Genomic DNA, 136230 nt, shown 5'->3' on the forward strand with positions numbered 1-136230 from the left:
TACAGAGCTGCATGATACTACTAGCTAGTTAATGAGCTGTGGGATTGCGTTTCCAACGGTTAGTTCTTGATTTAATTGCTTGTTTTAGAGACTGATTTGCATAGAGTTAATTGTAACAAGTTGCATTGTTTGGTTTGGAAAACGAGGTTGGATTGAGCTGAGGCTCTACTGGAGTATTCTTGAGGCATGTTTATATATTTTGGTTGATGGAGAACTTGAGGCATGTTTATATATTTTGGTTGATGGAGAACCAAGGTGGAAGTTTCCAACAAGTTAAGGCTAAGGTGAGGCTGGTATTTGCGGATAACAATAACCTCTTTCCTTGTACTCTTCGATAGTTGTTGAGTATAGACTCAAAAATTGTTTTCTGATTGAAAGTGTTTGTGTGGATTTGTGTGCATGGTAAAATAGGTTGTTAGTAATATGATTTATGTGAAGCACATTAGCTACATAATCTGATGTTATGAATTAACTTATATATTATATTATAAATATAATTATGAACATAAATGAGACTGAGAATGAGAATGAGAAAGGGTAAGATACTTGAGGATGTTGGACTGTAATGGACCGACGGGTTCATTGCAGGTCATAATCCGCTGACGAGCAGTACGGGAAGAATCGAGCTATTGGTTGTGGTCTTCCAGGAATGAGGTTTGTGAGCCAGAAAAAGTGATAATGGCCAAACCTATAAGGAAAGTAAAACTTCTTAAAAAATGTAAGAAACATAAATGCTTGGAAGTGGTAGTTGCAACATAAGTGCATAAAATAAGATGGAAGTTGTTGAGGAGAAATAAGATGTTTGCTTGTTTGTTTGATTGATAAACATTCTGAATCTATGCTAAGTAATAATTGTTGATTATATTTGGAATGTTATTACTGTATGTCCAGTGGGCAGAGTTTGATCTCCTCACTGAGTAAATTTGTTTACTCACCCCCTTTTTCCCTTTTTCCCAGGTTAGTAAGTCTCAAGATTTGCATCTTGAAGTTTGTTCGTTAGTGAATTTTAAAGAAAAAAACGTTTTTGGCCAGACCGGATGGATTACATGCTGTTCCGTCTTTTGCGACGGTACGGGTGTTACATTGTTAACCCAAATAAAAGTTCCATGAGCTAGCATTCATAGTCCATATGCAAGATAATTTAAAGATCAAATTAAAGTCCAAATAATATAGAGATGCAGCAATGATCATGCATGCTTTACACTAGAAGAAAGTGCTTTCAAGTGACACAATGCTTTAAGCTTAGATTTTTCATTTTTTTCCCAAAGATTAAACAAGCACCAATGAACAATAAATGAGGGTTGTGGGTTCAATCCTAAGATTCTACTTCTAACAAGGTAGCTTCATCATCATCCCAAATGCAAAATGCATACTATATGCTTCTAGACTAAATCCTAAACACAAAAATGAATATGCAAAACTACATGCCTTGAAAATTTGAAAATCTTCTCATTTTTGAATTTTTTTATGAAATCTAAAGTATTTGGTTTTTGAAAATTTTCAATTTTTTTTTTTTGATTTTTCTCAAAACATAGCTAATAACAATGCATCACACAAAATATGAAAATCAAAACAAAACACAATGTTAGATGGTTAGTCCCTCCCCTAAACTTAATTCACACCGTCTCGGTGTGAGAAAAGCCTAGAAAAAGGCTAACAGAAAACAAATAAAAATGTAAACTCAAAGTGGTATATGTTGTACCCACGATTCGTCATCTCGGATAACAGGCAGAGGGCCTGGGCCGGGCAAGCTAAACGGGCCAAAGGTGTAGCACTGGTCGGCCCATCAGGCCCAAAGAGAGGAAGAGAGCGCGGAGAGGCGTCATATTAATCAGCTCGCAGCTCAAGCTCGGTCAAAGATTCCGGCATTCAAGAGGATTAATTAGGACGCGAGAATCATGTAAAATTAATTACGCATTAATTGGGTAATTAATTTGTCTGTATAAATATGTAAGGGGGGAGTCTTTGAAAAGGATCGAACTTTTTTTGGTTCTGAGGGAGTAATATATAATTTTAGCATTCAAAACACTCCTCCTCAGTTCGGAACTCTTTACAGTGATAAGCTCCTCCTCATATAAATCAGTTCGGAAGGAGAGAACACTTCTCACTCTCCACAGTATAGACAATGGTAAAGTTAGGACCATACCTTGGCCCTAGTTATGAAACTGAGGGAATGGAGTGAGAGGGGGAGCTTTAATGCCCCTTTGAGATGTTTTTGAATTGGTGGAAAGAGAGTGGAGGTTGATAGTGATGACTCTTGAGAGAAGGTCATGAAGCTTATCTTTGTCATATGAGAACTTGGGGTCTAGCTTGGCTTTGACACTTGCAAAGGGTGAAGTAGGACTGTTGTGCCTCACTTTGTACTCTATTGCTCCATCAACAAGCCCCAAGGGATGCAAATACAAAGTCATAGGAGATAAAACAATGGTGGGAGGGTGGGTTTGTTTCTTCTTCCTCTTCTTCTTGTCAACAACTTTATTTGCTTGACCCAAATCATCTTCTCTAGATTCTCCTTTGAGGTCATCAAATAAAGAGTTTAAACACTCACCATCCAAAATGTCCTCATTAAGCTTTATAATCTCTTTAATCCCCAAATTAGCAACTTGGAGCTTTTCATGTTGATCATTCAAGTCTCTATCCTCTTCTTTAGTTGCCACTTCTTCACTAGTGATTGTTCCACAAAACATTGTAGAGGAAGGTTTGATAGTATAGGATGTGTTGGAATTCACTTGAAGAAGAGTTACTCTCTTGTTTTGAAAATCAATGCTTGCCCCCACAGTGTTGAGAAAGGGAGTTCCTAGTATGAGAGGGAGCTTGTTGGTTGCTTTCATCTCAATTACCATGAAGTCTGTTGGAACTGTGCAATCACCAACTTTGAGTGGATAGTTCTCAATCAAACCAAGTGGATATTTTGAGGAAGCATCTCCAAACATGATGGAAGAAGAGGGTTGCTTCATGTCTTTGATCCTAAGACTCTTTACCATCTCAAGTGACATCACATTAACACCTTCTCCTGAATAACATAAAGCATCATCAAGTTGTAACGCACCAAGTGAACAAGGTATAGTGAATCTGCCAGGATCTTCAAGCTTGGAAAGTGATTTTGGTCCAGGCTGTTGTTCCCTTGGTAAATCAAAGATTCCCATGATTTCTTCCACCTTCTCTTTGTTTTCTAGAATTGCTTTGATGAAATCTATATGGAGAGGAACTTGAGACAAACTATCCACATAAGGCAAAGGTGCTCCAACTCTATTCATATTAGCTTTGAAACTTGAGAGCACTTTGTTTTTAGCTTTTGTAAGAACTCTTTAGGAAAATGGAAGTGGAGGAGTATAAAGAGGAAGATCAACACTTGGTGCATCTTTCTTTTCAACCTCCTTGGTGACTATCTCATTACCCCTAGAGTCTCTCTCAGTTTTCTCAACTTTAGCAACCACCAAACTCTCAACAGTAGAACCATATAGAAGAGCAGATATCTCTTCAATAGACTGTTCATTCTCATCAGCATGGTAATCTATTTTTTATTTTCCAAAGCTCATACTAGTAACCATGTTCACTTCTTCCTTGAAGATGGCATTGAAAAACTCTTTTGGGTTTGGTTCTGGTTTTTCCGGTAGTGAACCCATTTGTCTTGGTAAAGAGGAAGAAGCTTGTCCCTGGACCTGTGTTTGCAACCTCTCAATTTTAGCATTTAACTCACCATATACATTCTCAAATTTGTTGTGCATGGCTTTCATTTGTGTGGCAAGTTCAATGGCACCTCTTCCTTGTCCTTCTAGGAGTTGTCTAAGTAGAGCATTTGTGTCTTCTACTTGTCCTTGAGGGTGTGGTGCATTCATTTTTTGCTGAGGTTGTGAATAGGTTTGAGGTTTGGCTTGGTAGTTCCCTTGAGAGTTAGGCTGATAGTTGGGTTGAGAAGGAAAACCAGGAGGTTTTTGTGGTGGATAAGTCTGATCTTATGGGTTCTCCACATTAGTGCTGCGGTAAGAGAGATTTGGGTGGTTGCGGTAATTAAGATTGAACTTGTTATACCCCTGGCCACCAACATAATTGACCTCTTCTTGTCTCTCAACATAAGCTTCCATACCTTCTTTATAACCTTGATAAAGTTCACACTCATTGACAAAGTGAACTGGCTTTTGATTTGCAAGAATCATCTTATCCATCTTATCATTCAGTGCTTTGATCTCCTTGCGGTGCTGCTCATTCATATCAGTATAGTCCTTTGGAGTTCTATCATAATCCTTTCCATAGTTCCCATCACTTTGAGCAAGATTCTCAACCAACAACATTCCTTGTTCTGCATTTTGACCCAAAAAGTTCAACTATGACTCTTTTGAGAAACCATGATGTGGACATTGAGAGATGTATCCCTTGAATCTTTCCCATGCTTCACAAAAACTCTCATTTCCCTTTTGAGCAAAGTTTGATATCTCATTCCTTAGTCTTGTTGTTCCTGTAGTAGAGAAGAATTTTCATAGGAAAGCCTTCTTACATTGATCCCAGGAGGTAATGATGTTGTGAGGCAGATTCTTTTCCCATATGTGAGCCTTGTCACCAAGAAAGAATGGGAAGAGGCGTAGCTTGAAGGCATCTTCAGAGATACCATTGATCTTAACAGTCCCACAAAACCTATCAAATTGATCCAAGTGATCAAGTGGGTCTTCCATTGCCAAACCATGAAATTTGGATCTCTGCACCATGTTGATAAGACTGTCTTTGTTCTCAAAGTGATTGTTCTCAACTGGTGGAGCTCTAATACCAGTGCAGTGTCCATTGACATTTGGTGCATCAGAAGCTCCAATGAGAGGGGCTTGTCTTGGTACATGGTTTGGAACTCTATTATCATTGAGCTGGTCATTTCCATTATGACCAGCAGGAGGAGGAGGGTTGTTGTCCATAGCTTATCTTGCTAACCGGCGATTCTCTCGCTCAAAACGGTAGATGTCGTCAACACGCTCTATCAAGTCTGCTTGGCCTTGACTTCTCAAGTTCATACACCTTGCAAAAGAGAATGCAAAACACCAAAGCAAAAAAAGTAAGTAACAATGTAAAGTAAATGAATAGGCTCAAGCAAAGTTGAAATCCTAATGGTCAAATTGAATGTAAACGGGCAACAGCGCCAAATTGATGTAGTACTTTTTACTTCAATTAAATTATCAATCCACAATTTGTATTAATCAACTCACTAAGAATGCACAAAGATGCTTAATCTAAACTTAAACAGGAATAGGTTCTTTTGTAACAATCTTAACTAACTAACTGATTCAAAGAAAGAAAAGAAAACAATTCAAACAATGCAAACTCAAAGAAACATGACACAACTAAAAACAGATTTAAAATCAAGACTAAACAAGTGAACCTTGGGCAAGATAATTGACTTGGGGGATAGCTAACAAAACACCCTAATCATCAATTTCCATTGGCTAGGAATGCAAAGCTCTTGAATAGTTTGGTTCAGGAATTTCATCAAACACCTTCTGGGCATGGAAATCCTAATGTCTAAATTCAAGCTTGATCAAAGGTATCTAGCATTATTAACACTAAACAAGATAGGAAACACATAAGTAAAGCGTTAGACATCAAAGCTAAATCATCTATCTCCCTAATCTACCTAGCCCAAAGTTCTATTGATCTACTCAATCATCATCATGATCACACAAAGGAAAGAGTTTGATCTTTGTGAAATCATAATAAGAGATTTGAAGAAGAAATTGCTATTAAAAACTTAGAAGTATTCAATCCTTCAACAAACCAAGAGTAAGAAAGCTTAATAACCCTAAAAAGCTGTTAAACAAAAGATAAAACAAAGAACAATCTCCCCTTAATAGGGTTAGAGTATTTATAGGAAAATAAAACGGAACCCGGGTCAACCCAAAACAAACTGGGTCAAACCCGGATCAAAACTAAAACAAGTGTGGATTTAGGCGGCTACGGGGACGGCTTGACCGATTGGTGAGGTCGCGTGGCTCCATCGGCCACCACTTGGCCGATTGGATTGGCCGTGTGTGTCTCCTGATCGTCGCCTATGTGGGTTCAAGCGGGCAAGACTTTGACCGATTGAGGGTGGCCGATGGCTTCACGCGGGTAAGGTTTGGCCGCTGGAGGTGGCCAATGGCGTCAAGCGGGCAAGGTTTGGCCGCGGGAAGTGGCCGCATGTGGCTCCTGATCTTGACGTCGAGGAGTGGCATCGGGCAGGGTTTGGCCGATGGGAGATGGCCGATTGGGTCAACCGGGGAGGCTTTGACCGATGACCTAGGCCGGTGATGCTCCCTGATCTTGTGCCATTTCTCCACTTCACTCTTCTTTGCTTCTTTGCACCAAAACAAGTCCAAATGCTCCAAATGTGATGGGATTACTCCAAGAACCTGAGAGATAACACACTAGATGCACATGCTCCTAAAACAACCTAGAATGACAAGATTATGCAACAAAACTATGCAAAAACAAGGCTTAAAACCCAACAAAAACACAAGATATCAATATCTTAGTGTTCACTAATGGTGAAACTTGATTGTGTTCCTTCTGAACATCAATACGTACTGGTGCATTACAAGCTAGTATGTACGATTTTGTTACTCTCTTTGGGTCAGCAAAGGAATCTGGCAATTGATTAGCTAGCTTCTGTAAATGAATAATCTTTTGAACCTCTGCATCACATGCTAGAGTTCGAGGATCTTGCAAATTTAAGGATGTTTTATTCCATGTTAATTCTTTAACCAGCTTGCTTGTCTCTCCGCCCAACATAGGAAATTCGGATTCTGTAAATTGACAGTCCGCGTAATCTCCTGTAGTTGGCTCAAGATACTTAATAATGGTGGGAGACTCATATCCAACATATATTCCCATCCTCCTTTGAGGTCCCATCTTAGTTCTCTGTGGTGGAGCAATCGGTACATAAACGGCACACCCAAATATTTTGAGATGGGATATGTCTGGCTCATGACCCGTTAATAGTTGGGATGGTGAATACTTATGTTCACTAGATGGCCTAATGCGTATAAGCTCTGCTGCATGTAATACTGTGTGTCCCCAAGACGACACAGGAAGCTTCGACCTCATTAGCAATGGCCGAGCAATCAATTGAATACGTTTAATGAAGGATTCAGCTAATCCGTTATGTGTATGAACATGTTCCACAGGATGTTCCACACTCACCCCCATGGACATACAATATTCATTAAACGCTTGGGATGTAAATTCACCAGCATTGTCTAGACGTATAGTCTTAAGTGGAAAATCTGGAAAGTGTGCTCTTAGTCTTATAACTTGAGCCAACAGCCTAGCAAATGCTATGTTCCTTGTGGATAGCAAACAAACATGCGACCATCTGGTCGATGCATCAATAAGGACCATAAAGTACCTAAACGTCCCATAAGGTGGGTGTATAGGTCCACATATGTCCCCTTGTATCCTTTCCAGAAAATGCAAAGTTTCTTTATGTACTTTTGCTGGTGATGGCCTTATAATAAGTTTCCCTTGTGCACATGCTACACACGTGAAATTCTTAGGGATAACTTTTCTCTCTTTAAGAGTGTGCCCATTTGAATTCATAATAAGCTTACGCATCATGTTAGAACCCGGATGGCCAAGCCGGTCATGCCATAGAGTGAACTGTTTATTAAACATTTTATTCTTTGCCTAGTTAGATTCTATCATGTTAATCTTAGCATGGTAAAGACCAGTGGCTAGTGCATGTATAGTCTCTAGGACTTTCTTATGTCCTTGTACAATTTCAGTAATGTATAGAAATTCTTTATCTCCTTCACCCTTTGTTTCAACATGGTAACCATTCAATCGAATGTCCTTAAAGCTCAATAAGCTTCTCTTAAAGCTGGGTGAGTACAAGGCATCACTTAGTTCAAGATGTGTGCCATTAGGTAATAATATATGAGCCTGGCCGTAGCCCTCTATAAGGCTTGCTATACCCGCAATTGTACTAACATTGGCATTTTTTATTATGAAATTAATAAAGTATCTCTTATCCTTCAAGATTGTGTGGCTGGATCCACTATCCACCACAAGTTCACTTTTGTCCTCAGCCATTTCTATAATGACAATAATTTTTGTTTTGAACAATATATTGCAGGAAATGAAATAACTTTGAATTTAAACCAAATAATCATTCAACAAAATAATCCAATCAAATGCAAAAACATAAAGCATAGAAATTAAACCAAAACAACATTTTTGAGTTCACGTCCTTTCCTAAACAATCGGAGGTCTCATGATCAAATAGATCATCCTTCTCATGGTCAAAATCATCTTCACCATCGAGATGAACCAGGTTGACCTCTGGATTTTTCTTCAAGCTCTCTTGATAGAGATCAACAAAATGCTTAGGAGTTATGCAATTCTTAAACCAATTGTTCTCTAAACCACATCTATGGCAAGTGGACTTGGTCTTTGGTTGTGGCTTGAATGCCCCACGGCCTCTACCCCGACCACGGCCGAAACCGGATTGGTTACCACGACCTTGACCACCAAACTTATGTCCTTGGTAAGTGCCACGACCAAAACCACCATGTCCTCCACGGCCACGGCCACTCTTGTCCCTATGGACATAGTTAGCCTCCTTGGTCTCCTTTGGCTCTTTAGGCTCTTGAGGATTTTTCTTTGCTAAATCAACCTTGTGAGCTTATGGTAATGGGGCTGTACCAGGAGGTCTCATTGCACTATTCATCATCAATAGATCATTGTTCTACTCAGCTAGCAGCAAATACGAGATTAGGTCTGCATAGGTTTTAAACCCCTTTTCACGGTACTGTTGCTGAAGCAGTATGTTGTGAAAAGTAGAGAATGTCTTCTCTAGCAGCTCCTTCTCGGTCACCTCAGTACCACACAACCTAAGGATTGAGACAATCTTAAAAAGCTCTGAGTTATACTCATCCACGGATTTGTAGTCCTGGATCCTTAGGTTTTTCCAATCAAATTGGGCCTTTGGTAGGAGCACCGTCTTTTGGTGTCCATATCTGCTTTTCAGCTCTGTCCAAAGGTCAAGTGGATCCTCTATGGTGAGGTACTGATTCTTGAGACTCTCAGCAAAGTGATGGCGCATATGCATAATGGCCTTGTACTTTTGCTTATCAGATGGTTCATAACCTTCCTCAATGCACTCAAATAAATCCTTTGACTTCAGCATGATCTTTGTGTCCAATGCCCATTGCAGGTAATTGTCTCCAGAGGCATTCAAGGCAACATAGTCAAGATTGTTAAGCCTTGCCATCTGCATAATACAGAAATAGAGAACCGTTCATTAGCATGCGGTATTATGAGACCGATCCATGCAATCACTTAATAGGACATGCAGTAATGAGACCGAACCATGCCAAATACATAGGGTCATGCGGTAATGAGACCGAACCATGCCCAACACTTTCACTCAAAATTTGTGGTTTAATCATGCATGCAAGACAACAAACCTAGATAGATACTAGCATGCAACAATTTCCTTTTTCTTAAATAGTTTTGAGTTTTAGAAATTTTCCTTTTTACTAGATTGGATTTCCTTTTTCGTAAGATTAGATAACAACAAATTTTTTTAGGAAATATTTCTTAAACCTTTAAGATAATGATTATAATTAATTTAGAAGTTATCCTAATTTCTTTTATGCAAACATATAAAATTTCCGATTCTAATATCTTAGTTTTAGAGTTTGAATTTCTCAAACACCTAAATCGGATATAATCCTTAGAACAATTAGATTAATTTCTTCTATGAATTTCGGATTTAATTGTTTAGTTCTAGGGTTCTTATGCAACAAACAAACAATCAAACAACCCTAAACTTTTAATCATAAGGAATTCGAATTTTAGAATTTGGTTCTAAGGTTTCAAGCAATCAAACAATCAACCGGATTTTAATCTTGATATAGTTGTGTATGGTTCAATTCACAATCAATCTAGCAACCCTCAACATTCGATTTTAAAGTTTTACAGTTTAGGGATTTGAAAGCTTATAAACTTGTTTGTTTGATTGTGTACTTATAAGTTTTAGGGTTCAATAGTTTTAAGATCAGGTTCGATTATATGTGTCCTAATAGGTATGATATTACCTTAACACCAATAGGGGTTGACCGGTTTTGATCTGGGAGCTAAAGACCTCATATTTTCTCTTGATCACGAACCACGAACCTCGATCTGGTACTCGACAACGAACCGGTCACAAACAGGATCATGAACGGCGCCCTTTTCTCGAACAAAGACTAGTCACAAACAGGGGTTGATCGTGAGCTAGTATGGGAAGTAGGGTTTGGGGAATAACAAAAGAGGAGAGGCGGCGGTTTAGGGTTTATAGAGTTTTACTCAGCTGGATCTTTAGAACGATCGTGTTGATAACGTGTTATGGAACTAGAAAATTTGATGGTGTAAATCTCTTGTCTTATTATTAGAATCGAATAGAGGTTACAATATATATAGCAATATCAAAGGCTACAACCAAAACCAACTAGGCAATAGTAAATAGGCCATGGGCCATCGGTCATGGGCTTACACATCAAGACACATAACGGGCCGGTTATGGAAGCCCACTCCAAATGTTTTACAACACAAAATATATATATATATATATATATATATATTAATTTTTCTTTCTCTTCTTATTTCTACACAAATTATACCCTTTAATAGTTTAATTAATGTAAAAATATCCCCTCCTAATCTCTATATAGTTTTTTAAAACTGTATTTTGGCACAGTTTCAGCAAAGTTGCGATGTAAAACAATATTATTTTTTTAATAAATTTTATATTTTATTCAAAAAAAATTTCAAAATGTTCTAAAAATATTTTTAAAAATTTAGAAAATTTCATAAATATTTAGATCGAATCTGCGAATCTGAATTTCCTCATCGCTGCTTTGTCATTGCAGATATATTTTCTATCTTGTTTAACACTTCTACATTGTGTCTATGTGGATTACAAGCCCGCTGCTACTATTTTGTTTTACCCTATTTTTAAGTCTATAAGTCCCGTCGGAGCAGCAACATCCATCAGACAACCCAAATTTGACCAATTATCATACCACAATGAGGTGAGTGCGGCTCCGTTCACAAATTGTTACTTATTATGGTTTACACCACAACCAATATCACTAAAAACACCTGCTACAGTATCCAACTTAACATCAATCGTCCGATATTATTTGGACAATTCTCGTAAATACTATGCTAATGACGATTTTATAATCATTGGTTATTAGCATTTTTTTCGTTTATGTTTGTTTTTTAGGATCCATGTTATGAAAAGATTACTATGCTCAAAGAAAAAGAAGAAAAGAAAAAGCATTTATCAACTATAGTATGCCTCGTATGAATCAGAGCCTCTGGTTGACTCTGTCTCCAGGCAATCTCCAACCTATAAACTACCAAACTGTTAAATTACAATCCATATGCGTCTGGCAACTTATTCATGTCCAGTTTCTCCACCTTAGTATTCTCTGACCGGAGTTCCGCGTCAACTCTAGCTCCCACCTCAGCCGCCTTCTGCCGTATCAACGTTGCAGACATGTCTCCTCCTACGCCTTCACCGCCGTTTCTGTCCTGAAAGACATGTTCGGGGAAATTGAGTCTTGCAGAAGGACCACGTAAGTAAAACACGGCGGTGTCGTAAGCGCGTGCGGCAGCAACCGCGGTTTTGTAGGAACCAAGCCAGATCCGTGTTCGTTTGTTTGGCTCCCTTATCTCAGCCACCCACTTCCCCCACTTCCTCATCCTTATACCTTTATATCGCTTCTCCTGGGGGCTCATTGGATTTCTCTTCGGCTTCTCGTTCATGACGAGTCCTTCTTTCACCATAGGAAAGTCTTGTTTTCGTTTGTATTCAATCTCAATCATACCCTCAATTTAACCAAACGTGACATGTCTACGTGTGTAATATATAAAGAGAGAAGATTACAATTACAGTACATAGGCGGCTAAAGATATATATGCCTTACGTGGCAGCGCCGCCACTCTTTTTCTTCCTCAAATATTAAGTAAGCCGACATTAATCATAACCCTCTTTTACTAACTTAACGAAAGAATTATTGTTTGACTTTTAGTGTTTGGTTAAAAGGATTATGCATTGAATGTTTATATTGGAGTTTTATTAAGCGGCTGAGAAACGGCTGTGTGGCGAAAATAAGGTATTCCCATGAAGCAACTTGTCGACATTTGGCCCACCAACGTGGCATGGCAGCCTACTCTTACGGCATCCACTATGCGACATATTTTCTTTCTATCTTCACTTTTGTTTTGTCTTTGCATCCACTACTTTGATTTTTTAGTCCGTCAAACATATTTGCTCCTCGGTCTAGTGCAATTTTTATTAAAAAACCAAATTTTAATAAAACTCCAAATATACTTTTTAACGGATAATTCTTGAATTCACTTCTAAAAATGAACCTCTTTTATTCATATCTTTCATTTTTAAAAAACAAATTTTAATTAAGGAAACAAATTATATAAATCAGTCAATTTTAAATTTTTTAGTTTTAATATTATATTACGGTTTTTAATTAATACATCTAAATTCTAACTATTTTTTTTATAAATTCAAACCGACATATAATTTTGTTTATAAAATCTAAACTTTAACCACTCTTTTATAAACCCAAACCAACATATAATTTTATTTAATCGTAAAATCTAAACTTTAAACACTATTTTATAAACTCAAATCGACATTTGTTTAATTGTAAAATCTAAACCCTAACCACTCTTTTACAAACCCAAACCGACATATAATTTCGTTTAATTGTAAAAATCTAAATCTTAACCACTTTTTTGTAAATCTAAACCGACATATAATTTTGTTTAATTGTAAAATCTAAATCTTGACCATTCTTTTATAAACCCAAACCGACATATAATTTTTAAAATTATAAATTTAAACTCTAATCCTTTTTTATAAATCCAAACCATCATAATTTTCTTAATAAGAGATTTACATAATTTGTTTCCTTAATTTATTTTGTATTTTATTTTAATTTTGATTTATTTTTAAAATTATGATTTAACATGATATATTATTGTATTCTGATTGGTTAATCAAGAGAGGGTGAAAGAAAGTGATTCACCCTTAAAGATGTGCTGAAGAATTTTTCTTTTTCCAAACCTAGATGAACTACGTTGTTAGGTTCTTATATATGTGTTTATAAAATCAAACTCCCCAAAAAACGATTTGTCAATTCTACCAAGGTTAAGGTACACACCTATAGTCTCTTAACGTTTCTCTGCAGAACTCTTTTTTTTTTTCCTGCATAACTTTTTCCGCAGAATTACTTAAATGATATGCAGTATATGCTAGCCTCTCTTTAAACCATTAATCCTCGTTTACTGTCTCTAATACTTTTTCTGCTTCATATTAAGTGTCGTTTAAAGATTTTTCATACATACCTATTTTATCTTTTATAAATATATTATACAATTTTTTCTATTAGTCAATATATTAAATTAGTAGAGATAAAATTAAAAAATTTATCAAACATCTATACTGAAAATAGAAAATGACACTTACTTTAAAATAAAGTTTTCAGTCTAAAATGATACTTAATATGAAATAGAAAGAATATTATTCTTTAAAACAAAATTAGATTCGGATCCGCATGTACTTGCGAGATTAATTTCAAAAATTAAGATTATTATCAGGTTTGCAATATAGTACGTATGTGAGGGATAATGTTCATAAGCATATTTTTTAACGAATATTAGTAAAATTTCTAATCCAAACTCATATCAATATAGCATTTGATAAGGTTTTGTCTTTTTAGACGAAAGAATGATCATATATGTTCTTTTTAGATGCAAAGTATAAACAACTACAATTAAAAAAAGTTAGACAAAAATAGAATGTTTATATCTCGAAAAAACACCCGTCACGTCCCATATATGTCATGTTTATTATATTTCATGACCGTGATTTTAATAATACTTTATCCATTTGTGATTGTATATTTTAGTCCAATAGATAAAGAAATAGGTAGAAGATTTAGATAGGATACTCGTATTTCATGTACTTTTTGTTTAGATATGTATTTTTTACAAATTAGTGGCATTATACAATTTTTTTTTTCTTAAAATTATCTATCAAATTGGAAAAAATCTGTCATAATGATTAAAATTGCTAAACTCGATAACCTAAATTGTATAGCGTGGCAAACCCACATTGATAGGCTTACCTTGTAATAGTTGTGCTATTTATTTTTGTATTGACCAAAATGACTTTTTGTAATTTTTTCCTAAAACTATATTCAATGGTATTACATGTAATAATAGAGACTTGATTTTTTCCGGGTTGTGCCTATATCCGGGTAAGTATTCCCGCCTGTCACGCGGGTGACCCAGGTTCGATCTCCGGCAACGGCGCCAAATTGAAACTTGATTTTTTTGTGTGTGGTGGATGATGGTAGAGATGATGAATGATGGATGCAAGGTGTTTCAATTACCCTTATGTAGTTGTAGCATAAAGGATGTCAAAGCATAATGAGTGTGAAGCAAGCAATCAGGATGTGAATACTTATCTAAGTCAAGCCAAATATGATGAATGATTTTTACTAACAACCTAATGATGATTATGAAATGCAGAATGTAAAGCTACTAAGACAGAATACTAAATGCAAAGTAAACAATAAAACAAAGCAGTAATGATACTAAACAGGAACAGAAATTATACTAATGCAAGACAAGTAATGAAACAGGATTAAACAGAAATGAATTGGATGCAACAGAAATGAAACTAGAATGAAACAGGAAATGACACAGATATGATGCAGAACATAAACAAGAACTCTGGGATGAGCTCGAGCAAGCACTCGATCGGATGTGCGATCGAGTGGGTGGTCGAGTTGACAAGCGAATGAACAGAAACAGAGCAAATAATGAAAACAGAGCAAACATCAAGCAATTAACAATACTCAAACAGGGAAATCAATAAACAAAAAAAGGTCCTAAGGATGGATTCATGGGCTGGACTCAAGCTATGGTTATCTAAATTGGTCAACAAACCTCAATCAACAATGAGCTATCTCTAGACAATGATCTTCTAATACATGTTAATCCATTCTCGTGACAATAACAATCAAGCCAAGATACTTCTTAGACCTAGTTCTTACTAGCTATTACATATCAAAGCAGGCATTAAACAACCAGATCATCAATGTCAAAAACCACACTAAACATCTAATCTCTTAGCATGCTTCATGATAATCTCTAGTATTAGCCTTATCTAACAACTTAGACATTGGTGTGATGCTAAGAAGCTTAAGATCTACCCTTACCCTCTCAGTATAAGAATAACATAGAGTGTATCTAACCCAGAAGAGATATTAAGCAATCAATCTTGACCAATCTAAACAACCATAACCCTTATCCATCCTAATCCATCCTCAAGATCCTAAACCACTACTCACAATCACAAAACATGATGAACAAAGTCATAAACCCAAAAATCAATGAAACTTGCATTATTAGAAAGATGAGATGAAGATCTACAATATTAAAGAAGAAATCAAACTCAAATTCTTAATACTTAGAAAGTTATGGAACCAACAAGTATCAAAGATTTCTTAAAAATATGCAAAAGTGGCTAGAGAATCTAAAACAAAAGAAAGCAAAAAGTAGATAATACCCAAAAGGGGTAAATACTAGGTTTTCAGATTTTATCTCTCAGTGGCCTTTGGTGGCTGCAGGGTACAAGCCTTTATATAGGAGAGGGGGAGAAAGCCTAAAAGTATCTAGAAGACAAAATGGAGGGTCGTCGGTCAACTCGACCAGGTGCTCGGTCGAGTGCTTGGTCGAGTGGCCTCTTCTTCTGCTTCTTCCAGCCGATCGAGTCCTTCTCCGCACACGGTCAAGTGTCTGGTAGAGTGGGCAGTCGAGTGGACTTCCGAGCTTGGTTTCTTCTGCTCTAACTCCTTGATCTTCTTCACTTTGATAGCTCAAATCCTTCTCAATATCCTTCCACGCTCATTAGGATCCAAATTCACCTGTTTATGCAAGAAACTATGCAAATGCAATGCAATTCTACTCTAATGCATAAACAGTCCTAAAGCTACTCAATAATGGCTAAATGTGTACTTATAAATCATGCAAAAGATGTGAATATACTAAGGTAAAACATGGTGAAATATATGAACATCAATAGACTAGGTAGTAATCCATGCTACAGAACGGGACAAAATATTTTGTATAAATTTTGAATTCATATAATGATTAAAATTATATTAACACGAGTGCTATAGCACATGTGCGTTAATTTTCATTTAAATTAAAAACAAATTCCTGTCTCATCCTCTCATTTAAGGTTCCGTCCCATCCTTTCATTTCCCAGTCCCGTTCCATCCTCTCATTTCCCAACTCATCCCCTCTCGTCCCGTCTCATTGTTGGATATACTTCGATGACTTGAAGTCCAAGATATCATTAACAAGCTGGTTAATGACAAGATAGGCTAAAAGGAAAAGTTCCAATTGTATTAGGATTAGGAAAAGAGAAGTTTTCCATTATCAAAATAGGAATAACAAAGTTGTGTTATGACTATAAATATCTTTGATTGAGTTGTGATCAAAGGTATGAGAGATCGAGAGCTTTGGTGTTTAGTTTTGAGTTATTTTCTAAACATAATAAAGAGAGTTATTCTTTATTCAAGCTTTCTAGATCTCATACTCATCCTATCTAATCTTGTCTTGTCTCATCCAGTCTCTTTCCATCTCGTCCCATATCCATCAGAATCTTTTGTCTTATGTTCGTTCTCTTTTAAATAATTACTCGTTAGACAATATTTATTAAAAGAGACTGGGTAAGAAATTTAGACGGGATACCAGAGTGCTCCATTAATTTTTTTTATTTAGTTAGTTGAGATTATCCAAAATTTTCAAAGTGTCGTATAGTCAATCTTTATCCAAATTAGTAAAAGCTTGATACTTGAATTTATCTACCTATATTTTTTGATTTTGTACTTTAATCTAAAAATTATGTTCCCTTTTTTAAAAAAAATTATTCAATATATTATTTTTCATTATTCGAATTTACCCGTTTCAGTTTACATATACTGGAATGTTCACAAAATTTAATTATTATCTTTAAAGTATATATACTTAATTAGTAAATTAAATTACTTCAAAAAAACACTGGTAAAACATATATTTAGTCAAATAATAAACCCTTTTCGGTTGGAAAATTTTAATTATATAGTAGTAGTATTTTTCCATAAAAATTAGTTTGCAAGTCTATTATGGTGTTTTGTAAATATTGTGGTATATATGTAAAATACCGCAATCCATACCAAAAATAAACATGATCATCATCTTCATCAGCTGGAAAATATACTATTTTTTGCAATCCATCCATAATAATCAAAGACAGCCCGTGTTTGTTGAAAATATTAAAGTAATTTTGTTACAGGGTGTTAAATCTCGTCCAGTCTCATCTCATCCCATCCCGTCTCGATCCATCCCATTAGAAATTTTATGTCCCATAACCATTTTATTTTAAATAATTATCAATAGAATAATGTTATTAATAAATTTTGGCTAAGAAATTTAGATGAAATGCATGTATTCTCCATTTGTATGTTTAATTTATATCGTTAGTAGAAATTATAAAAAGATAGATTAAGAGGTAGTAAAAATTTCTACCTAGTTATAATTTCTACCTAGTTACTCCGATTTTTTTACAGTAAATTAGTTTTTGAGTTGTATGGAGATTTTGTATATTCGTTTAAAAAAAATAAAGTAACTCTTTTTAATAATTAAAAAATGAGATTGCGGATGAAAATGAATAATTGGTTTACCATAATCTGCAATTTCACAAGTTCAGCTAGAATTCTGTTAAACTTTGTAACCATCAAACCAATTAAAAACACCAAAAAATTTATGAACCGGATGACCTAAATATAGTTGTCAAGCAGGTTAAACCCATATGCTATGTCTTCCCTATAATAGATTACATTGTTGTAAAATACGGATGGTGGATCTTCCATAACCGGCCCATACATGTCCTAGTGTGTAAGGCCCATGGCCGAAGGCCCATTGCCTACTTCCTATCTCTAGTCGGTTTTGTACTAAGGGTTTATCTATCCCTATATATATGTAACATTCGATTGAGTCAATGATATAATATAAGAAGATTAAATCTACTTCGAGTTTCTCTAGTTTACAACACGTTATCAGCACGACTTGTTCTAAAAGTCCAACTGAGAAAAACCCTAAAAAAAAAAAAAAAAAAAAACCTAAACCGCCGCTCATCCTCTCTTGTTCGTTGGAAGCTCAACGATTGTTCAAACCCGTGACCAGTTCGTGATTAGTTCCTGTTCGGAGATCAGTTCGTGTTCGTGAGCAACCTGTGTTTGTGATCAACTTAAGTTTGTGGCCAAGCTTGTTAAATTCGAGGTCTTTAGCTCCCAGATCAATCCAGTCAACCCCAAAAGGTGTTAAGGTAAACGATCAATCCTTATAAGAACACATGTATCGAATCTGGACTTAAACCCTATAAGAACTATAAAATCTACAAGTAAACAACCAACAAATAAATCCCTAAGCTTTGATTTCCTAAAACCCTAAAAACCCTAAAACTTTAAAATTCGGTTGCTTGAGGTTTAGGATTGCTTAGATTGATTGCAATTGAACTGATCATGATATGTTTAAAATCTGATTGTTATTGCTTGTTTACTTGTTTGCATGAGACCCTTAGAACCTAAATCCTAAAATCGAATAGAGAAAATATTAATCTGTTTTGTTCTAAGTTTAAATCCGATTGTTCTTGGTTGTTTTTTTAAAATTAAAACCCTAAAATCAATCCTTGAAATCGGAAATCCTAGAGAGTTTTGTCTCATTGAAATTTTGTCATTATCCTGTTTAAAGAAAAAGGAAAATTTAAGAAAAGGGAAATCTTATCTAAGAAAAAGAAAAATTGTTAAAACCTGAAATTATGTGCATATTTCCTGTTCATACTATAATTTGTCTAGGATTATATTTTCATGCAAGTTAAGCCACAAAATTAAGAATAAAGGCAAGGCATGTTTCGGTCTCAAATACCGCATGGCCTAAAGTTTACATTGATGGCATGTTTTGGTCTCATATACTACATGGCCTAAGAGTAAAATAAATGCATGGTTCGGTCTCAAATACCGCATGCTAATGATCAGATGCATGTCTTGTATTGTGTAGATGGCAAAGCTAAACAATCTCCAATATGCTGCCCTTAATGTCTCTAGAGACAATTACTTACAATGGGCATTGTTCACTAAGATCAACCTGAAATCAAAAGACACATGCGAATGCATTGAGGATGAGAATGATTGCACTGAAAAGAATAAATATAAGGCGATATTACATATACGCCATCATCTTGCTGAGAGTCTCAAGAACCAGTACCTTACCATAGAAGATCCTCTTGAGCTTTGGACAGAGTTGAAAAACAGATATGGACACCAAAAGACGGTGCTCCTACCAAAGGCTCAATTTGATTGGAAAAATCTAAGGATCCAGGATTTTAAATTCGTGGATGAGTATAATTCAGGGTTATTTAAGATAGTCTCGGTATTGAAATTATGTGGTAAGGAGTTTACTGAGGAGGACTTGCTAGAGAAGACATTCTCAACCTTTCCCACTAATAACATTCTCAAGCATCAACAACAGTATCGTGAAAAGGGTTTTAAGACATATGCAAGCCTCATCTCTTGTTTGCTACTTGATGATCAAAACAATGAGCTATTGTTGATGAACAGTGCAGTGAGGCCTCCTGGATCTACCCCTTACCAGAGGCTCACAAGGTTGACATTACTAAGAAAGAGCCTAAAGAGCCCAAAGAAACAAAAGAGTCCATCTACGTCCATAAAGACAAATATCACGGCCGTGGCCGTGGTAGGGGACGTGGTGGTCGTGGCCATTACCAAGGAAACCAACATGATGGTTATGGCCGTGGAAACCGATCCGACTTCGGTCGTGGTCGTGGTAGAGGCCGCGGAATTTTCAAACCGCAACATAAGACTAAATCGGTTTGTCACCGATGTGGTATGGCAAATCATTGGGCTAAGACATGCAGGACATCTAAGCATCTTATTGATCTCTATCAAGAGAATTTGAAAAAGAATCCAGAAGCTAACATGGTTCATCTCGATGGTGAAGGAGATTTCGACCATGAGAATGATGACCAATTGGATTATGAAACTTTTGATTGCCTAAGAGAGGATAAATAAATTTTACATTGGTTGTATTGATTTATTTTAATTATCTATGTTTTATGACTTTGAATTTTATTGAATTATTATTTTGGTTTAAATTCAATTATTTTATTTCCTTCAATATAAAATTATTTGTTTATGTTTAAACATAAATTCTTGTCCATTTGAGAAATGGCTGAGGACAAGAATATAATTGTGGTGGATAGTGGATTAAGCCACACAATTTTGAAGGATAAGAGATATTTTACAAAATCTCATTATGAAAAATGCCAATATTAGCACAATAGCGGGTATAACAAGTTTAATTGAATGCTACAACCAGGCACATATTTTATTACCGAATGGCACACATCTTGAACTAAGTGATGCATTATATTCACCCAGCTCAAAGAGAAGCTTATTAAGTTTTAAGGACATTCGTTTGAATGGTTTCCATATTGAAACAAAGGGTGAAGGAAACAAAGAGTTCCTATATATTACTGAAATCACCCAAGGACATAAGAAAGTCCTAGAGACTATACCCGCACTAGCCACTGGTCTTTACCATGCTAAGATTAATATGATAGAGACTAATATGGCAATGAATAAGATGTTCAATGAACAACTCACTTTATGGCATGACCGGCTTGGCCATCCGGGTTCGAACATGATGCGTAAGCTAATTATGAATTTCAATGGGCACACTCTAAAAGAGAAAAGATTTATCCCTAAAAATCTCACGTGTGTAGCATTTACACTAGGGAAACTCATTATAAGGTCATCACCAGTCAAAGTAACTATATGTCTAGATAATGCTGGTGAATTTACATCCCAAACATTTAATGATTATTGTATGTCCATGGGGGGAAGTGTGGAACACCCTGTGGAACATGTCCATACACAAAATGGATTAGCTGAATCCTTCATTAAACAGATCTAATTGATTGCTCGACCATTACTCCTAAGGTCGAAGCTTCATGTGTCGGCTTGGGGGCACGCAATATTGCATGCATCAGAACTTATACGGATCAGGCCATCTAGTGAGCATAAATATTCGTCATCCCAATTCTTAACGGGTCATGAGCCAGACATATCCCATCTAAAGACATTCGGGTGTGTCGTTTATGTACCGATTGCATCATCACAGAGAACTAAGATGGGACCTCAAAGGAGGATGGGAATATATGTTGGATATGATTCTCCCACCATAATTAAGTATCTTGAGCCAACTACGTGTGATTTATTTAAGGCCAGATACGCGGATTGTCAGTTTGCTGAATCCGAATTTCCTATGTTGGGTGGAGAGAAAAACAAGCTTGTCAAAGAAATTTCATGGAATCAAACATCCTTAAATTGGCAAGATCCTCGGACTCTAGCATGTGAGGTAAAGGTCCAAAAGATTATAAATTTGCAAAAGCTAGCTAATCAATTGCCAGATTCCTTTGCTGACCCTAAGAGAGTAATAAAATCGTACATACCAGCTTGTAATGCACCAGTACGTATTGATGTTCAAAAAGAACACAATAATCAAGTTGCTACAGAGTCTAAGGCCCGTTTGAAACGTGGTAGACCAATAGGTTCCAAAGATAAGAACCCTCGGAAATCTAAGAAAGGTGCAAATAAAACCGAGGTTGAGAAAAATATAGACATGGCCGCGGCAAATCCTAAGGCACCGAATGAGGTTTGGAACGCTGAACCTCAAGGTCCTGAAGGTATTGATAATAATGAGATCTCAATAAATTATATCATGTATGGAATACAATGGAACCGTAAAGATGTCGACATCGATGAAATATTTGCATAAAAGGTAACACTTGAAATAAGTGAGGATCATGAACCCACGTCTATATTAGAGTGCACTCAAAGTAAAGATTGGTTAAAATGGAAAGAAGCCATTAACGTGGAGTTAAGTTCATTAAAGAAAAGGAATGTGTTTGGTCCGATCTTAAGGACACCATTCGATATAGAGCCAGTTGGACATAAGTGGGTCTTTGTAAGAAAGAGAAATGAGAGTAATGAAATCGTGAGATATAAGGCACGGCTTGTAGCACAAGGATTCTCTCAAAGACCAGGAATAGATTATGAGGAGACATACTCCCCTGTGATGGATGCAACGACTTTTAGATATTTAATAAATCTGGCTATAAGAGAAAAACTGGATTTGCGGTTAATGGATGTTGTAACCGCATATTTATATGGTCCACTGGATAATGAAATATATATGAGATTACCAGAGGGTATTGAGCTCAAAGATAAGAGTGGTTCTCGAGAACAATACTGCATAAGGCTAAACAAATCCCTTTATGGACTGAAACAAAGTGGGCGTATGTGGTACAATAGACTAAGTGAGTACTTAGCCAAAGAGGGCTATAAGAATGATCCCATTAGTCCATGTATTTTTATAAGAAGTTTGCAAACAAAGGGTTTGTAATCATAGCAGTATATGTGGATGATTTGAATATCCTAGGAACCTCTGGGGAAATCGCCCAAATAGTTTAATATCTCAAGAAAGAGTTTGAAATGAAAGACCTAGGTAAAACTAAATTCTGTTTGGGATTGCAGCTTGAGTACATAGATAATGGAATCCTTGTGCATCAAATGGTATATACTGAAAAGGTACTCAAGAGGTTTAATATGGACCAAGCTCACCCATTGTCTAGCCCAATGGTTGTAAGGAGCCTTGATTTGGATAAAGATCCATTTGAGCCAAAGAAGGACGTTGAAGAATTTCTCGGGCCGGAAATGCCATACCTCAGTGTTATAGGAGCGTTAATGTTCTTGGCTAGCCACACTAGACCGGACATATGTTTGGCCGTGAACCTCCTTGCAAGATTTAGCTCTTGTCCGACCCAAAGGCACTGGAACGGTATCAAACATGTATTAAGTTACATACAAGGGACGACAGATTTGGGTTTGTATTATATTAACTATAACAAAGAAGGTTTAGTTGGTTTTGCTGATGCAGGTTACTTATCGGATCCACATAATTCAAAGTCACAAACCGGCTATGTGTTCACACACGGTGGTACGACGATTTCATGGCGTTCTATGAAGCAGAGGATTGTGGTCACTTCATCTAATCACGCAGAGATTTTAGCAATTCATGAAACCAGCCGTGAGTGTGTTTGGTTGAGGTCGATGACTCAACATATCAGAACAGATTGTGGCATGGCCGACGATAAGGAAGCAACGGTTATATGTGGTACAAGTTCAATCCTGCGATAACTCAGCCGATCACTTCACCAAGTCTTTACCGACATCGACATTCAAGAAGTTCACACACCAGATTGGAATGCGGAGACTTAAAGACTTCTAGTGATGCTTGGAACAGGGGGAGTAATGCGTGTTGTACTCTTTTTCCTTCACCATGGTTTTGTCCCAATGGGTTTTCCTGGTAAGTTATGAGGCAGCACCCCAAGCGAATTACGGAGATCCCTTAGCATTTGCACGGTTATGTCATCCAAGGGAGGGTGTTGTAAAACACGGATGGTGGATCTTCCATAACCGGTCCATACATGTTCTAGTGTGTAAGGCCCATGGCCGAAGACCCATTGCCTATTTCCTATCTCTAGTCGGTTTTGTACTACGGGTTTATCTATCCCTATATATATGCAACATTCGATTGAGTTAATGATATAATATAAGAAGAGAAAACCTCCTTCGAGTTTTTCTAGTTTACAACATACATTACATTGACCCACAAAGAACTCATCCCATGTAATCCACATAAGTAAATGTTATGTCTGCATCTATTATGGTTGAATTCGTGTTACCCAAAATTCTCATTCTCATATTTTCTCCATAATAATTTAGATAATATATGTATTTTCCAAATTACATGTTTCCTTCCATACAGATATTAAATTAGATGGTCATTTTAGAAATATCAGATAATATACTACCAAAATCAAATAACTTTCCATATAGACATTATCAATATTAATAATCTGATTAGTTATGAACACTTTTAAAAACGACTTTCATAAATATTGGCTACTTATCAAGTTGTTGATTTAATTTCAATTATTTTGTAATTTGTAAACAAAGATCCACAAATTTATTTGATCAGGATCCAACAGGTCAAAAAATTAGCTGGTCTTTACGACCAAAAAACAAAATTATCTTTTTGATTTTTTTATCTTCCAATCAAAAATATTATACCCATAAAATATAAAACAAAAAATGTGAATTTACAATTTATGTGATATATTAATAAACAATTTATCATTTATACCACACATATATATATCTACAGAATTACATGTTGTTTTCCTCTATATAACTCTAAATACAGTAAAATCAATTACAAATAAAGTATACTTCAGGTAAGAAGTGCCTTGATTTTACTCCTCCCTGTTTTACCTTAGAAAATACAGACATTACAATCGTAAATCATTTTTAAAAGTCTTTTAATCATGTAATCAAAAATTTGATTAGACTATGGGCCAGTTCGTTTTATGATGCAAGTTCTCGTTTTCTTATCGCTGGTTTAGTTTTAGCAACACTAATCACCGAATTCATTGCTTTTAAGTCGCTAACTTGTAATTTGAGGGTTGAAACGAACAGACCTATAAATAACGTTATAATAAAAATTAAAACCTAATAACACGTTATTGAACACTTGAGGGTTGCTACCACTAATTATATAACACTAGGTTAGACCCGCGCGATGCCGCGGGATGTTGTTCTATACATTTTGAAATATATTTGATGTTAAAATATGTTTTTTTTATTTTTTGGAATTATATTAATAATAAAAATTATGGTTTACACAATACTAAGATATAGAAATAGACTAAAAAAACCTACAATGGTTTGCAACTCTGTTGTATTTGTTATTACAATCATTTACATTTAAGTCGGGTAAATTTAATCGTATAATTGGCTTAACTCTACTATATGCTATGTTTTTTTTCTCTTATTACTTGTTATTTAAGATATATTAGTGTATTTATTTTGTGGTGTATTTTTGTAGTTTACAAATTTAATCATCTAAGTTTATATTTTTTTTTTTGGTAGGAATCATCTAAGTTTATATAGTTTGTGTTGTTGTTACATTATTATTTGTTTGTTTTCTTTTGTAAATTATCAATTCTTTTTAATCACAAATCCACATATGTCAAAGTATATAGACATATTTTTACTTTAGTTTAGTTTTGTGTTGTTATTTAAATACTATACTTATGTTAAATTGTATACAACGTTTGTAAGGATTATGTTAATTGTCAAAGTTATGTTAAAAGTTATAGATTATTTAGTTTTCTTTAGTTTAAAAAAAATTGTTTTTTGATCTTAAACATTGTTTAATTTGCCATTGGTGTTCTTATATGTAATTCTTGAGAGACAATGAACCTTTCTTATCACACGCCAAAATTCAAACATTGCAATCATCATTGTGAAAAGGAGAATTTTTTTTTGATAATATGTAACTGATTTACTCTAGTTTATGTATGCTTCAGTGCTTCACAAAAAGAGTTTATCTTCCAATCTCGCTTGAGAGATTACTCTAGAAACAAAATAATTACTGACTTGTTGCGCTTACAAAGCTCGAGAAATGATTTATTTATTTGTCCTCACTTTTTCATAGTATTTATATTTACATACCATTATATATTTTTTTAAATGACACCCAAAATTTAATTCTTTTATTTTTTTAATAACTTAATTGTATCACTTACAACCAAAATTTAATTCTTTTATTTTCTTTATAACTAAATTGTATCACTTACTTAGATTTTCATAAAATTTTAAGAACTCTTGATTCAGATGGTGAGATAATATAAAATTCAAATTATAACAATTTCCATATGTTAAATCTTAATTATTATAAAAGAATTTTATATATTCAAATAAAACTGAAAAATATATACTACACAAATAAAATTTAGATTTCAAATAATAATTTTACAGATAAATATTATAGATTTTGTATATATAAATTATAGTAAAATTATTCAATAATTATTTTACTCTACATATAGTGCCGATTGTTATTTAGAATAAAATTAACTGCTAAAATGATGTTAGATTACAAATAATAAGTAACCAATATGTTTAAAGAACTTTGTGTCCTTTAATGAAGAAAATATCAAGTTCTCTCAATTCATCAAAAGTTCTAAAACCATCAAATCAAATCAGAGACGCATGAAAGAAACCATATAAGTATATATACACATAATATGAAAGCAAAAAATCACATATATCATACTATCATAGTATTTCTAAGGTGACAGCCTCAAACGTAACTTGCTGAGCCGAATATACTTGAGAAAATTTTCAGATTATTCGAGTTGATCAACCAAATCACAACAAAGGTTTTTCCCAAAATCAACATTAGAGTTTTCCTCCGATTCTATACATAATATTCATGATAAAAAAAAGTTTGTAACGAATTTAGAAATTTCTTGTAGCCAATTTCTGACACATAAAAACAAACAATAGAATTAAGGAATATCTGCGTTTTGCTTGAAAGCAGCAGCACTGGTGGAGCTATTTTCTTGATATTATTTGCACAAAAGTATTTATTTATCTGATAACCTTGTAGTTAGAAAATTACAAATTTACGATCCAATTGATAATTCTGTAGTCATTTACTGATAGAACTAATTTTTGATCTTTTTCGGAGAATTTTAAATTTCTATCATCCAACATAACTATTTGCATAAAATTGAGAAGTAACTTGATTAAGTTGTTTTAACATATGTACATGTGAAATAGAAAAAAAAAATTATTATTGGATGAATATGTTGAGTTGTATTAATTATTGTATTTTGATTAGTCATCTATTTTAAATAATGTGTCAGCTATAGGTTTCTCCAAATTGCTGAGGTGTAATCACTGAAAAATACATTCTCATTTTATTGTATTGATATAAGTTATAATAAAAATTAAAACCTGTGGAGTTGTGCAAACGGTGCGGTACTGAATTTTTTTCTTCAAAACATAGTAACAGTTTTTCCTATGATTTTAGCTTTACATGTCACTCTGTATATAACCACAAAAAAAAAATGTGAGAAAACATAGGCTTAAGAAAATAATCCAATATTAAATTAAGAATCTGGTTTAGTGATATTAGAACAATATATGTAACTGATGATGCCATATTTATTCAAAACTGGCATATTTGTTGTCTTGTTAGCCCGCTCAGAGTCAAACTCTCAATACTAAATTAATATATATATATATGGGCATGAAATTATCATAACCTTCCATCCTAATGTTCACGTGTACTTAATCTAATATACAAAAAAAAGTAAAATAATAACTTTAGATTATGTAAAACAAAAACTGTTTTTTTCTCTCTTGTCATAGGCGATTTTTCCAAATCACTGTTTCATAGCAAAACTCTCTTTTTAATCGGCGTCGGTTTCTCCGGTGTCGGCCACTGTCGCTTGCTTTATTCAGTTGTTTATACTTCATTTAATTACTGTACAGTTTTAGATTTTCAGTAACTAAAAATGGCAAATCGAGATTATCAAATCCACGCAAGTTGTCTATTCGCATCGATGGTGTTTCAGGGACTGAGTCCGTCATCTTGTTTACAGACTCCGACCACATCATTGGATTCATCCTTGATTTGGTTATTCTGTCAATTCATTGGGATTTCACTAATCACTATAACAGAATCATCTCATCTCAGTTGTTGTTCCTTCCATATAATGTCGTTTCAAAGGAATTGTGGTGTCTTTCTTTATAGAAAGATTGTTTCCGGAGTGTTCGCTCACTATCGGCGGAGTTTCCGAGTATTAACCGGTGAATGTCCTCTTACCCAATGGTATGGAGGTTATACATGGGTTTTTGATCCCGGAATCGATGGAGGAACCAGTCAACTTGATGGAATCAAAATTCAAGATCTGACGATAACGATGTCAGATGATGGTGATACTTTCTTATTATGGTTGAATTATTTCATCTCGTCAATTGTTTGTACGAGTTGTGGAATATATATTTCTACGTCTGAGGTGGAAATTTTCTCTGAAAATGATGATGTTGATCACTTTTCATGGACGGAAGTCTTTCTTCTACCGACACGAGTTCTTCATTTTATTAAATTAATTTGTCTTTGTTATAAACTCAAACAAGATATGAGCGTGATGGGAAGGAAAAGGACGGCATGTGACTGTGACGGTGATGTTATCTCTTTCACTTGGTTGGAAAATTCTACTTTTGCGAAAAGGGCGTTCATGATCACTAATGGGCAACGTTGCGTAAGGCGATTTCTGCATATCTTATTGAGTTTCAAAACACAAGAGTCATAAACATTTGAAGCAACAATTCTATTTTTTCTTTTAACTAAAGTAATGCGAAAAGCATTTTGGAGTTTCGTCTATATGATGATAGCCAGTTATGAATATGTGAAAGAGGGATATAACAGATTGTTTCTGTTAGCCTATAAGGCTTCCGATTGGTAGGCATGGTCAATTCCACTCTTTTACCGAAATTAAGTTTAATTTCCTTTATTTGTGTCAGTGGTTGTATACAAATGATTTATGTATCTTGTAAAACGATTAATGATATAATATATTTGATTTGCCGAAAAAAAAAAACAACTTTAGATTACATGTAATTTTGACACTATAATACATGAATTTAATATATTATTGGTTTAGTGAATTAACTTAATAGTTGCATCTCCTGGTTTCTTTTTGCTTCATACTCAAGATGCCACTAGGTTAATCTCCGAAGACAAAAATCTGAAACAAATCAATAAGTTGAGGCATGTGAGAAAAAACACCAAAATAAATATTTTGATTTTAGTGGAACCAAAGAAACACAAAAAAATACTACAAAAAAAAAAAAAAAAAAAAAAAAAAAAAAAACACCAAAAGAAATGTTTTAATAAAACTACAGCGATGAATCGAATGATTGGTTTGTCAATAGAAGCAGTATTTATACAAAAAAAATAAGCTGTCATTTAGGGTTATAGGAAAATCTTTCATCATTAAAAACATATATATATATATTTTTATAGTTATGGTTCCTAAAATTACTCCGAATAGTTAGTAGTTTAGAAAAAAAATAATTTTTAATTTTGAAAAATACATTTATCAAGGCAATTCGACAAAGGAAAAACATTTGTTATATTGGTAGATATTTTAAAAAACAATCTATTAGTTTGTTATTAATGATCTGAGTTTTAAATTGTCGATTAGTTATGGAAAGTACAAATTATTAGGTGTATATTCGATTCTGATTTCCTTATTATATATGTTTAATTGATTTTCCCAGATTTTGGTGTTAATTTCCGAGATTTTCCTAAATTAAATTGCTAAGATTATACGAACTTCCCTTATAAATTAAACGCTAATTGGTTTTAGCTCTTTATTTAGATTTTGTAGTAGGTCTTAATTGTTTCCGATTTTTATGTGTTAATATTTGTTTGGCTAGTGTAATGACTATCAATCTGTTTCGCTCCAATTAATTTTGAATTTCATCTGTTTGGCTTCAAGGATTATACATATCCTTATTCTTATTTGAGTGGTATTTCATTGTATTAATCTGTAACTCTATGTATACTTATTAAAAATGCTTTGCTTTTAATATTATAATCAGATAAATTTTAATTACTGACCCTTACTTAATTAATTTATATTTTACGAAATTATTATTAGCTTTAATTGCTGATAAAAAAATAATATTCCAGTAAATTTTAAAATATTTTGAAAGTTAATATGTGAAACCCCCGGACTTAAATCCAAGCTACATACAAGTTTATCGAACTTGAGACCCCCGGACTTAAATCCCGTCCATTTGACCACTTGATCATAACTCTTTTTTTAGAGTAAAGGGGAAGTAATTGTTTTTATTGGTACCGTGAAACTGGGAAAAAAAAGATCCGACCCGGTAACCTGCGTGTTTATCCGATTAAAATATAGGTAATTGACGTTTTTGCCCTTAATGAGAATCAATTATTTTGTTTTATTTCTAATGGCATTGTGATGTAATTCTTTACAAAACTAAGGTTAGTTTTATAAATGGCTTTTCTTTGAATAGTAGGGATTTATTTATTTGAGATTGTATATTTTAGTCCAATAGATAAGAAAATATGTTTTGTCCAAAAAAATGATATGGGAATATGTAAGAGATTCAAAACACACACTTACTAAATGGTGTAAAAGTGAAGAATTATATTTTTAGCTAAACAAACAATTACTTTCATATTTAAGAGTATTATATTTGATATGTCACAAACAAAAAAAAGCCAAACAGAGTAAAATAGAAATTGTTTTTCTTCTTCATTGGCATCGGTCTCTCGGAACCGGCTGCATCTTAGACCTCGGTGGCAACAACTCTTTGTGCTTCCGAGGAGGCCTCATTAGCTTCCTTCTCCAGAGTCTTGTCGTTGGTCTTTGGTGTCACTTATATGATTTAATGAAACCTCATGTTAAAATAGCAAAACTTGCGTTTACCTATTAAACCATCCTTCCGTTGGTTTAATTTTCATTGCCACGGTTGATGTTAACACCTCTATTGTTTAACACCAAAGAGGAAACAAATTCTTGATTTAAAAAAAAAAGATAATGGTTTACATAAAGATTGATTGATAGTGCATCAGAGTTCTGACGGTGACACAGTGCTGTGGCAAGTCCCAGAGGTCTGATTAGCTGATGTGGCATGAAGTGCTGATGTAGAGAAAGATTGTTGGACAAGATGACGAGCCATGGGATTTGGAAGGAAGAAGCAATTGTGATATACTCGAAGATATTGAGAGTATATCTCGTTAAGAGAATAAAGAAGTAATATTCTTAGGGATCAAGAATATCTCCTTTTTGTTAGGATGCACAAAGATTTAGGTTAGAGATCTTGTGTGCGGGTATAAAAAGATGAGGGCTAGCCGCGAAAAGAGTTAGCACTCGTGGGATAAAAATTGTGAGATCTATAACCTTCAAACAATCATAAAAAGCTTAGAAGGTGAGTGTGTTTTAACACTTTTAGATCTACACAGGGTGTTGTGTTAGATAGATAGAAGAGTGAGCTTAGTTTCAAGTCTTGTAAGAAACGAGAGTTTTTATATAAGATTGAATAAAGAGCGTTTGCTTGGCGTGTTCCAAGCGGGTTATTTGTTGTGTGTGTTCTCCATACGTTAACAATTGGTATCAGAGCAGACACCTGATAAAAAGTTCTGATATCTTTTGGCTATTGGAAAGTTTCAATCAAGCAGGCCATCTCGAGCATCGACATGGAAGCTTGGTTTGCAGTGGAGGACGGCTGGTCACATCCTACTGAGAAGAATGAGATTGGTGAACTGTTGCCTAAGCACAGGAAGAAGTGGACAGCAGAAGAAATAGCGGAATCCAAGCATAACTCGCAGGCGTTGTCAGTCATCTTCAAGTCTCTACCAAGGGAAATCTTCAATCAAGTTCAAGGATGTGTTGCAGCCAAGGAGGCATGGGACATTCTGGTCGTCACATTTAAAGGCACATGCAGGATTAAGCGCACAAGGCTGGACAATCTTGCATCAGACTTCGAAAACTTGCAAATGACTAAAACTGAGTCAGTGGCAGATTATAGGAGCCGGTTGAGTGGTATTGCACAGGAAGCTGTCGTTTTGGGAAAACGATACAAGGACAAGAAGCTGGTGAAGAAATTCCTCAGAAGTTTGCCTGACAAGTTTCAACCTCACAGGTCTGCTATAGATGTGTCCTTAAATTCTGATGAGCTCAAGTACAATCAAGTCATTAGGATGATGCAGGCGTTTGAAATTCAACTAAAGAAGAAAGAGAAAATGAATGTGAAGTCATTTTCACTCAAAGCTATAGAAGAACAGAAACTTGCTGAATCTCAGGAGGTTGCGGATGAAGAAAAAGTGGGTTTGTTAGTTCAGAAGTACTTTTGTAAGATAAAGAAAGGTCAGCGGAAAGGAACAACATCACTCATGAATGCTAGTTCAGATAAGGAGTTCAGGAAAAGTGACAAGCAGGAGCGTCAATGTGCTGAATGTGAAGGATATGGGCATTACAAGTCTGAGTGTCCTAACAACAAACGTAAGAGCTCTCTGCAATGCTATGGGTGTAAGGGTTACGGTCATACCAAGACTGATTGTCCTTCGCATGGGAACAAGCAGAAATCCTACATTACCTGGAGTGAAAATGATTCAGATGCAGAAGATAGCCAAGGTGAGATTCTGAACAATTTTGTTGCTCTGCTAGTAGTTATTGAGGAAGATGAAAAAGACGAGGCTTTGGTGGTAAAAGAAAACATAGACAAGAAGGTTGATTCTGACTCAGATGGAGAGGAGGCTGACTTGTCAATGGAAAATCAGACTGAGCTTCTTATCAAGACAGTGTTGCAAAAGACTCAAGACAACAACGAGCTGACTTCCGAGAGAGATACTCTTCAGATGAATTTTGCAATGCTTTCTAAAGAGCTAAGTGAAGAGAAGGCTAAGTCTTTGCACTTTGAGAAGCAATTGGAGGAACAGCTGAAGAACATCAGGATGCTAAGTAAGGGAACTAAAGATCTGGATATATTACTCAGTACTGGACGATCAAGCACTGTAAAGTGGGGTCTGGGTTATCAAGGAACCAACTCTGACAAGTCTACTCAATTCATCAGTGGGCAGAACTCTGAGCCGAAAACTGAAAGAAAAGGTTCTGGCTACATCGACCTGTCAACATGATCAGTTCCCTAAGGAGAATCCGAAACACAGAAGGATGAGTGTGCAGAATGAGTTTCCGGGAAGACAGCCATATGTTCCACACAGTTATCAGCAGCTTACTCAGCACCCTGTTCACCTCAGCAGAAGAAGAGGATGCTGGTATTGTGGTCATCAAAGCCATTATAAGGCTCAGTGCTTCAAATTTCAGAACCGTGTTTCAAACTTGATGAAACATGGCATGTTCTATCCAGCTGTAAGGAGAGATATTCAAGGGTATGTCAGGAAAGATGATCTCTATTGTCACGTGGCGTACACAGCTGATAGAACCGAAGTTGATCAGGCTAAATGGTACTTTGATAGCGGGTGCTCCAGAAATATGACAGGTGCTCTTGACAATTTGTCCCAAATAGAAGATGTTGCTAGAGGAAGAGTCACGTTTGGAGATGGAGGAAAGGGCACAATCCGAGGAAAAGGTGCAACTGGTGGTGAATCTCAACCGTACGTAAAGGATGTGTTCTTGGTTGATGGTGTGAAGGCCAATCTGATCAGTGTCAGTCAGTTTTGTGATGAAGGCTTGGATGTTACTTTTACCAAGAAGGATTGCAAAGTAGTTGATCAGCAAGGGTTTGTAAAACTCAGAGGAAGACGATCCGGTAATAACTGCTATATGTGGAAATCGGAAATGCCATGCCTTAGCGCAACGGCTGAGTTGAACACCGAGCTGTGGCATCAGAAACTTGATCATTTGAATGTTCGCACAATGCTGAAGTTGGCAAACAAGGAAGTTGTCCGTAGACTTCCTAAGCTGAAGGGTGATCCACATTTTATATGCGGTCCGTGAAACAAGGACATGTAGATCAAAGCCTCTCATGGGTCTTTATCAGACATTCGCACAAGTCATGTTCTTCAGTTGGTTCACATGGATCTGATGGGTCCTATTCAAGTCCAAAGCATATCTGGCCGACGATTCATCTTTGTGATGGTTGATGATTTCACTTGCTACAGCTGGGTAAGATTCCTTCGTGATAAATCTTATACACTTGAGTGTTTTCGCATACTTGCCTTGCAGATCAAGAGTGAAAAGTGCTCGATCGAAACTATTTGGAGCAATCATGGTGGTGAGTTTCAGAATGACAAGTTGGATCAATTTTGTGGTCATCAAAGTATTACTCATCAATACTCTGCACCGAGAACACCAAAACAGAATGGAGTTGTTGAACGCAAGAATAGGACGCTGCAGGAGATAGCAAGGGCTATGTTGCATGGAAATCAGGTTCCTCATCGGTTCTGGGATGAAGCTGTGAACACAGCCTGTTATATCATCAATCGTGTGTATGTCCGACCAAGGACCAATAAGACATCCTATGAGCTATGGAAAGGGAAGTCTCCTACAGTAAGTTACTTTCATGTGTTTAGCTGTCTCTGCTATATTTTGAATGATAAGGATCAGTTGGGGAAATTTGACTCCAAGAGTGATGAGGGTATTTTTCTGGGCTATTCTGGACATAGCACTGCATTTCGTGTCTACAACAAATGCATGCGCTCTGTTCAAGAGACTGTCAATGTCGTGTTTGACGATACTTCATTTCAACGAGTAGCTATGGTGCTTGTCATCTCCGATAAAGACCTGGTAACTGATGATGAGAAGTCTGTGCCAGAATATGCAGGTCATGTTGTCTCTGACAGACCTATGCCATCTCTAGATACATTCCCTGTGTCTTTTCAGGTTCATCGAAATCACTGCTCTACTGATGTTATAGGTGCGATTCAGGGGGTAGAGTTACTAAAGGAAAGCAGATTGATTTTGCTCAGCTGGTTGGAAAGAAACAAAGGACTGTTGTTCCTGAGTCTGTCTCTCAGGACTCTGATGTGGTTCAATTTGCATGTTTTGTTTCCACTATTGAGCCCAAGAATCATAAGGAGGCACTTCGTGATGAGTTTTGGGTTGCTGCTATGCAAGATGAGCTGGAACAATTTAAACGGAGTAATGTATGGGAACTCACTCAACGTCTGGCTGACGTCAATGTAGTAGGAACGAAGTGGATCTTCAAGAATAAGAGTGATGCCAGTGGTTGCATTGTGAGGAACAGAGCAAGATTAGTGGCTCAAGGTTACTCTCAAATTGAGGGAGTTAATTTTGATGAGACTTTTGCTCCGGTAGCAAGGTTGGAATCAATCAGGTTTATGTTCGGTATGGCTTGTGCTCTCAAGTTTACCTTGCATCAAATGGATGTTAAAAGTGCCTTCCTAAATGGAATACTACAAGAGGAGGTCTATGTTGAGCAACCTAAAGGCTTTGAGAACTCACAGCATCATGAAAATGTGTACCGTCTGAAGAAAGTCCTGTATGGTCTAAAGCAGGCACCGAGAGCATGGTATGAGAGGTTGACTACCTTTCTCATGGACCAGGGATACAGTCGAGGAAGTGTTGACAAAACGTTGTTTGTTCTTAACAACAACAACGAGCTGATGTTTGTACAGATCTATGTAGACGATATTGTCTTTGGTTCCACCTCTCAACCTCTAGTAAAACAGTTTGTGGAATGTCTCAGGAGTTTGAAATGATTATGGTGGGAGAGCTAAGATATCTTATGGGGTTGCAAGTTGAATAATCGGCTGATGGGATTTTTGTGTCTCAAAGCACCTATGCTAAGGAGTTAGTACAACGCTTCTGATTAGGGAAGAGTAAAGAAGCATTTTTTCCTATGGGCACCAATGACAAACTCTCAAAGGATGAAGGAGGGGAGGATGTAGATGAGCGACTATACAGAGGAATGATTGGGAGCCTGTTGTATCTGACAGCTAGCCATCCAGACATATGTCTGTCAGTGGGGATCTATGCACGCTATCAAGCCAAGCCTAAGATGTCACATTTACTAGCATTAAAGAAGATCATCAAGTACATCAAAGGAACGGTGAACTTTGGTATTTTCTACACCAAGGACACCAACACCAATCTGAGTGGGTATTGCAATGGTGATTGGGCAGGATCTATAGATGATCGTCGTAGTACAAGTGGAGGATGCTTCTTCATGGGAAACAACCTGATATCATGGCACAGCAAGAAGCAAAATATTGTCTCACTATCAACCGCTGAGGCTGAATTAGGAAGTTGTTGCACACAGCTCCTATAGATGCGACAAATGTCCTCTGACTATGGTATGGATTATGATACTCTTTTAATTCATTGTGATAATTTGAGTGCAATGAATATATCCAAAAATCTTGTTCAGCATTCGCAAACTAAACACATAGATATTAGACATCACTTTGTTCGTGAACTAGTTGAGGCGAAACTGATTGAGATTGACCATGTGAGCACTGATTTTCAGTTAGCTGATTTATTTACCAAGCCTTTGGACTTTAACAGATTTGTGAATCTGAGGAAGTCCATTGGTGTCTGTGAGTACTAACCTGTTTGCCTAAGTTGTGTTGATCTGAGAAAGGAACGTGAGGTAGGACAGATCATGGAAATCCTAGAATATATAGAAGATCAGCACTCTAAAAGCAATTGTGATAAATAGCTGCCTGTCATGCCGGTCTATCCATCCTGTTAAATGTTGTCATGATTTAAGGAGGTGAAAGAGCTGTGAAGAGACATGCACATACATCTTCAAGAAAAATTTCCTGTTGATGACAAGTCTGGAATCAGTGGTTGATAAAACCAATTGATGTCACTGATGTTCAAGACAGTGAAACAGCTAACAGAAGGCTAAAAAAAAAAAATTGTGCTCTTCAAAAAGAGAATCTCCAACTGCCTTAATATGTTGGAATGGGCTGCAGACTAAAGGCATGCCAGTGTGAAAGACTACCCACATGCAACAAGTCCCTGATCTTTAACAATTCAAGAGGTTGTGATAGCTCCTGGCAAAGGTTCTGCACATGAGGTTGACACAGCAAATGTATGATTAGCGCCTTGTTATTTGTGTGATTTCTTTTGTTACATAATAAAAAAAAAATAAAAAATAAAAAATGTTTTTGCTCATGTGTGTCTTTTTCTCAATCTGAGTCCCTGAATGCTCACCATAAGTGGATGTGTGTATCATTTGTTTGGTTCATGAACATATTAAGTTTATTTTTAAAGGGGAGAAGGATGTGATTTATTAAGATCTTATCATTAATGCGATGGAGACGAAAAAGGAAAAAGGTTTGGTGTACACTAATGGTTTAATTGAGTGCTTTTCAGGATTGTCTTGCTTATTGGGCCAGGTCTTTGCAGCCTATTAGGTCACACGAAGGTGTATAAAAGGGAGCTGCTAGGATTTTGGCGTTTTCCTCTTCATCCTTGCGATTTCAGATCTTTGTCGATTAGGCTTCTACTGCTAAAAAGTTTGCTGAACTTAGTCAACGGATGGAATGTTCATACAATGATCTGAATATCAAGTTTGAAGCTCTTAACTCCAAGATGAAGTATATGGAAGACAAGACTGTTTCTACTTCTACCCCAACAACTGGCCAACTACCCGGAAAACAGTTCAAAACCCCAAGGACTATGCTACTATCCATGCCATCACCACCCAAGTTGTAGATGTACGGCTCACTGAGGACACTGAGAGTTTAGATGGGGAGGATTTTCTTCAAGATGAAGTTCAGATAAACGATCATGTCGAGGTGCTCAAGGATCCAATTAAGTCAGCCAAGCAATCTGATCCTGAAGCTACTAAAGAACTCGCTGCTCCCAAGGATAAACCTGTGCGGTTCATTCCTCCATCATACAAGCCACCTTTACCATTTCCAGTGAGGTTTAAGAAACAACTTACTGAGAAGTATAAAGCTCTGTTCGAAAAACAAGTCAAGGAGATTGAATTGAGGATGCCATTGCTGGATGCATTCGCACTTGTTCTTCACTACCAGAAATTCCTCAACGACTTAGTGATGGAGAGATCAAAATAAGTTCAAGGCATGTCGGTACTAAGTCTTGAGTGTAGTGCAATCATTCAGAAGAAGATTGTACCCAAGAAGCTCAAAGATCCTGGATCATTCACTCTACCTTGCTCCCTTGGACCTATGTCTTTTGATAGGTGTCTATGTGATCTTGACGCTTCAGTTAATCTTATGCCACTCTTTGTGGCTAAGAGGTTGGGTTTGACAAGGTTTAAAGGTTGCAACATCTCCCTCATCCTTGCAGATAGAACAATGAGACTTCCACATGGTATTTTAGAAGATTTACCTATCAGGATTCGAGACGTGGAAGTGCCAACCAACTTTGTGGTTCTGGAAATGGATGAAGAACCAAAAGATCCTATGATATAAGGAAGACCATTCCTTTCGACTGCTGGAGCCATCATTGATGTTAGAAATGGCAAGATTGATCTTAATCTGGGGGACGACTTCACTATGAAGTTTGACATCAAAGATATCTTGAAGAAACCAACAAGAGGAGGACAAGTCTTCTATATTGAAGAGATGGATCAGTTGGCTGCTGAGTTGTTGGAGGAATTAGCTGAGGAGGACCATCTCAAAATCACTTTAACCAAGGATGGGGAAGAAGGGTTCTTGCATGAGGAGACCACTTGTTACAAGAACCTGCTAGTTCCCATAGAGAAACGAATGGACAAGAGGAGTTTGAGCAGCTATCTGACGCAGATGAAATATGTGCAGTTGAGGCAGAGATTTCAGAACGTGAGATCTCCAACTCGATCGACGTCAAGACCCGACTCGAGACACCAACGTCCCACTCGATCAAGCCACCGCTCGAGCCGCATCTATTCCACTATCCACTGCCACTGTCAAAGCTACTTCAGTATTGTCACCTCACCAACCTCCGTCCACTCGACCGACACCGTGAGGGTCACCTCGAGTCGACATGTCCGTCGCCCCGATCATGCTCTGCGACTCGACTAAAACAATCCGAACCTGTGCGACTCGACCAACGCAGAGTTACATATCCTCGACCAAAGCTTCATTGGTCTCCCTCGTCACCATCTCCTCACCGTGACTCGAGCAGTGAATCACATCCACTCGATCCGCCGCGTTGTCTCACTCTTTCAGTCTGACGTCACGACCAACAAAGTCTCTACCTACCTCGAGCCAACACACTACGACTCGATCCTTGCTGTTTCAATACTCAAGCCGACATTGTCCGCCCAAGGAACATGTTGTTCGATCCGACACCCCCACTCGTACCAGCGACACCCCCACCCGGATCCACCGTTCTTCCCCGTCGAACCCACACCTGATCCGGAGAGTTCACTCACCGCCATCCCATTCCACTCGATCGGTTTATCCTCTCTTCGCACTTTCGAGTTTAAAATTTCTTAATTGCTCTTGTTACTTGTTTACTAACATATTAACGTTTAGCTTTGAGTTCATCATGTCTCAGCAAAACAGAAAAAGTACTGAGCTCATACATGGGATGAGAGAGGCGTATGGGTGTGTGGGTGGAAAACACTCATCACTTGTGTCCATGGCAAAGCGTTTCCTAAAAATGAAGAACATAGTTGACGAAGTTGTTGGAGGTTCAGAACAGGCAGCGGGGTCAAGCAGACCTGTCAAACCGCTCACCAAAAGCAAGAGTCACGAGAAGAGACCGGTACCAGCTTCTAACTCAAGAGAGGAGGATAGTGATTACGAACAAGAGGAACATGAGTTGCATTCAGGACAAGCATCCAGGAAATCTGTAAGAAGGAAGGCAAGAGACAGGGCATTCAACAGTTTCACGAAGACGTACACAAACTTCATGCGTAAGTTCAGCTGTTCGACATCCACTACCGTCGTCCCAATGCCTATCCCCGAGAACACCAGACCAATGCCGGGATGCGCCTCCGCGACTCTCGAGCCAAATTCGTCAAAGAACACTCTCTCCGGTTCCCTCCCCAGCACGTCAATCTTCATATGTGTCACGGGAGCGTCAGCCTTCACCCGCTCCTTCGCGACACTCGTCTCATGAGTCCAGGGAGAGAAGGAGACAAAGTTCACGTGGTTCCAAAGCCTCCTCAAGTCGTCGGTCAGCGCGTCGTTCTGCAGATCGAGATGAGCATGAGGTTGAGGTCGAGGTTGAGCAGCAAGATGAAGCTCAGGGTGATTATCAAGACATCGGCGGGGTTGAGAAGCAGGACGAACAATAAGGTGATTATCAGCCTACTGAGGTTGTTGTGTTGGTATCAGACTACGGTGAGTCCAGAGTCGATGACATGCAGTGTGACGAGCAGTCGAACATGTATCAGAACACGCAAGCGTTTGAGCAGCACGTCGACCAACCCGCTGAGGTCACTCCTGCGGATCCGGAACAAGGTGAAGGACAAAGTCAATATCATGCACCAACTCCTTGGGCGAGCTCCTTCTTTTTTCTACTACTGAGGTACTCCTACCTTTCCTTTGTATATACCATTTCATTCATACATTGTTTTTGTTGTGATTCTCAAATCCTTTTGCAAATTTTTCTTACACAGGAGACAGCGTAATTTAAGTTTGGGGGAGGGTTTGAGATGATGTATCTGATGTTGTTTTTTGTGATTCTTATTTCAATTTTTTTGCATCATATCATGATTGAGTCTGCATTCATCTATTTGCATAGAAAAACCAAAAAAAATTTGAAAAATTTCAAAAATTTCCACAAAAACAGAGTGTTCATGTAGTTTGCACTTGCATATTAGGATTGAGTCTAGTGTCATTCATATAGGGTTGTTGCATTTAGCATAGGGGTTGATGATGATTGTAACCTTGTTAGCATGTTGAATTCAATAGGATAGGATCAGGGCCCTTGTTATTAGTTCTTTGATGCATGTTGATTGAACTTGAAATTGTAAGATTGAAGCATGTTTTGAATTGATATCATTCCCTATCTACGTGAACCTAATCCTGACTTGCAATTATCCTGTTATGCATTGAAATTGAACTCATGGATACCACATACATACTTTGATTATCTTTCTCCTTTTTACCACCCTTGTTAATCCAAGTAGCTGATTCCCATCTTTGGAACAGTTCCCCGCACTCTTAACCAACCCTTCTTTCAAGCCAATTGTATTCTTGAGTGTCAGGCTTTTTCCGAGTTGAGCTTGTTAGAAAGTGTTAGGTTTTAACCGACAAGAGTAGAATCCTGTGTAGTTCTAGTTCGCGTTATCCGGACTAGTAGGACTAGGTGAGAACTCAATCTTGGGCATTGGGTATGGATTTGTGCAGAAAAGTGAAGAGTAAAAAGAAAGTAAAGGGTAGAAAGTCTTTAGGAGGGGGATGTGTTTTAAGGTTTACAAGTCTAGTAAAGGATTTGGGTTGAGCAAAATAATGAGTTACTGGTTCTGGGCATAAAATGAAAAGATTAGACAAAGAAAAGAAAGTAAAATGTTTAAGATGTCTTGAGTCCGTAGAAGAAAATAAAAAAAAACAACCTTACTGATAATAAAGATTTCCTAATCCGCTAGAATGATAAGAACTGAACTCCTCCTAAGACCGAGTCTAAAGAATGAAAGAATGGGTTTGAGATGAAGTTTCTGATGAAGGGTAGAGAAAGGACCAACTTCAATTTGGAATGTTCTTTAGGTAGATAGGGCGCTGCTCTTGTATGCATCAGTTGGTTTCAACATTTAGCCTTCTCTTACGCTCAACTCCTTTTCGTGAGAGAACCTTATTCTTTATTGATAAAACCACTTGAGAAGGAGACCATCTATGTCTCTGGCCTTTAACCCTAGCCAAATGAGTTCAACGACATTGCATAGCTTGATTCACGGTTCTCTGTTAATAAATGTTAAAGGGAGTGATTGATAGGATTACATGTGTAGATTAAATAAATAAAGTTCCTTCACCATGCATCATAGAACTAAAAACAAGGACCTTGATTCTAACTACTCTATTCAGCATGTTTTAGGTTCTGAGACCCCATCTTCACACCTCTTCTCCATATGTTGTTCTTGATCGTTTGCTTGAGGGCAAGCAAAGAATAAGTTTGGGGGAGTTGATATGTCTATATTTTGTCTCTGCTTAGCATGTATTTGTCATGCATTTAGCTAGGATAACTAGTCGTTTTGCATCAATTTCTAGCCTCTTTCATACACTTTGCATATTTAGGTAGTTCTTGCATCATCCTTGCATACATTGTGCATTTCGGAGTATTTCAGGTATCTAGGAGACATCAGGAACACATTGTCCGAGACGTTGTTCGAGTCACCATTTGAGTCCACATCCTTCGAGTCGACCCAACACCATTCGAGTCCACATCTTTCGAGTCGAGCCAACACCATTCAAGTCCACATCCTTCGAGTCGACCCAACACCATTCGAGTCCACGTCCTTCGAGTCGACCCAACACCATTCGAGTCCACCACTCTCGAGTCACCACTCGAGTCATCCCTCGATCTATCGGTCGATGGATTAAGCTTTCGACGTCTTCACCAAAGTTGTAGAGAATTGAATCATCTTTCTAATGTAATTTATTTCAAGCCAATCGGAAGTATGGTTCAAAAGTTATCATCGTTTTAGTGGACGCGTATACACCCAGCTCGAGCCACTTGTCATACAACCACTCCACCCCGTTCGAGCCGTTCCATTCGAGTGAGATTTAGCTTTCGACGTCTTCATCAAAGTTTTAGATAATTGAGTCATCTTTCCAATGCCGTTTATTTCAAGCCAATCGGAAGTATGGTTCAAAAGGTATCATCATTTTAGTGGATGCGTATACACCCAGCTCGAGCCGCTGCCCGTCGACTCGACCCTCCAGCTCGAGCCGCTGCCCTTCGACTTGACTCTCCAAATCGAGCCACTGCCTGTCGACTCGACCCTCCACCACTCGAGCCACCACTCGTTCGCACATGTCAGGAAGACGTTCCGTCTTACACGCTTCAGGAGATTCCCAAACCGACTCTTGATCTTGTCGTTTTAAGTTTTAGGGACTTACATGTTTTTACTATAAGTACGTTTTGTTAAGTCTTGGCGGAGACATCCTATCTTTTATCTCATTTTGTTCTTAAGGTTTTACCTAGCCTCCAAAAACATTCTCAGACTTGGTATCCAGATATCTTTTAATACATTGAGTATTTGCAGTTGATTTCTTCTACAAACTTGTTCTTCTCATTTCTATCTATCTATTATGCTTTGTTCAATGTTTTCTGGATTTGTATTGTTGATGATGATTTTTCGGATCTGAGTAGTATAGTAGTTCTTGAGGATGGGATAGATTAGGTGGAGGATCTTAGGATGTAGGGTGTTTAAGCTTTGATCTCTATGATTCCCTTGTGGACTAGTGTTAGAATTACCAGTTTCTCTCTGATTAATTGGAACTAGGTTTTAGACATTTCCGCACCCAAAAGGTGTTCGATGAAACGTCTGACCAACTAGTGTCAGAGACTTACGTTCCTAGACTAAGAGATTAGTTGTCTAGGATGTTTGTTGACGTGAATGAACTTGTTTGTCATGCCATGCTTGATCATGTTTCTCTAGCGAGAGCTAGGTTTGGAAGTGGTTGATTTTGAGTAGCTTATGTCAAGAGATTGGATTAGCTAAGAAGAGATGTTCATTGTTTAGGGATTGTTTGTTTGTGACATGTTAAACACTCTATAGACTAGGATACTCTACCGACATCAATTACTCCCATCCTTAGGACCTCTTTCTTTCTGATTTTTATTACATTCCTGAGACTGTTTTGTTTCTTGCTTTTTAGTTCATGCTTAGACTTGATTCTGTTTTTATTCATTTTCGCTTCTTGTTATTCTTTTTCGTTTCTAGTTCTAGAACACATTTCCGTTTTGCATTCTAATCATTCTAGGACTGTTAGGTAAAAACACTCTTATTGAATTGGTTTAACTTGTGATTTCTTGATTGCATCTTAAGTGTTAGTAAAGTTTCCCAACTGGATTGACACCTTAAGTATTACAACTGCATAAGGTTAATTGAACCTGCTAGGATAAGACACACAAAAATCCTAGTATCATCAATCTTTAGTGGCTTTCACTATGACTCGAGCTCGGATGAGGAGCTTCACACTCTGTTGTCATCACTGCCTCCACTGTCTCCTCATGTGCTGATTGATCCTACCACGGCGATGGTTGTTTACGAGCCTCGGGACGATTCGACTTTAGCGACTCCAGCTCCAGAGAATTCGTTGCCAGTTCCTGCTTTCATCGAGGTGGAACACAAGACATGCGACTCTTCATCTTCCCCTCCAAGGGTGGTGCATTCTTGGTTCCCGGTGGTTGATCTCACCGGTGATGTTCCCATGCCTACTCTGTCGAGTCAGGGAGTCTCATCGCGTCTGCGCAAGAGACAATTGACTGCTGATGCCGACAGCCGCGACTCCAAGCGTTCGACTCAAAACGGTTCATATCCTCTGACGCTGCTCGACGGTATGGTTTCTTTGCCTCTCGAACCCTTGCCTCTGAATTTTGCTACTCTCTTGGAGTGGATGATCAAGCTAGGGAGCTGATCGATCAAGCTGGTATGCTGAAAACCATCACCCAATTAGGGTCTTATGATTCTGATGTGGTCTATGAGTTCTGGGCAAATCTTCCAACAGTTACGGTTGAGGAGGAGTCGGTTGATGTGCTTATCAGAGACTGGGTTTATGAATTTTCTCCAAGCCACATCAATGCCTTATTTGGTCTACAATCTGTTGATGTGCGCGAACAACGACTGCAGACAGCTGCTATTTTGGAGGAGGATCTGGCTCTCTTTCAATCCGGTGGTAAAGTGAATTCGTGCAAGCAGCTGGTGTTGACGGCGATCAAGAACCCGGTCTTCAAGGATCTGCATAAGATATGCTGCAGCAACTGGTCTCCCATGGTGAACACTGGTTATATCTCGACGAACAGAGCGATGGTGATCTATATGATCATGCATCGCATTCGGTTTGACTTTGGGAGGATGATCCACGATCAGATCATACAGTTGGATCTGCAAGCTCAATCAGGCTTCCGGTTGCCGTTTCCCAGCCTCATCCATCAGCTCTTGGAACCTCAGCGACCTGTTTCGAGCCTTCGGCCACAGGACACGAAGAAGACCCAGGGGAAGAAGACTCCTTCACGCCCTACGGAGTCTGTTCTTCGGAGTGGTTCCTCTGCAGCGCGCAAACCATCCAGTTTGCCATCAAGATTCTGCAAGACACCTTGGACGCTGGTAAGTAGTTCTCTCTCTACTTGTATTTCGTTCTGGCATATCCTATTGATTTTTTTGACTAATCTCTACCAAACAAGCAGGGGGAGATGAGTCTGATTATGAAGCTTGAGCGGGATTTTGGGCTATGGGGGAGCTGTTGTTTTATTTTTTGCTCTCTGTTGATTTTTTTTAGACTTGATGGTTTTTTTGGGTTTTAAGACTCGGTTTGGATTTGTTGGATGATCGAATTTGTTTTAACAAGTACTTATTCATTGGTTAACCGTCTGTGTTTTTGTGAGATGCAATACTTTGCTGGTACGGGTGCGCTTTGGCTGTTACTGTTTGTGTATTTTCAGGTTCGATGCAATGGGTACTTGTATGGCAAGATTCAGTCAAAAAGGGTGAGATTGATAGTGCATCAGAGCTCTGACGGTGACACGATGTTGTGGAGAGTCCCAGAGGTATGATTAGCTGATGTGGCATGAAGTGCTGATGTGGAGAAAGATTGTTGGACAAGATGACGAGTCATGGGATTTGGAAGGAAGAAGCAATCGTGATATACTCGAAGATATTGAGAGTATATCTCGTTAAGAGAATAAGGAAGTAATATTCTTGGGAATCAAGGATATTTTCTTTTTGTTAGGATGCACAAAGATTTAGGTTAGAGATCTTGTGTGCGGGTATAAAAAGACGAGTGCTAGCCGTGAAAAGAGTTGTGAGATTTGTAACCTTCAAGCAATCATAAAAAGCTTAGAAGGTGAGTGTGTTTGAACTTTTTTAGATCTACCGAGGGTGTTGTGTTAGATAGATAGAAGAGTGAGCTTAGTTTCAAGTCTTGTAAGATTCGAGAGTTTTTATATAAGATTGAATAAAGAGTGTTTGTTTGGTGCGTTCCAAGCGGGTTATTTGTTGTGTGTGTTCTCTATACCTTAACATTGATGGTAGTTAAGAAGAGAGAATTGAGTAAATTGACTTCACTAGTAAAAATAGAGCGTATAGCCATGGAAAATTCTGTGACTAAGGGTATATTTTTGTGGCTATATGACCACACAGACACGAAAAAAAATTGTGTGTATACGATCGTGTCCTAAAAAATTTCGTATCTTTTCGTGACATTATAGCCACGGTTTTGGCACGCGTACTTCGTAACTTGGTTAGTCATGCATTTGCCAGATAAATATCCGTGGTTAGTAGCCACGAAATAATCAATGACTAAAATCTGTGACTTTTCTTATAATTTTAATTAAAAAAATTGGCTATTATAGATTAATACAAAATATCAAAATGATTTGTTCATTAAAAAGCCTAAAATAATTTTAATTATACAAAACAATATTGAAATAGAAAATAAAAAATGATTCAACGAAGAAATGCTTTGCTCTCCGCCAATCTCCTCCGCCACCGCACTTTCCTTCTGTCGCTACATGCGTTTACTTCTTTAGATCCTAAGAAATAAAACAAAAATCCAATTGTTGTAGGTTGATTTGGGGGTAGTAAGAAACGAGAGATTTAACTTTTAAACATCGAAGAGTGTTGACAACTATGAGATCTAGAAAAAATGGTTAGATCTAATGGTTAGATCTGAAACAAAATGGTTAGATGTGAAACAAAGAGAAAAAAAAAGATTTATCTTTGAGCGGGTTGAATCCAAGCCGAAGATGAGGGATTCGTTGTCAAATTTCACAAACATATCCGAATGGAGAGGGTTAAATGGGTATGGGATTGTTGAAATAGAAAAAACAAATACATTGAAGAAGATGAAACAATGGAAATGGAGAGGAAGTAGGAGAAGAAGACGTATCACCGGATTCAAGCCGGAGGTTTGTGGGCGACGATGGTCGGAGGTTTGTGGGCGACGGTTATCGGAGGTTTGGCTGGACGAAGGCATGACGATTCTTGAAGAGTAACTGCTTTTTTTCTAAGTGTTAAGTCGAAGGATTTGAGTGTGAGGGTTTTCTTATTTGTTTTCTATTTTTTCCTTTTTTGTCAAACAAATAATTTTTAATAAGTGAAATATTCTGAAACAAAATAATTTGGGGTCAAAGATTTCAGCTAATCCAGGAAACTCAAATATTTGGGTGCCAAAAAAATCCAGCTATTCCCGGAAAACCAAAACGTATTAGGATAAAAAATAAATTATGGCAGCTTAGTCATGGTTAAGCCACAGTTTTAATTTGTGGCCACTTAATCACGTATATATTGTGACCATAACGTAGCTAAAGAAGTGACGTAAAAAACGAGACCATTTCGTGGCTAATGAAGCCACGATTAAACCACGAAAATATCACGTATTTCATTATTTTTAACTTCGTGGCATTTTGTGACTTTTTCGTGTCTAATTGGAAAAATGCCACCTAGTGATCGTGACTCTTTCATGTCTATAGGAGAAATTTCTACTAGTGAGCTTACTCTTTTCTGATGCGAGTCCATCACTCGATTGTTCTTCAAGATCTGAGATATTGTTACCACAGTTGTGATTGCTATATACAGAAAATTATATCATACATATTACGGGACCTACATATTACACGTAAAAGAGAGAAACCGATCTAAACACATATCATATGACATAATTAAGTTATAATAAGGAGTGTTTTACCAAAAGATTGAGCAATTAATCCTAATCTCGAATGATGCCAACAAAAAAAATAGAAAAACAGTCTAATGATTCAAGAAAGTACCCATATTTGATATATTAAACGTTTTTTTTGTTCATCTGTATGTTTAGAGGACTTACCAGAGACACTAATTAAAGTACATGACCCAAGTATATAAAATTTACAACCAATTATAATTTTTAATAGAACAAAATAGAAAAGTTTGTTCCATGAACTCTACAAAAGGAGAAAAACGATGATGATGGATGAGTTATAAACTAAACGAAAAGAACAAAAACTAATTAAAATCACAAGAATAATGAAAAAAAAAAAAAAAAATCTTTTGGTGGTTCGTAAGATATTGCATAAGTGTAACCTTCAGAAGCTGTACTCAATTGTCTTATTAACTTCAAAATTCATTTTTGTTCTCTGTAAACAAACAACATTAAAACATATAACGTTAGTAAGTTATAAGAAAGATACAACTGATTATAAAATTTATCATATATAGAGACTTACAGTTTCATCATCAAGAATAATTTAGAAGGAGTTCTCCTAATTGTGGAGTGTATTGTTTTTACATATGGAGTATCTTTATTGTAACGCGGGATTACGTATTGAAATGTTTGACGACTTTGCTGCTGGTTGATGGTGCTTCATTTTTTATATTAAATCTTTATTGTGAGTACTTTTTGGTTTTGGAGATATTGGGATGTGATAGTTTTTCGTGAACTGAGAGTAATATAGATCAGTAACTCACACGATAAATATATTTATAGGATAGGTCGATCGGTTCCAGAATATTCTTTGAAATTCATTTACCTAATTTTCTATAAAATGAAACTATATATTTTTCTGAATAAAATTCTTAATAAAAAGATTTTGTAAGTTCCTAAATTTACGATAGTTTGAATATAACTATTTGGAGAGTTTCTAAATTTTAAATTTCAAACTATAGATATTAACATATTGGTAATTAATAGATTTAGCAAAAATAGGAATCTCATAAAGTTATTCGAAGTATATATGGATTATGATACAATCTTGATATGCATATTAGTTAATATTCTTTAAATTTTGGAAATTTGACTTTGTGATTAATATTTTATATTTCAATGGTTTTATATGTGATTAGATTTTTAAAATCGCAGTATATGATATGAAAGATTTAGGGAATTACATATCATTATAGTTGTTATTGTTATGGTTAGTACTAAATATGCGAAATATATAATTTTTTTTTTTAATTTAAAGATTATGATAGATTCATAAAATAAATTTGTATCCATATATGGTTACCTTTACAAAATCACATTATAATTGTTGGCGCCGATTAGGGGATTCTCTTGTCATTGTTAATAGTGTAGACGGTAGTTCCTATTTTTGTGTTCAGTAGAAATTAATTTTGTTTTCCTCAAATTATTTTTTCATTTTTATGTTATCCCTATACGCAAACCCCAATTATTGGAGTATATGTTTGGATACGGATAATACACTTAAATATCAGTCTGTTTGGTTCCGATTTTTTGGCTAAACTTATCACATATAATATTTGTGAGTTATACATATCCTTATTTTGTTTGAAAGGGCATTTCATTATAATAATCTCAAACTCTATGTTTTTTTATTAAAAATGTTTCCCTTCTAATAGTATATATGTATATTTATGGAAAGATTGCTTATTGTTTCTTTTCTAAAAAAAAACTAAATTAATATATAATGACTTATAGTAGAAAATACCGATTATAACAGTTGTACTAGTTGTACATTTTATCCCCTGTTCAAAAAATAGGCCGATTTGACCGATTCCACGCCGTGTAATCGCTAGGCAGCAAAGAGCCGCCAAGATTATACCTAGATCGGAAACAAAATCGGGCAACAGAAAAAAAAAACTTATATTTGAGTTGATTTTCCATTTAAATATGATGTTAAGTTTGGATATCTACTATTTCTATGTCATTTCCAAAAGAAAATATGATGAAATCTGTAAAAATTGAGTTAAAAAAAGTTGACTGCCATAGATTAGGGTTTTACAGTATCTTAGTCGTATGTGGAAAAGATGGCTGACAAATCACAATTGTGCCCTTTGTAAAAACGATGAAAATGGACAGGGAATTGAACCCATTACATTAGCGATTCTTAGCAAGCCTTCAACCAATTGAGCTGTCAAACATTTCGATAATATTTCGGTAAAACTTCTATATAATCGTAATAATTAGATATTTTATTATTTAGTAATAAAAACTCCTAAAACTAGTCTCCGATTAATCTCCGGTTTAAATCCAATTTTTCGATTAATCGCTAGGTCCTCCCTCACCGTCTGACTAACGTCTAACGATTTTTAAAGCAGGGATTTTATCTCACGAAAACTAGTTGTACCAGTTATTATACACTTTTTCAGTTACACTACTTTGAACATTTATTTCCAGTTTTTTTTGTTATACTTTATTTGCAAACTGATTGTTGGACAAAAACACTAATCTACCTACGATTAACTACAATTTAACAACTATAGTCCATTAAAATGTTTTAACCAACCTTAAAAATATATATATATATATATATTTTGAATTTAATGTTCACTTATATTCAAAAGAAAAAAATACTTTGTTACAACTAGTGCATCTGTTTCAGAATAGAATTAAGAGAAACTTAGACTTAAAAAACCCTGAACTTTGAACGTAAAAACGTTTATAAAGAAACTAAATACGTGACTGTAACCAGAGCTGAAATGTTGTTTGAAACCGGTGATCCCCCATTCTCCCAATTGCAAGGAGCTGATCTCGAACCTGTCTGTCCACCCAGCCAATTAAATTCGCAGCAGTAGTTGGCGACTCCCCATGCCTCCTCCCATTGCGTTCTCTCCAGACTGAATACACCGTAGCCTGGAGAACATATCGAATAAGAAACCCTTCTGATCGAGGCAACTGAGATTGTGAAATGTGAGCCATTAGAATAGACCAATCCGTTGAGAAAGCAGTCTGGAGTAGATTCTTCGCCAAGCTGGACCACACATCCGAGACAAACGGACATGAGAAGAAGAGATGGTCACGCGTCTCTAAACTCGAGTTGCAGAAAGAACACATTCCCGCAGCCCCACCATTCCACATAATCATACGAGCACCAATGGATAGACGGTCTTGGACAGCGAGCCACACACAGAAGGAAAACTTTGGTGTACAGTGAGTGAACCAAACCCCCTTATGCCAGGCCACCGTACTCGCTGTGGTTCTAATATGGTTCCACGTATCCGATGTGGAAAACTTGGATCGAAAAACATCATTCTTACCCCGCCATAGAAATTTATCCTCTCCTAATGAGCGTACATCCCTTAGTTGGTACAGGATCTATTCAACCTCATTGAGCTGATCCCCCCGATGCCGTCTCCGACGACGGTGATCCCATGCTTCCGCTAATTTGCTCTGTCTAGATATCCCCAAGTAAAAATATTTTTACGATCCCCTTAAAATGTCTAACATAATTGTCAAATCTAATTAAAATCTCCAAATTTCAAATACAACATCAATAACATTCTATAGATGTAACGAGATTTAAGATAAAAAAAAATACATTTGTAAAAGAAGAAGAGGAACTTACCGGGAGATGTAAACTTCACTTTTAATGGTGATAGAACGAAGCAATATCGGGACAAAGCATTAATCTCGTTAAATCGGCTATAACTTTCTCCTCCAAAACCTCTGATGCAACGAAACAGAGAGTCAAGCAAGCTTTAAAAATCAACCAAGAAGGTGACATAAGTAAATATTACGTCTCTCTGAACATTTTTGGAGAAAAAATGGTGATATCTTCTCAAGAATATTGGACAAAATCGGACAACGGGCTCATATATGGTCTTATCGTTTCCTGTCTATGGCAGGGAATCAGATTCTCTTAAAATAAGTCCACCAATCGATGCCATCTTATGCTTTAAGTTACCACGGTCGCTATGTTCTTACTCGTTTTTGATGGGATGAAAAATTGGGAAAGAAAAAAACGAGTTGGGTTGCTTAGGATAAGTTGACACTCCCTAAGTTTGTAGGAGGATTAGGCTTCAAAGACATAGAAGCCTTCAATCATGCGCCAAAATTGGATGGCGCCTTCTAAACACTCTAACTTCTTTGCTAGCCAAGATTCTCTTTGGAAAGTATGGACACTCTTCATCCTTCTTGGAATGCAGATCTCCTTCATCGGCTTCTCATGGATGACATGGAATACTGATAGGAATATATCTCCTTCGGAAAGGTCTTGGATGGTCCATAGGTAATGGTAACTCAACAAGAATGTGACAGGATCCTCGGTTATCTTTAACCATACAGCTAATTCCCATTGATCCACCTAACCATGATTCTTTGTAACGCCCTGATCGCCACCTCTTAGTGGGTCCCATGTCCAATCCTAGTCCATGGGTCCACCTTTCTTAATGGGCCTCACGACCTCTCACTAGGTCCATGAGCCCATCTATATCCGACGGCCTATTTGCTACGTTTGGGAGGCTATAAAACCTTGTTACCGTCCCTACAAGTCACCACATGATCTTTCCCTATGTTTTGTCCTCACTCACACAGATCCGACAGTCACTTCCCGGAAGGTCACCCATCCTGAGACTACTCCAGCTCAAGCACGCTTAACTCTGGAATTCTCTCAGGACCTTTGACCGAAAAGATAAGTGCACTTTGGTGACATAAGTGGCCAAATCAATTCTTTTAAACCTCTCTGCAAGTCTCTGAAACCGAGATGTCACAATTCACCCCCACTAACAGATCGCAACGTCCTCGTTGCACACCAAGACCGTCACCCCTGACAGTGTGAGTCCAATCGACTCCACACTTGTCTGGGTTCGGCTCTGATACCACCTTTAATGCCCCGACCGCCACCTCTTACTAGGTCCCATGTCCAATCCTAGTCCATGGGCCCACCTTCCTTAATGGGCCTTACGACCTCTCACTAGGCCCGTGAGCCCATCCATATCCGATGGCTGGTTTGCTACGTCTGGAAGGCTTTAAAGACTTGTTATCGTCCCTACAAGTCACCACATGATCTTTCCTTGTGTTTTGTCCTCACTCGCACAGTTCCGACAGTCACTTCCCGGAGGGTCACTCATCCTGAGACTACTCCAGCTCAAGCACGCTTAACTCTGGAGTTCTCTCAGGACCTTTGACCGAAAAGATAAGTGCACTTTGGTGACATAGGTGGTCAAATCAATTCTTTTAAACCTCTCCGCAAGTCTCTGAAATCGGAGTGTCACATTCTTACTATATGCTGGTTAAGGATTTGATTTATTCACTTTCAAAGGAGTGGGACCTTACAACCATTACAGACGACTTACCTCAATATGAGGATGCAATCAAATCCATTAATCTCAGTACTCTGCACCTACATGATTCGCTGATCTGGCTCCCTAAAAAGTCAGGACAATACTCAACAAAGACAGCATATCATCTAGCAAGAGACTCGACTCCCCCGTGACTCTCTCCCCTGTCATGAGAGACGGACAATCCTTTAATTGGGTCAAGAACATTTGGCAACTGAAACTTGGTCCAAAAATAAAAAGCTTCATGTGGAAGGCAGCAAATGGAGCCCTCTCCTTAGGAAGTCATTTTGCCAAGAGAGGTCTTATTATTAATTAAGGATGTGAGATCAGTGACAAGTAATCTCCTGTCTGTACGACTGTCCGTACAAGTCACTAATGGGCTGTAATCCGTATAAGAATGTGGTGAAACAGAGGCCCTATAAGTATCGAGACACATTGTAATAGAAGGATCTAGATGATGGTGATTGCAGGGTGTCACAGAGAAGAAGTCACATGTTGTCTTGGTGAACGAGCTCAACTAGTCAAACAAGGCAACACAAGTCTCTCTCAATATAAACGTTCTGTAACAAGTCCATGTTCTGTCTCTTTCATTCTTAATGTCTAGCAACGGCTACATGTGTAATAGCAATCTCTATATATATATGGTTTGTAATTTACATGTGAGATAATCTAATCTAAGAATTCTATTATATTCTCTGTTTATTCTCTCTGCAATTCTACTTCCGCAATTCTAACACTTATCACTGCTCATAATTGCAAGCGATGTGGTAAAAGAGAAGACGAGAATCATATTTTTCTTGACTGTCCTTTTGCCCAAAAGGTTTGGGAAACTGCTCCTTTACATCAACCACTAGATTAGGACCCATGCTATAAAACTTCTTTTATTTATATTATAATTTTAGAATAAAATATAATTTATATGATTGTTTTTAAAAGTTTTTTTGAATAAAACATTATTCAATAAAATCATATGCTAAATATGATGGCTTGAAAAAACACATATTTTGTAAGTTTTATATTATTAATTTTGTAATTTTATGTATGAGAAATGGTTATGTTTGTTGTTTGTTTTTATTTTAATTTTGAAGAAGTTTGGTGAAAGTTTTTAACATGACCCGTGCTTAGCTAAAAATTTATTTTCATTGCACAATAAGATCTCGGAAATCACGATTAAATGTGATAAATTGCCATGATTTTATTCTTTTTATGCCTAACAATATATTTTTATGCCTAATAGTAAAGATTTTATTTTGTAACAATACATGGAATAATAAAGATTTTATTTTAAAAATTGTATAAATCATTGGAATATTTTCTTTAAGAGTATTCTTTGGGATATGTTTTTACTGTATTCATGTAGCCCACTGACCAATTAATCTTATAATCTTTTTTTTAACCAACATATATTTAATGTATAACCTATTTTGTAACTAATTTATAAAAATTATATAGTCTACAAAAAAATTGTTATTATTTTTTTAGATTTTATTCATATTTTATGCTTACCAGTTTTTTTAATATTCTGTTTACAATTATTTTGTAATATTCTGTTTTTTCCTTTTGGAAATAACGTGATAGGAACTAAATCTTTGGAGGATATATTTTGCTATGAGTAAAAAGAGAATTAATAATATTCTCTTTAAGAAATCGATGAGAAAAATTACAAAGAGATGAAATTGTAACAAATTAATATCAATATCAATATCTTCCGAAAATGAACTGTTACACAAGTTACACCTACCACATAACTTGTAACAAATTAATATCAATCAATATCAATTAATGTATAATCTATTTGTAACCAATTTATTAAAATTATATAGTCTACAAAACAATGTTGTGATTTCCGTTTTATTATATAGGAGATTTCACACAAGTACGTTTCCCGACTACCACTCTGTCCTAACCTCATCGCTCCAGACATCTACACTACTTCCCACAGGGCTAGAGGAACTACTCCTTATTTACCACCTTGGATTATGTGAAACATGTGGAAAGCACGAAATCTTCTCATCTTTGAAGATCGTCACTTTTCTGTACAAGATATTGTCAGTAAGTCTATACGAGAAGCAGGAGAATGGCAAGAGGCTTAGGCCTCTATACCTATTTTACTCCCTTATAAAATCAAATCTCCCCCTACTCCCCTAGTAGATGCATTTAAATATGTTGTTGATGCGGCATGGTGTGAGACAACAAAGCTATGCGGCCAAGGTTTGGAGCCCCTCTACTTCTCCACCTCACGATCTTTTGTCTAATCAGCTCTTGTAGCGGAAGCACAAGCAATGCGGAATGCTTTATTTGCTCTGAGCAGGAATCCGGTCTTCGATCATATCAAACACTTGGAGGTGTTCTTGGATTCTAATTAATATTATCCTAAGTTTGTTCCAAAAAAAATGGTGAAAGAAATAGCTGGATTTTGTTTATCGGGCGACGATGAGCGGATGTTGATACTAACGTGGAATTTTTTTGTGATTGGTCGATTATATTTTTATTTTATTCCTCAATATAATTGGTTTGGATCGGTTTGGATCGGTTTGGTAAGAACAAACTTGGGTAACTGGACTTTCGTTCAAAAAAAAGGATAGGGTTTAGAATGGTTTTCTAAGAATGAGAGTACAATTACAGAACTAAAATTGGTTTGAGACCGGAATTAATTAAACTGTGGTTGATCCACTGTTAAAGGTTTGGTTGGATATTGTTTTACTTATTTTCTAAGTAATTTTAAAAAAAGTTTTATAACAGGAGGAAATTAGAATACACACACACATTGTTGACGCTTTGGGAGATTTATAGATTTTGATCCGCCGCCCGATCCGCCTTATATTACCAGCGCCTATAAGCAAATCCCTTCGGGCTTCTTCTGTCTAGTAAGATCCAAGCCGCTCAAAGAGGAAGAAGAAAACAATGGATTATCTCGGAATCGACATGAGCTGCGCGATCGGATCTCTCCGTAACGGTGAGTTCCCGGAGAAAGATTGCCTTCTTCCTCTAATTTCAAAGCTTCTAGGTTACTGCCTCGTCGCTGCTTCCATCACTGTCAAGCTCCCTCAGGTATATAATTCCACAATTCAACTTCGTTTTTTCAATTTCCAAACCCTAATTTCCAAACATTGTGACTGTTTTTTTGTTTGTGCTTCTTATTTGGTTTTTTTAGATAATGAAAATCGTGCAACATAAGAGTGTGCGAGGCTTAAGTGTTGTGGCATTTGAGCTTGAGGTCGTTGGCTATACAATTTCACTTGCTTATTGTTTGCATAAAGGCCTTCCCTTTTCCGCTTTCGGCGAAATGGCTTTTCTTTTGATCCAAGGTTTAATATATGATCACACTTAATTTTTTTTTTTTAATTGGAGTGGTTACATATCGAGAACCCTAATCTTGATTATTATACTATGATTTGTCAAATAGGAAAATTTTGGTTATATATGTTCATTTGTTGTGATTTCTGATATCCTCTTATTTATCGTTGCAGCTTTGATTTTGGTTGCTTGTATCTATTACTATTCTCAACCAGTCCCTGTAACAACTTGGCTCAGGCCACTCTTGTATCCTCTCAGTTTTAACAATTTCTTACCCTTGTTTGATTTGAGACTCTTTGTATTAGTTTTTTCTTAATTCTAAGCCGATACAGATATTGTGCTGTCGCTCCAACTGTGCTTGCTGGACAGATTAATCCTACGCTCTTCGAAGCTCTTTATGTGAGGAAAAACTCCTTATTTTTATTCACTTAAGGCTTTGTGTATGTGTGGATATATATATTGAGAGTACATCTGTGTTGTAGGCTTCACAGCATGCAATATTTCTCTTCGCAAGACTCCCTCAGATATGGAAGAACTTCAAAGTGAGTCTATACTTAAATACTCTTTTTTTCTTTGTGAATCTTCTTGTTCAACTAAGTATGAACGGTGTTTTAAGCTTCAGTCATGTTTCAATGGGTGCACTTATCTTACATTTACGCCTTTATGTTCCATTGATCGATTTATAAGTAACTGTCATAGTATAGTTTACCTTACAATCCTTCCCTGGATGAGTTCCCCTTCTCCAAATCAAGTGATATTTTTTTGTTTGGGTCTTGAATTGGGAAGAGTAAAGATGCATTTACACATTTTGTTTCAAACTTTGGATACATGTATGCTTGTTTTAATAAATAAGTATTTCTATAGATTCTACAAAAGTATACTTTCAAAACTATATCTATATGCATACATTTTGTGTAAAGTCCTCCGGACACTGTGTTTGATTCACATTACTCTCTCTCTACAGAACAAAAGCACTGGAGAACTTAGTTTCTTAACTTTCTTCATGAACTTTGCCGGGTCCATAGGTAAAAGGGCTTCTTCTAGCTTCCATTGGATATGTAATAGTTTCTTGTCTCGTAATACTTGTTTGCTTTGCTCGCAGTGAGAGTTTTCACTTGCCTCCAGGAAAAGGCTCCACTTAGCAGTATCCTTCTCAGCTAACATTTTATTTTTCTTATGCATGCTGTAATCATACAAACACGATTTCTCATATATGCTTTTTAGAATTCTGTCGTTTTCCTCAACCTTTCCATAGTTCTTACGGGTTTTGCTCTAGGAGTCATCACCAACGGAAGCATCCTGACTCAGATCCTCTTGTATTCAAAGCCTGCAGCAGCAAAGGAGAAGAAAGCCAATTGATAGTAGAAAGATGTCCTAAATCATACTGGCGTTGAGGCTCCAAAAAGAGATTAGTCAATGTTGCAATTACGGTCTTGTTTTCTTTTAATATCCCTGTGCAAAGGATGTTCAGACTTGCATGATGTTATAGGTTGACTTGATCGAAATAGCAAAGTGGCTATTTTAGGTCTGATAGATTCTTCTCTTTTTTTTTTGTGATGGTAATAGCTAAAATCTGAAATTACACGAAGTTGCATTGATGTCGCTGATCTGATGACCATCTGTTTTTGTGTGATAGACTTATGTTTGTGTTTCAAACCATCTGGGTCATTAAGATATGAATCAGATTAATTCTGGCGACATGATGTGAAGAAACTTTCTTTGACAATGAACTTGAACATTCTAATTTCTAAACAATTGCTGAATCAATATGACAACAAGACACAGCTGCTACAGAAAACGAAAAACACCTTTCAAAATAAATTAAAAAGAAAGGTCAAACTCCCGTTTGTTAATACTGTCTCAACGTATTTCCACATCCTTTGCATAATCACTAGTCATGCTGGGAGCTGCTACGACTTCCCAACCTTGTCAGTGCGCAAGCAACTAAGTTTCTCCGGCTCAAAAACCCAAGTCTTGACTTAAGCGAGGTTGACCGGCTGGTGCTACCAGATGCAATGCCCAGGGTTGGTATTTGGAATCTGAATGGAGGTGAGTCAACTGCATCCACTTGTGCTCCACCTTCACTGGCACTAGCCTCGGCAATTGGTGTCTCTGGAATATCCAAATTGACAACAAGCAACGCCCTTCTTGTCCTTAAGCGATCAGCTCCTTCATTGGTCACTCCTCTACACTTCTTAACCTTCACTTTAACCAGATTTGGGCATCCGGTCCCAAATGCTTGGATCCCATCATCAGTAATGGGGCAGTTTTTAACGCAAAGCTTCTTCAGTGCCAAACATTTTTCAGCAATACAACGTAGCTCGGTGTCACCTACAGTGTCACTTCCACACAATGCCAATCGCTCCAAGTTAAGACAATTTGAGGCAAGGGCTTCCAAACTTAAGTTTGTAGGGTTCACACCAATCAAAACCAACTCCTGCAAATTCCAGCAGGAATTAGCAACTACTATAAGCCCGTCATCACCGATTCGATTCGTCTTCCATCCATCAATGTGAAGCTTTCTTAGAAGTTTACACCCTTCAGCCACCAAAGCCAGACCAATATTTGTACAATCAGGAGTTTTGACAAGGTGCAAAATCTCAACACCCGAACATTTCGATATTGCGGTTAGACCCAAATCACTCATCTGGATCCTCTCTAGATGTATCTCAACAATGACATTAACCTGATTACCTACCTCCTCAAAAACCCGATCCCAGTCCCCTGAACACCTGGAAATTTTCAAAGTCCGAAGACCTTTAGCTCCGCTTAACAATGGAGCAAAGCACTGACCATTATGCAGCTCTTTTAAACAAATCATCTTCAACGAACCCGCAGCTGCTCCCGGTCCAGGGCCTATAAGCTCAGCAGCAGCGTTAATTCCACGCAACCGTTTCACCGACAGTTCCTCTAGACCTAAAGAATTATTCAACAAAGCATTCATCCCTTTAACCCCAAACCCACAAGATCCAAATGATACCTTCTTCAAACCTCTACAATTCTTGGAGAAAGCAACCATTCCTAAATCCGAGATCTCGCGGCAAGCGCGTAGCTTCAACTGGGTCAGATTCCGACATCTAACCGAAATCATAACGAATGCGTCGTCGGAGATACCAAGAGATCTACGGTCACTTCTAAGAACCAACTTAGTAACAGAATCAAACCTAGAAAAAAGGGAAGGAACAGCTGAGATGAGATCTGATTGTGCTTTGAGAGAGAGACGATGACGACACTGTCCTTCGATCTTTAACCAACGACGACACACAAGTGAACAACGTTTCCGGTCGGCACCGCAAGTTAGCGATTGGAAAATCAACGATACACACTCGTCTGGTAAGTTACAAGTGTAATCGTACGGCTCATCTTCTTCGGCTTCGTCGGGTAGTACCGGAGAAGTGAATTTACCTTTAGATCGTCGGAATCTGGAAGCTGATTGACCCATTCGACGCCGATGCGGTTCACAATGTTCCCGCCTACCTCCAGTTTTGGATAAATATGGCCAACAACTTTTTTTTTTTTTTTTTCTCTTTCAAGCTTTCCATATATTAGTATTTTACTTTCAAGCCCAGCAGAAACCCTCACATGTTTTGTTCGATTCGGTTAACAGTTTGGTTTGGTGAATTGAAACCCTTTTCCATTCTAACATGGTGAAATGTGAAAGAGGAATAGGCGTAAGAATAAAATATCAATATCAAATTTGGAAGTCATCATTTATCATTTTAGCCGAAACAAATGTAATACTGTTTCACAAAGAGTGAGTGTTATTTAAAAAAAGAAAAATGTTTTACAAAGAATGTCTTTTTATACTGTATTTCCTATGTATTTTTTATGCTAAATTTTTTAATTTACCCTTAAACCCCAAAATTAATTTTATTAGATTTAAATAATTAACTGATTATTAAATAGAGACAAACATGTATAATTTAAGTTTTTTTAGTTTGTGTGAAATACGTTAAAATGATACTTTTTGTGAAACAGAGCGAATATTACATTTGTTTTGGTTAAAATGCATAAATGATGTATGGACTTTCAAATTTGTGACTTTAGTTTCAAACTTTGAAAATGTCGATTAAATTATTAAGTTTTTCTTTGTCATAAATAAACAACAATTGTTTTTGTTAATTTGACTATTTAAAGCATTAAGGGCAATTAACATCGTAAATATGTTCTGTATGTCTATTTAACCACATGTATCAAACGGCTAAATCAACAAAAATTTGTCATTTATCTACAAAGTGAACAAGAACTTGATGGTTTAATCAATAATTTTAAACCAAGAGATAAAATAATTCCAAATTTAAAAGTTAACGCTTTTTGACATTTTTCTCAAATGAAATAAGATAACACGTGAAAATAAAATCAAAATCAATTATTTTGATATTTTTCTCAGTTCTTTCAAATATTTTGGTTTTTTATTCCTATTTTAAATAAGGTTGATTGTAAATTTAATTTTTTTCTTTCAAAACTTTTTAACCAATTGATTATATTATTTTTATTTGACTTAAAGCGATTTTTTACTATGCAAATATTGAAATTATGTGTTCACTGTCTTTTGGATGATAACTACATTGTTCAAGAAAGCGGTCTAGGCGGCCGTCTAGGCGCCGTCTAGGCGCCGTCTAGGCGCTAGGCGCTCTGCAGACGCCTAGACGCCTAGACGACCGCTTAGATCACCTCCAATCACATAATATTATTTTAGTATATATATATTTTATTTTTAACTGCATATATTTAAAATTTTAAGTATTATATTCATATACATATTTATAAATGTTCATATATTATTAATCTAAATTAAATAAATGTATTTGTTCTAAGTTTGGTTTATGATTTATTATTATTTATTTCTTCTAACATATTTTTTTGCATAATTTTATATATAATATCATATATATAATGTTTCATATTATAAACGTCTAAACCGCCTAAAAACGCTTAAACCCCGACTAGGCGTTCTAGGCGCTAGGCGCTAAGTTACCGCCCAGATACCGCCTAGCGCTTTCTTGAACACTGGATAACTATTTCCTGAAAATTGAAAGAAATAACAATATAAATTAGATAAAATTAATAATCTTAAGAAATTTTAAAAAAATTACAATTACTTGATCAAGAATAATTTGTGCATGTTTGATCAAAAATTAATATATGCATATTCTTGATCAAAAATAATTTGTTTCAACAGTTCTAAGGGTTTTTCTAAGGGTTTTCACCTTAGTTACTATTTAATTAATAAAATTTTATACACATGTAAATAAAAATTTGTAACTATATATTTTTTAATAGTTTTTTAATTTTGTTGAGGAAACAAATATTTTTATATAATAGGAGATGTACATCTATGAAGCGTGTGAGTATGTGTTTCATTTCATCACATGTAGCTAGCTACATCTATACACGCGCATCAAATAAATGTTTGGATACAAACTCTAGAATCGTAATTTAAAAAAAAAAAGTTTTCCATCGTGTAGATAAATAAATTATGAATCTGCTACTACTTAGTGAAATCGAACTTTAGTTAGATCGGTCGCAAATGTGGTATTGTTTCCACTTAACTAAAAACACTTCCTGACCAGATGAGTATTTTCTTAACATGAAACAATATTGCATGTTCTTCTAGATGGAAGAAAGAGACACAATCTTCTTTATTGAAAAAAAGTTAGTTTTGTAATTTTGTATAACCACAATTGCACAATGCCTTGTCATCTAGTTAAAGTTGGAAATTCAGTTGCAAATACTTTAAGAGAATATATCTATTCTCTCTTAAAATAAAACCAAAACCAATGGATGAACCTTTCATTTCTATATTTTATATAAGGTCATGTTCGTTTCCCTGTCGCTGGCGACAGAAACCAGCGATAACGACCAAATATTGTTTGTTTGCTTGTCGTTGGTTTAATGACCAGTCGCAGCGACAAGATTCAGCGACCAGCAACTCAATTGTCGATCGCTGCTTTTTTTAGAGATTGATTTTAAAAACATGACGATTGAAACCAATAATTACTAAAATGTTCCCGTCTTTTTTAAAAAATAACAAAAAAAACCCTAATATCGATCTATCTTCTCATCTCCATCGATCTCTCTTCCCATCGATCCATAGAATTTCAAACCTCCATCTCATCTTCATCTATCCATATACGCATCGATCCATAGAACTTCTCTCATCTTTATCGATCCGTAGAACTTCAACCTCCATCTCCATCGATCCTTCAAGCAAAATGGAGAATCTTAGATTGTAGGCATCCTAAGTATGGTTTGACTAAGTGGATCAAGATTGTGACAGCAACCATGACAATGATTTTATACGTTGGCAAAGATTAAAAAAATATCATATTCATGGCAATGAAGATGGTGATGATGATGATGAAGATGATGATGATGATGATCATGGTGGATACACTCCATATGAACATATTGGAGACAGAGCAATGGAAGGGTTACGTGATACTATCATCGGTCAGATTGGTAGAGGACATCAATTGCTTTACTAAAAAGTTTTAGTGTGAAACTTTAATTTTTTATGAGAATAATACTTATGTAATTAATGGTATTAGAATTGATTAATTACAACTTATTTCCTTAATTTATTTTTTTAGTTAATTTAAATCTACACAATTTAAAATTTTCATCAATACACATATTTATTATACATTTAAAAGGTAAAAACTTAAAAAAAATCAGTCTCTAGTGACAGTCAAACGAACGATATAACGACAGTCGCTAATTTAGTAACAGTATCCAGCAACAATAAAACGAACAATATAACGATAGTTTTTAGCAACAACCGCTGATTTAATGACAGGATCCAGAAGCAGGAAACCAAACAACAAACAATATCGCTGGTCACTGGAACCAGCGACACACAAACGAACAAGACCATAACATCCATAGAATTGATTATTTAGGAGGAGAATACAATTTTTTATGGACAACGTTAAACAGTGTTTGATCGATTTTGCAATGTAAAAAACTAAGAACCAAACTGGGTGTCAAAAGAAAGCAACTAATGTTGAAACAAAATTCATTTTCTTAGGCGACATTACACAACATAATGGATTCATCAATAGTTAAAAAGACAAAAGGGAAAAAAGAAAGAAAGTAGAACAGTTTGTTTCTTCACTCTCCACATCTCTATCGGCCTTTCTACTTAGTGTACCCTCAAACCAGACAAACAAAGAATTGGTCATTGGTCATCTTCTTCAGACAAACAAATCCCTTAGTCTTCTAAGTTCCAAAAATATGTCTGTCCACTGGTTGAGTATCTAAACTCTTGACGACATCCATCCACGGTTTCTCTATCACCAGGATCGAATTTTTAGAAAGGTGACCCACGAATAAAACTGGATGCTTTGAGGGTAATATTTCAAAGTTCTTCTTCTCGTTACTCTTACCCTCCAACTGATACTCTTCTAGCCTACGTTTTCGGTTTGTACCCTTCCCCTTTTTCAAGCCCATGTTGACAAGTTTACCTTCTAGCGTTTTAGACAGATTGCCATTTGGTAACCCATTCTCTTCATCTTCTTCCACAGGCTTTCCAAAGTCGATCAAACACTTCGCCCTGCTATGCAAATAAAAATATGAAGTTTTACGATTATAGATGTTTCTGTGTGTTTTATATAAGTGTAGATTGCAGTTTGACTAGGCTATATAGTGCAACCAGTACCTGGAACTGTAAACTATCACAGACGACGAATTTGGCGACGGGGAGAATGAGAGTCCAATTACCTCGCCAGGAAATTCTTGATACCTCTTTGGCAGAACATATGTGTTTAGCATCGACCACTTGCCTAGCTGTCTAGCCTCAACATCAAAAGCAAAGACCTGATTCGAGGAGGTTGAGATCACAAGCACATTGTTATTCCAAGGATGAAAACCAGCAGCTGCAACAGATGCACCATCAAGCCTTGATATGAACCAGTGCTGCCTGTCAATCAAAGCCAACATCAGAATAAAAACGTCAATACAAAAGTACAATCAGCTGGAGTTAAGCAAGCAACGCTTCGCCAAGTTCCCACCTTTGTGTTTCCAGGTTGAATACATAGATGTCCCCAAAGCAATTGATAGCAGCTAGCCACTGACCATCTGAGCTGGTATATAATTTTGTCATCGGAGGCTCCTTTGGTGGAGCTTCGTCATCATGCTCCTCTCGAGAAGGTGTAAATGTATATACTAGCTCCAAACTACTAATGTCAATAGTCTGCCAAGAAAATCATGATACAGAAGTTAGGGTAAATTCAAACAATACACACAATTCAAACATGAGAACTACTGATTAAAAGCACAAATCCAGCACATACATATATCCTTCTATCATGCCCTGCTATTATTAGGTGAGAGCAGTCTGAACTGAAAACCATGGAATGCGCAAATGGAAGTTCAGGAAGTCGCCTTCTACTGACACTCCATGGACTCTTTACAAATTCATTTTTCTTCAACTCAAACAGACTGGGGCCGATTTGGTCAGAGTAAGCAAAAAGTGATCCAGTGTTAGAAATTGCACTGCATATGATCTTCCTGGAGTCTCTACTTTTAACACGAACCAATGACTTTGTTGAGGCACGTCCACTAGAATCACTGCTTACGTTAAGTCGAAGAATATCTAAAGTACTAATACCCTGAGCCAGGAGAAGAGAAGTCTTATCGAACACCGAATTATGTACCATTTGCATGGGTACTCTCTGAGGCGCAGGGCATATATCATGTGGAGAGAACTTGGTAAATTCCTGAATTGAATATGCAAAAAGTTTTGCATCATCACCAGCAGAAATAAGCATCGGGACACCCAAATGAGCCCATTTATGATACGTAAAGTCAACTGGCTTTCCCTTTTTGCGATGTTTACGACTTGCTTTATCTGGCAATATATCATCCGAAAAAGGATCTGCAAAATAATGGGACTTAATAGTGATTCAATAACTAAAGACCCACCAGCTTTAAGATATATAGGGGTGGGTGTGTCTATTGGCTAAAGTATGCATCCGAAAAGAAATTTGATTGCAGAGCATATATAACAGGACATCCTAATTTTTTTGAATAATATGATCTCAATGTGACTCTTACCTTCTCGACTAATTGGTACTGCAACTGTAAGAGCTCTGATGTCATGTGTATGAGCCTTTACATAACCAATATAATCCCATTTCTGAGAAGGCTTCAATTCTTGAGAACTGCTAGTACTACCGGAGAGCTTATAAAGAATAACCTACAGATAAGAGATCAGAGAAGTAGAATGTTGAAAACCATTGCAATAAAAAAACATAACAAACATTTGAGAAAAGCACTCTTCTAATACATATATCAAATTTCTACAATTGGTCAAAGTATTTGTTCCTAGTAAAAGAAATAATTCCAATCAACAAAAAAATAAATTTAACCTTGATAATCTGATACATAATCAACTATATTCTAAAATCATCGGTCAAATCTATTCTATAACAATTACTGCATTCTAGCAATTTCATTTACCTGTCCATCCGCACCAGCAGAAAAGACTCGATTATGGCTGGGGGCTGCTGCAAGGGTATTGACATCACCTTTGTGATTAGAGTGTGATTCCAAAAGGGTTCCAAACTGACTATCCCAAAATTGTACAGTTCCGGTACTGTCTCCACTCACAAGAACTGAACACCTAGAGTAAGAATATATATCCTCAGTACAAGAAATATAAAAGCAAACAATGTTAAAATTCAAACATCATCATCTGTACCTCAAAGAAAGTAGTGACCAAACACAGATCTCAGAACTACTTCCCAGTCCTCCAAGACCAACTGTAATTCTGTATACCTCTTGACACGAGTTTGCGTCCCAGCATCTTATCAGCCTACAAATGATTGTTGCCACAGAAGAAGGTTACTCAGAATAACTTATTCTACCTATCCATATAAACATAGATCTTTAATGAAATCTATAAAACTCACCCATCACTGCTACCGGAAAATATCCTCTTTGCATCTGGACTCCATGTTACACTTAAAGCACGTCCTGCAAAGATGCATTTCCACAAAGCTAAGTAAACAAAAAAGATAGAGAATGGAAATTATTATTATTATTAATAATCAAAGGGGTGGTGAAGATGTCTCACCACTAACCCTAGGCAATGATCTATAGTAAGTTAACTTGTCTAAGTCAGAGATACGGTACAGTCTCACACAGCCATCATCACAAGCAGCAGCAAGAAGCCTATCTGATAGGAGCTCATGAAACTCATCAGAGTCAGAATCATCATCTTCTTCACTTCCAGCACTCTCTTCCTCATCATTCGATTTCTCACTCGAGTATCCATTCTCAATCTCTTTAGCTTTACCTTCTTCTACATCAACTGAGGGTACATTAATCGGAGCCAACGCCATTTGCCAGATTGAGACTCCAATTGACTCTAGCACAATCTGCATTTAAACACCAAAAAAAAAAACTAAATACGACACAAAAATGTAAATAAGAGAATCTTAAGTATGAGAGAGTTGGGGAGATGTTAAAACCTTCTGCTTCAAATCGAAAAGATCCCATTCAGAAATGGAGCCATCGATGCTTGAAGAAAACAAACGACCAGAAGGCAGCCGATTAGAACCAGCACGGCACCACGCAAGAGATGAGATTCTCGAATTTGGATCGCCATGGATAGTCTAACCCCGGAAAATTAATAAAAATAAAAAACCAAAAAACAAACACAAATCAACTCGACATACTTCACGAATCCAATTCGATTTTGCTAAAAGAATAGCTTAAATCGGAAGAGAAGAAACTAGGGTTTTTCCAAAGAGGAACCCGTAGAGTACGTACGAGTTGACAGTGCCATCCAACGGCGCCGGGGGAGACGAGCCAGATTTCAAGAGAACCGTCCTCGCGAGCCGCGGCGACTTGAGAGTCGTCGGCGCTGTTAACTAGGGCTACCACCGGAGATGGTTTCCAGTCAACGGAGCTGCAACGGTACTCAAGCATGACGGTTGAAGGGGAAGTGAACACTCTCTCTGAGACGGAGATGAGAGATGAAGAAGAAGAAGAAGAAGAAGAGGAGGAGGCGAAGAAGAAAGAAGCATTAGGTTTTTGAGTGTGTAAGGACCTTATGGGGGCGGCAATTAAAAACGGATCCGGGTCCCCCGCACTTGATCCGACCCGACCGTAACCCTTCCTTTTTTTTTCCTATAAATGGTCTGAATTTAGGATCCGAATGGTGACTGCAGTTTTGGTTTTAGAATGTGGTATGGTTCAACTGCGGTATGTACAATTTGCAGGACAAGTGCGGTTTATACAAAATAAGCAGTACAGAATGATATTTGATTGGTGAAAAAACTATTTGCGGTTCAGTATTAATTGTGTGAATGGTAAAAGAAGGAAAAGCGGTGCGGATTACATATATTATAAATAAATTTATTAATAATTAGTATGTTTGAATTAATAATAAAAATAATTGTATTTATAAATCTTAAATATTATAGTTGATCAAAAAGTACTTTTTTGTGTGTGACATATTGATAAAATGTTCAACTATAAAAAGATACAATTTTTTTGAAAAAATTATCGATTATTTTGATTTTCCCATAATATATTTGCAATAGTATCTCTTATTTGCGTCATAGCTTCTCCATCTGCTATCTCTGTTGCATCCATGTCACCTATATCATGCTCAAAATTTTGGTTGTTGTTCGTCTCAGTCAGTACATCTACGAAATCTGCATCCGAGAAATTTGAAATCCTGATGAAATTATGTAGTCCTACTGTAGCCATTACCACTCTTTTCTGAATTTAAACATTATATCTTGGAAAATCAGAAAGTATCCTCCACTTCTTCTTCCAAACTCCAAACGTTCTTTCAATAACAGAACGTAAAGATGCATGACATTGGTTGAACAATTCATGTTTATTCCTTGGAGGAGGACCAGAATGAAACTGGGACATATGATATCTCACAACTCGATTTCGTGATGATCTATAAGGAGCAAGAATCCTTGTTTGTTTGAATAACCAGAATCAACGAGATAATACTTATTTGATGGAGGCAAAGGAAACTCTGTATCACTTTGTTGTGCCATTTGCAGAACAGCTGTATCGTGGCATGATCCTGGTGCTCCATTCCAGATATATGTGAATAACATATTCAAATCACATATTGCCATGATGTTCAATGATGCATTATCGTGTCGATTCCAATACATTCCTTGTAACTCAGGCTTTACTTTGACGCACACATGAGTCCCATCCATAGCTCCAACGAATCCACTAAAATATGGCCAATATCTTCGGTCTACTTGAAGTCTTTCAGGAATGCGATACAACTCTTGTCTTGTTGGAGTTCTAATATAATCACATGCTAATAATTCGGTTGCCTTAAGAACTTCCCTAAATTTTCTTTGCACAGTCTCTTGATTTCGGCCAAATCTTAAACCAACATCCCTTTGAACTTCATTGTGCCCACATATCCGTAGAAACATAGCCACACTCTCTTCAAACCCTACATTAAATGTTGGTTGTAGACCATAGTTTGTTTGCAACATATTACACAATGCCGTGAAACATGGAAGTGACATTCGTAATAGTTGAAGACAAGCAGCATCAACTTGTTATAGTCGACGCCAAATATTCTTCCATCCCATACCTCCATCAGTTTGTGCTGGTACCCTTTGAAAATATCGATCATAATAAGTCAAAGCTGGTTGAATTACTAATTCTTCATTTTCCAAATTCCACAGTTCAATTCTCTCTTCAAAATTGAGATTGTTGAGGCCTTGTGATCGCAGTTGACATATACGAAATGCCTGAAATTCATTACAAACGACATGTCATTATACATATATTATTTTAAAAGAACAAATTACATTAAATTTAAAATAAAATTTTAACATAAATGAGCAAAAAAAACAAATTGATAAAACGAAATTACAACAAATTAATCTTCATCTCCGACATCGCTTTGATTATTTTCATTTGGTCCTTGAGAGGTTCCCCAAATATTGAAAAGACCTCCTGGTCTAGGTGTTTGTAGTATTTGTCCACTTTCAAAATAGTTTGTGAAACCGAGACCAGATGATGATGTTTGTTGAATGATAGGTGAAGTTTCTTGTTGAGTATTCCTCGTATTTTCAACTTGGTCACCAAGTGAAAATCCGTACTAAACATTTACCGGAATCGTTCCTGATGATCTGCCTGTGGAGCATTTGGTGGTGTTCCCCATTGTTGATAACGAGGTCCCCAAAAACCAGGTGAATTTTGCGCTCCTAAATTATTACCCACAGAAGATGGACTGTTGGATGATAGACCTCCTGAATGGGGACTCCCAAATGAATGGCCTGCACCTAACTGTTTTGGCACATCTTGGTTATTCCGCGAAACACCAGTCATCGTTTCCAACAATTGTAGCTTATCCTCGTCGGTGCTTGAGGGTATGTCAATGAAATACTTACGCCAAAATACTAGCTCCTTAAGTGCATTAATGCAGGCCCAATAAAATCTAGTATGTTTGGGAAGGTCAAGATCATTAAATATCGCTTCTGCCTTTTTAAATTCATCATAATCATCTTGGTCAAAACCACCATGGCGTAGTTGTTGAAAGCTTTGTCGTTGGAATTCTCTATAGCCAGCAATGGTGTCTTGTATTGTTGTTTCAAAAGATTGTCTCCTACGAGTTCCTCGTGAACCACTGCCAGTAGAAACTCGTGAGCTTCCTCCAGATCTTTGTGAATTACTCCCACGTCTGGCGGTTGACTGCAAATTTAGCCTCCCACGTTGTTGGCCTCTACGAGCAGAATTTTGGTTCGTGTCATCGTCATCAATAGTAACATGATACCCTTCTTCTTCTTCGTCTTGCATCACAGGAATTTGAGGTGGAATGTCACCACTATCGCTGTCTGAATCATCATGATCCTCTTCATCATTTGCATGCTCGTTCATCAACTGTTCTCTTCTTTGTCGAGCGGAGTGTTGAGATTGTGATTGAACATCATGTAATATGAAACATCGTTGCATCACATCCCAAAATTGAGGTGGCTTTCGGTTCAAGCTTATTGTTACTTTGCATCCCTATAAATTTAAATTATTTAGATTCGTGATACCAAAATTTAAAACATATCTTGATGAGTAAAAGAATTATTTATACTTACAAACTCTTGATCCTTCCACCATGAGTCAGATGCATATATCATGGATGTATCATGATCAACCGTGATTCCGGTTTTATGCGTAAGAACCTTCTACCTCTTGTAACTTTTTTTGAGTTCATCAAGTTTGTTTTTGAAGAATCCATAAGTTATATTCATGTTGAATTCTTGGTTAAATTTTTCTACCATATACTCTCTACCGATAGCAGTAGGATTCTTAAGAGTATAATTATTCATCGCAATTGCTTCGTCGAACAATTGAATTAATGTTTTTTCCTGAATGTACGACCATTTATACTTGTCTTTGTTCTACAAATTTTGAAAATACAATGTCACATATTATATAAAATATAACTATTATTTTAAGTTTTTAAAGAAAAGCTAACGAAAATTTACCCGTATTGTTGTTTCCGTAGGAGTAGTTAAATTTTCGGTTGGTTGATTTGAACTTGTTTGTCTAGAAGGATTTGTGTTTCTTCGACGATTAGAAGACATATCTACATTTAATGAAAGTCACTGGTTATTATACATATAATAAAGTATTAATAATTTTATTGTTAATAAGAATTCTTTTAAATATATAGTTTTACTTCCAAACTAATATATATTTTCATATATACATATACATATGTATATATATATTAGTTAGGAATAAAAATTAAAGATGATATGAAACATAATGAAAATGTTCAATTGCTATATAAATAAACTAACATGTAAAATTTTTTAAAAAATAAGTAAACTGGATTACAAATTTTTAAAAAATAACAATATAATTAATACATGGGTGTTTTAATAACCACTATGATATTTAAATAACATATACAATAGTATTATTTACTGAACAATAAGATTATTATTTTTATTAATTTTCAACTTAAAACACATACTACAACTCTATTTATTGACATGGAAACTGCACTTTAAATCAGTTTTTATAAACTTAAAATTTAACAAATCATTTAAAAGTGTTTTTTCATTAATTCATTTTAAAAAAAATATTAAACAAAACCTATATAAAATTGTTTTTATAAAAAATGAGAATATTTTTGTCAATAATAATAAAAAAATTATATGAGAGTGATTAAAAAAAACATTATCTTAATGGAGTAGAGTCAAATCTCAGAGAGAGGAGTTTAGTTTTTGATAAAAAAATATCTAAATAAAATAAAAAATGTGAGAGTGATTAAAAAAGAAAGAACATTAGAAAAAGAAAAGAACATTACCTAGAAGGGGAATCGTGGGTTCGTGAGAGAGAGAAGAGAGAGATTATAATTTTTAGGTTTGTAGCATAGATAGATATCTCAAATATAGTACATTTTAATATTAAAAAATGTATTAAAGGAAACATTTATTGACTGCGGTCTAGAAATCCGCTGGTTATTGTCCATTAATTTTTTGAAACGCGGTCCAAGTTATTATCTTCTCAACAATCCGCTTTTTGTTTTTTTTTTTTTTAAAATGCACATTAACCCTTTTTCTTCTAATTGGCTACACCTGTGCGGTTTTGATTTTTTTTTTTTGAAAACCGCAAATTATGTGCTTCCATTCACTGCCTTAATTTATTAAAAACAGGTTGTTGTTATTTTTTTGAAATTCCTACTCCTCATTATTTTTGTTCTGTATAAGATGATGATTTACATGAGCAGCATATTTGTTTTAAGGTTAAGATAAAAAAAATATAGAAATTAGGTTTTATTCCGTGTCAAGCACGGATTGATTTATTTTAAATGAAGTTGTAAAATTTGATTAGGAAATTAATCATAATAAAAGTGAGATAATGTATATTCTATAGAAACAATATAAACACAAAGCTTTATTCCGTGTCATACACGGAATAATTTTATTTGAAACAATGTTGTAAAATTTGATTAGGAAATTAATCAGTATGAAAAGTGATCTAGGGAATTTTATTGAAGTTAGTCAGTTAGACTTGAAAATTTTGGTTATTACCTAAACATTATATAATACAAATATTGTGATTCATTTTGTAATATATAAGTATTTATAAAATATCAAGCTTCCAAAATATAGTAAGGGTTATTATCAATGATTTCAGGCTCGAAGAGACTTGGGAATGGGTGAATTGAAGGTAGAGGTGGAATCTGGCTCGGGTGTGGTGAGACCAAGACAAATGAGGCTGGGCCTGGCTGTCGTGGGGGTATTCCACACAATAGAAAGACATGGTTCAATCGATTCTTAAATAAAGGGACGTGCACAATACTTAACGAAATCGACAAAACCAGTAACCAAAACTTAAGGCACTGTTAGTACGGCTTGGCCTAGTTTGAACGTGGTTAAAAAAGTCTTGGTTCATGTGGGGTTTTCTTGGTGTGAACACTCCCTATAGAATTTGAGCTGACTTTTCTATATTTTTGGAAGTCTTGTTGATATGATTCTTGAGGCTCTCATACCATTTGATGTGATTCTTCCAAGGAATCGACGCTCTAAGGTAGGTAGGCTGATAATTCTAAAATTTTGATGGCTCGCAAAGCTGGATGATAAGGCGTGAGATAAACTCGAAAATCCTTATGCTCCAAACTCTCTTAAAACAATCCAAACAAAGCAAGGCGGTGAAACTTTAGATAGAAGCTTCGCGGAGACAGATGACAAGGCGTGAGACGAATCCCGAAAATCGTTGTGCCCTAGACTCTCTTGTAACGACTCTTCAATCTTCAGCTAATGAATGGCAACATCAAGTGCGGCGGAATCACTTGATATACCGAAAACTCTTTGATATAACCCACTAAGGAGAACTCTTTGATGTAATCCACCAAGGATAAAGAACAAGTTCCAAAGGAACAAAGGAGTTTACCACTCTCAAATAAAAGATAAAATATTTCTTGATTGCTTAATTTTCTCAAATGAGATTACATGTGCTTATATAGGAATAGAAAACTTGGTCACAAAGTCAAGTATTGATTATCCTTGAAACTAAAAGACAATAAAGATAGATAGTTGAATGAAGACCCAACTCTTGGTGCATGTTTCCTTCCTGCAAAGTGACTCTTGATGCATGTATCTCTTATTTTCGTCACTCTTCTTTGACCACAAAATAAAGTGATTATTTTGGGCTTTCTTGGGCTTGTATTAGGCTCAAAGTGGACTGAACTTGATAGACAACATCCCCAATAGAATTTCCAATGCTTTTTTTGGCCATAAGCTCTTGAATTGACCCATTAAGTGCATCATTGAACTTCTTTCCCTTTGACTCCTTGGTCCAACTTGCTGATGAGAAACAAGATGGGCTGTATGATTTCTTCACCTTGTGCTTAGTAGAAACAACTCTTGGCTGCCAAACATAATTCTGGAAGCACTTAAACCAATTGGATCTAAACCTCTTCAGTTGAAGAACTAGATTGACCTCTTTTGGCAAATAAAGCGTAACTTTGTGGTTTGTTGGCCAAATCTTGTGTTTATGATCTTGTTGGAAACATAAGAGATCCATTAACATCCTCCAATTGGTTTCGTGTCGAAATTATTTCTGAGTTGATCTGTGCATCTCGATTTTTGGCTCAGACGTGAAAGTGGGACTAGGATAGATCCACTGACTTGAAATATCTATATCTTTCACATATGAACTGATATTAATATGATTCCAAATCTCCATGGTTCCGGAATGGATCAAGATTCCAGAACAATTTAGTTCATAGCTTGAATCCTTCTGACATGGTCGGAATGCTCCGTTGAATGCTCGTAGGTCCAAATCGCGTAGCCATGAGTTCACCTGATTTGTAAAATAAATAACTCCTTCATACGAACACTGATTGGACTGATTCCACTTCGAGATATACTCTAAATAAGGTAAGAATGTATCCCAAATAGTCGTTTAGTTGGAAGAATTGATCTTCGACTTCATTCGTGTTGAACAATACTCAAGAGTCTTCTTGCATGGTCTCATGATCATATCACTTGTGTTATCCTATGAAGTCTGAGAGTTCATACAAACAATTAGATCAATGAAATCAAGGTTGAACTCACAGGTATAACACTGGGGACGGTCTAAATGGAAGGTCTCGAGCATCTTCTAAATGAGCTTGATCCAAGTGCATGTTTCCATGATCAAAAGTCTGAGTGTGAGTGAAGTCGGATTCAAAATTGACTTCAGATCAACAATTTAAACTCGAATTTACTCTAATCACAATAGAGTGAATGTGAATTTACGATTTTAAAGCAAAGTTAAATGGACTAATTAGATTTGCTTAATTGGAAAGAATTTTTGAAACTGAAAGTAATTAAGTAATTTCTAGATAATAAATAATGAATTGGATAAAAGGCTAAAAGTACATGGTATTACGATTGAGACAAGAGGTGGATTATTACATGCAGCTCTTACAACATTTATTGTTAACTAGTTTAGTACGCGGCCTACGCCGCGGTTTGTTTTTATATGTTTTTTCTATAATTTTCTTTTGTTTTGTACTTCTTAAAATCATAATTCATAGGGTAATTGTGGTAAAACATGTTTTTATAGTTTTGTTCTTCTAAAAAAAAACGCACTATACCGCAGAATCTAGCTTTCAAATCTCAAGAGTCTTTTGCACCAATGTTCTAGCTTCTTTTAAATCCAAATCTGTAAAACTTCTCAACTCCTTTAGCCTAATCATCAAAAGACTTCAATTTTATCTTAAACGCAATCTTCTCCACAACTGACTCACTCGAACTACTACTACTATATCCTTGATTCGATCCCGCCACGATCCCACCAGCACCAGATTTCATAACAACAACGGTTCAGAGTTTTTTGATGGCGACAAGGATTAGATCTCGTCTAATGAGTCTGAACACACACTTCGTTGATGGACTATGGGGCTAACTTGGATCGCCGTTGACTCGTTGGATTTGTTGGGAGCTTCCTCTGATCTAAATCTTCCTTTGAGTTTTACAACAAAGGAAAGACTGGAAATTTCTACACAGAAAAGAGTGGAATATTAAGTTTCAATTTGGCAGTCAAATCTGAAACATAACATCAAGTATGAGAGACTCATAGCCTTCACTTGCTTCAAAATTGGTTTGAGACTATTTTTCTTTTTTTTTGGATGACCTCCGATTAGGGTTTCGATGTCCTCTTTCTTTCCTCTGGTGTTGAGTGTGTGTTGCTCGTCACCTTCTTCAGTTGCTATACACAGGTTAATTTGGGTTTTTTTTTTACTGTTTTTCTTGGACACCATTGTAATTGGGCTGTGCACGTAACAGAAAGCAGAATGAATGATGTGGAATAGAGAACGATTATTATTGGACAAAAATATTGAGTTGTATTAATCCTTATAATTTGATTGACTAACCGTTTTAACTAAAAAGCTAAGGTGTCAAAACTGGAGAGAAACACATCCAGTTTTTATTGTATTGATTAGAACATCAATGGCATAAGAATAACTTGATACAAATGTTGTTGAGCTTTTAAGCTATTACTGATTAATGACATGTGCACATGGAAGACCTGATTATATGGGATGTAACGTACTTCCTTAACATCAAACAAATGCACCATCTACTACAATAACCAAAACATTTCTTTCAATGGTTTCCGTCACACTTATTGACACTGTATAATATGCCTTGCGGGGCTAGATAGACACATCAATTCACACATTCGTCTTCCCAATATTGGCATTATGTAAAATGCAGAACATCAACTTGCAAATATCACACCAAACTAAAACCATAAGTTTCTTTTCTTGTATTTGGTTCCATTACACCATAGTGTCCCCAAAACTATTGAACTTTGTTGTGTGAGTTCTTCACTATATAAAATATACATGGCCTTTCTCTCCACACTTGACAGAAGCAAGGGAAGTTGTATGTACATTGTAAATGTTTAGTCTTTGATTTTCCCGAGTTATATTAAGGTAACATGAGTCTCTTTTAGAGCTAAAATAATGTGCCTTCTCAATTGAACAAGACTTTCTTACAAAAGAATTGTCCCCATTAAACGAAAGAATAAACAACTGTGGCCAAACCCAAAAGAGAGAAAAGTTAAAACCTTACATATTACCAACAGAGTTAATCCAATGCATGTCCTTCCTTTGTGAAACCGATCTATGTTCAATGATGTATTGTATTCTTTTGGGTCCAGACCCTTTCCTTAAGTCTTTTTCTTCTCCATGTCCTGTCTTCTACAACGTTCTCTCTACAAGCACTACTTCAGTCTCTTCGAGTGTCATTCAACTTGTTCTCCAATTAGATCTAGACCCACCAGTAAGAAAGATATTCCTTGAAACAATAGGAAGTAAAAATGGATTCCTTGCGCCGATAAAAGACTCCGAGTTGCTGCCGTCAGTAACAGGAACGCTAGTGATAGCTCTTTCATATATATCCTATTGTGCTTCTTCTTCTTCTTCTTCTTCTTTGTCTTTTCAGCATTTTTCTCAGCTTCTGTTTCGGGAGCAGACACACCTCTCTGATGTTTCGTTTTCTTTCCATCTTTTTCAACCAAAGCAGCTAGATCTCCTTCAGATGATCGTCCTGATTTTTTTGTAACAACCCATTCATATGCACTTCCTAGCTGAAAAAGACCCGAAACCATTGCGTTGAACTTGGTGACAGACATTGTGTTCTCAAAGAGAAGGTACGGGACGATAAATGGAAATGATTTTGGAGCGGGAAGGATGTTGAGGAACGACATTGTGGCAGGTATGTAGCAAACAACCCAAGCGGGAAGCTCAGCCTCGGGCACAAACATAGTCATTGGCAGGAGTATACAAAAGAGGGTGAATGAGTAGAAGGGCAAGATTAGCTTCCTCAGGAGGAAGAAAAGAAATATCAAATTGAACTTCTTGCCTATGCTTATCTGCAACACACACACACACACACATAAGGTATCAGAAACCACACAAGTATTACAACATATGATATAGAAACAAGTCCGTTCGGGATACCTTTGATTTAATGACAGCGGGCAAACAAAGACGAAATAGTTGCATAGGTCCTGAATGCCATCTGTGTTGCTGTTTTCTGTAAGCTTCATAGGATTCAGGTAATTCACATTGGCACTGAGAGAGAGACACACAGTTTTATGACATCAGCCAAGAATCAAACAAACAGTTTAGTAACAACAACTAACATAGTTCTTGGTAGTTGGCTACAATACCTCAACATCGTTTAGGAAAATGAATTTCCATCCATGAAGGTGAGCACGAACAGCAATGTCCATATCCTCAACAGTGGTTCTCTCGAGCCAACCACCAGAGTCTTCCAAAGCCTTGATCCTCCACACACCAGCAGTGCCATTGAATCCAAAGAAATTCAAAAACACACTGTTCACTTGCTGTTCAACCTCAAAGTGGAAAGCCAAGTTAATGTTCTGTAATCTTGTCAACAAGTTCTCTTCTTTATTCACAAACGACCATCTCGCCTGAACCAATCCTAGTTCCTCATTGTCCTGTTATAAAATACAAAAACACACCTTATTCAGTGCATAACCTTTTTTTGAATCAAAAATTTCACACCCCCCCCCCCCCCCCAAATTTTACAACTTTACCTTAAAATGAGGAATTGTCTTTTTGAGGAAATCAGGTAGAGGTTGAAAATCAGCGTCGAAAATGGCAACGAATTCGTAGTCTTTGACATAACTACAGTTCATAGCAGACTTGAGATTACCAGCTTTGTAACCTTCTCTGTTAACACGGTGACGGTACACAATGCGTGCACCTCGCTCCTGCCATTTATGAACCTCTTCTTTGATCAAACTCTGCGTTGTTGGATCATCGGAATCATCCAAAATCTGAATCAAAATCTTCGTTTTTGGCCAGTCTAGATTACACACAGCCGCAATTGATTGCTGATAAACCTGTAAAAAACAAAACTTGGTTAAAAAAAAAATCTACAGAGGAAACAAAAACCAAGTTAGTACTGATTTAATTACCTCTTTCTCGTTACACATAGGGATCTGAACAAGAACCATAGGGAGAAAACAACCATTATCACCAGATTCAAGATCAGAGATAGCATCCGGTTTAAGAACCGGTTTAATCTTCTTGAAACGGATCCAGAAACAGCCAAGACAAAGAATGAGTCTATCAAGACTCTGAATAAGGAAGAGAACGATGCAGGCATTAGCAAGAAACTGAAGCGGAGGAGCAAGATACTCAACACGAAGCAAAACCCATCTCGTGTAAGCCCAATCAAAGAAGCCTTTCACACCAAAAGGTGTAGTGAAGATAAACTGAAGCTGAAGCTTCGAAGTTCCAAAGTGCCAACCTTTGAAATAGGCAGCGATCTCGAAACACAGAAGGATTAACGAAAGCCATAGAAACACTTTCAAGCAAGAGTAGAAAAGTTTCGATTTTTTCGCAGGGTTTTGCTTCTGTGACGAGACCTCGGAATCTGTACGGCCGGCTGCGATACGGCGACGTACGGCTGTGCCTAGAGCGATTAATGCTGAGCCGAGTGAAGTGAGACAACCTGCGGCACGGTGAGCTTTGAGAAGGAGTACCCAAGTGAGCTGTCTCGCGTTCTTGTTTCTTGATTTCTCACGGCTTCTTACTAGGAAATCTTCATCGGAAGGTGATTCAAGTTCCACCATTGACCAGTTGTTAGGGTTCTCCATTTTGACGACCACTGGTGTACCTTTACGGTTGTTGTTTCCTTTAGCCCACCATTCAAACTTTGGTGCCATTTTTTGGATTCTTAAGAGACACTTAAAAAAAGAGAGCTATAAATTGGATCTCATTGCCAGCAACGAAGATTGAAGGAGACGCGTGTTACTGTAATAATAACGAAAGGGCAGAGAAGATGTAAGGAGAAGAAGAGAGAAAAAAAAAAAAAAACCTCTGTTCCCGAGATATATTGAGAGAAAAGAAAATGTTGGTTGTACTGAGAAAAATGAGAAACTCTGAAGAAAAATTTAAAAGAGAAGAGACAAAGAGAGAAATTTAAAAAAAATAAATAAAAAGTGGTAACAGCTCAACACGTTTTTTCTTTCTTTTTTTTTTTTTTTAAAGAAGAGTTTGAAGAATATACAAAAATCCAGAAGAATAAATTGAGAGGAACAACACCAAATGGTCAAATTTGTTCTTTTTTTTTTTAATGTCTTTTATTCTCTTTTGTTCTTAAGAGAATATAAAACAGAAAAGGTGACGTTGAGGAAATTTGTAGATTGTCAGATCAATTAGAGGTGTTAGAAAATAAGGAATGGGATCAAATCAGATTAATTCAAAAGACTTGTTTTGGATTTGTAGACAAAAACAACAAAATATTGCAAAAGCTGTCTTTACCAAAATTTCTTGGCCTTGTTCTTGTTCTTCTTCCAAAAATACTTGCACTTTAATCTTCAGTGATGTTTGGTACAATGTACACAATTCGAATCTTTGATATTCCGCGTGCGATATTAACTGGGAAGATTATGGAAGTTAATGATCACACGTGAAACGAGAAAAAAAAAAGATAATAATCTAAAACCAATATCGTAATTTCTGAACAATATCCGCAAAAAGGACAAAACGTAAGGAAGAAGAACAATAAAAATAGAAATATAGATTTTCAGGATATGGATTTTTGTTTTGCTGTTTTTTACTGTGGTTAAAATTCTAATGAGTGGACGAGAAGTAAAGAAAAGACCAAGTCTTTTGCCACACCGTTCATTTAGACATTTGCCTCCTAATATGGCGCTTTTTGGTTTTTTTTGCTGATTGTTTTTCCGTTTTGTAATTTAATCCTTAATGATTTGTACACATATCATTACTACTATTCTCTTAGTCTTGTCTTTATCCTTTTAAATCGATAATGTCTCCCTGATTTTTCTGTTGATTTCTAAATGTAAGATATTGTCTAGGTGTTTACAATCGTTGAGGATAATATGATTCTTGTCCACTCTAACAAAATGTTTCAACTCATGAGCACCTAAAAATATGGATACAAGAAAACTAAATGAAATAAAGAAAAATGCTTAAATATAGAAATTTTGAAGAATTAAGATAAAAAAACCTTTGCCCCAAAAAAAATCTTAGAGATAAAAAAATTAAGAAAAACTATTAGAGTTTATGTTAATCATAACTTAATTAATTAAAAATTAAATAAATAGTAAAAAATAAAATGATAAAGATTAAATTAAATTTATACTTCTTATTCTTAGTTAAAAATCTATTTCACACAGTATTTAATACATGTATATATCACACTAGACTATTTACTTATTAACAGTACTAGCAATACAAAAAGTGTTTTTGTAAACTATAATTGAGATTTAGAAATATGTGTGTTTGATTAGGCTTTTTTTGTTTTTAATGACTTTTTTTTTGTCATCATAGAATTAACAAAGCCCAATCTATAGTCAATCTTAATTACGCGGGGGTAACACAACTTAGTGTAGTCGAATTTCGATGACATCGGTCATAGAGGTGGTACTGTAACCACTTGACAGTCAAGACACTTTCCTTACTGGCTTTTTTCAAAACTAGAGGAGAATATTTCTTCAGAAGAAATATTTATGAGAAAAACCAATTATTGAAGACAGAAATGTATAAATAGTTGATTAAAATAAGGATATAAAATACTAAAAATGTTCATGCCTCTTTAACTCAAAGAAGGGCAAAAAATTTGGTAATATAAGCTCATCTTTTTTTTTTTTTTGTGCAAAAAGCTCATCTAATAAATTTTAAAAATCTTTTGCCTAATTACTCATATTTTTAGATCATTTACCTACTCCACATATCTATTTTTCTTTGAATATTTGGTATAATTGGTATAATTCAAATTCTAGTATTACTAGATTTTAACCCGCGGTACACCGCATGCATATAATTTTTATTATTATTTATATTTTATATTGTATTTGTTATTTAAATATTGGATGTTTTGCAAATAGAGAAATAACTAAATTTCACGACCATTTGTGCGGCTAAATGTTTATATTAATTTTTTAACCCGTAATATATTTCATGACCATTTGTTTGTTATATATAGTTTGTTTTGTTTAGTGTTTGAGATTCTATTTTGATTTTTAAGTATTATAACAAAAATAAGAGATTTAAATACATAATAAGTCATTTATACGCTATAATTAAGTGACATTTTTCTTAATGATTTAATTGTTTTACACAATCTTAGTTAAATCAATTTAATTTTATATGTCAAGTATTTTAATATTAATAGTGTTTACAAATAATAAAATGAAGATTTAACCCGTGTTAGCACAAAAATAATGATATTTTATTAATTCTAACATGTTTTTTTTTATAACTCATTTACTATATAACCATATTATATAGTATTTTAAACTTTTTTAATTTTACATATTCGTTATATTTTAAAATTTTATTAGGTTTATATATATTAATTATAATATTTAAATAAATTTGAATCGAAATTCTTCTTACATTAAGAATCAAAGCTCACAGATTTTAGAAAACAAAATGTGAATCAAATTGTTGTTTTCTTTGTTTGCAAATGATTAAGAGATATAATATTTTCAAAACATAATAGAAGATGTGGTTAAATATATCATAGTTTTTGTTTTTATATAGATTTTGCTGTCTTTTTTTGTTGGAATTAAATGTAAAATATTTAGGAAACAAAATCTGAAGTAATGCTATTTTTAAAAATTTGTTTAGGGATTAACTTTGTAAATAAATACAAATAAAAGGATAGAATCCAAAATGTATTTAAAAAATGTATATATAGATTAATGTGGAGTACAATTTGGTATTCTCTAAAAAAGAACGTTTGAATTAGGTACCGAAGAGACACTCCTACGGAGACAAAAGAAAAAAAACTTTGAAGCCACACTTTTGATTAATTCTTTGTTTTAACCAAAGTTTTAGTCGATATTATATTAATCTATTCCTTCATCCAAAAAGGGACATGTATCATGATGTATGTAGGATTTGATTCATGAATACAAAGGATCGTCTTTCCAATAAAAACAAGACTTAACGTAAGTTTGCCGCCACCAAAGTATCGTCTTTCCAATAAAAACAAGACTTAACGTAAGTTTGCCGCCACCAAAGTATTTAATGATCAGTATCTCTCACCTTGAACTAAAATTATTTAGCACACTAACTAATTTAATAATTAAAAAACTAAATAAATTTTAATTAAGGTTTTTTAAAAATAGTTGTTTGAAACATATATCCTATTTATAATAAAATAGAAGTACACAATATTGTTTTGTAGATTATATAATTTTAATAAATGGGTTACAAATAAGTTATATATTAATGATAGATTAATTAGTTACAAATAGGTTATACCGAAAATCTTAAAGAGAATATTCTAAAGAATCATATCATCTAACTTATCATATTAATTTTCTTTTTTAAATTATTCGTCAAATAAAATCTTTTGATATCTAACTTAACGTATTAATTTGTTAATTATCATTATACTTCACCTTTCATTTTTATACATGAGTCTATTTTGTGAAACAAATAAATTATCATATTATTTATTATAATTAAAAAATAGTTTTATTTCTGGATATACCATAAGTTGAGTTTTTAAAAATAAATATAAATTTTTCAATCTATAACATATTCAAGATTTAGTAATATTATTCTTTAAAAATAATATCTATTGAATTAAAATTTTTACTGAGTAACGGGTCAAAATTTAAATATTTAAATTCAAATTCATATTTTTTTTTGTTGAATTTTATAATTTTATATAATATAATAAACTTTAAATAATTTATTTTCAAATATTTTTAATATATTGAAACTTGATATAAAAGTTAGAAACTAGAAACACTCTAAATTGATTTGTTATGGCAATGTCAATAATATGTCACTATAATATGAAAGAATTTCAAGAAACCAAGTATATTAAAACAAAAATATAACAATATATTAAATTACTCATAATATAATAAATCGCTTTTTAAAAACCAAATTTACAAAATTATGTCTTATAATGACATTCAAGTCATGATGTAGAATATACATTGTTGAAATAATTTCACATATATAATCTAATACAACATATTAAAATTTTATTTTAAAATATAAAATATATTAAATTTTGTATAAAATAAAATTTGTCCAGCGTTATAGCACGGGTACTTATCTAAAATCATTAACAATATAAAACTTACAAAATAGATGTTTTTTTTCAAGCCATTATATTTAGCATATAATTTTATTGCATAATGTTTTATCCAAAAAAACTTTTAAAAACAATCACATAAATTATATTTTATATAAAAAATAAAATATAAATAAAATGAATTTCAACCCGTGCTCTAGCACGGGTCTTAATCTAGCATCATACAATATACAAACAATTAAGATTAAACAATGATTAGTATTATTTCTTTATAGACCCAAATAAAAGTTCTTAGTTTATAAATACTAAGATTAGCATTAGATTTAATAATAGATATTCAGAACTAAAATATGATTTATTACCTCATCATTATTGAAATACTATTTTGACAATTAAATGAAAAATTTGTTGAAGCATAATCAAATCTCGCATCATAATACATTTACATAACACAACACATTTATATAAGTTAGTTGTTTGATTAAGGGACACAAGCTATTTTGTTTTACAGTTGTGTCTTAGATCAAAGAGTCGTGTATGATCAGTTATCACACAACACAATGGTTCGGTTCATATAAGTATACATCAAGTCTTTGTAACACAAAACAATCGAGTAATACATTCAAATTTCAGATCAATAAAAGTATTACTTTCATAATCATTTTTTTTCATCATCGTAAACACTAAAACACATCAACATCAACATGGTATCAGAGCTTTACGATTGAGAGGACAATAGAGAAAACACTAAAAGAGACAACAAGAGAGATCATATAATCATCAGAAAAAAGCAGAGACGATGCAAGACTCCTCACATCAAGTGATCCTTATATTCTATGGGGAGAAGTACGACTTCTGGAGCATCAAGATGGCGACCATTCTTAGGACCAGAAAACTATGGTCTGTGGTTGACGAAGGCGTGCCGGCTAGACCGGTGCAAGAGGGATAAACTCCTGAAACTGCAAGAGCAAAGACGCTCAGAGAAGAAGCAGAGGCAAATGATACAATGGCTTTGCAAATTTTGCAAACTGCCGTAACCGATCAAATCTTCTCACGAATCACAGCAGCATCATCATCGAAAGAGGTTTGGGATGCGTTGAAGGATGAATACCAAGGCTTTCCACAAGTCTGATTGGTTAAACTCCAATTACTGCATAGAGAGTATGTAAACCTAAAGATGTATGACAACGACGACATCAAGACATTCACCGATAAGTTAATTGTTTGGGAAAATCAATTAACTCATGATGGTGAAAAGAAATCAAACTCTAAACTCATACATAAGATACTCATCTCTCTCCCAGCCAAGTTTGATAGCATTGTTAGTGACCTAGAGCAAATTCATGATTTGGATGCACTAACAATGTCAGAACTTCTTGGTATCTTAAAATCACAAGAAGCGAGAGTTACTGCAAGAGAAGAAAGCACAAGTGAGGGAGCATTCTATGTTCTCTCAAAAGGAAGAGAATCCGGTTTCAAACGTTTCAACACCAAACGCCATATCTATCATGACAAGAAGTGGTGTGGTTTTTACAAGAGCAACAACCACATAGAGGAAGAGTGTCGAAACGGGGCTGCAGACTCGCTCTTGTTGATTTTCTTCTTCATTATTCTCATTATCATTAATTTGCGGCACAACATGACTACAAATTCTCTCTTGTTGATTTCTTGGATCTTTTGTGTCATTGATGGGTAGGACAACGATCTTATTGACTTCCTCTTGTCTATCCAAATTCCACTTCTTATTCTCTTCAAACTCCACATCTCGACACTTCAATTTTCTCATTCTCCAAGATGAGGATTCTATAGCCTTTATATTGATTGTTATAGCCACAAGAATTCCACGCTTCGTCTTAGAGTCTAGTTTTCTCCTTTTCTGATCTAGAATATGCACATAACACATGCTTCCAAACATCTTCAATTGTGACACGTTTAGCTTGTGTCCACACCACTTCTCCATTGCATCATGTCGTCTTCGATTGCTTTTGAGGGTAAACGGTTTTGTTGATAAGCTAAAGTATATACAGCTTCTGCCCATAACTTGAGCGATAATCCTTGCTCCACAAGCATTGTTCTTGCCATCTCCATCAAATATATGTTCTTCCGTTCTGTTTCACCGTTTTGTTGTGGTGAGTAAGAAAAATTCACTTGCCTATTGATTCCTTATTCGTCACAAAATTGGTTGAATTCTTGAGAAGTGAATTCACCACCTCCATCGGATCTTAACGTCTTGATGGTACAATCTGGTTGTTTTTCCACCATCGCTTTGAATTTCCTAAATGTTGAGAATGTCTCCGACTTTTGTTTTAGGAAGTATACCCAACACATGTCAGTATAATCATTCACAAACAATAAAAAGTAACGGCCTCCATCAAGTGATTTAGTGTTGCGTCGGCCCACATACATCAGTATGCACAATCTCAAGCTTTTCTTTTGTTTTCGTTTAAGATTCTTTTGGAAAGCTTTTGCGTGACTGCTTCCCAAGGTTACCTACCTCACAAACTTCCTTCTTGACTTTAAAACTCGGTAACCTCTTTACCAAGTCCTTGTCTTGCATTTGTTGCAATAGCTTGCTGCTTACATGGCCAAGCCTCTTGTGCTATGTTTCCTCCATTTGTGCATTTGTCGTCATGGTTTCTTCTTCTACTGAACTCAACTTGATCTTGAAGCTTTTGTTCGTCATCTGAATATCCATGATCTCCTTGCCATTTCCATCTTGGATGATTGATGTAGTAGTACTTTTACTTCAATTAAATTATCAATCCACAATTTGCATTAATCAACTCACTAGGAATGCAAAAGATGCTTAATCTAAACTTAAACAGATGTAGGTTCTTTTGTAAAAATCTTAACTAACAAACTGATTCAAAGAAAGAAAACAAGACAATTTAAACAATGCAAACTCAAAGAAACATGACACAACTAGAAACAGACATTAAATCAAGATTAAACAAGTGAACTTGGGGCAAGGTAATTGACTTGGGAGATAGCTAACCAATCCTAGATGTCTAAGCAACAATCAAGAACAATCCCATGGCTAAGAACACATATGCAAATCAATCCATTTCCATGATAAAGATCCTATGCTAATCAAGTGATAATCAACAATTTCCAAAGGCAATCACAAGGTAAGCATGCATTATAAACAAGTCTAAATACCACTAAACACCCTAATCATCAATTTTCATTGGCTAGTTATGCAAAACTCTTGAATAGTTTGGTTCAGGAATTTCATCAAACACCTTCTGGACATGGAAATCCTAATGTCTAGATTCAAGCTTGATCAAGGCTATCTAGCATTATTAACACTAAACAAGATAGGAAACACATAAATAAAGCCCTAGACATCAAAGATCAATCATCTATCTCCCTAATCTACCAAGCCCAAAGTTCTAAAGGATCTACTCACTCTTCATCATGATCACACAAAGGAAAGAGTTTGATCTTTGTGAAATCATAATAAGAGATTATAGATTAAGAGATTTGAAGAAGAAATTGCTATTAAGAACTTAAAAGTACTCAATCATTCAACAAACCAAGAGTAAACAAGTTTAAGAACCCTAAAAAGCTGCTAAAACAAAGGTAAAACAAAGATAAGTGTCCCCTTAATAGGGTTAGAGTATTTATAGGAAAATAGAAGGGAACCCGGGTCAACCCAAAAAAAAGTTGGTCAAACCCAGACCAAAACTAAACAAGTGTTGACTTAGGCGGCTATGGGGACGGCTTGACCGATTGGTGAGATCGCGTGGCTCCATCGGCCACCACTTGGCCGATTGGATTGGCCGCGTGTGGCTCCTGATCGTCGCCTAAGTGGGTTCAATCGACCAGACTTGGACCAATTGAGGGTGGCTGATGGCTTCACGCGGGCAAGGTTTGGCCGCGGGAGGTGGCTGATGGCTTCAAGCGGGCAAGGTTTGGCCTGGGGAGGTGGCCGCGTGTGGCTCCTGATCTTGACGTCGAGGAGTGGCATTAGGCAGAGTTTGGCCGATGGGAGGTGGCCGATGGCTTCAAGCGGGCATGGTTTGGCCAATGGGCTAGGCCGGTGATGCTCCCTGATCTTGTGCCATTTCTCCACTTCACTCTTCTTTGCTTCTTTGCACCAAAACAAGTCCAAATGCTCCAAATGTGATGGGATTACTCCTAGAACCTGAGAGATAACACACTAGATGCATATGCTGCTAAAACAACCTAGAATGACAAGATTATGCAACAAAACTATGCAAAAGCAAGGCTTAAAACCCAACAAAAACACAAGATATCAACTCCCTCAAACTTATCTCTTGCTAGTCCTCAAGCAAGAACCAAACAAAAAGTGAGAGAGAGGTTTGAAAAAAAAAGATTCAGAACCAAAAAGTATCAACAAAAGATTCAAACCACAGTCCTTAAATGTAATTCAATGGTGCTAAGATCAATCAAAGTCCTTACAAATATTTTTCTATTCTTATCACAATGCACCACTCTAATTCACCTTCTATCTATTGGTAAAGACTTGCAATCCTATTGAACATCTCTTTCACATTCATTAAAGTGTTTGGTGTGATCTTGCAAATAGAAAATGAATCAAGCTCAATTGGTTTAAGGGAAAGACATTATAAAAAGGTGGTTGGCAATGGTGTGTTTGGGTGGTTTACTCTCAAACAAAGAGGAATGCTAGACAATTGTGAAACCAATCTAAGACTGAGAATAATTTGGGCATACAAAAGCTTAGATCTTGATGTTCTACCCACCTAGAAGCATTTCAACCCTTTTTCTCATCCTTCTTTCTTTCTTACTAACCCAAAAACTCAACTTGATTCAACTTAAACCCCTTTCTCTTCTTTACTTATTATCTTAAACTTTTGAATATCTCTAAGGCTTCACTCTAAAGATAAGCTCCTTTTTTTACTTCTTTGAAACTTCTTTTGATGAACTCCCATTCTTATTAAACTATGTTTTAGCATTCTCTCTTTTTTTTTTATAAAACTTTTCTATGAGACATCAGCTAGACTTTTCTTTCTCTTTTTCTTCTTAAGAGACTTAGAGCTTTTAACCAAACTTAACCTTAGAGACAGATCTTTTCTTTTCTTTTGACCAAGTAATTCTTTCTTTTCTTCCCCCTTAATCTCTCTTGTTTCCAGACCTTTACTCAAATCAAAACTCTAACCACCTATTTCTTTCAAAACAAGTCCTATTAGCTAGTTCTAAAGATTCCAAACCTAGCTAAAACAAGAGCCAGTTCTTTGTCATTATCAATACTCTCAAGATTTCACAACCTATAGCATTATCAACAAAGAGGCCTCACTCAACAAATCAACACAAGGCTTGAAAGAAAAGGTTGGGGTTCAAAGGTATGGCAAGAGATTGGGTTAAATAAAATAGAGTGGCAAATAGAGATTGTTAACCCAAATGAAAGTTCCATGAGCTAGCATTCATAGTCCATAAGCAAGATAATTTAAAGATCAAATTAAAGTCCAAATAATATAGATATGCAACAATGATCATGCAAGCTTTACACTAGAAGAAAGTGCTTTCAAGTGACACAATGCTTTAAGCTTAGATTCTTCATTTTTCCCCAAAGATTAAACAAGCACCAATGAACTATAAATGAGGGTTGTGGGTTCAATCCTAAGATTCTACTTCTAACAAGGTAGCTTCATCATCATTCCAAAATGCAAATGCATACTAAATGCTTCTAGACTCAATCCTAAACACAAGAATGAATATGCAAAGCTACATGCATTTTTTTTCTTAAAACATAGCTATTAACAAATGCATGACACTCAAAAAGAAAATCAAAACAAAACACAATGTTAGATTGTTAGTCTCTCCCCCAAACTTAATTCACACTGTCTCTGTGTGAGAAAAATCTAAGAGAAAGACTAACAAAAATAAAGAAAACAATACTCAGATGATATATACAATGGGAATTTAGGACCATACTTTGGCCCTAGTTGTGAACCTTAGGGAATGGAGTGAGAGGAGGAGCTTTAGTGCTCCCTTGAGATCCTGTTGAATTGATGGAAGGAGAGTGGAGGTTGATAGTAAGGACACTTGAGACAAGGTCATGAAGCTTATCTTTGTCATATTGATACTTGGGATCTAGCCTGGCTTTGACACTTTTAAAGGGTGAAGAAGGACTTTTGTGCTTCACTTTGTACTCTATTGCTCCATAAACAAGCCCCAAGGGATGCAAATACAAAGTCATAGGAGATGAAACAATAGTGGGAGGGTGGGTTTGTTTCTTCTTCCTCTTCTTGTCAACAACTTTATTTGCTTGTCCTAAATCATCTTCTCTAGATTCTCCTTTGAGGTCATCAAATAAAGAGTCTAAACACTCACCATCCAAAATTTCCTCATCAAGCTTTAGAGTCTTTTTAATCCCCACATTAGCAACTTGGAGCTCTTCAAGTTGATCATTCAAGTCTCTATGCTCTTCCTTAGTGTTCACTTCTTCACTAGTGATTGTTCCACAAAACTTTGTAGAAGAAGGTTTTATAGGATAGGATGTGTTGGGATTCACTTGAAGAAGAGTTACTCTCTTGTTTTGGAAATCAATGCTTGCCCCCACAGTGTTGAGAAAGGGAGTTCCTAGTATGAGAGAGAGCTTGTTGGTTTCTTTCATCTCAACTACCATGAAGTCCGTTGGAACTGTGAAATCACCAACCTTGAGTGGATAGTTCTCAATCAAACCAAGTGGAGATTTTGAGGAAGCATCTCCAAACATGATGGAAGTAGAGGGCTCCTTCATGTCTTTGATCCCAAGACTCTTTACCATCTCAAGTGACATTACATTAACACTTGCTCTTCATAAGGCATCATCAAGTTGTAAAACACCAAGTGAGCAAGGTATAGTAAATCTGCCTGGATCTTCAAGCTTGGATAGTGTTTTTGGTCTGGGTTGTTGTTCACTTGGTGAATCAAATATTCCCATGATTTCTTCCACCTTCTCTTTGTTTGCTAGAATAGCTTTGATGAACTCTATATGGAGAGGAACTTGAGACAAGTTATCCACATCAGGCAAAGGTGCTCCAACTATATTCATATTAGCTTTGAAACTTGAGAGCACTTTTTTTTTAGGTTTTGTACGAACTCTTTGGGGAAATGGAAGTGGAGGATTATAAAGAGGAAGGGCAACACTTGACACATCTTTGTTTTCAACATCCTTGGCAACTATATCATCTTCTTTAGAACCTTTCTCAGGCTTCTCCTTTTTATCAACCACTAAGCTCTCAACACTAGAACCATATATAAGGGTAGAGATCTCTTCAATTGACCGTTCATTCTCATCAGCATGGTGATCTATTTTTGATTTTCCGAAGCTCATACTAGTAACCATGTTCACTTCTTCATTAAAGATGGCATTACAAAACTCTTTTGGGTTTGGTTTCTCAACACAAGCTTCCATACCTTCTTGATAACCTTGATAAAGTTTACACTCATTGACAAAGTGAACTGGCTTTTCATTTGCAAGAATCATCTTATCCATCTTATCATTCAATGCTTTGATCTCCTTGTGGTGGTGCTCATTCATATTAGTATAGTCCCTTGGAGTTCTATCATAATCCTCTCCATAGTTCCCATCACTTTGAGCAAGATTCTCAACCAACAACATTCCTTGTTCTGCATTTTGACCAAAGAAGTTTCCATTGCTTGCTGTGTCAAGAAGCATTCTATACTTAGGCAAGACTCCTCTATAGAGTGTACTCAACTGTGACTCTTTGGAGAAACCATGATGTGGACATTGAAAGATGTATCCCTTGAATCTTTCCCATGCTTCACAATAACTCTCATTTCCCTTTTGAGCAAAGCTTGATATCTCATTCCTTAGTCTTGTTGTTCTTGTAGTAGAGAAGAATTTGGATAGGAAAGCCTTCTTACATTGATCCAAGGAGGTAATGGTGTTGTGAGGCAGATTCTTTTCCCAAATGTGAGCCTTGTCACCAAGAGAGAATGGGAAAAGGCGTAGCTTGAAGGCATCTTCAGAGATACCATTGATCTTAACAGTCCCACAAAACCTATCAAATTGATCCAAGTGATCAAGTGGGTCTTCCATTGCCAAACCATGAAATTTTGATCCCTGCACCATGTTGATAAGACTGGGTTTGATCTCAAAGTGATTGTTCTCAACTGGTGGAGCTCTAATACCAGTGCGGTGTCCATTTACATTTGGTGCATCATAAGCTCCAATGAGAGGTGCTTGTCTTGGTACATGGTTTGGAACTCTTTCATCATTGGGTTGGTCATTTCCATTATGACCAGCAGGAGGAGGAGGGTTGTGTTCCATAGCTTTTCTGGCTAACCGACGATTCTCTCGCTCAAAACGGTAAATGTCATCAACACGCTCAATCAAATCTACTTGGCCTTGACTTCTCAAGTTCATACACCCTGCAAAAGAGAATTCAAAACACCAAAGCAAACCAAACAAGTAACAATGTAAAGTAAATGAATAGGCTCAAGCAAAGTTGAAATCCTAATGGTCAAATATAATGCAAACGGGCAACGACGCCAAATTGATGTAGTACTTTTGCTTCAATTAAATTATCAATCCACAATTTGCATTAATCAACTCACTAGGAATGCACAAAGATGCTTAATCTAAACTTAAACAGATGTAGGTTCTTTTGTAACAATCTTAACTAACAAACTGATTCAAAAAAAAGAAAACAAGATAATTCAAACAATGCAAACTCAAAGAAACAGGACACAACTAGAAACAAACATTAAATCAAGATTTAACAAGTGAAACTGGGGCAAGGTAATTGACTTGGGAGATAGCTAACCAATCCTAGATGTCTAAGCAACAATCAAGAACAATCCCATGGCTAAGAACACTTATGCAAATCAATCCATTTCCATGATAAAGATCCTATGCTAATCAAGTGATAATCAACAATTTCCAAAGGCAATCACAAGGTAAGCATGCATTATAAACAAGTCTAAATACCACTAAACACCCTAATCATCAATTTTCATTGGCTAGTTATGCAAAACTCTTGAATAGTTTGGTTCAGGAATTTCATCAAACACCTTCTGGACATGGAAATCCTAATGTCTAGATTCAAGCTTGATCAAGGCTATCTAGCATTATTAACACTAAACAAGATAGGAAACACATAAATAAAGCCCTAGACATCAAAGATCAATCATCTATCTCCCTAATCTACCAAGCCCAAAGTTCTAAAGGATCTACTCACTCTTCATCATGATCACACAAAGGAAAGAGTTTGATCTTTGTGAAATCATAATAAGAGATTATAGATTAAGAGATTTGAAGAAGAAATTGCTATTAAGAACTTAAAAGTACTCAATCATTCAACAAACCAAGAGTAAACAAGTTTAAGAACCCTAAAAAGCTGCTAAAACAAAGGTAAAACAAAGATAAGTGTCCCCTTAATAGGGTTAGAGTATTTATAGGAAAATAGAAGGGAACCCGGGTCAACCCAAAAAAAAGTTGGTCAAACCCAGACCAAAACTAAACAAGTGTTGACTTAGGCGGCTATGGGGACGGCTTGACCGATTGGTGAGATCGCGTGGCTCCATCGGCCACCACTTGGCCGATTGGATTGGCCGCGTGTGGCTCCTGATCGTCGCCTAAGTGGGTTCAATCGGCCATACTTGGACCGATTGAGGGTGGCCGATGGCTTCACGCGGGCAAGGTTTGGCCGCGGGAGGTGGCCAATGGCTTCAAGCGGGCAAGGTTTGGCCGCGGGAGGTGGCAGTGTGTGGCTCTTGATCTTGACGTTGAGGAGTGGCATCAGGCAGGGTTTGGGCAATGGGAGGTGGCCGATGGCTTCAAGCGGGCAAGGTTTGGCCGATGGGCTAGGCCGGTGATGCTCCCTGATCTTGTGCCATTTCTCCACTTCACTCTTCTTTGCATTTTTGCACCAAAACAAGTCCAAATGATCCAAATGTGATGGGATTACTCCAAGAACCTGAGAGATAACACACTAGATGCATATGCTCCTAAAACAACCTAGAATAACAAGATTATGCAACAAAACTATGCAAAAACAAGGCTTAAAACCCAACAAAAACACAAGATATCTATGCATCTCTTGTCTTGAAAACGTACTTGATAACCACTTGAGATGATTTGAGGAACACTTAGTAGGTTCTTCTCAAAACCAGGCACTAAGAAAACATTTTTGATGATTCTTTTGCCATGGCTAGTCATAACAGTAATATCTCCTTATTGATAAGTTTGGGATGAAGGAGAGCGAGAGTGTAAGCACTCCACTTACACCACTAGGAAAAAGAAAAGGAGGAGAAGGTGAAGACAAAAATTTTGGAGATCCAAAGTACAAAGGTACCACATTTAATAGCTTACTCGGATAGTGATTGGGGTGGTTGTCCTGAAGACAAGAAAAGCACCACAAGCTATGTTTTTAGTCTTGGATCAACTATGTTTTGTTGGGAGTCATGCAAGAAACAAACAATGGCTTAATCAACAGCGGAAGCAAAGTACATCGCAGAATGTGCAGCAACAAATCAAGCCATATGGTTACAAAGACTATTGGAAGATTTCGGTTTAAAGTTTGAAGAAGGGACTCCCATCTTCTATGACAACAAGTCTGCAATAGAAAATGGAAGGAATCCGGTGCAACATCGAAGAACAAAACACATAGAAATCAAGTACCATTTCGTGAGAGAAGCTGAGCACAAAGGACTCATTCAACTTGAGTATTGCAATGGAGAAGATCAACTCGCAGATATACTTATCAAGACTTTAAGTGTTACAAGGTTTGAAGAGCTTAGAAGGAAGGTTGGAGTGAAGCCGAGATACGATTAAGGGAGAGTGTTGAAGCATAATCAAATCTCGCATCATAACACATTTACATAATACAATACATTTAAATAACATAACACATTTATATAAATTAGTTATTTGATTAACGGACACAAATTGTTCTGTTTTACCGCTGTGTCTTTAAAAATATCAATGAAACAAGTAACAGAAAAACAAAAAAGAAAATGAACCAAATGAAGATATAAAACTAGAATAGAAATACGGAAACACGACATGAAATTTTGTTTTAAAAGTTCTAAATATAAAATTTCATTACTCTCTCGTGGCATCTTGTGAAAGGAAAGGATTATGGTTGTTTTGAGTTTGTAGAATAGCCCTAACTATTGTCGGTGAGTGTTCGTGGTTGGCCACGTTTGGACTTGTATATGGCCGTCTTTTACATTAGTTTAGGAGAGAAGGAACTTTGATATGCCATATCGTACATTAAAAATTTAAAATAAATTCAAATATTTATAGTTTAAATTATGTAGATGGAATATATACATTGGATGTTTATGGAAGAGTAAATACCTACGTAAATGTCAACTAGTTTTTTTAAATTTGAGAAATACTTGAGGATGACGGTGCGATTGACCAACAATTTTACTACCTAAAAAACGTGCAAACATTACTAGATGTATTATGCTTCCCATGTTAGTATCTCTTCATTTATTTATTATTTGACTTTATATTTTATCAAGTTTTTATATCAACTGAATTAGATTTCGTATTTTTATTTTATTATACAATGAGACAATGATTTGAGTTTTTAACAGTCGAGTAATTTTGTCAAAAAAAAAAAAAAAAAACAGTCGACTAATTTTGTTAAAATGAATACAGTCGTCGAATAGCTTACTCACTGATTTTTTTTAAATGTATATATTTGTTCCACGAAAAGTTGACATTAGTTTGAACCCCTGTTTTAGAAATCGCTAGACTCTAGTTGGGCGGTTGGAATGAGCCTAGCGTCTAGCGAGAAAATCAGAAATTAAACGGAGATTAATCAGAGACTACTTTTAGGTTATTTTATTAAATTAATAATAAAATAAAAATATATAATATTATATATATATACACTTCTGTTTATGTTAAGATAAAAATATCAAATAAAATATAAAACTATAGTGTTGTCTTTAAAATTACAGTAAACACATAAAAACGTAATTTTACAAGAAAATTTATGATTTTCATTAAAAGTCTGTACATTAGTTATTGTAAAACATCATAAACTCTTAATTTAAATGTCTAAATAACAAAAAAATGCATATTTGATTTATATTTGACTCTAAAAATAATTATTATATATAAAATTAAGCGGAAATTAATCGGATTAGACGGGTTATAACTAAATTAGACAAGTATAATTAGATAATCAATGTTAGACGTGATCAGTGTTAGGCGTGGATTTTTAAAAGAGGGTTTGAACCAACATTTTCCTTTTGCCTTTATTGTGGTTGTGGATGCTAATTCAGGTTTTATCTGAGTTTTTTCTTATTTTGTTTGATCGGTTGAACGTCTAGAACGACATTTAGTGCATGGCAGCATGGGTAATGGCTTGAAATTTTTTATTCTAAACATATGCCTTCAGTTCACTACAAGAATATCGAGTATTTATAGCAGAAGAAGATAGCCTTTGTTTTTTTGACCGCTATCAATATATTGGGCAGATTAAAAAATTAATACGCCTGAAATTTTTTGTTTGTATAATAGCATGAATACAAATAAAACGTTATGTTATTGTCGAGTCCGTAAATAAATTTTATGTGCCCGCCTCTGAAAAAAAAAATCAATAAAAAAGGATTAAATAATGTTTTAGTTCTTAAGTTCAAAACTGATTTCACTTTCCAATTCCTCACAAAGAAATTGGTGGAAATCTCAATTTCTCTCTTGAAATCTCACTTTTCCTCTCGAAAATTCACGCTCGCTCTCAAGTTCTCACTTTTCATGTATATATATTTTATTTTGTTCTTAATTCTCTTCTCTCTCAAGAAGTTCGGTTTGTGTTGTCTTTTTGAGAGATCCAGTTCTACCATCTCTCTCTGATAAGATCCTAATATGACGTATGTTAATAGATCCAATTCGTCTCCTTCGTTTTTTCACCTCTTTTCTCATCTTCTTTTTCTCCATGTTTTCTCATTTTTCAGATCTAGTTTTTTCCAAATCTCTTTTCCGTTCAATCTCTACCACCAAACCAATGGAAAAAGATATTGTAAGAGATGTTTTGCTAGGGATCTCCTTCGTCATGTCGTCTTCGTCTGCGTCTTTTGATACAAGCCTCAAAATCCACCAAGACAAGGTTCAAGGACTCAAAGACTTAGAAGCTTAGGCGGAAGCAATCTGATGGAGAGTAACCGGTTTGATGCTGAATCCACAACACCGAGGGCTAGAGAATATGATCCAAGGGCTAATCCTCACAAGGATCAGAGACTCTACACGAAACCTAAGTTGTTTGATTCCACAAACTATCTAGAACTCGCAAGAACAATGATTTGATTCAAAACACAAAGCGTTGAAGCAAACTAAAATTTCTTATTAATCAAAAACGTCTCCCAATGTACAAAGTCATAAAGCTTATAAAGGGGCTCAAGTACAACTTCTAAATGCTAAAATAAAGAAAGAAATCATCATGACTTTTGGAAACTGAATGAGAATATCAACCAAATTGGGAAAGTTGTGATGCACCTTGAGCCTTGATAACTTGGGGCAGAAGTTGTGGTTTATTGGGACGTCTAGATACATTCTAGGATGATTCTGGATGGTCTTAAGAGTTTCACAAAGGCGCAACACTGAATAAGGAAAAAGCCGTTGTGTCATAAAGACAAACAAGTCCAAATAAGGAAAATTGCATTTTAATTTGATCGGCCTAGTCAAGTGAGGTGGGGTGCATCCTAAGATGTGTGGTGAAGTATCCAAATGATATAGAAGCTCTCCAGGACGCCAAAGGATGCTTTGGTTTGAGCCATTTATGGAAAGATCCATTTTGAGAGTTAATTAACTTGCGAAAAGGTTCCCTGAACCATGTCTTGAACTAGCTAGAAACAAGAATAACTTTCTTTGATCTTCCTCCTTAAAATATGCGTAGGAAGATATGTGGAAGGATGTTGCCTCAATAAAAACCTTTCTAGGTAAACCCATTGGGAAAAACCCTAGATTAGGGAAAAAGAGTGCAACGGTCCCATTCCAACGATATGATCTTTCAGCTCGTTGAAGGTCCGCATCACTTCTAGTTCCAGTGGTCAGCTCCAAAATATGTTTGTTTCTGATTCTTGCACATATCGGAAGGATATCATAGTTCTTCTTAACTGCTACAAGTTGGTTCTCTCCAAAAAGTACTCCAGGCAGTCTATCGGGAAGTACGTCAGGTTGTACATCAAGAAGTCTGTCAAGTAGTACTTCAGCCACTGCTACAGCCGGTAATTCAGCTCCCGTTCTTACATCATCTCTCCATCACCATCCTAGATCTGTCGCTGTTTCGACATCTTAGTCGGTGAGTTTTGATATGCTCAAATTTAAACCCTAGAGCTAGTCTCTCAAGTTAAGAGGTCATTGTAGTACGTAGGGGCCGAATTCCATGAGGACTCTAGACAACACAATAAATTATAGAGTTTTATGAGTACACTAAACAGATTAATTTGTATTAAATTTAAAGCAATGCAAAATACTAAAATAAAAGTGTTGTAAATTCAGGAGATCATAAAACTAGATCTAGGGAATTTCTCAGGTAATTATGAAATATCAAATCAGTAAATTAAATAGGATTTAAGCAAATAAAATCAGATCTAGAACTCTAAACTCTTTTGTAAAATAAATCAGTTTTCACAGCAAATATTATTTAAATTTAAAACCAGAAAATCCAAATCTCTTTGTAAAATTCTAGGTTAAAAATCAGCTTTAAAAAAAAGTTTAGATTGTTCACAAAATTACTAAATCAAATCTCTTTGCTAGAAGTAATTTTGCTCATCAATGGTTTAATCAGGAAAATCAATTATATTCTCATATCAATTTATTTTTCTAGGTTATTAATTCTAGGTGATCAATCAAGAATTAATATGAAGAACAACCAGAGATGAAGATCTAGAACGTTAATGAATCATAAATAAACATATCTAATAAACCATAACCCTGTAAAAAACCTTGAACCTAACAAGTAAACTACTCAGACATGTTTAATGAAGAACAAAACATCTTTTCTGAATAATAAGCAATATTTATCAAAAAGTAAGAAGGGAGTTCAGGAATTCTTCTCTCTACAGATTAAATCAGATCCATCTATCCCAAAAACTCTCAATATCTCTCTCAAAAAGCTAAAGCAGCTAGAATAAAACTTATGGGTTTTTAAGACCTAAAAATACTATATATATATGTCCTAAAACACGTTAGAGACTAGTCTTGCAATTATTGAAAACTTCAGGTAATTTTGTAAAACTTCCAAAACTTGGCTCTCTCGTCGGCTAAAACGGGGTGTCGACCGACACTAAGGGTGGTGTCGATCGAATTTATCACTCTGAATCGAATCCAAGTTGATTTCTCCGGATTAATGCTCCAAAATAATCCAAATTGCTCCACTTTGCTCTATCTATGTCAAAATCCTGGAAAACCTGTAAATACTCAAAAACATCCTACAAAAAAAATCAAAAGACTCAAAAAGCACACTTATATCATGGTTAAAAACCATAAAAACCATGATATATCAACTCCCCCAGACTTAGCCTTTGCTTGCCCTCAAGCAAAACAAAAACTTAGACTTGTGAAAGAGTTTGAAAACTGGGAACTCACTCAACTTCTGAAGATTCTTATTCGCACTCTTCATTTACCTGTCTCAAGAACTTACTTTTTATACTAAACCAATGAGAAGCATCAACATTCCTTACTCAAACCCCACAATCATATGGAATCTCTAAAATCTCCATTGTCATCTCATTAGTCAATATTAAAGCACAAATAAGGCGAATTCTTACCAAGGGAATATCGATCAATGGCATATGGACTCTCTTTAGGCCAAGACATTCTTCTTACATCTCCTTTCCTCTCCCTTTTCTCACTTCCAAGGGGTTGATTTCTCCCTAATTTTCTAGGGTATCATTTTATTTTATTTTATCGACCCCTTACTCTCTTTTTTTTCTTTTCTTAGAATAATAAGATTTCCATGAGTTTTCAAAGTATGCACGGGTTTACGCGACATCCCTCGGCTCACTTATATCCTTCTTCTTCTTCTACTTTTTTTCTGAATTTTATCCCTTTTTTTAGAGTACTGAAGGGAAGAGAGAGGGGAGACATACTTCGAAAAATTGCACTGTCTTGTATGGCTAGAAGAAGAAGTCTAGTCCACTAATTGTCAACCCCAAAGTAAGATATTAAGTCCAGTTAAAATCCTGATAAAAGTGGAGACAACGTCAGATCATTCAGATATCCATTGAAGAAGGGCTTTCAGGATTGTTGATAAAGCTCATAGTCTTACGAAGCTTCAGTTCTGAGATCAAGCATAAACAAATAATCATTAGAGTGTTAGCTCCTGTTTTAAAAATCGCTAGGCACTAGTCGGGCGGTGAAGGTGGGCCTAGCGGTTAATCAATTAATCGGAGATTATACGGGGATTAATCGGGGACTAGTTTTAGGGCATATATTTAAATTTAGAAGGTATATAATTTAATGTTCGAGTAAAATACTGAATAAATCCGCTGGTGCAGTGGTTTAAATCCTTTGTTACTGAGTTCAAAGTCGGCTGTTTGAACAACATCAGGTTATTTTTAATACTTTCACTTTAATAGAGGGTAAACTAGACATTTCCTCTTCATCTTTTTCCTTTGGCCTGTGCAGCCAACCCTAAAACGGGAACCAGTTTTTTTTCCTTTCTTTTTTAATCGGTTTTGATTGATTTTAAAATATCTTGAATATATAATCTTCAGATATAATCATAAACAATCAATTCTCATCATAAATTTAACAAAAAAGTGAGTTTTCTCACAGCTCCGATTTGTTGGCCGAATATACCAAAATCGCGGCGGTTGTGTGCCGCCGAACGCTTTTCCGGCGAGTAATCGGCCGTCGCGGCCGATTTTTTGAACAGGGGTGTTAGCCAACTAAGAGAAATCATTAGTCAAGATCATAATTCCCAAAGATAAAAAGAAAATATTGAAAAAGTTGACTCAAACTTTATGGTTTTGACTGACACAACTGAAACTCAAAAACATAAATGTAGTTAGTAGATAACCTCTCCCAAACTTAAACAACACTGTCCCCAGTGTTATCAAGCCTAAGATTAGAAAAAGAAAAATAAAATAAGTATAAATGAAAATCAAAAGAAAAAGAAAAACATACCCGTGGGTTGCCTCCCACGAAGCGCTTGTTTTCAGTCATTAGCTTGACTTTGCTGGAGCTCAGGCATCCGATGGATTGGAAATTGGCAATGTATGCCTTTGAGAGAATGACCTCTTCATCCAAGTTGGTGTATAAGCTTTAGGTGCATGAGGTCTGCCAAGGGTGTGAGGAACAAGACCATGGCGTTATTAGTAATTATGGGGTTATTAATTTATTGATTAAACAACGGATCAGGTTATTTCAGTTTATTATTTGAAAACATAAAGTAAAGCTGAAAACCAATGTAAGTACTTCAGCTACATTGTTTATATTGTATTTAATTGTGGATTACAAACTTCTTCATATAGTAATAGCACTTCTCGCATCGTGTATCCATGTCGTTAAGTTTGCATAGCTTAATTTGTTTGTTGTCCCCTAAGGAGTCAAAATAGCATGTTTTCTTGATGATTGTGATGTCCTTGAGAGATTTTTTGTTATTGCTCCAACAACGATTTTGATGTTTTCACATCCTAGCTTATTCCATATAAATATATATTTTCTTTGTACGAACCTTCAGCATTTGCTCGGAGATGATGCAGGCTGGTGTTTGTGTTGTTGTTGTAGAAGTACTCTTTTATGTTTTGGATGTAGTGAGCTTGGGGATTCCCACTTTGTGGATATTTCATGAGTGGTTTGTAATTGTTTACTGTTGCTAATGGATTCATGGCTATTGGTCTGAGGTTGAGATTCTTGGAACTCTGTCATCTTTAGAGGCGATTGCTAGTTGATGACTCTACTTGTATTCAATTACGAACAGTTCGACAGTCAGAGTCAACTACTCTAGATAGTATATCGCAAACAGGTAGGTTTTATAAAGGTGATACCTTGTGTTTAGAAGCCATTTTTATTTTCTTATGTGGTTTTGTATCCGTGTTATTTGATTGTTGAGTTAAGTTCTTATATACTTGTCAATTTTTTTGCAATTGTGTTAATTAGTGAATAGCTAAATTATTGTAATTGAGTTACCAATGAAGTAATTAATAGGAAAAAAAAATTGATTTATAATCGGAATATGAAAAATTAATGTATTTTGCAGTGTTGAAAATAATTTGTGTTTGTATATTGCTGATTATTATTATTTCTCCTAGCCAAAACTGTAAACAAAATTGATTGCATCCCAAATATATTGATTTTTATCAGAATCACATATCCTTCTAAACTCCAATGTGGGAATCTCATATCCTAACAAATAATTAAGAGAGTATCATTCCCTCTTCTCAAAATATATAACCTGTGGATTGGTTTTATTACAGATTACAACAAAGAACCTTAATGGGGTAAAAAAGCAGACCAAAAGACTAATTAAATTAACCTATAATGGGAAGACACCCAAAGCAACCTGTTTTGTTCATTTGACAGTATTCGAATTCCTTCAAAGCGCATGAAGAAAAAGTTTGATCTCGTTCACCAAAAAATATCACCTCTCGTTTCTTTCCTCTTTTATAGCTTCATATGAAAGTAAGACCTCTTTGAATTTTGCTTCAGCTACAACTGCAACAATCGATGTGACACCGTCACATCTCACCGGTAAGACAGAAGAAGAGTCTACAACAACGTACCTTTGTTATCCTGATTTTGGTCTGGATGGAATTCCATAGCTTTTTCCCTGAATGCTTTCTGAATGTACAACAAATCCGAATCAAAACATACTACTTTTGCATAATAAGTATCTTACGTAGCTAAACATTGACCATAGGACTAGGTGAAGATTATCTTTATCAGAAGGATTCTAGCCAAGTTTACCTTAATCTCAGCTTCGGTATATGGAGTTGCCCTGGACCTACAACACAATAACACACCACATTATGTCCCCTCGACATGTAGCCCGTTACTTGTAGAGACGGAATCAAAATTGTACACTTAATATTCTGACTACCGACTGGCTGTTCTGGTTCACATTAAACGAAAGCGATCCTTGGCTATAGTATATAGATTCACCCACTTAATTATGTTGCTCCATCTATATTTCACGAAATCTAAAAACTCAACGAACCTTCTGATAGGTTCAGGCTGTGAATTTTGTTTCTTTACTGACATAGAATCAGCTATTATAACAGATATCAATGATTGAAACTAAGAAGAAACAGAGCAAGAACCAAGAACAACCCAAGTGTATTTTTAACTCTCCCAAAAGCCTTAAGGCTCCAAAAACAAGCCAATGATCCGATATAACAATCCTAATGTCCACTTTATTTACTATTCTAGAGCATTTGAGCTTCATTACCTGTAACAACATATATCGTGAAGCTAGCAACGTGGATAAACTGAAATTATGTGTGAACTGTGTTTGTATTTCGTTTCAATATAAAAGTATATCATACCTGCTGAGCCCTAATACCGAGTAATGATGTGATAATGGATATACTCTTCTCTGGTTTGGAGGCTCCTGGTGATTGGTCCTTTGATTTCTTTGGGAAGACTCAGTTTTCCAGTACCAATCATTTCGCTGAAACTGCTGATGGTATTGCTGTGCACCAGGATCAGTTTCTCTCCAGTTCTCGTAGCCCCTCCTAAATTTACTCCTCTCTCTGTTGAAAACGCTTTGCATACGCCTGATACGTTCCTGTAAGAGAGCATTAAAAGATCTGAACGCATGTTCAAGTGAATTTTACACTGCATTAACAGGTTTTCACAAAATCATGGATTAAAGGAGGAGATATCACTTTAAAAAGTAATTTAATTTATTCTCATTGGTGTTACAATCTTAACGTCAATGCTGCTGCGATCCAAGTCTAGATAAAACGGTTTACTAATAACGTGCATGGTTGCGGAGATTTTGAAAGCAACTGCTGAAATTAGTTAGTTCGAACTAGCATGTGAAATGGTTACACACTCTTAAACACCCACAACGCTTTCATTAGGAAAAAGTCTCAAGTAGACTTACCACTCTCTCCATCTCATCCTCGTACTCCTCCTTCATCCGTTTGTTGTACCTTCTCCACGCTTCCTCCTGATAAGCTGTTCGGAAAGAACCACCTTTGGTTGCTTTCCACGCTGACTGTGATCTAGCCTTCTTACATCATCAAATTACAAAAGTTAAGAGCTTGGCTGGTATGGAGAATGTGAATCACTAACATGAATAAATAATGGAAAAAGAAATCAACTAATGAGAAAAGCTTGGTAATTGCAAAACCAAAAGGCCGATGACATGTAGCAATTAGTTACTAATGCTCACATAATTTTGAAATATCTATTTGATCATCTTAATTGGGAACTCAGTTTTCACCATTTCTTTTTGTTAAAGGTTTTCACCATTTCCTAATGTTTTAGGTAGGAATCAACAAAAAGCCTATAAATTTCCAGTGGATAAAACTACTAAGAAAGTCACATTATGAATCAACTCTAAAGCTAATCATCATAGACTATAAGCACAATAGCACATGAAACCCGAAAATTGAAGCTACTTCACGATCATAATTCCGATAATTTCAAACGAAAATAAAAACCAATCTTTGGGTTATAAGATTCGACTCACGAAGAGAGTGACAACGGTTACGCCGATTACAGAAAACGCGACGATTCCCAAAAACTCTGCCAACTTCTGCTGCGGAGGAGGAGGAGGATTCCGTTCACCATCTTCGCCTCCCATTCTTTTTAATTGCAAAATTTACGACAAACGAGAACAGAAGCTTTGGGCTTGTGATGATTGAAATGATCCTGAAACCATCCTCAGCTGAATTTGATTGCAAAATTCCGTTCCTCTCTTTTCTTCACTTCCTTAAGATCAAAATTGGGGTTTTGATTTTTCTCTTGTTTTTTTTCCACCACCGCCTCGCCTCGCCTCAACTCGTCTTTGAAAGATTTTTATTTATTCGTTATAAAATATTTGGGCCCTTACTGGCCTGATTGAAGGAACTAACCAAAAAGGCAAATTTGGTTATTATAAAACATAAACTTAAAAAAAAAAACTAGGATAGTTTGTAGTAGAAGATGCTACGCTCCGGGATTGTTTTTTAGATAATTTTTGTATGATGTTTGTAATTAAAAATTATTAATTGTTATGAATATATTGTATTATGTAGATGTTCATTATCAGTCCATTAATAGACTTAGTGTATAGCCAAAAACCCTAATGTTGTATATAGTTATGTCCTATGGAATAGAGTAATAACACAAGAGAAAACAATTTCCTAAATCTTTTGTTCTTAACACGTTATTAGCACGCTCTAAACCCTAGCCGTCAACGAAAAAAAAGAACCTTGCCATCGGAACAGTAGATTAAATCCTTCGGCACCTACGTTTCATTCTAAAAGATAAGTCACCTTGTAATTAATATATCTACTCATTATCATGCTTCTGTCGCTTTGTTCGATTTCCTATTTATGCATTATAGTTCGATGTGTTCGTTGTATCATGCTTGAATGCTCGGTGTATCGTCGCTTATTGATTTATGTGTCTATCGTTTGATTTATATATTTAATAATTGATCGTTGGAATCGGTTTGTTATTCCTGCAGTATTGCCATGTCGTATTGATATAAATTTTTGACCGTGTCAGTAAAACAAAACAAGCATATCTATTGAATCATGTTTTATTATTGGTTTCACCTTTTCAACATTATCATGCTTTGGTTTGGTTCATTCTCCCGAACTGAAAGCATTAATATTTTATTGTTTGGTCAAACTCATCTTTGGTTCTAAGTATGAGTAATGATTTGATCCATATGTTGTAGCATAATTTATTGCTAGATGAATTTTAGGATCGATTTCTATGTTTACTATGATCGATTGGATGATGCTTATTCGTTCATTATGACTCGTTGAAATCATACATATATAGGCATACTTTATTTATGCTAATGCTACTCGTTAATATAATATTTTGGTAGGCTTTGTAGTACTTTGTTTAATCACCCGTTGGTATATTAACGTGGTTACACTGAGAATCTCTGTAGCTGTACAATAATATGTATACAGCTATATTAGTTACTGTAACGCTTTAGTTACTACCGCAATTAAGATCTTATATATATTTATACAAAGAATTGTGATATGACTATATGTTTCGTACTGTTTTGAAACGAAGGATTTGATATGGAGAGCCGAATGAGCAATTGTCACCACCGACTTCATCTTTGTTTTGGATCTCTTACAATGATCTCAAGATAAGTATTCTTTCATATTTTTATAAATATGTAGATTTAATGCTTCTTTGAAACATTAATCTAAATTTGAAAGAAAATTTTGAATTTAAACATGAAAATCGTTTTACAAAAGAAAAAAAAAAGTGTTTTGTGGAATCACACACACATCATATTATTGCATGGTCCATTATAAGTTAATGGTTTCATAGTAATTATAGTAATTATAATTGTTAGTGTACAGTGTACACACTTTTACTATCGGAAAAATAATATATATATATATAATTATAATAAATAACTATAATTCTTGGTAAAAACGTTTTAGATTTTATAATAAAATCTTTAGTAAAACAGAAAAATAAAACGTTTAAATAAGAAGAAATATATATATATATATATATATATATAAAGATATGATGCTTTATATTTATTTAGCATTCATATAATGTTTGTGATTTACTTAATTTGTTTAATCACAAATTTAAATCTAATGAAATTAGATATAATATCATGATAAAATATTTTAAATCATGTCCAACCTTGTTTAGATAATGAATTGAAAATTTAATAACAAATTACTAAATAGTGATTATTGATTATATTTTCTTGGAATCACTGTTATGAGAAGGTTTAAGTCCAAGTATGACCATAACAATTCACTAGTTCTTTAGAATAATCTAAAGAAAGTAAATGACTACAAGTCTATAAAAGAATATATATAAACAACTAAATTCCACTTATAACCAAGATTATAATAGAAAATAATATCATTATTGGAAATATATTAGAGAAAATATATTCTACTTGTCATAAAATATTGTTGTCATGTAGACACAATATAATGAAAAGTATAGTTTAAAAATATTATAATCTTGTTATTTGTGAATGAGTAAAATAATGATATGTTCGATCATGAATCACATCATATTGGTTTGCTATATTTTTGTGAATTATGTTATAAAAGAAAAAGAAAGCAGCACTAATGATAATAGTCGAGAAAGTTGCTATAAAATGGTCATGAATGTGGATAAGATATATAAAATCGCGGTCAATGTCAACTAGTTTCTCCACTAGAAGTGAATAATAAGTACATGAGGTACTTATCTCATATGTATATGATGATGATGAAAGAAGTTAGTGTGAGACAAAATCCACTATTCTACTACAATAATAAGAAATAGTAGAAAAAATATTGAAAGCTCTTGAAGAGTATATATACTATTGTCTATGGAAACATATTTGATAATTATGTGTTATAATCTCCCAATTAGTCTCAAAGTTAAAAGGGTCTAATATATAATACATTACCCAATTTGAGAATGTTATTGATTACAAAGTGGAATTCAAATCGAGATTGATAGACATGAAGTGTCATCATCTCGAGGGGGAGAATTCATGAATCCCACATACAGAGGTGATGAAACAAATATAAGATTATGTTCACACCCAAAATGAGTTTAATCACTCATATGAAAGAGCAAATCTTGAGGATTTGAAAAGTAATTATATTGAGACAATAAAGAAAGAAAAATACTTTGAAATCATAAGTATTATTACCCAAGACAAGAAAAGTATTTTAGAGATTACATGCATTATCTAGAAGATGAAATGCATTGTGAAAATCTCACTGTTTGGCATGACCGGTTAAGTCATTCCGGTTCAGTAGTGATGCGAAAGAATAATCTGAAATTTCTGAAAAGATTCATTAGAGAACCTTAAGAGTTTTCCTAGTGATTTCTTATGTGTGCTGCTTTACAAAGCAAGCCGATTATATGGCTTTCACCGACCCCATGAATTTGGATAGTGTCAATTTTCTGGTACATATACAAAGAGATATTGTGGACTGATCATCCACTATATATGTTTGTTATGAACATGCAATCTCGAGTTTGTGAGAGTATTTGGTTAATTGACAATGGTGGTGAAACCAAGCTATGTAATTGACATAAATGACTCTATATGAAAATAAGTTCGCATCGGGCCAACGAATTATCATGAGTACTCCCCACTGTAATTGGTTTGGGTCAAAAACCAGATATATTCCATCTAAATGTATTATACATGTTGCGTTGCTCCACCACAGTTATATAAGATGGAATTTGAAAGAATGTTGGAAACCAGATATATTCCATCTAAACGTATTATACATGTCGCGTTGCTCCACCACAGTTATATAAGATGGAATTTGAAAGAATGTTGGAAATATGTTGGATATGAATCTCTTTTAAAGATTGAATATTCGACTCTCGAGATGCAGAGACTGTTTTAGTGAGTCAATATTTCCAACATGAGGGGAGAAAATAAACAGCTGGTAAAGAAATATAATGGAAGAAATTATCTTGATCCTCGTACTGAGAAATGTGCGCAATAATTTCAAAAAATAATTTATTGGCAAAGTTTGCAAAGATGCTAAAAGCATGCAAGAGTCATTCTCTGACCAAGATTGAGTGACAAAGTCACATATACCAACTGTGCTCCAATTGAAATTAATATCCTAGAAGAATAAGATCAACTGATATTAAGTACAATGGCGGTAATTTCTTTTTGTTTAATTGGTCGATAAGCGCAAAAGTCTGTAATTAATAGGCGGGATCTAGTTTTAATTGGTTTCTTTATATTTTTCCGGTACTGTTTCAAATAAACCGGAATTAGTTTTCTAAAACTGGGATTATTATAATTATTATAATTTTACTCATATTATAACAACTATAATTATCTCTAATTCCATCTTGCTCATATTCTTGACATCAATCTCTTCCTCTTATCTCTTCCGCTTGTCTCTTCAACCCTGCCGCTTCATCTTCGCCGTCGTTTCATCTTCGAACTAAACAATCAAAAAAATTCTTTATATATTTTCAATTATACAGACTTCACACAGAACTCCAACACGTTGACTTCCAAAATAAGTCTAAGTTAATGACCTAACTGCCTAAGAAAACCAAAAACTTTATTTCTCCATATGTATATTATATAATTATGTCAAAAACATACAAAGGCAAGTACATAACATATATCAAAGAATACAACAAGAAAATTTTAAAAATTATTAACCAATTTGCAATAAATTGGTTTTCAAATTTTGCCGACTTCATAATGATGTCAAACGAGTAGACATCAACAAGCCTCTACACAGAGAAAATAACTCGAAGTCTACTTTGTGGTCTATTTTTGCAATTACAATTTAACAAAGCAGACTGGAAACAAAGTCTAATAGGTTAGTTGACTTCTTTTGTGGTCTTCATTTGTTAATTTTTTGGTCAGTTTTGCAATTAAATTCATAAAACCGAGTTGACTTCAAAAGAAAGTTCAACAAGTTAACTTCAATTTCAGTCTACTATGGCTATTTTTGCAATTGACCAAACCATTGACTTTGTTGTAGACTTCTAGTTACACAGTAGACTTCATCTATCCGTCAACTAAAAAAAAATAGACTTCATCGTGGTTAGTTTTGCAATTGACCAAGTTTGACTTTTCCAAGTAGACTTCAAACGAAGTCTCCAGACACGTTCACTTTGTTTGCAGTCTGCCGTGGTCATTTTTGGGGTTGACCAACATTTTAATTTATTTAATTAATAGACTTCTTGCAGCCAACTAATTTATTTTAAATCAATAATATTCCGGTCAATGTTTTTATATTTTGGTCAACCCCAAAAATAACCAAAATAGAAGTCTACTCTTTTATTATGGTAAGAAGACTTCGTCCAACAGTCGTAGATTGCAAACGAAGTATCCGACGGAAACATTATAATGCAATCTGAACCGTATTTTTTTGTTTTCAAATGAAATTAAGGAGACTAAAATTTCAGTCTATGGGCTTGAAACTCGATAATTTTTAATTGCAAAACTGACCACATAGTAGACTTTTCATGATATTATGATGGTTGGACTAACAAATGAAGTCTAATTTCGCAAAAAAAAATCAAGAAAAATCACGAAATCTACCAGAAAATAATCTTATCGGTGGTTGTTTCGCAATGTCAAGCACCAAGGACGCCGTCTTTAGTCACCATGGAAGAAACCCAGAACCAATTTAATCACTATCCAAGAATCACGACATATAACAAGATGAACGCACTTGCAAATTTTCTTGGATTAAAATGGATAGGAGATGGGAGAAAATGAAATTCTCATAGCATTGAGTGTTATTTAAGCTCACAAATTTGGTTGTTCATGGTTGTTGGAAAATTGATGGCGGTGGCACAACTGTAAATAAAAGAAAAAGATGAGGATATGGATGTAATAAACATTTTCGCAAGAAATTCAAATAAATCAGAAATAATGACATTTTTGTGAATACAATGAACACATAAGGATTTAATTGGGAGAAAGTGGCAAATGTTGGAGAGAGAAAAATAGGTGGTTAGTTTTGTAATTGACTCAAGTTAGGGGTCTAGTTTTGCAAGCACCCCATGATTTATTAATGAAAATTTGTTATAAATGCCCAAGATACCCTTTTTCAAAAATACCTTTTTGTGAAAATTTTCATTTTTGTCATCTTTTACACAATTACAATATGTTAAATTAATTTTTTTAAAAAAAATTTAGGTTTGGATTCTCAATTTTTACATTTAGGGTATAGTTTTTAGGGGGTAGGGTTTAGTATTTGGGTTTAAAGTTTAGAATTTTTTTATTTTATATATTAAAAAGGGGTATTTTTGAAATGGACACCATGAAGGGTATTTTTGAAAAGTTACATAGAAAAAATGGTACTTTTGAAAATCTCCGTTTATTAATTTACATTAAATTTAGGCTACAAATTTAATCATTTGTTTTCCAAAATTATTGATGATTTTTATTATTTCTTATAATTTAATTGGTTACATAATTTAAATGATGTTCCTAAAAATCTAGAAATACTGATGTGGAACAGGAATTACTTATTATTGGCTGAGATATATGAGCTGTATTAATGAAATGTTTTTATTGGTATGTAAATAGGTTGATGTGTCAACTTCTCCTTCAACTAAATAGATGATGTGTCAACATTGGAGAGCAATCCGTTCTACTTTAATTGTATTGATGATGCGATTTAAACAGTTAACTTTGTGATAAATTTTATTTTTTACTTGAAATAAAGAAGATATGAAAGCTTAACACTCTCTTAACCTTGCTGAAAGAAAAAGTGAAAATCTCTCTCAGCTCTGATTTTCGATGCAATCCCAAAGCATAAAAAGTTTTCAAATAGAAAATTTTGCCAAATATGGCATATTTCTAGAATTTTTTTGGAAACTTCTATTTGAAATAGAGTTTTCATCTCAAAAGTCCTTAAAAGATTTCTGACAATCTCAAAACTCCCTCTTTTTAATGGAATTTCTTTTTGATTTTTTAAAAAATCGAAAAATGGTGTTTTACAGTGTTACCCTAAAAAAATCAAAATAATTAAACAGAAAACTTGGGTAATATCCACCTGACCAAACCCTAGTCGCATCTAATTCACAAATCCGGAAAAAAAAAAAAAAATTGTGCTCACATTTTATTTTAAAAAAACCGCTATCTCCTCTCTATTTTTTCGAGCAAATCAATCGATTTGGGTGAAACTAAGTAGAACTAGGGTTTTCATCTTTCAATCACGAGATAAAACGATTAAGAAGATGGTGAAAACAAGAGGCGGTTTGCCGAGAATGAGCTCCAAATTGAAGATAAAGAGCCGGACAGATTTGATTCTAGGACAAACTATTCCGGTGGAAGAAGAAAGAGGGGTTCCGAAACATACAATTCCGGTGGGTGAAGAAGAGAATAATACGAATCAGGAAGAAGAAGGAGAGTCAGGTTCGATTTCGGCGGCAATACAAGGAGAGAGAGATTCGATCTTTGGGCAAATTATTCCGGTTCCGGAACCAACCATTGTTGTGAGTGAAGAAGAAGATAAAACGAATTCTCCGAAATCAAGTAATGGAGAAAAAGTGGAAGAAGAAGGAGATATAGGAGTAGATAACGAGGGATCCACTTCTTTGGATTCAAGTAATGGAAAAGAAGAAGGTGAAGGAGAAGGAGAACGAGAAGGAGAAGGAGAAGACGTAGAAGGAGAAGACAGAGAAGGAGAAGAAGACGGAGAATTAGAAGAAGACGAAGAAGAAGAAGACGGAGAAGGAGAAGAAGATATTGAAGGAAGTTCGGACTCGGAAACTAACTCGAGAAGGAGTACAAGCGGAAGTGACCACATTGTAAGTACTTAGGATTTGTCATTTGGAATTTAATAGGATTTTTGAAATTTAAGTAAAACTGACAGAAATGGGTTTAACTAGTTTGTGTAATACTAGTAACACTTGGTACAACTAGTGTTTGTAAAACTAGCAGAACTTGTACAACTAGTAGGTGTAAAACTAGCAGAAATGGGTACAAATCGTTTGTGTAAAACTGGTATAACTAGGTAAAACTGGTTTTGTTGTAGGAATCGGAGGAGGAAACAGAAGTGATGCAATAAGAAAATCAAGCTATCAACAAGGTGTCATATTTATGAAACTTTGACAATGCTAGAAGGCTTGAAGCATCCACTGACTAGTTATGAGAAGGATTGGTTTGAGAAGCATCCACAATTCAAGCACATTTTATACATGCCAAGGGATCCAAACCACAAGCTTATGGGAATGTGGATGCTCCTTCTTCGAACGACAAAAAAAAAAAAAAGGAAGCATGGTTCGTTGTAAATGGTGTACCAATCCGTTATAGTCTGAGGGAACACGCGTTGATGTCTGGATTAGACTGTCGTAGCTATCCACTTCATTATAAGCAAGCCGGCAGTAACGTCTTGAAAACGAAGTATTTTGCAAATAAAAAAAAGGCTAGACTTGAAGACGTGAGAAAAAAGCTAGAGGAAATGGAACCTAATCGTTCTCGTGATAGGTTGAAGATGGCGGTCCTCTTCTTTCTAGCAAGCATCATTGTAGGCCAGCAAAAGACTCGGGAAAAAATGCTATGGATGTTGATGATTTTTGGCTAAGAGCGGTGAATGATCTAGATTTTTGTAAAACTTTTCCTTGGGGGAGATTATCATTCGATCACATTAATAAAATCGGTTTCACATACAATGAGCCATTTTGGAGGGGTCGTGAAGAAAGAGGGTGTGTTATGGCCTGTTCCAGGTTTCTGTATTCCTTTGGAGGTGAGTTAGTTTTAAAATTTGAAGTCTTTTTCATTGTTGATATTTCTTATAATTAAAGCTGATTTTTGTTATATGTGGGTTTTGTAGTTTTTACTATTTGAGGAAATTCCAAATTTGGGGAACCAATACATTGAAGAAATTCCTGATGCGGATGAAAACTGTCCTAGGATGTGCAGGAGAATGTTTAAGAAAACTGGGCAAAAAGGGTTTCCTCTTCAGGAAATAACTGATAAACTTGGTACAACAACGTTTAGTTATCCTAATAACTGAAAATCAGTTACTTATCCTTTGTATAAATTGGTTTGTTATGTATCTAAAGTTTATCGTTTACACAGAAAATTGCTAGTGTGATTCCATCTATTGATGAAGAAATTCCTCTTCTCAATGGAATCATGGAAGAAGCTGAAGAAGACGATACCCATGATGTCGTTGTTGCCAGTTGGATGCAGCATCTTCGTAGAGGATTATCTGTATTATTTGAGGAGATGTACACAACAGATGTGGCTTCTCGGTTAGGACAAAACAATGCGAATGTGGTGGTCGAGTAAATAGACGTCATTGAACAACCAAGAGTAGATACTATTGAATTGGTGGATCTTCTAAACACAATGAAGCAGGATATGAAAATTCAGTTCGATAATATTTTGGCCAAGATTGATGGGCTTGAAAAAAGGATCGAATCGTTGGAAGAATATGTGAAGGAGGAAAAGAAATCAAAGGTAAGAGACTCTAGTAATACTTGGTAATACTAGAGTATATGGTGTTAACTAAAATTTAGTTTCATGGCAGGCGCCTGCAGATGAAGATGATGAACTCCCTGTAGATCCACCAAACAAGCAGCCGAGTACTTCACAAGTAGCAGAAGGAAAAGCGAAGAAGAAGAGGAGTGTCCTAGACAACATTGACACCCGAATCACCACAAGATCCACGACTAACCCGGTGTGAAGACTATGTTATTTTACTCGCCATCGTAAAAAAATATAAAACTATGTTATTTTTCTGGATTTCCCATCGTATTACTAGTAAAACTATGTTATTTTCCAGGATTTGCCATCGTATTACTAGTAAAACTATGTTATTTTCCTGGAAACCAACCACTTTACTTCATATCTTTCAAAACAGAACCATTCAACAAGAGAATTCATAGAAAAAGATAGAAGATCCTTCGTTCCTTAAGGAACATCAGTCAACAAGAGAATTCATAGAAAAAAAGACATGACATCAACAAGTTCTAAACCAACCAACAAAGATTATCAATCATAACACAATTTTTCAAGGACACCGACTCGACTGGTAAGACCATCCACCACCTCCTTTAGTTTGGCAATCTCGTCAGTCTTGTCCTTAAGCTGCAACTTCAAATTATAGATCTGAGTATGATGGAGCTCGAATTCCCTCAATCTCTCCCAATGGTTATCAACATCCTTCCTTGAGCTTTTTGTTTCTTCTTCAATTGCATCAACCCAAATTTTTCGCCTTTGTAAGCCATCAGCATGCACAATATATCAATGAACAGACAGCATACTTAGATCTCTCAATTGTATTAGATTTAATTTGATTTACCTCATACTTAATGCAAGTAAACCATCTCTTTTTCTCTGTTTCTGTTGGAGAGATCTCTTCAACAATTCGTTCGCCACACGGGCATATTAGAGGCATGCCCAAATCACCATCGGCTATGGCAATTCGCAACACGTCTAACTTCCTCGCCCTCTTCTGATCAGCATAATATGGATCCGCCTCAAATTGCTCCATGGTTTCGAAGGAGAAGAGAATGAATGAATGAGAATGAGAAGAGAAATTAGAGATCTAGATCAACTTTCAGGATTGAGAGTGGATGAGAGAAGTTTCGAAGGAGAAGAGAATGAATGAATGAGAGTGAGGAGGAGAGAAGACGATGAACGAAGATTGAGAAATCTTAGGGGCTGTGGTCAAGAAAAAAAGGAAAAAAGCTTAAAATTATTGCCACATGTGCAATATGTGTGCGTTCACACTGCGTGTTCACACACAGTTATACCGATTAAATCAGTTGCACTAAACTTGCACATAGTTGTACTTTAGTGGTTTTTGAGTTTAATTAGTTATACTAAACTTTAAAATTATTTTTTTTAGTTTAACAGTTGATTAAACTTAATTAACATACAATTACAAGTTTTTTGTGTATTCATATGTTAAAAACTGTAATTTCATAACTTTGTCATCATTACTTGGTTATTATTTACAAAGTGACATTAAAAGTGTAAGGAAACACTTGTTGAGATTCTTCAATAATAATTCAAAATAGGTATATTTTGAAAAAATATTTATTTATAGTAGAAAACTATGTAGAACAATTACACAATATGTATTATCAATACTGGTTTTATGTTTTATTAATTTATTCTCAATTTTATTATTTTCAGTAGTACCATTTTTACGAGTTTTATCTTAGTTTGTGCTAGTTTTACTCTCTTCTATACCCATCTGTTGAAAGAAGAAAACATTAATAGACTTCAAATTAAGTTTTAAGAGGGAGTTATGCCATAAAAAAGTAGAGAGTAGTCAAAATAAACATAATTGATACATGAATCAAACATGACCATTTCAAGAATCTCTAGATAACAATCATTGGAGCCCTTGTCTCCGCCGCCTTTTATTCTGAGTCCTAGGTCGAGTTTTTTCCCCAGCAGATGCACACCTTTTTTGTTTTCTTTCTTCCCCTTTTTATTTTTCGATTCGGAGGTATGATCTGCATATCTTGGACTTCATCTGGGACATCCCATCGAGACTTATCAGGTACTAGATAAATTGTCCTGCAATATGCAATTGCCCACAACTCCGTCCAATAAAACTTAGAACATAGCTCGTGTAACTCGATATCCTTACCTCCATATTTTGGAATGTAATGAAAGCCGCCAGTGCATGCACACAAGGATACTTTTGTACATCGAGAAACCTGCAACTGCAACTTCTCAATTGCATTGTATTCAAGTTCGAAACCATTTAGCTCTGTCACCTTTAGTTTCTCAGCAGTTTCCCATAAATCATGTAAGTAGTTATCCACTAAAGGCACCAATTTATTTGCGACTGATCCAGACACGACATCTTTTCGATGATCATTAAACCATTCAGAGATTTTTTAAGTATTGTATCAAGCATGGGTATTAAGGAGTACCTCCTTGCATCTTTAAATACGATGTTCATCGATTCAACACAGTTGCTTGTGTCTAGGTTGTATCTATCTTCTGGAAAAACACATCTTGCCCATGTTTCTTTCTGGGTAGATTCTTCAAGATACTTGGCAGCAAAAAGATATATTGTCGTAAAAGAAGCATTAGCAATGTTGAACTCAGCCACTGTGTAAAACCTACTACACTCCATGAATCTCCATGCAACAACGTCTTTGTTGACGTTACGAGCATAACCTTTCACATTTTGGGATAAATGCCATATATATAAACCATGATGAGCCAGAGGATACACATTAGCTATGACTTTTATGAGACTTGAGTTTCTGTCAGTCATAAATATTATTTCAGAAGAGTCCCCAACTATGGTTTTCAACATCTCCAAAAACCAATTCCAACTTGCATCATTCTCACCATCAAGAACACCAAACACTACCAGATAATGGTGACGATTAGGATCTTGAGCCGACGCAAAAACAAGAACACCCGCATATCTGTTCTTTAGAAAAGTTGCATCCATAGTTATAACTTTCCTCATGACTTGAAATCCTTCAACGCTAGCTCCCAAAGCTATGAACAAGTACATGAATTCATTATTCTCATTGCAATGCACATAAGATCTTGTACCATGATTAACCTTTTCTAACATGTGTAGATAACATCGCAGCATCTTGTAGCTTTCTTCTGGGGTACCTGTCAAATCACTAACAACATGAATTTTCCCTCTCAACATCGTGGAATATGATATATCAACACCTAATTTGGTCTTGACAAGATCCATGATAATTTTCGGAGGTGGAGTTTCCATTTGCCCTGGATAATCACCATGCAAAAGAAAAGCAACTAATCGTGGAATAATATCTGTCTTTGGTATCCTAGCAGCTCGTAAACCCCAATTACATCCTTCTTTAGGACATTTGAGCATATAACACACCTTGTCCGACTTTACTATTGCAAAACTAAAACAGTTAGCAAATGAAGCTCTATCCACCACCTCTTGTAAAGCCTTCTTGTTTGGAAATTCTTGAAGTTTACTCATACCCAAACCATCATCCCATGGTTCAATAAACTTACACGGTTGAACAACAGGTTGTGGCTCAGTATATTCATCACCTTCATCACGTGATACAACTTCACCCTCTTTATTAGAATCACCCTCTACAGCCTTTTCTTTGCCTACGTAGACAACAATGGCGTTAGGTCCGATTTCATCATCTTTCGAATGTTGGTTTTAAAAGTTCATACCAACAAAACTTTGGTCCACTTTGGGCACTGTGGGCACTGTGGGCATTGTGGGCACTGTGGGCACTATGGGCACTTACTCAGGCTGAGGCTCGGAAGGGATGACATTAATTTTAGGGGCTGTTTTGGAGATGTGATTTCTAAATCTATATAGAATTTAAATAATGGAAATCAAAACATATGGATTTTAAAATAATATGTTTTATCGTTGGATTTGAATCCTTCTATTTTACACTTTCAAATCCATTTAAAACATAATGTGGATTTTGAAATCCAAAAATAAATCATTAAATGAATAACATGGGATTTTAACATATATTTGTAAATCATATAACCAATAACACATAATTTTGATAAGTATTTTAAAATCAATGATTTAATAGCACATGATTTTTGTTTGGATTTCCAAATCCATTAAAAATCATAGAACCAATAATCCCACATTAGGAGTTAGAAATGTATAAAAGTTTGTTTGTAACTCTCATAATAATATCATAGTAGTGTTCTCAATAAATTTAATTTAATATAGTAGAACATGTTAAAAATGTATTAGTATGCACTTAATTGCATTTTTGTAACTCTCAAATAGTTACCTTTGATACATTGATCTATGTATTATTTATTTAAAGAAAGACAAATATCTCACTATAACCATCATGGTCTCATATTTCATATCTCACATAATTTTATAAATTCTACAATATCATTATTTTTTTCTTGATTTAACTAATGATTTTTAACTGAATAAAAGTTTCAGTTTATTTGAATAGGATACATGTAATATATGATATATTGTTTAATTATTTTTTTCTATATGAAACATTATCATTTCATATAAATCAAAGTCCATACACAATTAAAGACATTAAGATAATAACATAATAAAGTAGTTGCTGTTTTGTTATTTTATTTTTATGGAAAATGTATTAGTCTAACTATCTTTGTTAGACTCATTTAGTTATATATGTATGAGACACTACAAACCTACTGTTTATTATTTTGATTTTTTTTAATTGAAACATTTTAAATCTCTTTAAGCTATCACCATAAATAAATAAAAAATATGCATAACTAACACCACAAAATAATTTTATGAAAATATATATCACAATGATTTTGAAATATGATTACAACTACAAAAATATATGGCATATGGCATGTAAAATACAATATGACTTAATTCCACTAAATATTTTATCATCAAAAAAAATTTGATTTCTTTACTTTATTTAAATTTTGATGTATACCAAAAAAAACAAAATAATAAGAACATTTAATTTATATTATTTTTTTTCAAAATAGAGTAACAATTATATAAGAACTCACGCGTAGCGTGAGCTAACACCTAGTAACCCTAAAACTAGTCCCCGATTAATTTCCGTTTAATCTCTGACTTTTCTGTTAGATGCTAGGCCTACCCCAACCGCCTGACTATCGCCTAGCGATTTCTGAAACAAGAATTATATTTCTGATCTTTTTGTTATATACTAGACCTACCCCGACCGCCCAACTATTGTTTAGCGATTTCTAAAACAGAGGTTATATTTACTGAGAAGCAAGTACCCGCGTTTGAGCAGATGTTAGTGAGAGAGACAGGTTAGAGCTAAAAAAGCCTCATCTGGATGTTTGAGAATCTTTAAGATTCTTGACGCACGTACGTACGACTTTTCCTTAATTTTGATCTTTAATTAATTTAAAATAAATTTATATTTTAGTAAGGTTATTCTAATACATGTTTGCTGAAAATAGATTTATTAAATTGGATATCAGATTCCTTTTTGAGACTTTTTTTAACGTAGAAACCGAAACTAAAATAATAATAATTATATGCTCTAAATGCATGAAAACGAACTACACGCGTTTATGTAGTAAGCAAAATCACATGTTTTGGTCTTATTTGTGATTGCAATCACTTTTAAGCATGGAAAATATTTTATAGCAGATGTCGTGTGATAAAGCATGATTCGTTCGAATCTTTTGTATAATTATTTAGTTTAAAATTTTGTATCATATCATCATCTTTCTCAAAAGAGTAATAACGTGCATATTTACATGAATTGATTTTCTTCTCTCTGTTTTTTTTTCAATATTGCTCACATGAATTATGAGGGGTAAATGCATCTTAGGCATACTCTAATGAAATTCATGTTCTCATCTCTCATGCGCTTAATATATATATATATATAGTCTGATCGAGAAACACTTAAAAACAAGTATTTACGGTAGTAAAGTGTGATATATTATTCTTAATATAGGATATTTTAGTTAAAACACACATATTTAGAAACAAAAAATTTTAAAAATTTTAACCGATCATAAATAAAACTGCATAATATAAAATATAAAATTAATCTAAAAGTTGTATAAAAATTTGAAAATATCCTATAATATGAAACAAAGATATTTTTGTAAACATCCTATATTATATAAAATGGGGGTATTTTATTCACGTTTTGCAAATATAATTCCTCCCTAAGAATGACAAGTATTTATTTAAGTAAAGATTGATATCTTTTTTTATTCACGTTTTGGAAATATAATTCTAGTACTTCTCTACTATTTAAAATATTCATCAAATTTTCACGTATTAGATAAATGGTTATGTTATATATTAATATTATTAGCATGTAAGAAACAAAAAAAAGACATGATAAATCATTTTAATATTCTCTAATTATTATCCGAAAACTTTAACCAGTTCAATATTTTCAACAATCAATTATTTTGCTATTATAATAGCTAATATTTATATACATATAATATCAATTTATTTTCAGCCTAGCTAGCATGCATTTAATCTCGTTATTCATTAATAGTCACACGGTCATAAAGATCACGTTTGAGTATTTCGTGCATCTTTGCATGATTTCATTTTCTTCTTTGGCTTTCAATCACTTCCGAACCTATGAGTAAAAGCATCTTAGCTCGGAAAAGAATGCATAATTAAGAACATGCGTTTTACGGTACCAACGAATATGATTGAGAAACAATACCACTAGTTCATGTTTTTAAAACGTAATTGCACTATTTTCATCACTAAAAAATTATGTCAAATTTTCTTTTCTCTTGTAAATTTACTAACATATTTAAAATATAATAGAAAAGGTGACTAATCGACTGCACCTTAATTAGTTTTCAACGTACGTTTTATACTTACTCTGTGCCGGTTTATTGTTTTGCTATTAGTTATTCAACTATTCCTCTATCACAGTCTTCAGCTAACATACAAATAATATCAAAAGATATGGTTCAGCCTAGCATCTCCGTCATGATTCATTAATAGTTACACGACCACACAAACATGATTCATTAATAGTCATGAAACATTAATAGTCACACGACCACACAAACATGATTCATTAATAGTCACACGAGTGATCCACGACAACTCAAACACCCAACTATAGTTGCTAACATGCAATGTCTAGCCATCTAATTTTACAAAAGTTCATCTAGTTAAAATTGCTATAGTTAACATTTTAATACAATAAGAACTACAAAATTTTGAAAAACAAAAGTAGAGATTTAACATCTCACTTAGCTTGAACGTCATTTTGAAGATTTTAGCCATGAAATCAAAACTCTAAACAACTTATTTACCATGCTACGCCATCAAAAGTCCGCAGCAATTCTGCTATTTGTTCTCTCAATCTAAGTTTTCTGATAAGTTCTGTAGCCGACTCAACAGATATAAAGTTAAAAACTTCCTTACAAGAATATATTACCAGAGAAAGAAGTGGCGACATAACAGAGAAAGTTTTTAACTTTATATATTGTTGAATCGGCTACAAAACTTATAAGAGAAAGAACATAACACTTGGACTGGAAAGTTTAATAAAGCATTATTACATGGATGTTTGTGCATATCAGATTCAAGAATATTGCTACTCGGAAAAGGTTTCCACATTTTTTGGTACAGTGTCTAAAATGTATGAGAGTCTCTGATAAATATTTACTATGTTTCTTATTAATCCATTTTCTGTAAAAATATATTTTCCAAAAATGATAGATTTTAACCCTTTTTCAAAAAATAAAATAATAGATTTTTGGTGTTTTTGTACAGTATTTATAAGTTATTAGTGATCATTGTAAACTTGAAGAAAAAATAATTCAATACTACTGGTTTACCGTTATAGAAATTTGTAAATCACAATATATATATATATATATATATATATATATATGTATAATGTATTTATAAGAAAATATTGGTATGTTTTTTTAAAATATATATATATGTAAAACTCAAAAAAAATATAAATTAAATTACGAACAGAAAGAATATGCAAAATTCAGTCGCTTAAGTAATATTCTAGCTTCTCTAAAAGAAAAAAAAAAAAAAAAAAAAAAAAAAAAAAGAAATCTAGCTTCTCCAGAAAAAATATTTGTATCATTACACTTGCTATGTTTTTTCTTTAACTCTTAATTCTATGTTGTTTTTTCTGTCGTTGTTGTTTACTACAAAATTGAATACGATGCACATTATCTTTATCTCTAGATTTTTATCAAGAGTCGGATGATATCGCAGCGATGACTTTAGCAGAAACTAATAAGCTATGATTATCAAAAATATGTTTCCTATGTTATTATATCTTAACGATCTACGATTAGAAAAAAAGTAGATGGACTTTCGCAAGACATTAAAATTTAAATTACATAGTCAACGTAAAGAAGATAAGACAACAGTCTGTATGATGTAGATTGATATTGGTTGTTAAATTAAATGGACACGTATGATGCTTTGGTAGATTTATTCTTATTTCGTTGGTACTTAGTCGTTTTAGCTCTTTGCTGTAGCCTAGTCTGAACGTGTTGATATCTTCGACTTGTCATAAAACTCATTAATTAATTCACTGGATAGCACATTGTTGGTCAAATAATTCACTTGATTCAATTTATCTAATTACCGTAAATATGCATTCATGCCTAGCATTAGATTGATATACATTGATACGCATAGAACATCCCGGATTAGGAAGTACCCTAGTTTGTTTTCTTATTGAACTATATCTAGCATTTCATGCAACAAGTGCACAAATTTACTCCACCTACCATTTACGAAACTTCAACTGCGGTTTTTATGATCATTTCCTTAAGACTAAACTTAGTAGATATTTATTTCTCTCATGATCATTCAACATCAAAGATGAGTCCTTATAAAATTAATTTACCAATTTCTCGTAGTATGAACTGATTTGTGACTTGCATGCATTAATCAAAAGTTCAACCTTTTCGCTAGCAATTCTCATCTTGTATTCTTCAAAACTGATTTTCTATATGATGCGATAACCTATATATGTTCCTTGTCTATGCGTTTTATAATTGATGCTTCTACATGGTCGCTTTTACTGGAAGTTGGTTTAGTTTGAGTGATTTGAAAAGGTAGCGCGACAAAAATGAGCGATTGTATTTTAATCGGTTAGTGGAGAATGGAGATGATCCACTAGGGTAATATATAGTATTCTCTTATTTTTCTTCATTATACACATTACCATTTTTCTGCCCTTTATATAGAATTATCTTTCTTTTTTTTGGGCAAGGATTCTCTTTCTTTTCTTCATTGTATTTTACCTATTCTTTTTAAACATTATTAGTTATCGTTTTATATTTCAACCTCTGATACTATAATTGAGTTAGACATTTTCGTGTGCTTACATATAAAAAAAATCTCTAGAACATGAGGAACAACAATCTAGTTCTCTACCATTTCAAGTTAACCCAGTACTTATTTAAAGGAAAAACAATAAATTATAGAAATGCGTGAATTTCCATTTCGTGTTTACACAATAAATTAAATGTATAGAGTAACAACAGAAAAGATTGTCTTAAACCTGTATGGAAAAGAGTTTTATCAATTATTGTTTTCTCTAGTGACGACTGTGAAAGAAAAGGATTGTCTTAGTGCTTATTGATTACCAATGCTGGAATAACTTTATAATGTTCACAATAATAGATGGATGGAACATACTATTCACAATAATAGAAGATTAAGATATAAAAGCTTAAGAGAAAGTGTTCCTTTAATTTCTATCTTGTTTCTGTGTATTGTTGAGTATTTTGGTTTGAGAGTAAACTCATTACATGCTGAATGCCGCATTGCTTGCGTTATCTTTTTTTTTGAAAATCATGTGAATATCATTAAATGAAGTGTTGTAGTTAATACAGAGTCCTAATACACAAGCGAACAATCTTGCCAAAAAATAATAAAAAACAAGGAGAATTGGAATCAAAGCCTTTTGTTGAGTAGAGGACTAGTCATAATCGAGCCAAATTGGGAGAAGCTGCTTGAACTGCTTGCGATGTTGTTTGGCTAGAAGAGCATCTCGGATTTGACGGTCTAGTCTCTTGAAGAGAGCGAGAGCGTCAGTGGAGATGTTGATAACTGCTTGCGTTATCTTTTTTCTCGACCAGCCCGATTAAGCTTGATTGATATATTGTATGATTCAAATTGTTTAAACCAATTGTATGATTAAAAATATCCCCGGTCTTATAATATGCATCTACGTTTTGTTTTACGTCCTTCCTGTCAACTATCTAAAATAGAAATAAAAATACAGATAGGATAACAAATACATCGGAAACACAAAGGAAATGAGGGAACACATAATACGTCCAAATGACATACTCTAAAGTACTAAGGAAAAAACGAAAAAAAATATCATAGAAAACGATTAAATTATTATAAGCATTAAAAGGAAGAAACAAAGTGTACGTGTGGGTGTGGGTCAGAATAATTAAATATAATTTGTACGTGTGCGTTTTTGGTCAAAAGAATCAACACCGTCTAGTATCACTATAGCTAATACTGTCGGGACATTGTCTCCTAATAGATCACCTCCCTTAGTCTCCCTCTCCATTATATATTCACCATTCTTCGTCCTTGTTCCTCAACAGGGCTCACATTTCTCTATCTACCAAAACTTTCATTCTACTTCTCTCTATCTCTCTCTCTCTCTTTATTGCTGAGCTTACCAAGTGAAAGTACTTGTACTTGCTATATAGTGATCACCGAGTTAATAAAAAAAGAAAAAAAAATGTTGTCAAGCAAAGTTATCGGCGACTCTCATGGACAAGACTCATCCTACTTCCTTGGATGGCAAGAATACGAGAAGAATCCATTCCACGAGACTTTTAACCCTAGTGGGATTGTTCAAATGGGTCTTGCTGAAAACCAGGTTTGTGTGAATCTATGACCATTTTTTTATTTTCTTTTTGGCTGAACACCCACTGATCGGTTGTTGTTTCTGTCCTGTGCAGCTTTCGTTTGACCTAATAGAGTCTTGGCTTGAAGAGCATCCAGAAGTCTTGGGTCTGAAGAAAAATGAAGAGTCGGTGTTTAGAAACTTAGCTCTGTTCCAAGATTACCATGGCTTACCAGCTTTCAAGGATGTAAGTAACATCAGCTACTTCTACATATTGAGAGTGTTTAGTCCGAGTTTCACTTTAGTTTTGACCTTCGTTTTTTATTTATTTATGAATATATATATACCAAAATAAAACATTAAGTTTTATTGTTTTTATTTAAAATTTTAGGAACCGTTTTAAGTGAAACATATCCTTCATTTTTCTCAAAAAGGGAGATATTCTTTTTTGGTCGAGTTCGATCGGATTTGGTTTATTGGATAATAAGAAACTATATTCTTTTTTTTAACCTTTTTCAAACTACGAAACTAATTATTATTTGCTTTTATGCAACAGGGTATGGCGAAATTCATGGGGAAAATAAGAGGAAACAAAGTGAAATTTGATACGAACAAGATGGTGCTCACAGCTGGCTCAACTTCGGCTAACGAGACTCTAATGTTCTGCCTTGCTAATCCAGGAGATGCCTTTCTTATCCCTGCACCTTATTACCCAGGGTACGTGTATATATTTACACTTAAAAAAATGAATTAGCATTGGTTACAAAAAAAAGACTAAATTCTTTCTTTGGTTCATCTCTTGAAGGTTTGATAGAGATCTCAAATGGAGGACAGGAGTAGAGATTGTTCCTATCCACTGTGTAAGCTCGAATGGGTACAAGATAACGGAGGATGCACTAGAAGATGCTTACGAACGAGCTCACAAACTTAACCTAAACGTTAAAGGAGTTCTCATAACGAACCCTTCAAACCCTCTAGGAACCTCTACCACCCGTGAAGAGCTTGATCTTCTTCTGACCTTCACATCCACCAAGAAAATCCATATGGTGAGCGATGAGATCTACTCGGGAACGGTTTTTGACGCTCCTGAGTTCACCAGCGTTCTAGAAGTGGCTAAGGACAAGAACATGGATTTGGATGAGAAAATCCATGTTGTTTACAGTTTGTCCAAGGACCTAGGCCTCCCTGGATTTCGTGTAGGCTTGATTTACTCGGACAACGAGAAAGTGGTGTCAGCCGCGACCAAAATGTCCAGTTTTGGACTCATTTCTTCCCAGACTCAGCATCTGCTAGCCAATTTGCTGTCTGACGAAAGATTCACGACCAACTACTTGGAAGAGAACAAGAAGAGGCTGAGAGAGAGAAGAGACAGGCTGGTTTCGGGTCTAAAGGAAGCAGGGATCGGTTGTTTAAAGAGCAACGCAGGTTTGTTCTGTTGGGTTGACTTAAGACACCTCTTGAAATCCAACACTTTCGAGGCCGAGCACTCTTTATGGACAAAGATTGTGTGTGAAGTCGGTCTTAACATCTCTCCAGGCTCATCATGTCACTGCGATGAGCCTGGTTGGTTCAGAGTTTGTTTCGCGAATATGTCAGACCAAACGATGGAGGTTGCTATGGACCGTGTTAAAGGTTTCGTAGAGGACAATAATCGCGGTTCACAAAAGAGGACCATGTGGAATACAAGGAGAAGGTCGCTCATCAACAAATGGGTCTCCAAGCTTTCCGCTGTTACGTGTGAATCAGAACGTTGATGAGTTGTCTAAGAATCTCTCTTTGGTTACTTTTCATATTATAATTGTTTTTCATGTTTTTTTTCACTCCAGATTTGGCGCAAGCCATTATTGGAGTTTAGCTCTACAAAATAAAGGAAAAAAGTACTGTTTTTTTTTTTTTTTTTTTTTTTTTTTTGTCTTTTTGAAGGGTGGTGGTATTGAAGGGTCCTGTTTTTTTTTTCTTTCGTTTGAGTAACCAAATTGTATTATTTTATTCTTTCACAGTCATGAAACTTTAAAATTATTACTTGGGAAGTTAGCAAATTGCACAAGAAACATTTTTGTTACTCTAACGCCAAAGATACAGAGAATATTGACAATAATATATGAAACTAAGAGCAAAAGTAGTGGTAAGTCTCACACACATAAAATAAATATTTAAAAAACAAATAATATTTTTGAATTATGAGAGTTTTTCAAAAAAAAGGTGAAAGTCTCTTGTAGTTTTTTAAATAAAATTTTTTTCTACTTTTTTTTAAATTCTTACAATTATATAATACTACTTATTATTTTATTTTATTTTTGGATGAGAAATTTTCATGAAAACTCCAATTGTACCTACTCTAATGCTGAAGAACAGCTGGAAATAAACAAATGTTCATATACTAGAATTAATGAATAAAACCCCCATTATTTTGGTTTCTTGTGATTTTACTTCAAAAAAAAAATTCTCTAATGTTCAATTTTTTAACTAATATATAAATTACTTACTAATAAAAAGGAGTCATTGAGGCTCCTCAGGCTATCCACATTAGCCAATTCTAAAACACCTTTGGAGATGCCACGTCAATTTCTTATATCTCTTCCTTTTAAATAAAACCACAAGGGAAAAAATAAAAAGACACACAACCCAATTACCTGAGCCATCTTGGCAATATTATTTTAGCTCATTTATTAAACTTATTGTCAATGAGCCCTCCAATCTTTAACATTCATGAAAAAAAAAACCTTCTTTATTGACATCTCTTCCATCGCTCTCCACCGCCTTCATCAACTTATCTTCCACAAACCTGAAACTCTCAATCGATTCAATTTACCCAGAAATTTTTTATAAAATAACAGTTATGAAACTTCAGAGTTTCTCCACTTCGTCTTCTTCAAAGTCCAATTTAATGGCCATTATCTTCAACGTCATCAACAATTTCAGAAATTAACCCTATAAAATCGACTACCCTCTCCGATTATACAACCAACCCAAAAAATACAGAAAACCATCACAATCTAAAGATGTCAAAATTGAAACTACATATCCCTCCCCAGCCATTCACCTTTCAGATTTTTGATACCATTGATGGAAACTATTGCAAAAAAGACGTTTTGGGAATTCTGAAACTTCAAGAAAGGAAACATGCTTATGGGCGTAGAACTGCTTCTCATCGACTCTAAGGTATTTTTACCATATATGTTTCCAATAAACACTCATCAAAAACGAAACCTAACTTTCAAACTTACAGTCTAATGCAGTCCAAGGCTACATACCAGCAAACCGCCTATTTTGCTACGAAGGTCATCTGAAATCCAACTCTGTTTACACCCTCAACAATTTCATGATCATTCCCAGCCAAAAGGTGTACAAAGTCTCATACCACAAACACGGGATCGTCTTTACGGAGAAAACATCAATGGTATTGGAGCCTATTGGTGACCATCAGATCGATGAACCAAAGTTTTGGTTCTGTAACTATGAAGATTTCACTTCTATTGTTGACACAAATGTAGATCTATTTGGTAAGTTAATTGAAAATGTTCTTTATTGATTAAAACTATAAACTCTGATCCATTTTAATACCTTCTTATTGCCCTGTATATCGTAGATTTCATTGGCCAGCTACGCCTAATTGTTGGCGACAATATCTACTCCGCTTCAACACTGGAAACAGCTCTCCAAGTGGAAGGCAGCCGATCAAGTGATAGAGTGTTCTTACATCTCCAACTTAAAGAGTAATGCATTCTACCATTGTTCCCTTTGGAAAACCCATTACTATCAAGTTTTTAACAAACAAAATAACATAATACTCATATATAGTGGTCAGACTATTCATATATACCTCTGGGAACCATTGCTGCGCTATTTAGAGAAAGATGGAACCAAAGTGAAGTCAAACCAGCTGTCCTCCTCATCACTACTGTAAACCCAAAAACAGTAGGACGTATGTAATCTCTCCTGACAGTCGACATAATCTTGGTGAGGAAAAAACATAGAAATTTAGTATCTAACAAGAAAACTTTTCACCTTATCTTCAGCTGCTATGGCACTCAGCTCAACATCTTCCACACGCATATTCTTTGACACCAACGTCGATGAAACCAAACAATACCTTACATGGTATACATTTCATTACTTACTAATACATAAATCTCCACTTCCTCTTGAAATCGAATCTAACTCACTTACTGAAACAGGTATTTTTTTTTGTGGTGGTGAATGATGTATGGAATGATGACTTATGAATGAATGGATGGAAAGGTGTTTCAATTCCCTTTATGCAGTTGTAGTATAAGAGGTGTCAATCCAATCTGAGTGATTGTGATCAATCAAGATGTGCATATGAGTCTAAGTCAAGCCAGATGTAAAGCTTGTTTGTCACTAACAATCCTATGATGAAATGTAAAATGCAGAAAGTAAAACTACAAGAACTAGGAGCTAAATGCAAATGGAACAGAATGACTATGATAATTATGAAGCTAAAACAGAAATAGAAACTATGGAAATGCATGTATTGAACTAATGCAAGGTAAGTAATGAACAAGATACTAAATGAATGCAACAGAAATGCAACTAGAATGAAACAGGACAAACACTAATCATAAACACAAGTTCTGGGTTGGAACTCGAGCAAGCACTCGATCGAGTGTAGATCGAGTGCAGGGTCGAGCTGGACAAGTACGCAAAATAGAGCAACACAAGAAAAACAGAGCAATACCAAAAGCAAATCAAACAACGATCAAACAATAGGATTTAAGCTAAGAAATCAATAAACAAGGAAGGTCTTGAGGAGGGATTCATGGACTGGACTAATGATTGAGGTCATCTAACTTGGTCAACAAATCTCAAACAACTTGAGCTAATCTCTAGACATATATTTCTAAGACATGTTTAATCCACTCTCATGGCAAGAAACAATCAAACTCATGCATCTCTAGACTTGTTCTCACAAAGTAAAGAATCTACACAAGCAGGCATTAAGCAATATGTCAAAAATCAAACAAGACTTCTAATCTCTTAGCAAGCCTAATGATAGTCTCTAGATCTAGCCTTATCTATGCTCCTTAGACATTGGTGTGATGCTAAGAGGCTTGAAATCAGATCCTACCCTCTCAGATATAGGATCAGCATTAAGAACATCTAGCCTAGAAGAGATCTACAACAATCAAGCTTGACCAAATCAAACAAACCTCAAACACAACCCAGCCTAACCCATCCTCAAGATCCTTAGCAACTACTCACAAGAACACATGATGAACAATAAAGTCATAAACCCAGAAAATACTGAAACTTGCATCATTAGAAAGATAAATCAAAGATCTACAATATTGAAGAAAGAACCAAACTCAAATTCTCTATATTAAGAAAGTTATGAAACCAACAATATAGAAGAATTTAGTCTTTTTCTCCTTTAAAAGAAGTACAAGATCTAAGAAAATAAAAGTGCAAAAGGAATAACCCCAAAAGGTAAAAACTAGGTTTTTGACTCTCTAAAAAGCTGGACTCCTTTGGTGGCTGCAGGTACAAGCCCTTATATAGAAAAATTAGTGGAAGCCCTAAAAACACTAAAAGACAAAATAGTCACGCGGCTCGACCAACTCGACCTGGTGCTCGGTCGAGTGACCGGTCGAGTTGGCTCCTCTTGTGCTCCTCCCACTCAGTCGAGTCCCTCTCCGCACACGGTCGAGTGTCTGTTCGAGTGGGCAGTCGAGTTGGGCTCCGGACCTTGGTTCTTCAGCCTTAGCTCTCTTGCTTTCTCCTCATGATTGCTTCACTTCTCCTCAGCATTGCTTCCATGCTCCTTAAGCTCCAAAATCACCTGTTTATGCATGAAAAGATGCAAATACAATGTAACTAAACTCTAATGCAAGAACAGTCCTAAAGCTATGCAATAATGGTCACAATGGATAGCAAAAGATGCAAAATATGTGAATATATTAAGGGAAAACAGGGTAAAATATATGGACATCAACACCTCCAAACTTAGTCTTTGCTTGCCCTCAAGCAAATAATCAAGACATAAGTAGGTAGGTGAGGGTTGAAAGTGGGATCTCATCTCCTAAAGCTTACAAATAGACCATCTAGAATCAATGTCCAAGTTACTAGTACTATGATGCAAGTTGAATGAGCTGTACTTAAAGAATTTAGACAAGCATATCACAACCTTTACTGATTTGAGCCTTAGATGTCCACATGCATTCAAATTAACCATTTCCTTTAACATTCATTAATCAAGAACATGAATCAATTATATGCAATGCTTAAACTCATTTGTCTTGGTAGTAAAAGGTTTAGAGTGGGGCTTATCAATACCAAGGTTCTCTCATAAAAATGGATTGAGCTTTAGAAGAATGCTAAAGGTAAGAACACTTAGACACATACAAGAACAAAACCTTGTCTACCCAAAGGCATCCAAAGTATTTATCCTATCAATCTAAACCCAATTGATCCTAGTGCTACCCTTTAACTTCTTCTCTTCTCTTTCACCTTTTTCTCTTTTGATTTTAAAGTCTTAGGAGAGGTTTCTTATTTGATCTTTCTAGTGGAATGGGAGATTCTTACTTATTTGCTATGGTTTTCTTTTCTTATTCTTAAGACATAAAAGCATTTTGCTATACTCTTCTTTTTCTTTCTTTATTTTCTTTGACTGAAACCATCTTTAAATAATATCATACTTCCCATTCTTTCACTAGACTTTGATTTTACTTAAACACATTCTCCTCCTAAAGACTCTAACCTTTTCTTTCTCTTTTCCTCTTTTCTTTTCTTTCTTTTTCAAACAACCAAATCTCAAACCCAACAATGAAATCACCTAGTTCTATCTAGTTTGGAAAATGCAAACTAGAACTACACAAGGCATTATTCTTGTCAGTTCAAACCTAACACTTTCTACCAAGCTCAATCCCAAAAAGGCCTCACACACTCAAGAATAAACATGGCTTGAAAGAAGGGTTGATTAAGGGTATTGGAAACAGATTTTAATGATTCAATCAGCTACTTGGATCAACAAGAGTGGTAAAAAGGAGAAAGATGATCCAAATATGTATATGATATCCATGAGTTTAAAGCAATGCACACATTGATATTTAACAGTCAATATTAAGTTCTTATAAGTAGGAAATGGTGTCAAATCACAACATGCTTCAATTTAGACCAAATGCAATGCAGGAATTCAAGGCTTGGTTCAATTTTATGCTTCTAACCACTCAACTAGCATCAAAGTACTATTAACTTGGGCATTGATCCTAGTCTAGTGAATAAAACAAGCTAACAAGGCAAAACTCATCATAGATCCCTAATGCAAATATTATACAATCCTACATGAAATATGCTAAACAAGATGCTATTATGCAATGCAAACTACATGAACACTCTTTTTTTATAAAGATTTTTGCAAAAAATTTCAAATTTTTAGGGTTTTTCTATGCCTTAGATGCTAACATGATGATGCTAAAAATTTGAAATAAGAAAACAAAACACAATATCAAATGCTATCTCAAACCCTCCCCCAAACTTAAATCACACAGTCCTCTGTGTGAAAGAAATTTGTAAGAGGATTCAAAATCAAAAACAAAACACAACATCAAATGCTATGGTATTTACAAGGGAAGGTGATAGTGGTACCTCAAGGATTGGAGAAGAAACTGTCCACATCCTCTTGCATGCTGTCAAAAGTGTAGTTGGGGTCTTGTTGATGACTTGGAGGTGGAGATTGAGGCAGCTCGACGATGGGAATCGACCGGGACTCGGTCGAGTACGTGCTCGAGTGGGGGGGTCGAGCTGGCTGCCGAGTCTTCTTCTCCTCTTCTATCTGGCCTCCCTTGCTTCCATGATCATGAAAATACCAAAACAAAAATCAAAATACCAAAAACCTTAAACAATATGTACATGGATACCTTAGGGACTTCCTCCCTAGTGAGCTTGTTTAGAGTCACTAAGCTTGACTTTTGATGCCTGTTCAGGATTGGTTTGGATTCCAAGGAGGTGATGAAATCCCCCCTGGTTCTATTTGATAACCTTGGTGCTGTTTCTTGATCACTACCTCCTTAACATTTGAGCTTTGCTTCTTCTTAAACTTGAGTCTTGGTCTTGCCTTCTTCAAAGACCTCTTGTTGAGCTGAACTTGAAGATCTTTCACCAGATCAGTCAGCTCTTGAACTGAACCCTTAAGATGTTGAACTGATTCCTCATGAGATGTGACCTTAGCTGTTGAAGTCTCTTCTTCTCTCAAAACCCCAAAATCAGCCTTATCTTCAATCTTAAATGGTTGACCTCCAATGGTTGGTAGGTTAGATGGATTTGTAATATCAAAGTTCATGGTCAAACCTTCAGATATGTTCAACCTTATCAGCCCCTCCTTAACATCAATGATTGCTCCTGCTGTGGCAAGGAATGGTCTCCCAAGTAAGATTGGACCCTCTACCTCCTTATCCATCTTTATTATGATGAAAACAGTGGGAATTCTTGCCTTGCCTATCTTGACTAGGAGGCTCACCAATTTACCAACTACATCTTTGTGTGAACCATCAACTATACTTATGTAGAGATTTCTTGGCTTGAATTCAGTGTGTCCAAGCTTTTCTGCTATAGAGTAGGGCATGACACTAACAGATGCTCCAAGATCACACAAACATTTGTTGAAGTGAAGGGAGCTGATAGAGCAAGGTAGATTGAATGGACCTGGATCTTCAAGTTTTGTTGGTACAATAGCTGTCCAAATCTCTTCTTGATCTCTCCTGTTTTGATTCTTTGCTTTCTGCTTGGATATGTCAAGTAACATGCCTTTGTAGAGAGGATATGGGGCATATTGTTCCAAAGCTGGTCCTCTCTCCTCTTCCTTCTCTTCAATGACAACCTCCTGTTGAATGGCCCTCACTTCCTTCTTTTCAATCACAACCTCTTCCTTCAAAGCCATGACTTCTTCCTTCTCAATGACTTCCCCTTGTTGTAAAGCTAACTCCTTCTCTTGTTGCAAAGCCAACTTTTCCCTTTTCTCAATAATTTCTCTGAGTTCTTTCAGCTTTTGTGCTTTGAAACGTCCTGGGAATGGTAGAGGTGATATATAAGCAGGAGGAATGTACTTAGCAGGCTTAACAGCTTCTGGGACATCAACTCGACTGGAAACTCGATCAGTCACTCGATCGTGTGTGTGTTCGAGTGGGGGGGGGTCGAGTTCTTTGTCAACTTCAGCTTGTTTTGCACAATCTTCACTTTGAGCTTCAAGAAATGACCAATCCTCCCCAGTTTTAACTTCACTGTCCTCAGTGACAACTGCCTCATTGAGATGAATGGCCTTAGTAGTGCATTCCCTTGGATGTTGAAGTTGGTTTGGTGTAGGAGAGGAAGTAGAAGCCATGCAACTCTCCATGTTCGTGATTGTAGAGCTCAGTCTCTCCAACTGGTTAGTCAGTCCAGTAGAATAAGAATTCAACGTTTGGTGCAGCTCAGCAAACTGCCTTGCTTCCTCAATCTGCTTAGTGGCTTGCCCAAGCAACATTTGTTGCATCATAGCTCTTAAGTCAGGTTCTTGAGCTTGTGAGGTCTGGAACCATGGAGAGGGATACAATTCAGCCTGGTATACTGGTTGATGTTGCATGGGTATGTAATTGAACATACTGTTGTGGTACATCATTACTGACTCGAACAGGTACTCGGTCGAGCACATGCTCGAGTTGAAGGTCGGGCTGACTGAGATGAGAAGACAAATGTATTCGGGTTGTGACTCGATCATGTACTTGATCAGCACTCGGTCGAGTGCTAGCTCGAGTTGATGGTCGAGTTGGTACCTGAAACTCAATACAGACAAGCAGAAGAAGAATCGAGATTAGTAGTGATCAAGGTAGCAATAGAACTTAATCTTAGACTAATAATGACCCTAATTGTCACAAATAAACACTTAAATGGGCAACGGCGCCAAATTGAAACAGATATTTTTTTTTGTGGTGGTGAATGATGTATGGAATGATGACTTATGAATGATAGGATGGCAAGGTGTTTCAATTACCCTTATGCAGTTGTAGTATAAGAGGTGTCAATCCAATCTGAGTGTTTGTGATCAATCAAGATGTGCATATGAGTCTAAGTCAAGCCAGATGTAAAGCTTGTTTGTCACTAACAATCCTATGATGAAATGTAAAATGCAGAAAGTAAAACTACAAGAACTAGGAGCTAAATGCAAATGGAACAGAATGACTATGACAATTATGAAGCTAAAACAGAAATAGAAACTATGGAAATGCAAGTATTGAACTAATGCAAGGTAAGTAATGAACATGATACTAAATGAATGCAACAGAAATGCAACTAGAATGAAACAGGACAAACACTAATCATAAACACAAGTTCTGGGTTGGAACTCGAGCAAGCACTCGATCGAGTGTAGATCGAGTGCAGGGTCGAGCTGGACAAGTACGCAAAATAGAGCAACACAAGAAAAACAGAGCAATACCAAAAGCAAATCAAACAACGATCAAACAATAGGATTTAAGCTAAGAAATCAATAAACAAGGAAGGTCTTGAGGAGGGATTCATGGACTGGACTAATGATTGAGGTCATCTAACTTGGTCAACAAATCTCAAACAACTTGAGCTAATCTCTAGACATATATTTCTAAGACATGTTTAATCCACTCTCATGGCAAGAAACAATCAAACTCATGCATCTCTAGACTTGTTCTCACAAAGTAAAGAATCTACACAAGCAGGCATTAAGCAATATGTCAAAAATCAAACAAGACTTCTAATCTCTTAGCAAGCCTAATGATAGTCTCTAGATCTAGCCTTATCTATGCTCCTTAGACATTGGTGTGATGCTAAGAGGCTTGAAATCAGATCCTACCCTCTCAGATATAGGATCAGCATTAAGAACATCTAGCCTAGAAGAGATCTACAACAATCAAGCTTGACCAAATCAAACAAACCTCAAACACAACCCAGCCTAACCCATCCTCAAGATCCTAAGCAACTACTCACAAGAACACATGATGAACAATAAAGTCATAAACCCAGAAAATACTGAAACTTGCATCATTAGAAAGATAAATCAAAGATCTACAATATTGAAGAAAGAACCAAACTCAAATTCTCTATATTAAGAAAGTTATGAAACCAACAATATTGAAGAATTTAGTCTTTTTCTCCTTTAAAAGAAGTACAAGATCTAAGAAAATAAAAGTGCAAAAGGAATAACCCCAAAAGGTAAAAACTAGGTTTTTGACTCTCTAAAAAGCTGGACTCCTTTGGTGGCTGCAGGTACAAGCCCTTATATAGAAAAAGTAGTGGAAGCCCTAAAAACGCTAAAAGACAAAATAGTCAGCCGACTCGACCAACTCGAGCTGGTGCTCTGTCGAGTGACCGGTCGAGTTGGCTCTTCTTGTGCTCCTCCCACTCGGTCGAGTCCCTCTCAGCACACGGTTGAGTGTCTGGTCAAGTGGGCAGTCGAGTTGGACTCCGGACCTTGGTTCTTCAGCCTTAGCTCTCTTGCTTTCTCCTCATGATTGCTTTACTTCTCCTCAGCATTGCTTCCATGCTCCTTAAGCTCCAAAATCACCTGTTTATGCATGAAAAGATGCAAATGCAATGCAACTAAACTCTAATGCAAGAACAGTCCTAAAGCTATGCAATAATGGTCACAATGGATAGCAAAAGATGCAAAAGATGTGAATATATTAAGGGAAAACAGGGTAAAATATATGAACATCACTTACTTTTTGTTAACAGGTTAGGTGATAATGGTCACAACACTCCAAAAATTGCAAGCTCCTCCTCTGTCGTTACCAAACTAGAGACAGTTACAATCCAGGTGATGCAGGACTCCTCCATTTAATTTACAATCATTCTTTAAACATTTGAAACAACGTCACCAAACTAAACAACTTTAAAAACAAAACAAGAAGCTAGCTTCCACTGTTTTGGTACCATTCTTGACATACAACCAGAATATGGATGGTACTACATCTCATGCAGCAAATGCAACAACAAACTTGAGAAGGCTTATACATCAATGTACTGCAACTATTGCAAGGAATCCAACAACATCGGCGTCATCAAGTTTCCAAAATTCTAACTCAAACATATGTTGTACACAATGTTTCCTTTTTAAAAAACAGATTTTGAAGATATCCATGACTACACATTTATCGTTTTGAGATAAGAGTATGTGATAAGAACGAAGATATTGCAATTTTTGTTGTCCTCGATACTGAGGCCACCAAAATTGTTGGACGTAGAGCTGCTGATGTTTTAAACAAAGAAATGAAGGTATAGTAGGTTTACTATACTCTTTCCTTTTAAACTTACTAATCTAACTTCTACACCCTTTTTCAGGCTTCTAGCAATGCTTCCTATACAAAAATAAATTTGCAGA

General features: G+C 35.4%; 13 protein-coding genes, 1 long non-coding RNA gene, 2 other non-coding genes and 4 pseudogenes across 19 annotated transcripts; 8 read left to right on the plus strand and 12 right to left on the minus strand.

Annotated features, from left to right (window-relative positions):
- Positions 1–4341: 4341 nt before the first annotated feature.
- LOC147940023 (small nucleolar RNA R71) lies at positions 4342–4448 on the plus strand. The gene has a single exon (XR_015564952.1). It is a non-coding gene; the product is annotated as a small nucleolar RNA R71 (small nucleolar RNA).
- A 456-nt stretch (positions 4449–4904) lies between these two features.
- On the minus strand, positions 4905–9226 carry LOC147940024 (uncharacterized). The gene is made up of 4 exons (XM_087461112.1): positions 9024–9226; positions 8761–8846; positions 8187–8601; positions 4905–5001 (listed from the first exon to the last, which is right to left on the minus strand). The coding sequence occupies exons 1-4, from the start codon at positions 9224–9226 to the stop codon at positions 4905–4907; spliced, it is 801 nt and encodes a 266-aa protein (XP_087317238.1).
- A 2009-nt stretch (positions 9227–11235) lies between these two features.
- Positions 11236–11927, minus strand: LOC104707144 (ethylene-responsive transcription factor RAP2-9). The gene has a single exon (XM_010423425.3). It carries the CDS (start codon positions 11830–11832, stop codon positions 11377–11379), a length of 456 nt encoding a protein of 151 aa, XP_010421727.1. The 5' UTR covers positions 11833–11927; the 3' UTR covers positions 11236–11376.
- A 7213-nt stretch (positions 11928–19140) lies between these two features.
- Positions 19141–20171, plus strand: LOC147940025 (uncharacterized; annotated as a pseudogene).
- Positions 20172–22877: 2706 nt separating this feature from the next.
- LOC147940026 (secreted RxLR effector protein 161-like) lies at positions 22878–23451 on the plus strand. The gene is made up of 3 exons (XM_087461113.1): positions 22878–23001; positions 23101–23250; positions 23366–23451. Exons 1-3 carry the CDS (start codon positions 22878–22880, stop codon positions 23449–23451), a joined length of 360 nt encoding a protein of 119 aa, XP_087317239.1.
- Positions 23452–27592: 4141 nt separating this feature from the next.
- LOC104709517 (uncharacterized) lies at positions 27593–28654 on the plus strand (annotated as a pseudogene).
- A 2660-nt stretch (positions 28655–31314) lies between these two features.
- Positions 31315–32754, plus strand: LOC104709518 (uncharacterized). The gene has a single exon (XM_010426115.1). The coding sequence runs from the start codon at positions 31315–31317 to the stop codon at positions 32752–32754; it is 1440 nt and encodes a 479-aa protein (XP_010424417.1).
- A 13228-nt stretch (positions 32755–45982) lies between these two features.
- Positions 45983–46688, minus strand: LOC147940027 (uncharacterized). The gene is made up of 2 exons (XR_015563736.1): positions 46561–46688; positions 45983–46201 (listed from the first exon to the last, which is right to left on the minus strand). It is a non-coding gene; the product is annotated as an uncharacterized LOC147940027 (long non-coding RNA).
- Positions 46689–50055: 3367 nt separating this feature from the next.
- LOC147940028 (uncharacterized) lies at positions 50056–50799 on the minus strand (annotated as a pseudogene).
- A 3752-nt stretch (positions 50800–54551) lies between these two features.
- On the plus strand, positions 54552–57549 carry LOC104707146 (mannose-P-dolichol utilization defect 1 protein homolog 2). Its single transcript, XM_010423427.3, has 8 exons — positions 54552–55715; positions 55819–55972; positions 56135–56207; positions 56294–56360; positions 56444–56503; positions 56926–56986; positions 57064–57105; positions 57217–57549. Exons 1-8 carry the CDS (start codon positions 55569–55571, stop codon positions 57318–57320), a joined length of 708 nt encoding a protein of 235 aa, XP_010421729.1. The 5' UTR covers positions 54552–55568; the 3' UTR covers positions 57321–57549.
- A 112-nt stretch (positions 57550–57661) lies between these two features.
- Positions 57662–59403, minus strand: VFB3 (VIER F-box protein 3). The gene has a single exon (XM_010423426.3). It carries the CDS (start codon positions 59401–59403, stop codon positions 57853–57855), a length of 1551 nt encoding a protein of 516 aa, XP_010421728.1. The 3' UTR covers positions 57662–57852.
- Positions 59404–62965: 3562 nt separating this feature from the next.
- On the minus strand, positions 62966–67180 carry LOC104722240 (WD repeat-containing protein PCN). 2 transcript variants are annotated; one of them, XM_019228462.2, is made up of 11 exons: positions 66738–67180; positions 66437–66580; positions 66040–66343; positions 65876–65939; positions 65665–65778; positions 65424–65586; positions 65019–65160; positions 64256–64839; positions 63974–64155; positions 63622–63882; positions 62966–63516 (listed from the first exon to the last, which is right to left on the minus strand). In XM_019228462.2, exons 1-11 carry the CDS (start codon positions 66894–66896, stop codon positions 63183–63185), a joined length of 2451 nt encoding a protein of 816 aa, XP_019084007.1. In that variant the 5' UTR covers positions 66897–67180; the 3' UTR covers positions 62966–63182. The 2 variants fall into 2 exon arrangements, with proteins under 2 accessions (XP_019084007.1, XP_019084008.1); XM_019228463.2 differs by having other exon boundaries at positions 62966–63519; positions 66738–67067.
- Positions 67181–67472: 292 nt separating this feature from the next.
- LOC109125935 (uncharacterized) lies at positions 67473–68482 on the minus strand (annotated as a pseudogene).
- A 359-nt stretch (positions 68483–68841) lies between these two features.
- LOC104709520 (uncharacterized) lies at positions 68842–70357 on the minus strand. The gene is made up of 4 exons (XM_087463465.1): positions 70052–70357; positions 69229–69971; positions 69099–69138; positions 68842–69063 (listed from the first exon to the last, which is right to left on the minus strand). The coding sequence occupies exons 1-4, from the start codon at positions 70091–70093 to the stop codon at positions 68842–68844; spliced, it is 1047 nt and encodes a 348-aa protein (XP_087319591.1). The 5' UTR covers positions 70094–70357.
- Positions 70358–75911: 5554 nt separating this feature from the next.
- On the minus strand, positions 75912–79616 carry LOC104707148 (putative xyloglucan glycosyltransferase 12). Of its 2 annotated transcripts, XM_087461449.1 has the most exons (6): positions 79264–79616; positions 77913–78753; positions 77529–77837; positions 77139–77429; positions 76927–77040; positions 75912–76838 (listed from the first exon to the last, which is right to left on the minus strand). In XM_087461449.1, the coding sequence occupies exons 2-6, from the start codon at positions 78663–78665 to the stop codon at positions 76209–76211; spliced, it is 2097 nt and encodes a 698-aa protein (XP_087317575.1). In that variant the 5' UTR covers positions 78666–78753; positions 79264–79616; the 3' UTR covers positions 75912–76208. The 2 variants fall into 2 exon arrangements, with proteins under 2 accessions (XP_087317575.1, XP_010421731.1); XM_010423429.3 differs by having other exon boundaries at positions 77913–79569.
- Positions 79617–89810: 10194 nt separating this feature from the next.
- LOC147940029 (uncharacterized) lies at positions 89811–100813 on the minus strand. The gene is made up of 3 exons (XM_087461114.1): positions 100660–100813; positions 90884–91390; positions 89811–90778 (listed from the first exon to the last, which is right to left on the minus strand). Exons 1-3 carry the CDS (start codon positions 100811–100813, stop codon positions 89811–89813), a joined length of 1629 nt encoding a protein of 542 aa, XP_087317240.1.
- Positions 90730–90836, plus strand: LOC147940030 (small nucleolar RNA R71). The gene has a single exon (XR_015564956.1). It is a non-coding gene; the product is annotated as a small nucleolar RNA R71 (small nucleolar RNA).
- A 441-nt stretch (positions 100814–101254) lies between the features above and the next one.
- On the minus strand, positions 101255–104032 carry LOC104709521 (uncharacterized). Of its 2 annotated transcripts, none has more exons than XM_087462531.1 (6): positions 103624–104032; positions 103033–103158; positions 102470–102711; positions 101892–101928; positions 101708–101765; positions 101255–101639 (listed from the first exon to the last, which is right to left on the minus strand). In XM_087462531.1, exons 1-6 carry the CDS (start codon positions 103735–103737, stop codon positions 101566–101568), a joined length of 651 nt encoding a protein of 216 aa, XP_087318657.1. In that variant the 5' UTR covers positions 103738–104032; the 3' UTR covers positions 101255–101565. The 2 variants fall into 2 exon arrangements, with proteins under 2 accessions (XP_087318657.1, XP_087318656.1); XM_087462530.1 differs by having other exon boundaries at positions 103033–103161; positions 103624–104005.
- Positions 104033–114977: 10945 nt separating this feature from the next.
- On the minus strand, positions 114978–116791 carry LOC147940031 (uncharacterized). The gene is made up of 4 exons (XM_087461115.1): positions 116746–116791; positions 115915–116676; positions 115528–115863; positions 114978–115417 (listed from the first exon to the last, which is right to left on the minus strand). Exons 1-4 carry the CDS (start codon positions 116789–116791, stop codon positions 114978–114980), a joined length of 1584 nt encoding a protein of 527 aa, XP_087317241.1.
- Positions 116792–123637: 6846 nt separating this feature from the next.
- On the plus strand, positions 123638–125946 carry LOC104707149 (1-aminocyclopropane-1-carboxylate synthase 11). The gene is made up of 4 exons (XM_010423431.2): positions 123638–123917; positions 124000–124131; positions 124441–124601; positions 124690–125946. The coding sequence occupies exons 1-4, from the start codon at positions 123777–123779 to the stop codon at positions 125636–125638; spliced, it is 1383 nt and encodes a 460-aa protein (XP_010421733.1). The 5' UTR covers positions 123638–123776; the 3' UTR covers positions 125639–125946.
- The last annotated feature ends 10284 nt before the right edge of the window (positions 125947–136230 follow it).

Source organism: Camelina sativa, chromosome 8, assembly GCF_030686135.1.
Source record: "Camelina sativa cultivar CO46 ecotype springtype chromosome 8, ASM3068613v1".
Classification (NCBI taxonomy): domain Eukaryota; kingdom Viridiplantae; phylum Streptophyta; class Magnoliopsida; order Brassicales; family Brassicaceae; genus Camelina; species Camelina sativa.

Coding starts and splice junctions, on each gene's coding strand:
- VFB3 (XM_010423426.3), bottom strand. CDS start 59,403: ATGGGTCAATCAGCTTCCAGATTCCGACGATCTAAAGGTAAATTCACT.
- LOC147940024 (XM_087461112.1), bottom strand. CDS start 9,226: ATGGCAAGGCTTAACAATCTTGACTATGTTGCCTTGAATGCCTCTGGA. Junction 8,602..8,760: donor ACTGCTTCAGCAACAGTACC/GTGAAAAGGGGT, acceptor AAAATCCTCAAG/AGCCTAAAGAGCCAAAGGAG. Junction 5,002..8,186: donor AAGGACGTGAACTCAAAAAT/GTTGTTTTGGTT, acceptor CTCTTTTGCAAG/GTGTATGAACTTGAGAAGTC.
- LOC104707144 (XM_010423425.3), bottom strand. CDS start 11,832: ATGATTGAGATTGAATACAAACGAAAACAAGACTTTCCTATGGTGAAA.
- LOC104707149 (XM_010423431.2), top strand. CDS start 123,777: ATGTTGTCAAGCAAAGTTATCGGCGACTCTCATGGACAAGACTCATCC. Junction 124,132..124,440: donor GCTTACCAGCTTTCAAGGAT/GTAAGTAACATC, acceptor TTTATGCAACAG/GGTATGGCGAAATTCATGGG. Junction 124,602..124,689: donor CCTGCACCTTATTACCCAGG/GTACGTGTATAT, acceptor CATCTCTTGAAG/GTTTGATAGAGATCTCAAAT.
- LOC104707148 (XM_087461449.1), bottom strand. CDS start 78,665: ATGGCACCAAAGTTTGAATGGTGGGCTAAAGGAAACAACAACCGTAAA. Junction 77,430..77,528: donor AGACAATTCCTCATTTTAAG/GTAAAGTTGTAA, acceptor ATTTTATAACAG/GACAATGAGGAACTAGGATT. Junction 76,839..76,926: donor CCGCTGTCATTAAATCAAAG/GTATCCCGAACG, acceptor TGTGTGTTGCAG/ATAAGCATAGGCAAGAAGTT.
- LOC104707146 (XM_010423427.3), top strand. CDS start 55,569: ATGGATTATCTCGGAATCGACATGAGCTGCGCGATCGGATCTCTCCGT. Junction 56,504..56,925: donor AGATATGGAAGAACTTCAAA/GTGAGTCTATAC, acceptor CTCTCTCTACAG/AACAAAAGCACTGGAGAACT. Junction 57,106..57,216: donor GGAAAAGGCTCCACTTAGCA/GTATCCTTCTCA, acceptor ACCTTTCCATAG/TTCTTACGGGTTTTGCTCTA.
- LOC104709518 (XM_010426115.1), top strand. CDS start 31,315: ATGGAAGCTTGGTTTGCAGTGGAGGACGGCTGGTCACATCCTACTGAG.
- LOC147940029 (XM_087461114.1), bottom strand. CDS start 100,813: ATGAATCCATTAGCAACAGTAAACAATTACAAACCACTCATGAAATAT. Junction 91,391..100,659: donor TCTCCGAGCAAATGCTGAAG/GTTCGTACAAAG, acceptor TCTCTTTTGCAG/GGTGTATGAACTTGAGAAGT. Junction 90,779..90,883: donor CATTACCTCCTTGGATCAAT/GTAAGAAGGCTT, acceptor GTTATTGTGAAG/CATGGGAAAGATTCAAGGGA.
- LOC104722240 (XM_019228463.2), bottom strand. CDS start 66,896: ATGCTTGAGTACCGTTGCAGCTCCGTTGACTGGAAACCATCTCCGGTG. Junction 64,840..65,018: donor AGTACCAATTAGTCGAGAAG/GTAAGAGTCACA, acceptor ATTATTTTGCAG/ATCCTTTTTCGGATGATATA. Junction 64,156..64,255: donor GGCATGATAGAAGGATATAT/GTATGTGCTGGA, acceptor TTTTCTTGGCAG/ACTATTGACATTAGTAGTTT.
- LOC147940026 (XM_087461113.1), top strand. CDS start 22,878: ATGCCATACCTCAGTGTTATAGGAGCGTTAATGTTCTTGGCTAGCCAC. Junction 23,002..23,100: donor GACCCAAAGGCACTGGAACG/GTATCAAACATG, acceptor TTGCTGATGCAG/GTTACTTATCGGATCCACAT. Junction 23,251..23,365: donor AGCAATTCATGAAACCAGCC/GTGAGTGTGTTT, acceptor GCGATAACTCAG/CCGATCACTTCACCAAGTCT.
- LOC104709520 (XM_087463465.1), bottom strand. CDS start 70,093: ATGATATATGCATCTGACTCATGGTGGAAGGATCAAGAGTTT. Junction 69,139..69,228: donor GGTGCAGGCCATTCATTTGG/GAGTCCCCATTC, acceptor TTTTTGGGGACC/TCGTTATCAACAATGGGGAA. Junction 69,064..69,098: donor CACCACCAAATGCTCCACAG/GCAGATCATCAG, acceptor GTAAATGTTTAG/TACGGATTTTCACTTGGTGA.
- LOC147940031 (XM_087461115.1), bottom strand. CDS start 116,791: ATGCCCACAGTGCCCACAGTGCCCAAAGTGGACCAAAGTTTTGTTG. Junction 116,677..116,745: donor AGTGGACCAAAGTTTTGTTG/GTATGAACTTTT, acceptor TTGTCTACGTAG/GCAAAGAAAAGGCTGTAGAG. Junction 115,418..115,527: donor CAACCTAGACACAAGCAACT/GTGTTGAATCGA, acceptor ATCATCGAAAAG/ATGTCGTGTCTGGATCAGTC.
- LOC104709521 (XM_087462530.1), bottom strand. CDS start 103,737: ATGGGAGGCGAAGATGGTGAACGGAATCCTCCTCCTCCTCCGCAGCAG. Junction 103,162..103,623: donor TAACCGTTGTCACTCTCTTC/GTGAGTCGAATC, acceptor TGATGATGTAAG/AAGGCTAGATCACAGTCAGC. Junction 102,712..103,032: donor AGGATGAGATGGAGAGAGTG/GTAAGTCTACTT, acceptor GCTCTCTTACAG/GAACGTATCAGGCGTATGCA.